Genomic DNA, 121,896 nt, shown 5'->3' with positions numbered 1-121,896 from the left:
TTGCCAAATAGTTAAGTGATCTGCTAAATATGGCATGTTTGTTATCCACCATACTAAAGATAAATCTCTATCTATTCTAATGGTTTTCCAGTAAACCTGATGCTGTCCTCCATAGTACTGTAGGCACTGCAGTACTGTGGGATTTGCATCATGGACAACAGTTACTGCAAGTATCACAAAATCCACTTAAACAAACCGTCTCTTGAAAATATTTGTGTGCATGTCAAAGTTTTTTCTTCATTGAGCATTTATGAATTTCACTCAGAAATAACCTATAAAACATTTTTGAGTAAGTTTGACCACTTAAACTCCACATTAAAATCTTACATTCAAAATGTATATAACTGAGTCTAAAGGTTTTCAATATTAATATTGTTAATAATACCATATGAAGGAAATTATATTAAAAAAATGAATGACTGAATAAACAGGCAAAAAAATGTACCCATAAAGTTGTGAGCTCAAGTTCAGTTCATTAGTAGGAAATATTAGTTTAATTATTTTCCAAATTCTGTTTTTATCTCAAAATGCCATTTCAGCAATGACTATTATATTTCATTTGATTGGCTGTTGATGTTGTGGTTCCATGATATATTTTGTGTATTTATTGATATTTATTTCATGTATTTAGTAAATATCGAATGCTTAAGCTCTCCATGGCCCAAATAGGACATTTTATCTTCCCATAACTTAAGCTCTGAATGTGGCCCATAAGTGTGAAGGCATAATAGTGGTGGAGCATCAGAGCATCCTGTGTGACCTGAGGGTGAGGTTCATCCTGGCAAGGCATGAGGTCATGAGGTCGTGGATCATGTTAGTAGGAAGAAAAGCGGAGATCTGATGTTTATTTGACTTTGGTGTGCAAAAGTATACTCTTTATTCTTATTATATATCCAACTTTATTTTGCCCCAACCCCTCCCCTCCACCCAGCCCCCACAACCAGTGACATTCCCATGTCACTAGTTACTGTCACTGTTACAATAGCCAATCAGAGCTCACCTGCAGAAAGAAGGCAACCAAACAAAGAAGAGCAGAAAAAAGGGTTACTTTCAGTTTGTTTTTTCTTGTTAAATAGTAATAAATACATTGAGATGCAGTGGTTCTTACTTTATCCTTTTCTCTTAAGCAGAAGGGTTAAAAAGTTTTTTTTTTTTTATTTCTGTTTCTATTTCTTTTTATTTCTTTATTGATCTGTGTTGGATCTTTAGCAGCAATCCGGACCAGTTGTCATGGTGATTAGCAGCACAGAGAGGAGGAGCTGTCTGGAGGAGAAACACAACAGGAGAAGGAGGAGAGGAAGAGGAGAGCAGGGAGAGGGGGAGGAGGAGGAGATCCCTATGAGCGCCAGGAAGGCATCAGTGTCCTGTCACCTTCTCTTCCCTCCACCTCCCTTCCTCTCTCTGTACTCTGTCATAACCAGGCGGAGAGCAACAGAGGGAGGACAAAAACTCAAAGAAAAAGAGAGTTAAACACAGACAGGAGAGAGAATCCATGAGTCCTGAATCACACACATGTTGGTGTTTTCTCCCTTTGAAACCAGCTTCTGTCTTCTTGATGCAGCAGTAGATGTGTGTGTGTGTGTGTGTGTGTGTGTGTGTGTGTGTGTGTGTGTGTGTGTGGTGGGGGGGTGGGGGGTAAGACTGCTCGTCTAGAGGGGCTGTAAATATGAATATATTAATGTCATAACTAACCAGCGTGAACATGAATGTGTGCTCTCCTTCCACTTACAGCCTCCGAATGGAGTAAAATGGAAAGGCATGGCTCCTCTCTCTTTCCTCTTCCTCCTCCTCTCCAGGCTCAAACAACAACCAAGTAGAACACACAACTCCTCAAACCACAGAAAAATCAAATAATATTAAACAACAATAATAATATTAATAAAAACAAACTTGTCACAATCATTCCTTTCCAATTACAGTCGCAACAAAAGACAAAAAACTAAAACAGGATAAAAGGAGAGTTTTCCCAGTATCCTCCTCCTTCCTCCTCCCCCTCTCATGCAGAACAGACTGTCTCCTTCAGCACAAAGTTCATCTCTTTGTCTCTGAACTCTGGCTGTATGTGTGTAGTTGTAGTAGTTGTAGTTAAAATTGTATGGCTTTAGGGCATGGTTCAGGTTTTATCAAGAGTTGGCTGGCCCCTCATCTGAGTCTGGCCTCCCTCTGCCCCCTGCAGCAGGGTTATTGTTGTTGGAGGCAGGGTAGTAGTCCTCAGGGGGCGGGGCTTGTGGCCCTGGGGCGGTGGGGGCCGTCCGAGTCCGGAAGGCTGACAGTCCGATTGGCAGAGCGAGGGGCAGGGAGGCAGAGCCGAACTGAGAAGCCTCCATGGAAGACACTGCCCCCAGGTGGTGCAGCCCTAGGGACACGCCCACATCCATGCTGTCACTCATCTGGGGCGAGGATCCCTGCTGGCCCCCCCCTCCACCGATGCCCGCCTGTCCACCCTGCCGCAGGCCACGCCCACCATTCCCATGGTGGGAATAAGTCGGGTGGGGGTGATGGGGCGGGTCCAGGAAGTGGCGCTGGTGTTGTTGGGAGGCAGCTGGCTTGTGGAGCAGCAACTGGGTGTATGCTGGGTCCTGACCCCCACCTCCACCATCACTGCCTGGCCACATCCTCATCTGCTGCTGGGAGGGAGCCTGGTGGGGGGAGTCCAGGACACAAACACAGAGGTGAGACACATTCCAGAGTCCAGAGGTTCTAACAGTCCTGCTCTACTGCAGAAACCTGATGTAACACAACATGCATCCACTGATCTCAATCTGCTGTGAGGATCACTTCCTCACAGCATCTCCTCACTGGAGATGATACTAAATCCAAGTTTCGGGGACTTTCAGGGGTTGGCAGCAGTGCTGTCGATTGTGATTTGTCAAGCAGATAATTTAACACTGCATCTCTATCTACTAGGACAACGAATCCCTTGAACACACAACCAAACTATGAGGAGACAGACACAGAGCTGCAGTGGAGCAAATTCAATAAATAAAAAGTTGATGAACCTGCCCAATTTCAAGTCAACATCTTGTGTTGGTTCCATTAGGGGCCTGAATTCTCCACTGGTATATAACCTTGTATCTCATATTAACATAACAGTTGTCTGTCCAATAACCACTTACTTTATTCACTTACCAAACAGACCATGAAAATGGTGATTTCTGATGACATATCCAAAAAGTCCTAAGTTTGTTAAATATAGTGGGAACCCAAAGAAAAACCTCATACCAAAGCCTCAAGCTTTTAGTTCAGGTTATGGGAAGCTCCAGGTTACTGGTTAAGTTCCTGTATTAGAAAGGGGCTGTAAGAAATGTAAATCAATGTAATCATGCAGTCATGTAGTGCTGTCTGTACCTGAGGGCTGGTCATCTCATAGTCTGAATGTGTAACAGCAGAGTTGTAGTAGCGGTTACTGTAGCGGTAGTTGCGGTTGTCATTGGAAGAACCACTGGAGCCACCTGGAAAATAAAACAGATGAACATTAAACTCTACTATTGGCTGCGTTGATATTCTTTGTGGAAACAAGTCATTCATTTAGTCTACCTGGTTTGTCTTACTTTGGAACTGCCTTGACTACAAATCATTAAATATAAGCAAATGTGGAGCCCTCTAGTTATTCTACCAGCATGGCACAGAGATGTATCTTTTATTAGGGAGGTATCGCACCTAAGTTTGGTTCACTTTGTCGGACCAAAGGAAAACAAAAGTGCTGCAATTTGTGTTCACAACGACTTATTGTATATATAGACCACGAGGTGGAATTATGGACTTACATGGACTATCAGGTAAGTCATTCATTGGACGACATGGCATTTTGCAGGTTTGTGGACAAAGTGTTTTCCAGTTAGTGACAGCAGGACCTGCAGCACTTCACTGCTGCTTCATTTATCCTCTCTACTGTCACAAAGAGCCCACCAACAAATAGTTGGATATAAACATTATTGTGTCATGAAAAGATTCAGACAGCTAGAAATAAGACAGAAACAACTCTCACATTACAATGTAATCAAATTTTTAGTACTATTTTCAATCATGGCAGCATTTTGGTGCAGATAGATAAACGTGAAGAAGCTCCTTGCAGACATAGTTAACATTCATGCAGCAACTGCGCTTCTCAGGCAGGTAGCTTAAGTGCTACATTCTTCTCCTTACTGTTTCCTTGGACATGGCTGTTACTGAGACATGAAGTGACATGTTCCCCTCTATCCTCATGTTTCATGGCACCTGTGACACTATGACTCATTTTCTTACACATCAATGAGGTAAATGAGTCATTTAAAAATCCAGGACAACTCATTCTTTTTTTGTTTTGTCCTTTCCCTGGAGCTGGAAAGTGGTGTTAGAGAAGAGGGGAAAGAGCTGGTGATGAACTGCAGGGAGAGAAGAGTCAGAAAGTGTGTGGAGTGTGTGGAGCACACTGTGTGTGTTTTACCAGAGCTAGACACAGAGCTAGTAGTGGAGGTTGAATGGGAGTGGTCCATGGCAGGAGAGGTGGATGTAGATGAACTGGTGTTGGTTCCTTCATCTGTTGTCTTCTTGAAGAAATTGTGCTGCAGGGCGTAGAATGGTGTGATACGGCTTTTAGGGTCGTAGTCCAGCATGCGCAGGATCAGGTCTGGAAGAGGACAAACAATGACATGATGATGATGATGACATTTTGTAGTAAACACAGCCATGGGTGCCTGGTTATGTTTTAAAATGGGGGAGCAAACTTGGAAAGATAAATAATTGGCAGCCTAACCTTTTGGATTAAGTCAAGAAACAGCCACCTGCACTAGTCTAGATTAGTTAGACTGAGGGTGCTAGAATGCATCAAGAACAGTATACAATTGGGTGGATCAGGACAGGAAATGATTATTAGAAGAATGGCTATTTCATATTTGAAGTTATATTTATAAAAACATTATGTAGACTAAAATGGTAGTAGTTTACCTAAAAACCTATTATTGGGAATCACGAGAAAATTTCAGAGTGTTCAGTTACTTGAGTGTCATGGTCAACATGTGAGAGTTGGCAGCCCTGTTTATAGCCACGAACATCCCATCTTCACAGCCAAATTCTGTCCGATCAGTGAGCTAATGTTAGGTGGGTGGGCTAGCAAAGTTAGCTGACAATGACTTGCAAATCTGTTTGGCATTTCGGCAACAGCACAATCCTACTTTTAGCTTGCTTAAAGTTTGGCTGCAGTCAGTGGGCCAAGAAGGTTCATTCAACAAATGCTAGCCTATCTTTTCCTATGTTCAATTTTCGGTCAATGATTGCAGTTAGCTAAATGGCATGTTTCTCCCCTTTGTAAAAAGTCAGACTCCTGTGTGGATTGACAGCCAAAGCATTCTGTGGCAAACGATCAGTGACAAGTTCAACCAACTCAAAGGGTGGTCAAAAAATTTTTGTCAGGGGCTGAAAATAGTAAAATGATCATTGATATAGGCTGCTTAAAGGACTAGTGTGTAGGATTTAGTGGCATCTAGCAGTGAGGTTGCAGACTGCAGCCAACTGAATACCACCTTTTGTACCACCTTCATGGTGAGGTGCATATTAACAATGCATCTGATCAAATTCACTTGACACTTAACAGTGTTTGTTTGGCTCTTTCCTGGGTTAAGAGGTCAGTCATTGATGGCACTTTCACCATATACTTTAAACTAGAAACTCAAACTCTGACATGTTGAGCTTCTTCGTAAGACGTGTGCTTCTGTGTAAACATTTCATACATCTTCATGCTCAGCTCTAAGAGCTAATAGTCATACTTTCTGGACAGTTATTGTCTAAATGAGATGTATCATTCAGTGTCTACCTCAGATCTTTCTACTTTTACAAGACTACCCAGTTAACAGGTGTGTAATGTTTCAATGAGACTTCTCCCGTAAGAGTGTGTGCTAATGCAGAGTAGTTTCCTGGGTGTCATTGTGGCTCAATGTTTAGCACTGTTGCCTCATAATAACAAAAGCAACAGAGGTTGGATTCTCACTGCAGCCAACTTTCCTGTTGTTGACAAAGATGTTCCTGCCAGTTACAACTGAAGCTGGTTGAGCAGGGTTTTTAGCCTCTGTGAAGCACTGACTGAACTGAAGTGAGTACACTCAAATTATCTTCAGATAATTCAGCTTTTGTCAGTTGTGCATGCAATATGACCACATGGTAGAGTAAAGTGAGCACTATTTGTATGAACCATTATAACCTACTAGTGCAGTTCCCGTTCAAAACGTATCTGTTCAGAACGGGCCGATTACTTATTATTTCTCGAGAACTGCATATATATATATATGTATCAATTGACAAACGTATTAATTAAAACGATAAGGATTTAATAAATTTAATGATTTCAATCCAGACAGAAACTTCACCAGTGGGATTTAACAGAGATTGAACCATAGAAACAGTTTAAGGTCTCCCATGGGTCGATTCTGCTGCCAATCAAATGTGCGCTCCTATTGGCTAGTTTTACTGCCTCCGCCTCTGCTTTTTCTCCTGTGTGAGCTTGTTCTTCTCTCTCGGGCAGTTTAATTGAGCGGGGCGCTTGCCTTTGTCCCGCTCAGCAAGTCCGAACCCAGAAGCCCCGCCCCACTGTGGTGTGACAGTGTTTATATCAAACAGCCCCTGCTGCAGTCAGGCACAGAGCTGAGCGGCTCGCTGTTCGTTTGTTTATTCAAAGTTTATTAATATTAAATGTGTTGCGTGTCCAAATTGCACCAAAAGAGCGTCTGTCTCCACAGTAAATCACCTGCTGAGTGTTTGATGGTTGTTTATTTGTACTTTAGAATGTAACCGCTGTGAAACAATGAAAAAATAACGTTGTATTACTGTCATTCGCAGGCTTTCTCTCTCTCAGAGAAAGCTTTCAAGCCTGTCTGTCACTTGCTCGTGCTCTCAGCTCGCTCGCACTCTCACTCTCTTTTCCTCTTGTCTTTTTTAAAATAAGTCGGGAAACCCATAACAAAGCCTAGCTTTTAACGTTATCAAACAGAGAGAGATGTCATCCCCTCTTATCTCTCATGGCAGGGTTGTACAGCTCTGATCATGACATGAAGTTGCAGAGGCCAGAAGCCCTGCCCCACTGCCGCAGAGTGTAATGGCTTGTTGATCACTTGTTTATTCCAAGTTTATTAATTTAAACGTGTCCAAAGTGCACCAAATTTGACCCTGCACTTCCTTGGGTCCCTAGCAATGTAGCCGCCAAGTGTGAAGTAGATCGAATTAACAGTACATACATACAAACATACAGACAGACAGACAGATAGACAGAGATTCCTTGCCATAGAGAGATGGTTATGAGCAGTGTGTGAAAAGGCCTCCTCTAGTGGTGATGTTCCCTTCAGGACCACCATCCTTCTGATCTCTCCAAGAACATGAACTATGCCTCCCTTCAAACCAGTCAAAGCTCAGCAAACAGATCCATCCTTCTGTTCCACAACACAAAGACTCTCCCAGATGAAAAGGACTTCATTCTTAAAGGGAAACTCCACCTATTGTAAACATCAGCATTTCCAGGTGTTGGAAAGCCTAAAAAGCCTTTTGTGTCTCCAGAGGGAGCTGTGTGAAATCTGATTAATTGAATAAGTTGATGATGTGGAGTAAGAAGAAAGTGAGGTTACCAGACCTCTGTAGCTCCTCATCTCTGCTAGAGGCTAGCAGCTCCAGGCTAAAAAAGCCACAACTAGCATAACACATCCGAATCTGTACAGTTGAGTGAATAAGAAAGACAATATCTCTGGTTCTGCTGTGCTGCACAATTTTGATCCTTTTTAAAAACAATTTATTGTGAGTCCAATAATGTTATTGGAGAGCAATGCTGAATCAGTGGAGTACTCCTAACAGTTTCAGTTGTTGCCTGGTGCGAAGTGTGTGTAGACCAGGCGAGACTGTTTGGAATGAGGAAGAAGTTACCTTTGAGTGTGCAACCAGAAGGCTTATAAACTAAATGTTTGTAATACTGCTTCTGGTTTGTTCAGCAGTGTATTTAACACTGGAGAGATTTCATGGTCAGCTGATAACTGACAGTGAAATTTCTGAAACTAATGGGAAAACTCTGCTACAAGTCTGACCATCAGTGACCATGCCCTGAATTCATTTTATGGGCCACCAGATGGCAGAGATGCATTGTTCATGTCCACTGATAGAGCTAGATGAGTTGCCCAGCACTGCACAGCCATATTAATTAACTGTTGCCATATTGTATATCGTTTTATTGCATGGTTGTAACTGGTATCGCAGGTTAGCAAAGTGTGTGTTTCTTCATTGTATCACTTGGCTTGTGTTTCAACAGGTTTAATATACATAATGTGTCATCATCGTAATGATTAAATCTTCCTAAATGATAATCTTTCTAAGCTATTTTTGGAATTTCCTCAATAGACAATCTAAGGTACAAGTTCTGGGTTGGTTTGAGGTTTTGGGTTATGCCCTAAACATGCATGACTAAAATAGACCTGTACCCAACCTTTAAGTTGAAAATGACAGGCTGTCTTGGGAGTTGGCCAATTTCTGGTTGCAGACAACCTGATCTTTTTCTTTACAACTATACCACTGACTTTTATTGCTACTACTGATGAAGGTGAAGCTGGTTAGCAAGTGATCATCATATGTAATCTAAGCAGGGTGATGTATGTTTATTTACCTCAACTGCAGAGAGAATTTATTTGAAACATGCTTGTAATAGAGGCCGGTATTAACTTCTCTCCACAGCACTAATTCCTTCAGTACAACAACAGACTCATGTCCTTTTCAACCTCTCTGTTTATCACCAATACTGTTCTCATTTGCTCATCAGGTGCTTCTCCCTACAATTTTTTTGCAATCACTGTTAAATTACCACCATGTGAGATAATATAGTACATGTAATTCCATCCCTTTTCTATTCTTTATTCATGTCAGTACATCTGGGGAATACAAATATAAACCAATAATCTTTGGTGAATCAATGCAATGTCCCTCCCTGCAGGCTGTTTGTAGATCAACACAAAGTGCTGCTTTACCTTTAAACTTCAGGTAGTCACAGGGGGCGTGTCCTGGCTCTCCTGCCCTTCGTCCCCCTGGGCCCCCAGTCTCTACACCCAAAATCTCATGAAGACGCCGTGTCGCTGGGGGCTTGTACTCCTGGAAGACACAAATGACACACATACACACACGCACACACAAATATTTAGACACATAAAAATATTAATTCTGGATCCTCCATTAACATGATGAACAAGCAGTGAAGGGCTTAGTACTCTAACACATGCACATACAGTAGGTAGGTTAGAAATGCATGTTTATCTATATTTAGATGAACACTGAGCGGGTAAAGACAGCCACTAGGGTCACAGTGGTGATGGTCATGCCTCTGATCAGACTGATGTCAACCGCTTAGCTGGTGGCGCACCTATAGCAGCCACACAATAGGACTCTAAGTGTTGGCTGTGTGCAACTGGATTTGCACATGAACCTCAACAAATGAATGACTTCACATCCCCAGGCCTCAGTAATGTTCTGGAGCACAACCAAGTTCTGGTGGTGTATCTGAGGCAACTCCTGTTGGATGTACAACATCAATTTGACAGCCTTCCTGGTGTCGTATGCCCCATAAGGCCCCTCAACTTCTACAGGAAGGGCTGACAGTCATTTTTGCCAGAGAGCCTGGTACATTCCAGGATCTCCCAGTGTGGGAGCAGACAGCATGTCCAAGGAAGGGTACTGGAGATGGGACACGTTTTACATTAAACTGGCAGCATGTTTGTTCAGTGTCCTCTCTGGTTCTCCCAGTGACACCCCACCAGTGCCTCATGGCTTAGCAGTTGAGAGGGACAAGTTGAGCAGCTTGTGCCTCCCAGTCACTGTAGCTTTCATGGTCCAAAATGGTCATGCCGTATCCACCTTAGGGGTGTTTGCAGTAGTGATCGCAGCTGGTCATGACAGCTTCAACCACTTCACAGCCAGGATTTTTTCCTTACCACACAAATTAGTAAAGCCATTCAAACTGTCACAGTAACCACCATAAAAAATAATTTAAACCTCAGATGTTATAAAATAATTATAAAGTAAAATATAAAATAACCATAATGACCTGAATATAAAGAAACCCTTTTTTTTTACCCCCCCTTTTCCAACACCTGTTTTTGGATAAATACATTTTGAATATATATATATATATATATATATATATATATATATATATATATATATATATATATATATATGTATATATATATATATATGTATATGTATATATATATATATATGTATATATATATATATATATATATATATATATATATATATATATATATATATATATATATATATATATTCTCTCACTCGGTCCTTGGTGCAGTGTTGGTGGGGGCACTGTCTCGGTCAGATTGATGCCTTTTTTCTCCTTTTCAGCTCCTAGCCTGGAGCATATGGTTAGGTCTGACCACTCGATCTCTTTGCCCAGCCAGCAGTTGGGTCTGGATTGCTATGTACACAGATTCAGGCCCAGCTGGAAGTACATCACATCCCTAGTGAACTTTACCTCTGGTGGTTGCCAATAGCGAAGCCTGTTAGAAGGTGTAGAATGTACAAAATTGAAAGCTGGCCCCTGTTCCTGTTGTATTCCCCTTGCTGAGATCAAAGGAGATGAACCGCAGCTGTGCTGGTGTTTATAGTGTGCGGATGCTACCTCCTGATTGGGTGGTGAGGATCTGTCTCAGGATGCCGAGGCGAAGCACACTAGAGGGCTACACACATACTCATAGAACAGGAGTTACATCCAGGTAACTACTATATATGTAGCACAACAAGCTAGTGAAGGATTGTAAACAGAACTGTGTCTCTGCGCACATGTTCTATCAAGAGATTTTTGCCACCACAAATACAATGGTGGTGAACTGAAATCCATGTTGCTTATGAAACTGAAAAACGCCATTTGTAACAGTGTGTTCACACCAAATGCGAAGTGCATTTTTCGCGCAGTGCCATTACATATAAAGTCAATGCAAAGACGTGAATAGACACGAATGTGTGTCACGAATGACACAAATTTGCGAGTTATAAATATTTAACTTGAGCGACAAATTTGCACATATCACGGGGTTTTGCGGAGTGTTGTGTGTGAAGGACTAGAGGGATGGAGCTGCTGCTTGCCGACAGATAGCTGCTGACAGCACATGGGGGCTCTGGAGGAGAGAACCAGGGGCAGAGCCAGAGCTTCTGAGGGAATAACATCCGGAGTCGCACTGGATTCTGCTCTACTCCAGAGCCATTTACCGGCAGGAAGAGAGCTCAGAGTTTATTTTTTAAACTTTTGGGATTAAAAAGTGGATTTATTTTCACTCTCACTTCTCAACCTGTGCAGCAGTGAGCCACAGAGGTGCCGACCTCCACTGTTGGGTGTTATAATGTAATTAGTCTCTCTTCGTCCATGTTGACTGCTGACTGGAGGGGAAATGTACTTGAATGTACTTCACGGACATACAGGAGAGGGGAAAAAGAAGACAGACGGGGGGAAATAAAAGAAGAACCGTAGTTCCTGGTGAGTTTCAGTCAGAGGCTGAACTGAACACGTGCGCACACACACACACACACACACACACACACACACACACACACACACACATAGAGTTGGTGCCTGCCGTTGCTTGCTAGCTTATGGCTAATGTACAGTAATTCTGGCTGTTTGGAGCAAATAAACACAAATGATCCTGTGGTCAAACTCCTGCGAGTAATGCCAATTAACACCAATGATACCATGGTCAAACTTGCACGAGTAACGCGAGGCAAAAATTTGCCTCAAGTTTGGTGTGAGCACAGCATAAGAGAACAACAACCCATGTCTTAGGGCCTCTACCACGAAGCAGGTTCAACTGTTTCTGCTGTCAACGCGGAGAGAGGAAACATAGTTAATGTCTGATAAAAGCCTAGAACAATAAAATGATCATACTGGCCTTTAAAAATATATATCGTGTCTATTATAAACTCAAGACTTTTTTCCATGTTGGGATCCTGTAGGAGTGATGACTACATTTCCAGTAATTCGGATTGGTCAGTGGTCGGGCTGTTGGCAGATTTTGATCCGATCCTCTTAAATCAGTGTGCTCCAAAGCAGGTTAGCTGTTCAGCACAGGTAACCATGGTGAATTACCCTTGATAAGTTTTTCCTTATTCAAATCCAAGGTCTAAAGGTAGAGGAGGTTGTATTGCTGTACAGATTGTAAACACTGAGGCAAATTTGTGATTTTGGGCTATACTAATAAAATTGACTTGACTTATCTCGCTTCGTGGTACAGGCCAGTGATTACTGTGGATAATCCACAGACTTGGTTGTGGACTGTTTTCTTATTCTTTTCCTTCAGCAGAAAACAGTTCCCAATTAAAATAGTTTTTTGGACAATTTTCAAGAGAGGGTATAATATTCATATATAAGTGTATTGTATTGTGTGTGTTGTATTGTTTACAATAACTGGAAATACCACATTGGATTCTTGTACATCATGTCACCACCAGGAGTTAGAAGACATGAGTAGTGAATGGAACTGAAATCCAATACCTTCTTGATGTCTTTGTTCTTCTTCACTGTCCACAGACCATCTGACAGCTTGTCAAAATACTTCCTGGCCTTAGGAGCTGCATCCAGCATGTGGCTGGGTGGAACCCCCAGAACTTCCACAATCTTATTCATCTGGTCAACCTAAACACACACACACACACACACACACACACACACACACAAATCAGTCTTTGCTCCTACAAATAAAGTCAGTGTGACTAGAATACAATTGATGTCTTTCAGCAGACACACAGAATGCCTGTGTGTGCTCATACACATGTATAAACCCTCTCACTATGTAAACAAGTCTTGCCTGCACTCTGTAGAATGAGCAGAGGCAAGAGGAAATTAATGGGAAGTTATGTCAACAAGGAAATATATTGTTTAAAAAAACTATTAATGTCTAATATTCAGCAATTCTACTCTATGATACCTCCTATGATGTATTATGATACACTTAACTAGATGTCAAAATCTCATAAGATGTATAATTGATGAGTGTAGCTGAGTATAAAAACGAATCTCTGAGATACAGTAGCAGTCAACTGTTTGGACAAACTTTCTCATTCAAGGGAATGGGAAAGTGCAACCAAATTTTTGACTGGTACTGTACAGCAGGAGAGAACATACTGTAGCTTAGAATACAACACAGCTCTAAGCTTACTGTACAACTAGACAGCAAACTATGACTTAAAAACATGTTGAATCAAATGTGAATGTCAATTAGGGATACTACTGAAATATCACTCAGCCATATTTAATATATTCCTGGTGTTGTTGCTTTTACCTCATTGGAGCCACTGAAGAGAGGCTCTCCTGTGTGCATCTCCACCAGGATACATCCCAGAGACCACATGTCGATGGCCAGGTCATATGGCATTCCCAACAGAACCTCAGGAGAGCGGTAAAACCTGCTCTGGATGTACTGATAGATCTGAGAGGAGTATCAGAGAGAACAGTAACATCATTAACAACATTAAAGCTCTGTTTATTTATAGGTTGAATTAAGATGAAATTGAATAACACCTTTGTCAGTGTTTTGCCTGCTGTTTCAGTGGCTGTCCACTGTGAGGAGCTATGTTCTCCTCAGAGAGCAGCAGTCAAGGACAGTCTGTTACTGCCATTCAGGGAATTAACCCTGAATGGCAGAATGGCCAAAGTGAGGCTTACTAAAACCTTAGTGTATGTTTAAATGTTTACTGGGACATGTTTGTAATACAGTTATTCATCAGTTATCCATCTGCTCTCTAAACCCTCTAATACTGATGAGGGTCTAGGCCGGGGGGATGCATCTCCCTGCAAGCACTGGGCAAGAGGCAATTATAGTTAATTATATTATATTAGGTGAAATACACATATTAATAAAATAACAATACTATGACAGGCATATTTGGAGGGTTTTATGTGTGTTTGAACATGTTGACAAGCTCTTCAGTGTGTGAATGCTGCTCACCCTCTGTCCGAGCTGGCAGGAGGAGCCAAAGTCAACTATCTTTATAGCAGATCTTTTGGGGTTACACAGCAGGATGTTCTCTGGTTTCAGGTCACAGTGGATGATTGACAGCTCTGGAGTGGCCAGGAATAATAATGCTGTGGACAAAAAACAGATTTTTATCATCAGGACCACCTTCCACACTGCTCACATTTGGTGAAGACTGTGACTGAGCCTATAGAACAATTATTGTATAGGTAAGTAAAAAAATGTGTGTAATTATATGTATAGCCAATTCTAAGATTATTTATACTGTATATAATTTGTTTCTTGAGATTGTAGCAGCAATAAACATGCATTTATTTGCTCTCCACCAACTCCTAAGGGAAATATATGTCTCTTTGGCTGCTAAACGTTCCACTATGTTCACCAGCTAGTCTCTAAATGTGTCTGTCTGCTACCTGAACAGGTAGTGTATATTGAGTTTTTAGAGCTGAAAACAGCTGCCTGCTGCTGCTGTTGCTGGAAACAAGGTTGATGAAAGTGCAAAGACTGAACCAAACAGAAAGGTTGTGGGCTGTGAAACCTAAACAATGACCTGAAATAGGCTAAAAACGCTCTGTAGAGCTGAGGGGAACTGAAATGAGTGTACAGCAGAGGTGTGAATCCTCAGCTGCCACAGATACAAACTGACCAGGATGAGTGGTTTCCACCCTTTAAATCTTCAAACCCTTGAAGGGCTGGTGTGTAGGATTTAGTGGCATCTAGCGGTGAGGTTGCAGATTGCAACCAACTGAATACCCCTCCCCTTCTAAGCATGTAGGAGAACCTATGGTGGCCACAAAACTCACTAGAGCCAGTGTTTTGTTTGTCCTTTCTGGGTAGACTCACAGGTCAGTCTTTTAATGCTTCACTCATAGAGACTGTGGACAATCTCCCAAGTTTCATTGTTTAAACTGAGTGGAAACAATTATAGAAAGAATTAAGAGAGAAACCCTGCATTGCAGAACCAATCCAAAGTTTTTAGGGCGGCCCTTCATATTAGGGCAGTGACATATAGTTCACTATGGAGGAGAATGGAGAAAGAGCATCATTTCTGGTAAGGCATGTCCTTGACAAAATGTAAGGGGCGTAGGTTTGTTAGCGGCTGTTTTCGCCGCTGTTCAAGCAATTGCCTTGCATTTACAAATCCCCAGACTTCAGTGGGTTGAGATCTCCGATCATCTGGTATCGCAAGACTAAGTTCTGGACTACTCCATGGAAGAGGACCCGCTCCCTATGTAAATATAAAGGGCTCATTCTAAGGTAACGAAAACACAACGATTCTTATTTTCAGGTGATTATACGCTAATTAAAACATACATGAATATTATGTTCCATTTCTGCCCATGGATCCCCCTAAACCATACACACTGGTCCTCTAAAACAAAGCAGTGTATACTTCCCCTTATTGCAAGGTCCATTATGTCTATGAGCTCTGAGGAGATCAACAAAAGAGTGATTGTTTCATTTGAATCATTTTTAATTTTTGACAAGGTCAAACTATTCAGCACTTACCTAAAAATAAATACCTAAAAATAAACACCATCTTTGATAGCAGAAAAGGTGTTTTCTTCTTTTCCTATTCTGGTCATCATCTCAGGATGCCTGACAGTTATTTACTGAGCCCTAGGCAGGGGACCACTGACTCAGACCACTGGACAGGATTCCATTAGTGGGAAAGACAATGACTCCGGAAACTAAACGTTTCTATGAGCTGATCATCTTACGGTTAGATATGCGTGCTTTTATTTAAAAGTAGACAGTCAGTTCCTTAAGCCTAGGCCACCAGGGTGACTCAGATATGCATGTTTTGGGTGTGTGTGTGTGTGTGTGTGTGTGTTTCAATGCACCTACCTGTACAGAGCTGCTGTGCGAATTTCCTGGTGAGGTTGAGGGAGACTCCTCTGAAGTTGGTGTTCCTCAGCAGATCGTACAGGTTGTAGCTCAACAACTCAAACACCAAACAGAGATGGTTCCTAAACATAAAGTGACGCTTCAGGTGGACTGCACAGAGACAGATTGAGAGACACACACACACACACACACACACACACACACACACACACACATACAGACAGATGGGAGACAGGGAGGAGGGTTGAGAGTTACAATGAAACAAGAATCAGGTCAGGCAAGAGTACTGGACAACATTAAAATCTATTTTTGTTTTAAAGGTGCAGTGTGCAGAATTTAGTGGCATCTAGTGCAATGGATTGGCAGAAATGGAACATAATATTCATAAGTATGTTTGAATAAGTGTATTTCGTTCGTCTTAGAATAAGCCCTAAACATCTACATAGGGAGCAGGATCCTCTTCCACGGAGCCCGCCATGATGCACTACCATGTTTCAACAGTAGCCCAGAACAGACAAACCAAACACTGGCTCTAGAGAGGGCCTTCCATGTAGGTTCTCCTACACACTTGGAAGGGCAGAGGTATTCAGCTGGTTGCAATCTGCAACCTCATCACTAGATGCCACTAAATCCTATGCACTGGTCCTTTAATTCCACACTTTTTCAGTCTTATCTTACATATCTGAGACTTAAAATCCCAAAATGGCAAAGTAATCAAGTTTTAACACATCAGGAGCACTTCTAGAGATGAACATATGACTGCCACCAATTCATTCAAATATGTAAGTTCATTAAATGTGTTCTTTCATCATTCATTCCTATTTGGAATTCAGATTAGAGGCGACTTCATCCATCCGAACCTTCCCTTATTGATTCAAAGCAGCTCAATCATTATATCGTATTGTTATATTGTCATAATATGTTTTAGAATGGTAAGGCAAACTTAGGCTCCATTACTTTACTACTAGAAAAAAAAATGTAAATGGAAAATGGAAAAAAAATACTGAGAGGAGCTTGAGTTAAATTTTTTATTTTGCTTTTTGGTCTGCATGTTGTTTTGTGTACCAGTGCAATGAATTGTGAGCTTCCTTCCTAAACGCTTCAGATAGTTAACTGTAAGAAGTGGACGACCATTACTGACAGAAGCAGCATGACTCTGTGGGTCGGGAGTGATGGTGGTAGATAAAAGTTACAGACTGTGCTGTCTTGCAGACTTGAAGATCTGTCATCCTGCCCTTTTCTCTTTCTAATGAGGACCGCAAATGAAACATGCTTTCAGCTTGCTGTGTTTTAATCGTCAACAATTCTATAGTCTTTTATTTACCTTCATTATTGTCAAATACTGTAAATCTGTCCATCTATCATCAATCTATCTACAGGCAGTAAGAGATTAGTGTGATGAGAATGTCTGCATGTGGGGTTTAATGTTCAAGTTGCATGAGAGGAAAACAACGGACTTAAACATTTAAAAAAAACACACTAATCTAAGTCTACTAATGTCAGTGATACTGTTAAGAGTGGTGTGGACTGACACATTTGTAGAAAAAAAGTGCATCTGTGACAGATAACTAATAACACTTAAAATATCCTGTATGTCTTACAGTTAACAAACCGCGCAGCTTCTCTTCTCCACTGTGAATGATTTGGATCCCACAATGTTTGATTTTCTTAAAGGTTGATACATTCAACAAGTTCAATGATTGACAGCTCTAATTTGACTGCCATCTGCCCATATTGGTGAGGGTCCGCGCAGAATGTACGCATCAACCAACTATGTAGACAACCAGGGTAGTATAAAGAGAACCACATCTGTGAGGTTGTCCATGTTTTATATCGAGGGTTCTGAATTGGATTAAGTTCTAAAATGTTAAGAATGCTGGGCATTTTTAACATAGGTTCTTTTATCGGTACGTGAAGAAAACCATGAGTGAGATTAGTTGATGGGAAAATATGGCTTTGGTGTAATTTGTGGTCGTGCTGCAGCCTTTCCTCTGCTCTCTGTGTCTGTTTGACTGAGGGCGGGGCTGAGCTCCTCCACCGCGCGCACACACACACACACACACACACACACACACACACACACACACACACACACACACACGGAGAGACAAGTTGACTACAACTAATCTTGTTACTGTAAGTGCAATAAAACCTATGTCTGTAAAAAGCCGATGAGAGTACTTTATCAAACAACCTGTTCAACAAGCATAAACATTTAGAAAAGCGATATTTTCATTTGCTTTGTCTGCAGTCTCCCATTCACTGCCGGTAACTAACTAACTAATAATAATAATAATAATAATAATAATAATATAATTATAATTATAATTATAATTATAATTATAATTATTATTATTATTTTTATTATTATTTTTATACTATTATTATTATTATTATTTTAGATTTGTGTCCAGGGAGTTATTATTGAGTTTATATTGTGACGCTATTATATAAATACATTCTAATCCTGTTCTGGATTCATTCTTTTTTAATAATAATTTAAAAACAATCATAATTTTTTTGTGATGTAAAAAAAACATTAAAAGTATCGATAAAGAACTGGACCGATAAGAGTCACTAAATTCCTAATGATAACCATCCCTAGTTATATGTGACCTCTGTGCCCTCACACCTCACTGTAATGTGTGCATGTATGTTGTCCATCTTACCTATGTAATATTTCATCTCAGTGTCATGCTTGTTCATGAGCTCCAGCAGGCGTAGTTCAATCTGTGCCTGGTTTAGAAACGCCTTTTTGTTCTTAATGATCTTAATGGCAACCCATTCCTGCTCATGGTGGTCGTAGGCCTTCACCACCTGCAGAGACATCAACAGACAGAAACATATGAATCAAAGCCTGATATCCCAGGCTGGCAGAATGTTGGTTTGACTATTTTTTATAATAAGCATTTTCAAACTATTTTGATGGTGTGCTGTCATGTATATAACATGTGTTGAGTGAGTCAGATACGTGTATTTCCCAAAATGTTGAACTTCCTTTAAAAGATACAGACAATAGTGGAAGTTCACTGATAGTCAGTAACTTGTTACTGACTGCAAGGAGGAACCACTTTAGACATCAGACAAATTGTAAACTGCAATTTCGTTTCAATCTTTGCGCCATGGCACTAAATATTGATCTGTTGACCTCCTCACCTGTCCAAAGGAGCCCTTCCCAATCAACGAGTCTATCTCATAGCGGTCCAGCCACTTTTCTCCATTTTTGACAATATAGTCATAGTTGTCGTCGTCATAGCCGTCGTTGTAGACTTTTCTCTCCTTCTTGGTGCTGCTGTCTTCTGGAGGAACCTGCTGGGCCCGCCGCTTCTTCTTAGTATAGTACACCTGTGGATGAAAACAGATTAGTATCGAACAGCTTAGGCTCCCAGCTCTGCTTTCATGGTATAGAAAGAACTCCAGATCATGTGTACAGTCCATCAAGGTTGCACAGAGTATGGGGTTATTCATTTAAATGTAAGTAATCACATCTGCTTCCTTAAGCTCCTTCAGTTGAGCCCTCAGACATTCACAGATGTTGAGAAGTTCACTGTCTGACACTCCTGTGATCACTACAGCTGTGAGTGTCCTTTGTCCACATCACTGGCCAGTTATGCACAAATGTCTCAGTGGTCCAAAGTTGCGTTATTGCTAAGTTTGTGGTCGCCCCATACAAACCTCTGCTGCTGAGGGTCAGGACCAACGCCTGCTTTCGCTTCTCATCCAACTCAGGCACTGCTGTCTGACTGCAGACCTCAAGTTTTTTGACCTTTGTTTGGGCTGAGTGTTACTGACAAAATAAATGCTAAACTAATTTTATTTACCTGACAAAAATGTAGTTAACAGATACTTATGGAAACACTACTAACCCTTACCTTGCTAGGTCATGTATTTGTTGTAGCTGACCTGCAGATATCACTCTCTTCTAACATCACTTAAATTCAAATCACCAACTCCGACAATTATCACTTGATATCATTCATTCAGCTCATGATGACCTAATTTCAAAATAGCTGATACAGCATGAAGTAAACCCTGTTAAGGGGTGAATCTTCTCTTTAAGCCAACTGTTTCTCCCGTCTAGAATATTGTTAAACTGGAGTGAGGAAACAGAATTTGTGCTGGAAAGCAGTTAAACAGCAGTTTTATTTTTACTTAACTGCACTTTGTTTCAAGTATATTGAGTCAAACCTGCTTCCTTTAGGAAGGTAAACACTGATACTGAATATATTTATCTTTCTGCAGTTTCTATACACCACCACTTCCATGTCCCAACAGTAAATCCAAATAACATTAACCCTTGGTGGTAAATAATCCTAAGAATGCTTTATCTCAGGTTTGACTTGATCCTTGAATCATGAAAGATCACATATGATGCAGAAAACAGCCAAATACATCAAAAATCTGAAAAGGTCAATAAAACAAGTGTGTGTGGTATAGGCTGCCTTGTGTGTCATACCTCATTGATGTGCTTGTAAGTTTTGATGAGGTCAACAGAGAGTTTCCTCAATGGGGCGCTGGCAGGGTCTCTGAAACTAGGGGGGATCCTCCGCTGGAGTATGGTCATATCAGACAGCACCTACAGAGAAGAACAACATTTCATACACATGTCTCAAGTCTGAATAAGAACATAAGGGCACTACCTTAGCATGGACATACAGGTTTATAGGTTTTAAATAGGATAATGTGCATAATACATCCACTTTAACACTTAATTTGTTAAGGTAGCATTTTTCAGTTAAGTACATCAATTTTTTTCATTTGCATTTAAATGAACCTAACTTTGACTGGGTTCAGTAGTTTTGTAGCCTTCAATGAGCCTGCTCTAAATGTTGTCAAATATTATTTAGTTAATTTGTTACTTCATAGGAAGTTTGTTAATATTAAGAAGGAAGATGATATACTACTGACTATACAATATATTTATACAGATACCACCTCAATCTGCTCACAGTGAGGTTATTGCAGCCACCTGCAGAAAAACATCATGTAGGCCATGTGTAGCCATCATTGCATTCTTTTGGTCACTCCCAAATCTCTGGAACACAGCCATTAGCCATTTCAGATCCACAGATCACATATTGAAAGGATTAGCAAATTTCCATGACCCTTGGATTATCCTTTAGAGGACAAAAATTTGGTCTTCTGCTATGCACCCAGAAGAAAACTGGCATTGTTATTGCTAGGCCTGAGGTGCTACAGCTGCCCAGAGTCTTCGTTACAGGATCATGGCATGAGCTTTCCCTGATGGTGATGTGATTCCTCGAGAGGTTAGACACACCTCACCAGTCTGGAAGCATATCAGCCATGACAGCCCCAAAACATCCAAAGCTTTAGGCATTTCAGGACAACTCACAAACACACACACACACACACACACACACACACACACACACACACACTGTCCGTGGTCACTTTTGGGGACATAACAGACTTACATTAATTTCCTGGAGACTTACCCTAATCCTAACCATAACCACTACTTGCCTAACCCTATCCCTTACCCTAACCTTAACCCAACGCTAACCTTAACCACTGACCCAAAAATCAGTGTTTTACCAATTGGGGGCACAGCTTTTGTCCTCAATTGGACAAGCTGTCCCCAATTAACTGGTCTTAAGTCTGAAATTTGTCCATGAAAGTAGCCTATGCAGGTGCTGTTTTTCTAAGCATGTTTAAAAACATAAAGTGCATTTCTCAAATAACTGAACTGCATCTGAGGTTCCTCACACATTTACACAGGTGTACACATGCCCACAGTGCACTGACTCAGAATGTCATACTGATAGATCATTTCTAACCCTGTTAAAGTAATGCTCAAAGTTATTGGATGTTGATTTTTGTAAAACCTCTGTTTGCGCAGTGTGAAAGATGAATTGATCATCTCAAAACCCCTTCCCCTAACAGCACCTGTCCAATCACAGCACAGCAACCATAACTAGGCAGCGCACAGGTGTGCATGGGGCTCTAGTTAGAGAGATATTCAGCATGTATTTTTATTGGGTTTCACAACCAAAGCAAAAGGGTATGAAATAGAGCTGGACTGATTAATGGTATATGGGTTGATATTAGCTTGTTGCAGATAGAGGTATCTGTGTAGATTTCTGCCAATAAGTATCTAAAAATTACAATACCAAAATGCCAAACTGGGTTTGAGGTCATTTAGAAACAGTGTCACAATTACATAGTTTGTACCTCAGAGGGCACTGACAAGCTGAATAAAAACAAGATAAATCTTCGTTCCATCTTCCATACCCATGTGCATATGTACATACAGTATATGTGTGTGTGTATTTGTGTGTTAAGTATTCCTATGCGGAGGGGTATAATGTGGATGGAGCATTTGAACACTGATGTTGGCATTGCCTACCATGCCAATCAACAAAATGTCTGACCTCTAACTTCAGAGCATTTGGACGAATTCTAATGGGAATATTTCATGATTCACATCTGCAAGACTTAACAAAAGAAACACATTTGGATGGAATGAGTTTTCAACAAATCCAAAGATCCAGTCAAAAAATTCAACGGCTACAGAACAACTCCAAAAATGACATGACAGTCATGGAGACCCTGTAGAAAACACACAGGTCATATTTTAAACTGTTCACCGTGTTCAAATATTTTTCAAAATATTTTCCATGACTTTTCCAAGCCTTTTGTGAATTCATGTTTTTCACAAAGTTTTCCAGGCCTGGAAAACACAATTTTAAAATTCCATGATTTTTCCAGGTTTTTCATGACTGTACGAACCCTGACTTTTCGCAGTAAGATATGTTTTTAGACATTACAGTAATTTTCATCTACAATTTCTTGTGAAGAGGTCCAAGAATCCCATTTATAGCCTGTAAGGTTTCAGATATGAACTCAATTAATGGATAATAGCCATGTGTAAAATAAAAAGATACAGTACCTACAGAGATATCATGTGCAGACCTTAAGATCAGTGATTAGTCAGCTTGGCTGCTTCTCTGATATTTTTAGAGATTGATAGTGAAGATAACTTTAAGCATGATAAAGAAAGGCTCAGTAATCTACTCCTCTTCAGTAACTCTAGTCATATTTTGTGCTTGTGCTCATCAATCTTTATCACAATGTAAACAATATTACTTTTTTTTATTAATGATCGTTTTCAATAGCACAGTTGCCATTGTTTTAATCATTTTCCAAAAGTGAATGACTGAATGTAAACACAATAATTTATAAATGAAAACATGACACAAGATAAAGTCTGTCACATCCCTCTGGTGTTGCAGTGCTGCTATGACAGTCAACAGGTGAAATATAACCCAATTCCTGTGCCAAAAGCATGTATGGCAGGACTGCTGTAACACTGGGTGTGTGTGTGTTACCTGCTGCTGCTCGGCCATGGAGTGGATGGAGCTGAAGGAGGGGTGTGTATGTGTGTGCTGGCTGGTCATGGCTGGCTCAGCGAGGGAGAAGCCCTGGGCAGTGGAGGAGGAGGAGGAGGAGGAGGAGGAGGAGGAGGAGGTGGGCGGACATCCTGAGCTGCTTACACCTGAGGAAAGAGAGAGAGATGATCAGAGAGGGAATCCTCAACATTCTAATCTGTTTCTTTGCCTCCAACAACACGGCTACTGCTGTTTATGGAGACCACATGTCGATCCTTCTGCAGTGATTATTACTTTCCATATTGGCCATACATACTGTACTGTCCACTACACAGCTCCAGTTGTCCAGAGAAACAGGACAGTTCGAAACTATGTCTTTTCTCGCCAAGTTTCAAAAACATACCAAACATTACAAAGCAGTCTCTTTAGCTGCTTGGACTCTGGAGCAACCCCAAAACTGAAGGAATAGTCATCTAAACCTAGGGCTGATACTGGATTTTTTTAGGTTAATACCAATTTTAATATCTGGGTTGAAAACAACAAGGACATAGTAGCACCTGTTTTTAAACATTAACACAGGAATTCTGATAAAGATCACCTCAATATGGTTAAAGATTAAAGTGCCCAATTTGTCTCTGTCTCTCTTCACAAATTTGCAAATGAATCTTACATAAAATGTTCCTGGATTGGCTTCAACTTTTCTCTCAAAACAAGAGACCTGCTTGCCAGGTTTGTAATAATAATAATATATTTCCACTGAATAACACAAGGCTGCCCCTCTCACCAATGCACACAACAACCCTTTAAGGCAACTTTCCCTCAGATTGAATCACAGCTCAAAAAAGACCATTAAGATCACCTCCCCATATATTACTACTAGAATAAATCCTGTGAAGATGAACATCATATCAAAGTTTCTATCTGTTATACATTGCACTTGAACACAGCACCAGGCTACCAACATGAATGTACACTCTGCACCAGCACTATAGCTGCAGCAATTAGTTGATTCATCGATTAGTGGATCGTCAGGAAATTGAATGGCAACTATTTTAAAAATTGGATAATTGTATTAGTCTTTTTTTAAGCAACATTTGCTGCTTCTAGCGTCTCAAAAGTGAGAATTCTATGCTTTTCTGTGTCAGTACATGGCAGTAAACTGAATATCTTTGGGTTGTGGACTGTTGGTTTGACAAAACAAGACATCTGAAGACATCAACTTGGGCTGTGGGGAATTTTAACAGCTATTTTTCAATATTTACTGACATTTCATAGACCAAATGATTCATTGATTAATCAAGGTAAGAAGTGGCAGATTAGCCTACACAACAGAAAATAACAAGTCTGTATGTGCACTCCAAAGAACACTGCAGAGAAACAAACAGAACAAACCAGCCAACCGTTTTCACCCCACTACAACTATGATTTAGCAGTATTGTCATATACCTGGAATACAAAGTAAGAGTGTATCTGATAACAGAATAGCACTTGGCACTGCAAAGGTTTTGCTTTGCTTTGGCCTTGTTGACCCCATAATATTTTGCTAGTGGATAAAACAAACTTGTAGGTCGAAACATGAAAAATATGCAATACATGGCTGAATTCACTGATTCACAACAGCCAACCAGAGAGCTCTCTATCAGTGACTTCTTTTGTTGCCACTTCAACGTGCTCAATCGGCTGCTAATATGACCAACAGCAACAGCTGGTGGTCGGCTCAATAATATGATGGCTGATTGTTAATGCATCTGTTAGTCTCATCCTAAAGATACAAAACCAAACATAGATACACATCATTTTTGCATCTTTCTATGGGAAGTAGGGGAAAAAGCCAAACGCCCACCAAAAAGATATTTCCTCTAGCAGTGTGTAATATCAGTCGCTCTTTGACCTTTCAATGTAATCAAATGCTGGTGGACCATTGGTCTATGACACACACACACTGCAGAGTTCTTGTGATCATCATGGCTAAGGTGCAGGAGAGTGGATGCTTAGCTCACTGTTGGATCGTGGATCGAAGAGACATCAAGCTCTTTTTACAGAGATCTCCTGTTATAGCCATAAAGACGATCCATTATTAAGCCATCTTTGCTTTTTTATACTGAATCAAACAAAGCCTTGTGTGTACTTTAACAGAGCATGCCGGCATTCCGGATTCAGAGGCGTGACATGCAACGAAACAGTGTCAGCTCCCACTGTGCTGGTTGTCCCTTTTACACAGACGTCAATTCAGTAGGGCTGTAGTCTCCTGGTCGACTAGTTGGTTGAAGGCTCTTGTCCGACCAAATTCTCATTGGTCGAATAATCGCTGTGTTACTTTCATAAGGAGAGAAGTGCTACATCAATAGCTTTCAAGGATTAATCCATTATTTCCTGCAGTGGGAGGGACAGACTAACAAATTACCTGTGAAAATAGGGTATTCAAAACACCCCCGTTGTTTTCACAACTTTGAACTCGCCAAACCTAATGGAGACTGCTAGGTCTAACTATACTGAACATTTACTAGGCATTTACTTAACGTTTACTGAATCAGTGTTTCTCTTGTAATTATAACGAGAACCCCCGCTAGGCCAAAAAACTTTTTGGAGCCTCTGTATAGCACTGTTCTGTAAACGTGAGTCAACCTCTGTGTCGTTACCTAGGAAACTATTGGTAGCGTAACTCTGTTTAGGAATAGGGCATTGTGTAATATGCTTGCGTAGCAAGTGGGAAAGAGCTATCGGCAGGAAAGTGACGGTTGATGTGAGCGGAGCAGAGGAAAAGGTTAGCGGTAAGTTGTCAGTCTGGCAGTAAACATACAGTACAGACTCCAGTGTAACAGTTAATAAATGCTAAAAAGTCACATCTGCTGTTTCCCCAAGTGCTGGAAAAGTGAAGGGGGTCCAAAGTTAGCAACAATAGGTTAGTCTAAATGTGTGGCTGCTAAGTTCACTGTGCACTCTGTACATCCAACAAAATAAAATAAAAGTGCTTTAAAGTGTGAAGTCTCTGTTCTGCCAGGTGGGAAATATCAACAACATGTAACACCAGTATTTATGAATGTGCTTAAAAATAAGGCAGCATCATTCAGCAAGGGGAAGTCCGGCCTGTCCATTTTGATGGATTTTTAAAATATCAGACTGCTCTATTTCATTAAATATAGACTGCTCTAAGACATACAGCATATTATATTATATAATACAACATCAGATTCCCCCAAAAGCTAAAAAGAAAGTTAATTTTTTCCCTTCAACATTCAAGAGTTAAACCCATTCCAAAATGTGCTGGATGTCTATCATTCGCAGAAAACCTCCCTGTCAACCAGCAACAGTGACTACAACAGCTGTGAGTGCAGCTTGTGAGAACACGGGCCATAGTTTTGGGTCTGTTCTGTATATTCTGTGTGCCATGCTCAGATCTCTGATCTACACAAGTTCACTCATGTCTACATGAGCAGGGGTCTTGTTAAGGCTGATCATTCAGGGCTTCAACTCTGAATATTTTGAGCCTATCTCCAAACAGTTTTCATCTTTAAAAAGAGATATTTTAATGTAATAGAGCGGAACTTGAAGTTATGGAGGGAGGGGGGACAAATATTGTGCAACATGTCATAGACACATACAAGCCATGGATTAAGGATGTATTAAGGATGCAGGCAGTAAAGTTACTATTACAGTGAGCAGAGCAGTTTCTGCGGCTGTCTCCAATGTTTCAGGCTTTTCTCCACATTTCAGAACAGAGGTTGATCCATAATAAAAATTGCACAGACCATAAAAGCCACTATTTGCATGAGATGCGCACACACAGAGCTCTTCATAATCACAAATCAACTTTCATCTATTTTGCCTCTTTCAGTTCTCTAGTATTTCACATATATAGCCATATGGATACGTCTGTCAAAATAGGCCTACAGTTATTACTGTGACTTGGGCAGGTCTGTAACGGGTTAGATTAATGTCTGAATCTCACCAATAATGTTGTTCAGGTGTCACTGAATGTAATCCAGGATTTTGCAGAAACATGAGTAGACCTTCTGATGTTCTGTTTGTTGCCCAAAGCTGTATGTGTTAGAGTCCTTCCTTTGAGTTTATTAAATACCTGCAGCATCACACAGCAGCTGAAAGTGATTCCAGGTTCATACAGTCAAACTGTAATAAAGCAGTCCTTCTCGGTATGAATCCTAAACTGTCAAGTTTATAATTACAGTTTTCAGTTTTGCTGTTTAAAGGTAAAGTCAGCGATTCTAATCCAATATGCTTTTTGTATAATCAAGCGAATAGCTCCTCACAGTCCCCTAAATGTTCGCCCGTGTTTACGATGAAAAAAATAATAGGGGTTCATACACTGGGCATGTAAACAGTGGCTTGGTGAGAGCCACACACCACTACTCCAGCCAATCAGCAGGGGGCGTTTGTGCTCATGCACAGGACAGGAGGATATCATCAGAGCAGCATTTTTTTTCAAGGCTGTTTTTTTAATTGAAAAATTTCAATTTACAAACTCAAGAAGGATACAATAGCTTGCATATAAACAGTAAGTACAAGCCAGTCATGAGAGCAGCTGTCTGTGTGAGGACATGAGTCTCCCATCTCCAGACCCGCTGAATGGTAGGGGAGGGCTGGCAAACTGGAGAGAGATAGGCTGTGTCCAATGCACATAGAAAGTGTTTTCTCACGGAGCAGATACGCTTCCATTTTATTAAATGTATCAACCCACACTGAATCCAAGACAGTCTCACAGAGACCAGCCATGTTTTTTTACGCTTAATTCTCTGTCGCGTTTAGTGAAGCATAATCTGAGCGGGCAGCTGTTTAAATCACACAAATATCCCATATTCATGTGTTTTCAACTTATTAACCATATCAATGAATCAATAAATACAAAGACTGTCGATTCCTTCCCATGGTGATGATATGCAAACTATTTTGGTTCAGTAATTTTTTGCTGTCAGTCAGCCTGGTGAAGGCAGTTAGTCTGGCTGCTGTCCTCTCAGCTCCCCAGGATCTGCAGCTGACAGACGGCTGCTTCTGTGGACAGAGATGCTGAATGCAGGTTGAGTGAGAAGAGGGGACAGTGTGGATGGACTGTTGTGCTCACATGAGACGAAATTTTTTTTGCTCCTGATAATGTGTGAGAGGAACAGCAGTGACTCTACAGCTGATGCATTGCTATGGATTCCGCCATATTTCTCTTTTAGTCGTTGCCTTGGCAATGCACGTCCATGAATTTGAGGGGGCGGAGCTTCTGAAGGAGCACAAAGGGAGGGGTGTATTTGTTTAGGTGTTTAATTCAAATATCAACAATCTTTCTTCAAAATGATGACTATACCTCTAAATGCAGTGTCTCACAATATATTGTAGTGACATTGATGCACGCATGGAAGTGCTTCCATATAGCCTACTGAACACATCTCATCACTAAAGCAAATAATTACAGATATAACATTTTGCTGTACCATAAGTTAGTTGTTGCCTGAGTGGACAGACGGGTCTATCATTAAGCACAGACTGGAGTTTCAGTGTTATTAGTGTATTCGGGGGAATTGATGGTCGGTTCTTCAAGGAGATGAACTTTTTACTTCCTCAGATACACCTTTTTAGTTCCTGACAGTAATAAATAGAAGCTATGGGATAAATTGACAAATGTGAAACACTGTTCTGTTGTTCAAAGCAATACATGTGACAAAACATCTTAATACCTTTTCTTACCTGCCAAGAGTGTTGGGGTTTGTGTAAATGCATTATCAGCAGCAAGAATCCATTTTGTGAAAAACAGTTTGACATACTCATGTCAAATAAGAAGCAAATGTCACAAGTCAGCTAAAGGCAGACATGTCACTGCAGTGTAAAATCTATATCTTTATCTCTATATGTTAGGGCTCGACATTAAGGCTTGTCTGCTTGTCCGGGGCAAGTGGATTTTTTCAATAGGACAAGTGGAAGAGAAATTTACTTGCCACACTGGACAAGTTAAATGACATTAAAAAAAACCTGTGTCTTGACGTTATGTGTAGTGTTTCCCAAACCACTGCCAGACTCCCTGCTGCTCCGGAGAGAAACAAATAAAAACAAATGTAATGTATACTAGTAGGATAGCGGGAGTACTAGATGCACGTAAATGCCGTTTAGCCACCTCTCAAATTCAGCAATAGCATTTACACAAACTTTCATCACTTTACAGCTGCTAGCTCAGACTGGCTTCCTACTGCAGTTTGTTGTAGCTTCTAGGAGCGCTCGTTTTGTTTTCTGTTCTAACATTGTATCCTTGTATGACACGGAGACAGCTCTTACTGTTAACATTGACCAACAAACCACCACCAGTTTCTGCCACGCGGGTGTTTAAAACAAACAAAACCTCCGTGCTGAAGCTAGCAGGCAGACTGAGGCCGCATTCATTGGACAGACAAATGAATCAGAGTTGAGAGGATGATGTATGACATAAACTGACATGTGCATCATCAAATAATAATGTCAGACAAAAGACAACAAAGTAAGAAGCAAGAAAAGCTCTTCAGTGAAGCTTAAGTTTTTTAAATTGACATTAGTGTTGTTTTAACTGTCCAGTTAATCAGGTGCTGCTGATTTAAATTACAGTAATGTAAATGTAGCTGATAGTTTGGATAGCTTGACTTCTGATGCATTCCCACCATGTGTCATTTGTCCACAAATACTGTAATTAACATCATATAAGTTAAAGTTCTGCTTCATGCTCAGTCAGACTTTTAAAAGGAGGGCTTTTTACATTTTCAGAGTAAGTGAAGGAATCAGGAGAGAGGAGACAGAAGTGAGGAAGAATTGCAGGATGTAATGGTGTTGAAAGAAAAACAGGGAGAGAGTAAAGAAGACTTAAAGAAAAAGTTTAAGGAGGAAAGAGAAGAGAAGCACATAGAAGCAGCCCAGGTGTCCGGTGATGGAGAGACATGAACACATTCAAAGCAGGAAGCAAAAAAACAGGTAAGGTCTGACTTACACCTTTATGTAGATGAATTACTGTTCTCCAAATATTTTTAAAAGCACAATCTGTTATCCCAATGTAAACAAAATGACAACCTAACAAACAAAACAAAGCATAAGATTAAAACCTGCTATAAAAGGACTTACAGATATTTTAACACAAGTATTAACACTACACAAAAACTTTATTAACATGTTGTATTAAGCTGTGTAAAGGATGTTATCCTCAACTGTAACTGTTGCAGCACTAAAGCACTGAAACTGACAGATAGTTTCAGTTATTAAGAAACACAAAATGTTGATTCATCATTCATCTGACTGATTCATCCAAAACTCAAACTGTTGTCTTGATTTGGCTTTAAGTTTGAGCAAATTAATTCCCCATAAGTTAGTTTTGTTCTTTTGTTTTATTACAAACACTGATCTTTACTAAGGACCATATAGATGGTGTGAGAATCGAGATTTGTTTATAAGACAGAGACATCTATCATCCATAAGGCCTATGTTTATTTCTGTGTTGTAAATAAATATGATTCATATTTAAAATTAGGTGAATAAATATTGTATATATTTATTTTACTAATTTTTGTGCACCTGTTTCATTTCAGCTCAGTATAGAGAAATACACCCATACGGACAACCGCCTTACTGCGTGTGTCTATGACGACACTGTCAACACCACATATCAATGACATGCCCGCCCGGTGCAAAAACTAGTAGTTTCAGAGGGCCTACGACCCCCCCTGAAAAAAATCCTAGGAGAAACACTGTCAATCATCATTATTAATTGTCAATGATGATCAATGATTAATCTATAGAGCTCATATTGAAACAGACTTTACAAAGTGCTTTGCAATTCAGGATCAAATGAAAAGATCATTGCCAGGGAAGTAATGGCTTTAATAAAATTCATACATTGAATCATTTATATGTTGACACTGTTTGGTACTTCCAACTGTTTGTTTGTCTGCATTATGCATTCTGCATTCGCAAACAAAATGAAAAATTATAATTACAGTCATTTTTACCCATAGAAGTGACTTTTGTGCCTGGACAAGTGAGAGGTAAATCTGCTTGTCCAAAGGACAACTGCATCAAAAAGTTAATGTCGAGCCCTGTATGTGTGAATACGTCTGAAGCTTTTATTGTGAAGCAGCAGCAGGAATACAGTTTGCATTAGCAGTAACTTAACGCAGGATATACAGCTCTGGCTTAAAGACAGTATGCCAGAAAACAGTGAAACTTCTATCAATTACTGTAGATCAAAGAAAGAACAGACATGTAGGAACTAAACTCCGAACCAGAGATTCAGTTACAAGCTACAAAAGTAGTGAGAGCTGAACATGGGAAAGGCTTTTCAAAATGCTGTTTTCTCTCTCTTCACTTGTACACCCACAGCTGTGGATCAGTTTAGTGTAAGACACAGCTTGGTTCATGGGGAAGTCTGGCATGGACTGGCCCTGCATGTCAGAGCAGCTAAAGCAGGCTTTGCAGAGTTTTTGGGAAAAGGCCATTAGGTGGACAACTATAGATTTACATAAGGAGGGGAAACTCAGGTAGTAATGCAGAGCTCCTGTGCTCTAAGAACAGTACTGTTACTCCTTATACCAGTCACAGTAAAAGAGGTTTCAGGGTGGCAAAATGCAATCTATTTTTATATCACTATAACATCATTCAGGGGAAGTATTCTTAGTGAACATATAAGAATAACTTTAAACAATTATAGGCTCCTCACCAGTATTGTCTTCCATATACAGCGCGGGCAGTTCTATTCAGTGCTCAACATTTTTCCAAATGGCTGCCTGAGATTTTAAATAGAACTGTGTGGCTAATAGAGGCTCCATTTGTGAAAACGAAAACCAGTCAGCAGCTCTGCACCTCAGTGTTGAACTGCATGTGTGTACTTGTGCTCTATTTGTGTGATAAGGTCGAGAATGTAATCCAATCACTGTCAATGGGACTGTTGTGGTGCTCTGGGTCCTGGCCTGCTTACAGACATGACACTGCTGGAGAGAGAGAATATCTGCCTAGTACTGGGAAATCTGCACCGTCTCTTTAAGAGACTGAGAGGCACTCACAGCACTTCCTCACTCTGGCATCCCCCTTCTTGCACTGCCATTGGTCGGGGCCCCCTCTTTCTCTGTCAGCTGATTCGCTGCTGGTATCTAAGGGCTGGCTGGCCAGGACTCTATAAATAAACCCAGTGCTGTCTCAGCAACCAGCGTACAATACTCATTAGCTACTTCTCTCCCTCCTCTTCCGCCTCCCTCCTGCTAAGCATGTAGCTTCCAATAGCAGGCCTGGCTTTCAGCAGCAGTCTGACATACTCTCCCCTAGCAACCCAACCCACCCTACCAGTCACGCTCTCCTCCCCCTTTCCTTCATCATCCTTCCTGCTTTCTCAAACCTCTCCATCTATGAATCTGCATTCTCTCTTCCATTTATCCATCCATCATCTATACATCTCTCCCTTCCATCTTCCCTCCTTTCTGACGTCAATCAGACAACTGCTCACTATCCAACCATTTTCTCTTTCTCTGCTAACAGTTTCAACTCCCCATCAGTGTTGTGTGGATGCACAATGATGCAACAATATTTAGAATAACTGAGAGGAGTGATTCTAGATAGCATAAGAACACACACAACAATCACAAACTAATGCTTCAACAAGTGGCTAGATGATGAAAAACAACACTGAGCCAACTGTGTTTATACCACCAATATACTACCACTCCATCACACTGAAGACCACCACATAAACACACCTTTAAAATGAATACTCAAATTAGAAATGAATTCAACAATTGCATTTATAGTTATCTCAAATTCACCTAAATGATATAAGAGGACTGTAAAGTACTTTTATCTTCACTGTAGTTGACCACAATTTTCCTGGATATACAGCATCCCTGCTCAGTTACAGCTCTGGTTATCCACACGGCTCAAATCACAATATTTCTGTGGATAGCAATACTAACTGGTTCAGATGTGGATGCGCTTTGCAATCATACCCTTGTAATGTTAATGTAAGAGAAAGGCAGATGTGAATAGACATAGTTAATGGCTAGTATTTAGCTAAATCCTAAAGAGAAACTTCAGGATTTTTCAACCTGGACCCTATTTTCCCATCTTTTTGTGTCCAAGTGACTACAAGGGACAACAGTTTTTTTAAACTGGTCCAGTACTGAGCAAGAGTGCTGCAGCCGGCAGCTACTAAACGGGCTGCAATGTACTTCCACTGAAAGTGCTTGTTTTTGCCACCGACAGGCTCACATTGATATTGTAAGTGTCTGACAACATTATGGAAAGGACCATACAGAGAAATAAAACGTTTTTCTTTACCTTTCGCTTGATCAAGTCTGTTTGTTATTGTGTCAAACCAAGTCTCACTCAAGGAGAAGTCTCATTCTGAAATCCTGCGAGAGTTGAAATGTTGTCGAAATAAGCAAAATATTTAGACATGACTTTGAAAATCGTTTAGACAAAACTAAGCTAAGATTTCTGTACTCCAACAACATTTAGCTGATTTCGACAACAACTCAACTCTCGCGAGATTTCAGAACGAGACTTCTCCTTGAGCAAGACTTGGTTAGATACAATAACAAACAGACTGGATCAAGCAAAAGGTAAAGAAAAACTTTTATTTCTCTGTAGGGATCCTTTCCATAATGTTGTCAGACACTTATTATATCAATCTGAGCCTGTCAGTGGCAAAAACAAGCACTTTTAGTGGACATTGACAGGGCACTATTGCCTCAAAGGATTCCATTGCACCCAATTTAGTGGCTGCCGGCTGCAGCACTCTCGATCAATATTGGACGATTTTCAAAAATTGTTGACCCCATTATTCACTTAGACACTAAAGATTGGAAAGTTGGGTTCAGGTTGAAAAATACCGAAGTTTCCCTTTAAGTTAGCTCCAGTGGCTCCAAGGTGAAGAAATGTATGATTTACCACATCTTCTTCTTTCAGCTGTTCCCATTAAGGGTCACCATAGTGGATCATCCGTTTCTATCTCTTCCTGTCCTCTGCATCTTCCTCTGTCACGCCAACCACCTGCATGTCTTCCTTCACCATATCCATAAGCCTCCTCTTTGGCCTTCCTCTTTTCCTCTTGCCTGGCAGCTCCATCTTCAGCATCCTTCTCCCTATATAACCAGCATCTCTCCTCAGCACATGTCCAAACCATGATTTATTATGTGTACCTAAACTTACTGTGAAATGTTAATTTGGCATAAAAATGGCTAAAAGGCATTTAGCTAGTTACTGACTGGTTTTTATTTTGATCGTGACTTGCTTGGCTAACAGCAGCAGCGGGGTCAGTCGACTGTTGAGCCAGCATTGCCTTTCCTTTTGTAATTCTAGCGGCAGTGAATGGTGACACAGCGTCTTTATATAAATTCTATAGTCTACAGTCATGAACACACACAGAAATAGTGATTTCATGGCAGACCAGATCGCAGAGCTCTCTGAAACAGAGAGAAAAAGATGCATTTCAATGTACCTGGTGTAGTGTGGACAAACTCTTCTAATTGACTCCTACTGACTGTTGTGGTCCCAGGATAAATGCTCTGCATGGCATCAGGTTTTACTATCAACTGGTTAGCAAAAACATGACAGTGAGCTAGAGCGTGAATGAGGAGAGGGACCGGTGGTAGCGAGAAAGTTGATGAATTGGATTAATAAAATGTAATTTTTTTTATTATTTCACAGCAGTTATGCTCTAGAGCACAAATAAACATGCCCACCCCACACACCTCTGCTCAACCCTACAGCGGTACACCGCACTGCCTGATTTGGTCTGAATCAGGCCTGACACAGGCATGCAGCACACTCTCATGTGCACCCCGAATGACAGGCACACAGAGAGTGCCAGTAAAAACGATCAGTTTTGCTGGTCCACTGGCTCAAAAATATATTTTTTAACAGGCCACTGGAATGTGTCCCAGTATGCCCAATGGCTAGTACATACTGGCCGTAACCTACTGTCGCAGCTGTAAAACGGTGGATAAATTGTTTTGAGCATCACACAGCCCCTGCAAAATGATAGACATTTGTCAAAATTTAGAACGCACAATTTTAATGCACAATTATGCTTCATTTATTACAGCAAAACATCTTTGGAAAGCCTTTAGTTGGTTTCAATTGTTTAAAGGCAGTGGTAAAAACTAAGTACATTTACTCAAGTACTGTACTTAAGTAAAATTTTAAGGTACTTGTACTTTCCTGGAGTATTTCCATTTGATGCTACTTTATACTTCCACTCCACTATATTTCAGAGGGAAATATTGTACTTTCTACTCCGCTACATTTATTTGACAGCTTTAGTTACGAGTTACTTTTCAGATTAAAATTTAACATAAAATAACATAATGATGAGTTACACAACATTGTTAAAGATTAAATAAGTGGTTCCCAAACTTTTTGGCTTGTGGCCCATTACAAAAAAAGATCAGTGTGTATTTATGTCTCTTTGTCATATTTCAGATGTCTTTGAGTTGTTTGCACCAAAGAGACATTTCTCCTCACATGGCTTCAAATAAATAATTGTTTATGGTCTAAAGAGGTGAAACTCAATAAACCCGATATTTCACAAAAATGCAAAGATTAAAGAAAAATTCTGGAAAATTAATCCAAATTCAATTTTATGTAGCCGAACTATGTTTTTACTCCTTTCCCACCCATCTATCATCTCAACACCCCTCAGATTTATCTCATGACCCTCACAAAGCAGTTCAAACTAGCTCCACCTCCAGCAGCTACAACAATAAAATGCTGCTTAAACATTGACTCATCAGTATTAATAATGTACTTTGTTAAATTTATTTAACATATCAGTCACAGCCGTATTTTCTGCAAAACTTTTACATTAACACTTTAAGTAAATTTAGCTGGTAATACTTCTATACTTTAACTTAAGTAAGATTTTCAATGCAGGACTTTTACTTATAATGAACAGTGTTTCCCCTATAATAGTACAGGCCTGGCGGGCCGCCAGGCTAACAAGAACCCCTGCCAGGCCAAAAATTATTTTTTAAATGCCAAGAATAACGCCAAATACCCATTCATTCGGAACTCAATGGCGTTTGGGAGCCTCTGAGCAGTGCTGTTTCGAAACGTGAGTCAACGTCTGTGTCGTTGCCTGGGAAACTGCAGGTAGCCAGTGAGTGGTTAAGCGAGAGAGCGAGCGTCAGAAAAGTGACGGTGAATGTGAGCAGAGCAGAGGAAAAGGTTAGCAGTAAGGCCGTATTCAGATCAAATCAGGCGGTGCGGTTCAGCCGCAGGGTCGAGCAGAGGTGTGTGGGGGTGTGGGCGTGTTTATTTGTCCTCCGGAACATAACCGCCATGAAACAATCAGAAAATAACGCTTTACTGATCTGATTCACCAACTTTCTCACTTTCTCCCTCTCTTCATTCACTCTCTCCTTAAGTCTCTAACAACAATCCTGCACCTCTATCAGTTACAAGAAACAGTCAGAGACAGCTTCAGTCAGCTGCAGTAACATTACTTGTAGTAGTCGGTTGAGACTGTGAATATGTCCAGTAAGTGACGTGCAAGAAATAACATTATAGCATATACATTTTTTGCAAGTCAGGTGGCTATATTATGGATCAACAAATAAACTTGTTGACGTTTGCTATCGCTTTCAAGTTAGCTCTAAGAGACTCAACATTAGCTTATGTTATATCACTGCAACAGAGTGCATTATTCGGGCATTTTCAGCAGTGTCCCTGGGAAACTGGGCATGCTTGTCATCATAGAAATTGATCATAAGATTGTGGTGTTTTTAAAACTTCAGTGTAAAGACTGATGTTTATGGCAACTTTGGCAATATCTGCTGCTTTACCTTTGTAACACAGCTCCGCTCGCTCACTGGAGCTGCTCCAGTCAGCAGATGCTTCTCTGTGCCATCTGTGGCACAGCAACATGCACAGCCTTCAGTGTTGATAGGCTATTACTCGTGACTTGTAACCAATCAGACAGTGCTATGGGCAGGACATTGCTTGAGACCACAGAGTGGTGACTACAGACCATGGATGTATAAGAGCTGGATACCGGACTCAAAATGGTGCCCATTCAGTCCTATAGGAATTGCTCGGCTGGCGCATATACCATAAAAATTTTCTAGCTTCTGAGTTTGCTTCCGTGTTGTGCGGCCCACTGAATATGCGCAGTAGTGTTTCCCCCCCGCCTCCATCCGTGAGGTCCCGCTTGGCCCATTACATTGTGATGACGTCACAGATGTTTAAATTGCTTTTCTCAGCTCGAGGGAAGTTTTTACCAATATAAAACCTCCCAACTTTCCCCAGTGGTCACTCACAGTATTGCAGCGAAAAATTCCCCTGTGGCCCAAAAGCATTTTCCCCATAGACCATTGTAAAAGAGACGTCTGTAAAACTGTTGACAGGACACCTCGAACTGCAAACAAGGTAATTTATGGCTCTTCTATTATGAATTTTTGATCTGTGGAGGTTTTATATTTGTAAAACTTTCCTTGAGCGAAGAAAAGCGATTTAAAAAAATCTGTGATGTCATCACAATGTAAAGTCTATGGGCCGAGTGGGAACTCGCGGGCAGGGCGAGCAGGAGAAATTCTCCTGCACACATTCAGTGGGCTGCACAACGTGGAAGCAAACCTAGAAGCTAGAAACTTTTTTTGGCGTATGTGCCAGCCAAACAATTCTTATTGGACTGAATGGGGGCCATTCTCAGTTCAGTATTCAGCTCTTATAATACATCCATGCTACAGACAGAAAGAGGCGGCCGCATCAGAGCCAAAGTAGCGCATATCAGCAATTGGTTTAAAAAAATAACAACTCCAATAATTGAAAAAATGCTGAATATCGGATCCGATAATCAGCCAGGCCAACACAGTGCAGCATTACCTGCTAAACATCGACATGCCAGCTTTAACATTATGAGCATGTTAGCATGCTGACATTAGCATTGAGCTCGGAGCACCAACGTGCCTAAGTACAGTCTCACAGAGCCACTAGCATGGCTGTAGACTCTTAGGGCCCTATTTTACCGTGCAAGCACAAGCACGAGCGCAGTGTGGTAGGTTTTAGGCGCACGGACAGTGTGGGCGTCTCCATGCGCACCTGCTACATGTATGTGCAGCAGCACAAAATTCAAAAGGGCTGGATGAAGGTGAATATAGATCAGTGGGTCTGTTGATTAATAAATATTCTCTCAGCCAGTCACATCACTGCTCTTATAGCTCTGAAATAGCTGAAGCAATAACAATTAAGCATGATAACAACAGCTCAACAAATGGAAAACTTTTCTTCAGGAAATGTCTGGTTCCAAAAAAAAACCACAAAACAAAACATGAAGCCGTTTAAATGATTGCATTGGACCGAGGCTATTTCAGTCATAACTCTAATGTATCTCTCCTCGTAAATGGTCACATAATTTAGTAATTAATGTTACACAACAGTGTTTGCACCGTAATGTGTTTCAGGAAAAAACATGAGATGCTAAAAAAAGTTGACCTGACGTCTCCTTCATAAAAAGGCAGAGTATCAAGTTATAACCGACCAGTCTGATGTGTGTAGAGGTGTCTGTTATATTTTATTTATATTATACTATAGCAGCCTGGTGACATTAGGTGATTTAATGAAGGTAAACACAGTGAATGACTGTCAGTAATGGCACTGTGCTCTGGTGCAGCACTTGAAGAACTGAAGAAGTTTTTCATACAGTATAAAGCATCTGTGGACAACAGATACTGTACAATCACGCACATTCATTTATAGATTAACGCAAACGGATTCATTTTTTTTTTCTTTACATGAAACGTTATTTTCTGCGCCAATTTTGGTTATAGAGTGTTTAACTGAAATATTTTATTTATATTTCAAGCAACAATCAGTTATTTATATTGCTTTTGTTGATTAAATCATCAAAGCAGCAGCAGGTTGACATTGCATCAGAGACAAACATGGTTCTGAAATGTCTATTCTCAGTGCAACATCTAGGACCAAATTTCAGCCAAAACAGAACAGGCCTTGCACTGCTTCATTTGAATGAACTCCTACCTGTTTGCACCTGTCCTCCCACCTGTGCACCGTGTGCCCTGTGCTGGTCACCAAAAAATCACACAGACAGGCAAAGTGAGTTTCAAGGTCAGAAAAATATTGAAAAACTTTGAAAATAGGACCCTTGGTCTGATTTATTCTGTTATTTTAATTACTTTTAATATAATCTCAAGAATCAGTCAGCAGTGGACAAGCTCTGTGATGACATGGTTTCTAAATTACCGCTAACATGTCTTTTATCCGACGTATGTGTGGATACAATACTGTCTGATCTGTGATTGGGTAATATAGGTTTATCAGTTGGACTCTGATATGTGAATAAAAGCAAGTGCCAATCAAATCATAACAGATCCAGATAATAGAACCTGTGACAGAATATGAAGTTTTGAGCACTCTGCAGGCTGAGGCTGTTCTACAGAGCATCCACACATACTGTTCCTGAGCTACTACCCTGACTGAGCCAGTGACTGACTACAGACCCTCTTCACACCATGGCAAAAACTGTTCTAGTAACTCTAATAATATTAGGAAGTCCATTCTTGATCAAGTCAAAAAATTAACTACATTCCATTAGGACCGTTACATGCAGTTATAAGACAGATTACACTTCTGTTGCAACATAGTATGTACTCTGCAATGTCAGAGTACAAACCTCAAATGTGGAGCAGTGATGTTTGGCTACTTGTCAGTTAGTACATTTAAGCAGGGACTCAGACAGCAAACAGCCCTGAGTTACAAAAGCACAGGGGTCTGCGTGGGTGTTGTTTGGGTACCAGTGAGACATGAAATACGATCCAGGAAGTCCAGTTGGAGTAACAGATGTATGTGTTTAAAGACTTAAAGTGTTTAAAGACTATAAAACACTGCACAGTAGTTTAGAATACTGAGACAGGATTTTATAACTCTGGAAAGTTATCACTATTTTACTTTAGTTGCAACAATTGCAAGGTAAGCAGTCTAACACGGCACCTACGTTATAAAGTAAACCACAAGGAATGTGACCTTGCATGTATGTGATTGGCCAATGCAGCACTTTGTCAGATGACATCACATTGCATCGCAGCAAAAGTTGAGCCTGATTCAACTTTGACCCTGTGCTTTTTTGCCAGAATTCTCTGCGTTGGCTCCCCCACAACGCCAATGGACAGCCTCCATTCAAATAACAGTGCTAATGTGGGTCTGAATGCAGCCTAACAATACACTACTACTAACTAATTAACTCACACTGACACTCTTGCTAAAGTAATATTTGCTCAATGTTCTGCATGGCGAGCCATGTTCATTTGACATAAGATTATGCTGTGCCACACCTCCTCCTGACTTGGGGGTGGGCCATGATTTTGAGAGACATCACATGTATACACATACACAGAATAAGAGCGACCATAAATACACATACAGAAATGTAGAATACATAGTTAACTAAATGGGGGAAATGGATAGCTGCCTGGATGGAGTAGGGCTGGGACCGGGTTATCTGAGTTCAAATCAAATCTCAGATGAAAATGATGCTGGCAGATGAACTTGTTATTACAAGAGGCTCATATAACCACAACTACTTAGTTGTAACCTGCTTGTTTAAAACCAGGTGGATAGCTGGAGAGATAAAGCACAATTCCCAGTCAAAGCACCTGTTCAATAACAGTCACTGGAGTAAACTTGCCTGCCTATCTTTTTGATAGTTGGCGTAAAACCAACTTCTACACGGAGAGTTGTATTATAGGTTCTTTGGAGCCTTTGTGTTGCTAGGCTCTAGTCTGTTTATAGTGAGTGTATTAGAGTAAGTCAGCACTAAAAGTGTTTCATTAGTCCAGTTTAACCTGCAGGAGTTTCTGAAGGCTCATATAATGTGTTTTTCTGCCATTGAGGAAATAAATTCATGAAAATGAGTCCAAAGCGTCTTCTGATGTCTCTACTGCAGAAATGGAATATGTCAAGCTGCCAAATACCACTGTCACAGATGATAAGGAGTTCAAAAAGACAAAACAGGAAGTCGTATAAATGCTAACTGCCAGAGAAAATTTTTGACCGTTTACTGGAGCCTGGCAGGAGAGCGTGTGAGTATGTAACTATACTATGATGTAAGTTAAATTCAAAAAGAAATGTTTATTGTGTGTTTAATGTTTATTATTTTTCCAAAAACAAATGTTGGAAAGGGGTAGGGTCGTCTTATAATCAAATTATATTTTTAGTATTATTTATATTCGTGCCTCGAGCCCGAGTACGTTATGCCACCAAGAGCTAGTGTGACTAAACACATTGAAAAACACACAAAGAAGGATGAGCTACAAGTTAAGCTAGCTCTGACCACCGTCTGCTTAACAGATCTCACAAACAAAGCTACATCACACATTTTCTTAAAAATTAACCAGTTTGTTATGAGTTGATTGATGTCAGTCTGTCAAAGCAAAATTAACCAAAATTGACATCCTAAGTAGCAGACATCCAACAATGGGCCAAAATACACTGGAGAGCAATTACCTATATGTGGACTATACAGGTCTATTAATGAGGGAGGGGGAAACCTGGCTGGATACTGCCTGGTAACTGGGTCGTCAAGGTTTGAATCCCAGCCAGAGCACCCCTTACCTGATGAGGATGATGTATAAACACCATTCAGCACAGATAACAATGTGTTCAATTTAGAGAACTTTTCAAAGTGGTTCACAAGAAGAGATATAAAGCAGCAATAATAAAAAAGCAGATGTAAAACATCAAGATGTTCTTATTTCCCTAAGCAGGTTGATCCAGAATCTCTGGGTCCTGAAGACAAAGGCCAGGCCTTCCTAGTTTTAACCCTTGAGTCTGAATCAGATGAAGGCCTCTGCCTTAAGATCTCAGGCTCTGCACAGACTCACATAGGGTTAAAAGCTATAGGTGATAAAAACAAGATTACGCAAGTCCTGTGGTATGATGCTCAAAACTTAAATTACTATCAAACTGAATTTTTGTGGCAGGCTTGATATGTTGCCACAGGTAACCAGTAGATGGCAGGATCTTTTTTATGATGTTGTTATGGGACCCAATGTCAAGGACTTCTGTATCATTGTTTAGCCAAAACACTGCACAGTGATTTATAATATTCACAAACAGGATTTTACAACTCTGGAAAGCTATCACAGCTGCAAACTATTTCATCTTTTGTTGCAATGATTGCGAGGTGAACAATAGAAAAACAGTGTTCATGTTACAAAGTGACGTACTAGGAATGTGCGCTTGCATGTCCGCAGAGCCTTGCCAGAGGACGTCACATTATGTTGTGGCAGACGTTGGGCTGGATGACCTGCATTTTTTTTGCCAAAGCTCTCTGTGTTGGCACCCTGTGCTGGACTAGCCTCATTTAAATGAATGAGGGGGCTGTGTTTTTTGTATACAAATAATGTCACTCTGAATGCAGCCTTAACTTCAAGACATTTTTTGACATCCAGCTTTTCACATCAACCAATCAATGATTTATAGAACATATCATACTAAGGTCAGTGGGCCTAACAGGGAATATAACTGAGTGTTATTGGAATAATAGTGAAAAGACATGCCATACCAATGACGTAACCCAGAAAAAACTTTTAGGAATACAGGGTCCCAAAAGTGACCCTTGAGGCACACCATACATGACAACAAAAAAGGAGGGGACATAGCTTTTAAAAAGGCAGAACTTTTTCTCTGACAGTTAATAGGTAAACTGATTTCATCCAGGGTCCGATAAAACTACCCAATGGCTCAGTGTGTCAAAGAGAGTGCTGCGATCAGGTCTTTCAAAGGCTGCGCTGAGTCAAGTAGCACATTTAACACATTAAAAGATTGTTGGTGACTTCAAGAACAGTAGTTTCGAGATGTGGTGCTGATGGAAGCAACACTGAAACTTCAAAAATGCTGTTGTTTTCCACAGTCAAAAGACGTCAATGATACAATTTTTAGAGAATTTGACAAAAATACGTTATATATTTTGAGGAATTAGTAAAATGAGTGACAACGCAAATCAATATTGATTATGAAGGACCCATGGAACAAATAAAATAGAAACCACGACTAAGACCAGCGACAGTTAAGTGAGGGATACTAATAAAGACTAAAGAGGGCAACATAGGTGACATGTATCGAGAGGTTCCATAGTTTATACAGACAATTTCATCTAGTGTTGTATCTTGCCCCGTTTAATATGGCAGCATATTTTTTCAATTAATAAAAAATGATAATAAATGTGTACATGCCTTGGCTTACAGTAATGATGTAGGTTCAGATTTTAAGCCAACATGGACGAAAAGTTCTCAGAAAAAATGGAAATGTATGCATCTACAATTCCATGACAAGTGGGCAAAGTCTGTTTGCTGAAGATCATGTGATATGATCAGAAAATATAGAACTAAATGGACCTCAAGGTCAGATTGTTTTTTTTTTTTTTTTTTTTTAATATTCTTCTTTTAGCATTTTTGCCTTTATTTGATAGTTGACATTTGAATTTGACTAGTGAAGGTGAGTGCATCACATCCAGAATGATGAAAGTAGGAAGGACCTCATTGTCAAAGTGAATACAACAATGAAGTATTGTGAGTAAGTAAGTGAGTCCAATGTTAAAATTACCACAGGTAACGATGAGGCCAGGTCTATTATACAGGAGATTTCTGACAAAATGTTTAACACTAGTTGACAGTACAGCACGACTATGGATGCAACAGCAAAAGGAGTGACAAGAAAAGATGCCAGAAAACATCAAACTTTTGGGAGCATTTCAATTTTAAAGTGGCTACAATTCAGCTCTTAACTGCTGTGCCCACTAATCCAAAGGCTAGTATTTAGCTTTTAGCTATCACTGCAAGTTTAGCTAATACAAAATGCTAAACCAAAGTGACAGCTGCCAGCGAGGATCGGAATCTGTTCAGTATCTGGTGGAGTTCTACACAGCACCAGCTGATAGGAAGCAGTGATAAACACAGGGGAGGCTGTTTAAATCACTTAAAGGGAAACTTGAGTGTTTTTCAACCTGGACCCTATTTTCCCATCTTTTTGTGACTAGGTGACTAATGGAGACAATCATTTTTGAAATTTGTCCAGTATTGAGTGAGAGTGCTGCAGCTGGCAGCTGCTAAATGGGCTGCAATGTAATCCTTTGAGGCATTGGCGTCAATGTATGTCCACTAAAAGTGCTTGTTTTCACTACTGACAGGCTCAGATTGTTATTATAAGTCAGCCATGACTTTGAAAATCCAACACAACAAACTCCTGGCACTCCTCTCTCCAACTCTAGCATGGCTGAATATTTAGTGAGTATTTGTTCTCGCGGGATTTCAGAACGAGACCTCTCCTAGGAGCAAGACTTAGTTTGACATAATAACAAACAGACTGGATCAAGCAAGAAGTAAAGAAAAAATTTTTTTTTCTCTGTATGGTCCTTTCCATGATGTTGTCAGACACTTATAATAACAATCTGAGTCTGTTGATGGCAAAAACAAGCACTTTTAGTGGCCGTACACTGACGGGCCGCTATTGCCCCAAAGGATTACATTGCAGCCCATTTATCAGCTGAAGTGCTCTCACTCAATATTGGGCCAATTTCAAAAATTGTTGACCCCATTAGTCACTTAGACACAAAAAGATGGGAAAATAGGGTCCAAGTTTAAAAATACCAAAATTTCCCTTTAAGACAAATCCTGACATCCCCTCTGCCATGTCCATTTGATCACCACATGATCCAAGCGCCATGTATTTTTTTTACCTTTACTCAATTATTTACCTACAGTGGAGCTTCACTTTACCTTCAGGTACATTTTTACCGTATCCTGACCTGAGGGCACACCACCACTTCTAACTTGTCTAATACATGGAACAGGTTGCTCATATAGGATTACTAGTATCTTGTACAAATACAAACTTTACAAACCAAACTGAGCAGCCAACACTGCTTTCTGTATGTCCATAGAACAGCAGTCATTACTCTTCATTACATGTTCAAAGTTTCACGGTTTCCTAAACTGTAAAAAGCTCACAAACCAAAGTTGAGCAGATGAACTAAATACCCTGCTTGATGTTTTTTTTTAACTTTAACTTTTTAACTTAAGTTTTTTTCCATGTATGAATGGGCTTTTACCTGGTTGTCTGAATAAAACTGATAAACAAGAAGGAAAGGAAGTAAGGAGTGAGCAACAGTGAAGGTAGGGAAAGCTGAAAGAAGAAGCCACTAAATGTCAGGGCTCAAATTTAATTCCCAGCTGGATGTTTAACAGAGCCTGGACATGAGGGATTCTACAGTGACTGTAGGGAATCCAGAGTTGGTGGACCTGTACATAGGTCAACATAAAACCCACAAACTACAGCGCATTAAACTGGCAAAGCTACAACAATTAACCCTGTATGGTACATGATATAAGAGACATGTAAATCTCTGTTGATCACCTGCTGTCTGCAAGAGAATTTGAAAAACTTTCAGCCTTAATTTGAGTGTGCACACGGTCTGTGGCATATCAACAACTACACACATTCACACAGCCTGCAGTTTCAAATCATGAATGAACCCGAGCTAATAAACAGAGATGCAGCAAAGATATCTGTCAACTATTATTATTCTTGTAATCATCATCATTATTATTGGAGGCATTTTATGCCTTTATTAGATAACAACAGTAGAGAGATGACAGGAAATGAGGTAGAAAGGGACGCAACAAAGGTTGCCAGACAGATTTGTACCAGGGACGTTGTGGATCATGGTTGGCGACTTGACCTCTAAACAGGGGCACCCTGGCTGCTGTCAATTATGTGAAGAGTCGTGCATGTGTACATGCATTACCACCAATGCCACATTTGTCACATAACAGCTTTGCAGACCAAGAACAGGCACTTGCATGGTTGTAGCAGTAGCAAACTAACTCAGACCAACCAGTCCTTAATGAATGACATCAGACATGCAAGGGCCATTAGAAACATTCTGCCATGAAACATTAATAAGTATTTTAAATAACCATAGTCATAATAAAACAGATCTGTTTTCCACTGAGGTAAATGAGGACAAGGCAGGGTTTTGGCTCAAGGCAAGGTACATTCGCAAATGACCATTGAGCACATCAATAAACTCTCTGTTGTTTTGCAGTTGTTGTTCTTTGCATGTTCTTTCATTCTCAAAACACAACAAAACACACTGACAATAACTTATCAACAATGTCAAACATGTCTTTACACAGCAAAGTCCAGTTAAGTAGAGAAGGTCTGGCCAGAATGGAACAATACATTAAGCATCCCTTGTCACTTGTCATTGTTTCTTCACTCAAAAACAATCAATCGCAATACCTTCAAGTCACATGAACATCCGTCATCGTATTATTGTAGAAAATGTACATTTTGTCAGATGAGTTAAACTATAAGAAGCAACATACACTTACCACTTGAACAGCAATCCCTGGTGCAACAATTAGGTCACTTACTGGATTTCTTTCACATGTAAATAACCAAAAAAGCTGATATTGACAAAACTACCTTCAGTCTCCAACAAAGGTATGACAAATATATGTAAATATTCAATGACTTACCTATCCCTAGCTAAGTGTGGCCGACTTGTTGGCCATAGATCTGTGGTTCCCCACTGGTAAAATTTTTTCCTTAAACATCAGGTCACAATCAACACACACAGGCCAACTTAACACCCATTCAGTTTTACTGGCATCCATCTATTCAGCCTGTCTGTCGATTTGAAAACCAGGATCTTCTAGCTGTGAGGAGACAGTGCTAACTGTGTTGCCCTTTCAATTATATTTCAATGTTACAACTCAATCAGGCTTATTCTGGCTTAAAAGGCTGTTTATGGCATTTACAGCATGTAAATAGCCCTGATAATAAAACAAAAAAACAAGCTAATTCAACAGCTGCTCTTCTTTCTTTTTTGTGTTCAGTCAGTAAAACCAAGCTGGCAATGTTGGGCAATGATCACATGACTGGCAGAGCCAGCATTGATAGCACTGCTAATAAAAGAGTTGTTCTAGGAATTAACTACAGTTCAATTTTTTTTTTTGACAAAGTAGATCCACATGCTCACAAACCACTCAGAATGGACCTGCAGACCACTAATGGACCATGACCCACTAGTTGGAAATCACTAGCAAAGATTAATATTGTGAATGAGAACAGGAGTTATTGTGGTCAGTTATACTGAAACACTGACTGTTAAGCACAGACAGCAGTCTAAGCCTACAACTTTCGGGGCGGCTGTAGCTCAGGAGGTAGAGCGGGTCGTCCACTAATGGGAAGATCAGCGGTTCGATTCCCGACTCCTCCAGTCCACATGTCGAAGTGTCTTTGGGCAAGATACTGAAACCCAAACTGCCCCTGAAGGCCGTGCCATCAGTGTGTGAATGGGTGAAGCTTTGAGTGGATGGAAAGACTAGAAAGGCGCTATACAAGTACCATCCCTTTACAGCATCCCTCAGCTCAGTGTCGCTGTCTGACTCACCACAACTAGCAAACTGTCTGACCATGGTGGTGCTTTCCTGTTGGCAAAAAAGGGCTTTAGGTCACACTGACAGACAAGGAGCATGAGCCTAATCAGACCCAGAGCAGCCAGAGTTCAACCAGACTTATGACTGTTCAAGTTCTGGCTGCAACAACGTTGCATAGATGGAAAGCCATACATGCAAACACATGCTGACAAACACAGCGCCACTGCAACATACACAATCATCAAGACATCAAACCTCTATAACTGACTGACAGTAAAACTACACAGAGCTACTATAACACATTCACACACACACCCATGACAGCTGACACACACACTAGCAAGAACGTAGATTCATACTCACTTATGGCTGTATTGTGACGTGAGGAAAAGAGAAGTTTACATTTTTTATCAGTGGGATTGTGTGTGTGTGTGTGTGTGTGTATGTGTTTGTGTGTGTGTGTGTGTGTGGGGGGGGGGGGTACTGACTCTTGTTCTTGCGAAGCAGGGCAGAGGTGATCCAGGGTTCTGACTGGACCATCCTGCAAGAGGGCACGGTCTTGTCCTCCACAGATGATGTGATCACCATGGAAATGCTTGGCAACTGGTCAATCCAGCAGGGAAATACTGTCAATCAAAACACTTTGACAGGTGGTCGAAGCTTAGGGTGGGGGGGGGTTAGGTTACTGTCATCAGGCGTGTTTTCAATCCCAGAGTTCACAGTTTACACCCAACTAAATCAATGAATCTTGAAATGGTGGGAAACCAACCAACCAATCAAAGGCACCGTCTTCTCTGGCTTGTTTCTTTCTTTCTTTTTTTGTTACTGTGGTTTCTAAGGCAACCAACTGGTGTACAGGCAGCTTGTCTCTCTGAAGTAAAAATATAAACGATGTAAACTCTGTCTTCTGTGGAGTTACACTATAGATATAGAGCTCTCATTCTACATATATATTCTGTTTCTCTGTGGGTTTGGGGAATGGGGGTAGTAGAATATTTGGTTAGTCAGGTTAGCTTTTTGTTACGTTAGTTTCTGCAGTTTCATGCATTCTTTTAGTGTGCTGGAGGTTTGTACTGCTCCAGATTGCTGGTGACTGACATATGGGTAGTCAAAAGTAAGCCTTTCTACTATTCCAGTATGTTAACAAGTGGCTTCTCAGAATAAAAGAATCAGCTAAATGTTCAAGGGTAATCACATAAGCTCTACTTGCTTATGATAGGTTCACATAGTCCAGGGCAGGTTTAACCCAAAGTATACAGCTAGTAGTTTCTTCAGACATCTTAGTTGTAATCCAGATCAGGGTTTAATGTGTCCAGTGCAGCCTTTACAAGTAGAATCCAGTACAGCCAGTATTCCCAGGCTAGTAAGACTCCATGGTCAGTATGGTTCCAACAGATCTTAATATATTCTGCAGGATAAGTTCATCCAACTTTTAACATTAACTAGCTGTAAATCAACTCTGAGCTAACCAGGCTCACCCAGCATACTGCCAGGTGGGCTGAGCTGGGTGTGTGTTGGAAGGGGTGGAAGAGAAGGAGGTGGAGGGGAGTTGGGTTTCCAGCTGCCTGCTTTTACCCCATCCCTTACTCTAAAAATAGGTCCAATTACTGGCGCTTTCTGGGGGGACTGGACAGAGTAGGGCAGTGTAGTGATGTTATCTCTCAGATTAATCCAGTGACACACACAGCCCCCCACTGGCAATGTCACTGAGCCTGTACAACCAGAGCTCCACGGAGCCTTTGTGTTGGTCACTCAGCTGCGTTTAACCCGCCTACAGCAGGTGGCTGGCTTCTGCCAGGGTAAAAAGGAGCCGTTTTAAAAAGTCAGACAATGATGTAATCCACATACACTATACAGGTGGTCTCTGTGACAACAAGCAGTTTCACAAACACGTGTAAACAAAGCAATCCACTTCAACGTGTTGACTTCACAGAGACGTGTAGTTCCAAAGAAAGTTCCTCTAACTGAGTATCCACACTTGCTGGCCAACAGGATTGTTTGCTGAAAGAAAGGGACGTACCATTACAAGCAGGGACACTACATCAATCACACACCTCTTTCCTTTGGGGGTAAAACTGGGAATAAATCAGGAAACAAAAGTTTAGATCCAGTATCTGGGGTTCGATGCCAAATGCTTCCCCGTATTAAAGAATAAGCCGCTCACGGCCTGCATTATACTTCCCATCTCCGATACGGTCTGATGTTTACCAACGCACAACTCGATCCAGGAAGAAGTCAGCCTCTGGGGTAATCACACTAAAGTAACATCAAAACAACGGCTGAACGGAAACGAACCAAAACTTTAGATTCGTCACAAAGTAGACTATTGAAACCAAATCCAGTGAAGTTCCTGAGCTTGCTGTCAGACGCCTCGGATCGGTTCTTAACGCGCCTCTTCCCTCTGTCTCCGCTCTCTTTTTCTTAATGTTCTCCTTCGCTTGTCTCACCCTTCTCAGAATTAAGGGAGATTTTTTAATCCTTCAAGGTGGAAACCTTCAAAAGGGCGATTTCGACTCATGTTTCTCGCCCGCTTCCCTTTCAGTGCTTCTCCGTTAGACGGAATCTCTGCTCCTCTCCCACACGGCTCCCCACCCTGAGATCGGGACTATACCATGTGCCTGTGGCAGGGGTCGGAGCTGGCCTGTCTGGCGCAGTCTCACATATTACTGGTAAAACCAAGACACAGACACACGCAGGACGAAAACTTGACATTGGCGACATTTCACGCTAAGTTTCACATCAACCACCACTCAAAATCCGACTGATTTTATGGAACTTTATCAACAATACAACCCAAGTGAGTTAGAGGGACAGTAACCTTCCCTCTGACCACAGTAGTCTGTTCCGAGCAGACCTCTCCTGTCCTGTCCATTTATAGTAACAGCGGGATATATATACTGGAACTTTATATACACACGCACATAGACAACCTTTACTTAAACCATATTACAACTTTAAGGATAAAGCTCCGACAAACGACGGTTTGATACAAACTTAAAACCACTTTCTACTAGATTAATAATACCTAGTTATTACTCTTAAGCCATTACTATTAGGCCATTAGTCTGAAACTTGACAGAATCACATTAGCAAATACATTGGAAATATTTTCGAAAGGTCTAAAAAATTCAAGTATTTAATTGTAAATTATATATAGTTTAGGATCTGAGTAAATATACTTCTTACACCCAGCTTATTGTGCAATGTTTATGGAGACCCGGGCCAGAGGGAGAGAATGGAGAAAGAGACTAAGAGACAGAGGCCCAAATAAAACCCCTTAAATGTGCATATTTCCCTTGTATGCACTTAAAATCAGCCGACAACTAGGTTTTATTATTGCTACCATGTGACACACAACGGCTCTTTTTCCATTCAGCCTTCTAAAGTGTTTCAACTTCTCTGCACTCGGGTAGAAGCAGCCTCTACCCTCACTCGGCACGCACCCTCTACAGACTCTGTTGCTACCCGACGCCATGGCAGCTGCAATGCAATTGGCTACATAAAGTGTCGTCCCTGGCTGTAATTGGGTAGCGGACGGGTCTGTGGGAGGAGCAGTCGGCTTAGTTTCCCAGTGTCTCTTCAAACGGCGCGAGGCAGGAATGACGCGGAAATAGTTTGAAGATGTCAGGTAGAAATGGAAAGAGGGAAGGGGAGACCGATGGGTGGGGGTGGAGATACCGCCAGGGAGGGGGGAGGAGAGCGGGGCAAAGGGCCTCCATAAGCACATGGTCATTGAGTGACTCCACAGCTGAGATGTGTGACATCCCCTCACAAACCAGCCAAAGCTAAAAGTTGTTACTGTTGCTATCTGAGCATTCCGGCTAAATCAGGCACAATGCTGCCTGGGAACAGCTCAGCACACACTGTCAGAAACCAGCTGATAGCTTTTTCAGCTTAAAGGAAAATTAACCCTCAAACACAACTCACACTGCATTGAGAAATGTGTGTCAGATTTATTTGAATCTTTTTGATGTGATTTTGATCTTTAACCTGTGCACTTTAATCTGTCAGTAATATGTTATAGAAAGCAATGGTGAAAGGTCCACTGTAATTAGTGTAAAGCTGTGTAAAGTTAAGGTCACTGCTGATAATACTGTACTTCTACATATCACAGGAAGTTTGGTAGTACTGAAACAGCAGTAAGCGTACAGGCAGAATCTTTTTATTCTGACTGTTGTTTATTGCTGTCATTTACATGCAATTACCATATTGATTTGAAATATGAATTTGTCATCCCTTTAATGTTATTTGCTTTAAGCAGTCCATATTGTTTTTGTTATTTTGAGGTGATACAGTATGTGGCATATAACGATACATAAAGCCCTATAATGGCAAGCTGCAATATCAACAAATTTGGTTAAGCTTTAACTAAGTGTAATTTAGAAATCTTTGATTTATAATCAATTTTATTGAGTTTGTAAAACTGAGCTACATTCCAAGGCAAGCATCAGCAGTGTAGTTACTGCATTCTGGCTTTGTATTGTCCCTTTGGCTCCAGTTCCTACAGCTTTCCTTAGTAATCTACTCAAGCTCTAGGCTCCAGAACCTATGGTCCAAATCATTGCACTCCCACACACTGAAAAATAGCTGACCAGTAGCAGCTAAAACAGAGAGCAACTTGTTATATTTATAGAGTTTGCATTAAAATTATCATTTTCAGGGATAAGTCATAAACAAGCAGAAAGTAACATTATACAGCGTTATTGCACAGCAGCAATGTACGCTAAGGTGGTAATCACACACAGATGTACCACTACAGGTGGTCTGCTTCAAAAATGCTTAATGCACAGCTCAGAGTGACTGGGTCTGTTTAGTTTGAGTGGGAGCCAAGATAATGTAAAGCATATCGCAAAGGAGAAGTGCATGCCACACACAGTTTCATAGGGAACAATAGTTTGCCAGGTGTCACGATTCAAGTGACTCCGTCTGTGTGACTGCCACCCAAGCCCCAGTACACTCCAAATGAAACCAAACTTGTGTTCTCAAAGGTTTAACTAGAGCACTGGGTGTGAATGCAAGAATAGTCACTGGATCTGGACATCTGTCGGTCCACACTAGAGGTTGGACTTGTAATGCTGCATTGAGGGAGGTGAGATAAGAACTAAATCCCAAAGGGAAAATCAGTTACAAAGACAACGAGCCATAAATTCAATGAAATTACAGATAATACAGGAGAGCAATGATGATTTAGAATGAAGCTGATATATTTTTATATATACATTACAGAAAAGGAGATGGTTTGTACTCTGAACCAAACAAGGAGATAGGATGGAGGGTTTTCTCAAAACATGAGAGGTATGGATGAGGATGTGAATGTGTGTCAGGCAGTTTGATGATCTTACAATGAGTGGTAATGATCATTAAACAAAAATCATCTCTATTTTGTGTATATGCACATATATAAATCAGTAGCTGTTCAGTTGATTTAGGCCCAAACAGTGTTCTTCTATATTTGCTAAACTTCATTACCAATACTTCTTCCTTTCTAATAAAATATGACAATCTTCCCTTTTAACTAAAAGGGTCATATGTGCATGTAGTTATGATAGAGGCCAATATCTATGGCCATAGATATTGGCCTTCTTCATCTTGAGTGTATGTGAAATAGTTCTAAAACAATAGGAATCGTCTTGTAGGTAGTATTTTTATTTAATGGACATTGTGGCTATATGACAATGCCTTCTACATCATAGAGGAACATGCTTACCTTAACTTTTTGAGTTTTGTTAAAAATGTTAATAAAATGACTAAAATGTGCACATTAGACAATGAAAAAGATAACCCTAGAACTATTATCTTTTTTATCAACTTATCAAAGTGAATATACTACACTGGGAATAAAATTTAAACAAGGTACTAAACTGGAACAATGTGGACACATTGAGGGCACATATAAAAACCTATAAAGCAGCACTGCTGTCCAGTTGCAGGAAAAGGTGTATTGAGGTGCACCTTGAACTGATCTGGACCTGAATCTGTGCACACTTGCAACAGTAATTTAAGCCCATGTGATAAGCCATTTCACCTATGCATGCCCACTAATTCTGATGTTATGTCAAGTATATTTTTGCATAGGCAGGCATTCCATCAGATACACAACCAACAGTATGCAAGAAGGTGGCTGGGCAGACAAGGAGACAGAGCTTAACTCCACACTCAGTCAGCTTTCCACTAGCCGTGTACATTTGTGTTTGCACTGAAGGAAAGATGATGAATATAGTGCTTTTCCACTCTCATTATGCCATGCAAACCCCACAATTATATAAGTTCAACATTACAGACAGATGAGCAACAAGTGAACAAGTGTGTGTGTGTATTTGTGTGCACGCATGTGGGATCACAAAACATTTATGTAGTAGTAAAGACACATACAATGGTTGACATACTCAACTGCTCTATGATTATTAGGCCCTTCAACACAAAGTATTCAAAAATATAGTTTTTGAAATATGGCATTAACAAATAGGACTGAAGATACAATCCCCTTTGTGGAAGGAAATAAGCAATTGGAACATTTATATCTACTGTAAAAATCATTGAACTAATATTTTGGCAACTGTCGTAAATCTTCAGAGCACCCTGAATGGTTACTGCATATACCACATAACCGCAACGTCCCTGGTTCGAGTCGAGCCAGTGACCTTTGTTGCATGTCATACCCCTTGTTTCCTGTCTGCTACTTGACTATCCTCTATCTAATAAAGGTGAAAATGCCCCCTCTCCCCCCAAAATCTTAAAAATAAACAAGTAAATCTTCATTGGATATACATGTTGACTCAATGCCCATTGTATTATTATTATGAATTATTTCATTCGCAACACAATCTCTGCTCTATTTCAAATAATATACTGGAATTCATATGAAAAAAAGGACCATATTTAAATTTAAAATGTTAAACTTTGATTCAAATATGGATAGTATTTACATTTGGGCTATATTTACTGTCCTAGGACAGCTGTAGTTGCAGTATTACATAAAGACAAATTGGTACATGCAATTATGTCTTTAAAGCTCTTTTGTGCTGGAAGTTTTCACAACATAAATCATCAGAATCAAAAATCTATGGATTTGTCTTTACATTTTAGATGCCAGAAAATGTTTCTTTGTTATATTAAAATTGCCTTCTTAAAGAAGTTACCATTTTATTTATTAAATGTTTATCGATTTTGACTTTGATTTAAAATACTAAAGATAGTTTTTAACCATCATTATGACCTCAAATCCCGCTTCAATATATATTCTTGTGGTGATACAGCATATCACACTGGCAGAAAAGCAGCTTCTTAACAGTGGATTTATACAGGCTGTGGAATGTCTGCAGCCGTTTCCTGTTGTCTTCTGCTGCCGCGCCGATTTTCTCTATCTGTTGATAGTTCTGAGACGCACTACTGTGATTATTTTACTGAATATGTGGCAAAACGTTAATATTTTTCCCTTCACAGTTAGAGTTTCTGACTGGCTTCCACTAAATCACGTTCAGCTACACTAACGACCAGACAGCGGAGATTACAACGGTAGTGCGAGGAGGCAAGCAGACTCTGAGACTCACGTGCCTAGCAGCAAAATTCCACCCGGCAACTATACACTGTACCATGGCAACAGCCCTGCCATTGGTCCCCGGTGCGTTTTCAAGTGACCAATGGGATGGCCAGCCGCGGGTGATGCTTGTTGCTAGGTAAACACGATGCAGAGGAAAGATAGAGGAGCAATATTACCATGCTGCTACTGCAGGGTGCTTTCAGCAAGGAGTGGAGGAGCACTTGACGCTCGAAGATGCCATTCTCTTTCTCAGCACTTGGCGGTGCCAAAGAGACAATAACAAAACGAACCAGGAATGACACAGGTAAAGAGGAATAAAATTTAAGACTAGTTTAAAGCCTGTGGGAATGTTGCGACCAATACTCTTGTGCTCTTATGCTCTACATGCACAATAGCAATTCATGTACATAGAAGGAAGGAAAGTTAACTTCAAAATTATATCAGGATTTGCCATTACTTGCCAGAACATGATTTACAGAAACAAACATTTTCAATAAAATAAAACCGTAACTACACTGCCTCAAAACTTCTATATAAATGAGTGAACAGAGTTAAAAAAAAATTAACTACTGTTAAAAAAAAAGATATCAACAATGGAACAGAATAAATAATCTTATGCAAAAGGACCTAAAGTCTGTTGTAACTTATTACAGCAGCATTAGTCAGCAATAAAGGAGGTTGTGCAATCAGTGTGTTGAATTTGATTAAATATATTTTTTTTAATTTTAATGTTCAACCCTAATTCAACCCAGACATGATGTAGGCCTACACTAACGTCCATGCATATGACATGTATGACATATGACCCTCCTTTGTAGCAGTGTTTGCAATGGTGATTTAGTTACTTCAAAGTTTAAGTCCTTGTTCATGAACAGTTTGTGTCTAATCATTGTTAAGCTAAGAAAATGATTCAGGATTCAGGCTCCTATTCAGATAAAAATGTTCAACCTTTACAACCCATGATGTAATTTCAGGATCCAACATTTGGTTTGAGATTGGATGGCTTTTGAAATTGTTAAATTTTAATTTTGCAGTACATGTTTTTAATTAGCCTTGATAATATATAAACATAAGTGATTGTTCTGTATGTTTTCATTAGTATTTAACTATGCCTGCCACACACAGCCCCCCCACAACTAACACTAATTAACATTAGTGTTAGCTTGTTGTCCTTTACTATTATTAATGGCTAAGTTTTTTTTTTTTTTTTTTTTTTTTTTTGTCAAAACAAATTTGCAGCACTGAAATGCATCCAAAAAACAGGATGGAGTATAAGCTTTTTTTTTTTTTTTTTTTTTTTTTTTTTTTTACAAAGAGTCAAGGCCTTAATAGAATGAGTAAAAACAGTAGTTAAGTATTTGTGAGCTTTCTCGATTTAAATGTTAAATAATCAACAGTGGTGGCTAATCAGCTAGTGATACCCCTGAGTGCTTGCCCCCAATGGATGTCGCACAGTATCAGACACAAGCTTGTGCACAACCACACACACTCATGAATGCCCTGATATTTAAAGTTTTAATTTGGTTAATTTGGTAGTTTTGCCCATCATTCCTATGGGTATTATTACATATACACCTGTATATGTAAACCACAGCCAGTGAAGGGCTGCGCAATAATTGTTTCCTAGTAGGTTTTTAATGTGAAACATCCACAGTAAGTGTCACCTTTCATTGACGGCAGCTTAACACTCTGACAAAACAGTGATATTCATTTTTATAAAAATAAATATTATTATAATGTAATAAATATTATAAAATAAATAATATATTAAGTATTCAAATACAAAAACAAAGTGACTATAATTGACATTTTTCATAATAACTATCAAAAATATATTATACTGTATCTATATAATTTTCTTTTCAGAGAAAAAGCTCTAAAAACCCCACTGTACATGCTCAGCATCAAATGGTGAACAGACAGTTAGCAATTAGCTGGTGAACAAAGTGGAGCATTTAGCAGCTATTGAGCCAGATTTTTCCCTCAGGAGTTGGTAGAGCGCAAAAAGCAACAGAGCAAAAAGACAGTGAATAGTGGACTTAACATTCACCACGTGGACAGAAACATGAGTCCAAATAAATGATAATGTTGCTCCATAACTGCAGACTTTGGTGCTGCCTTGATTTTTCCCCAACCATGAGGCCTTTTTGTTTTTTAGTGAACTGGCTAGTGTCTAAATAATTATTGATTGGACTGACATGACATTTGGTACAGACGCAGCCTGATTAACATGTGAACTGTATGGTAGCATCTGTATTTGTTATGTTACTCCACTCATTTACCCATTTATGAATAAAATCATCATACCCTGTCATCTTTTACTTTACTGTCAGTGTAAACTACACAAGAGAACAATTATAAATTGAAACTTATCCTTTGAAAATGTAATCTTATTATTTCACTGTGCAAAAGACATCACTAAAAAGGGCTAATGTAATATTGCTTATGAATACATTTGGGAAATGTGAGCTGTTGATACTGTATGACATATAAGCCACATGCACATTAACAGGAGAGTACCTATGTAGAAATAACTTCATTAAGATCACACATTTCACCACACACACATGCATATTTTGTTGTACACCAACATATATGAATCAATGCTATTACTGATATTCAATAACTACTCAAATAATGTTCCTCATAGATTCTTTATGTCCTACTTGTTTTATTATTATTTACATGTACCATTACATTATACCTCTAGTAAAGTAGTGCAGCATCACTGAAACAAAATGTGTAATTTCATGATTGAAATCCATAATGGATTCATAAAACCAATATAAATCTGGACCTGATGTTGATGGACAAAAAACATACCCATAGTACAGTAAGAGTTTATTATGATCTAAGCATCATATATACACAATTAGCCAGCAATAACATTCTCCTTTGAGCATGAAAGTTCATTCTTGACATTTGGGAACATCTGTAACAAAACAATCTAAGCTCAAAGATCAACTTACTAGCTTTCAAACACATCTCACAGTTTTCATTCAGCCAAAGGACTTTGGTCATGTGAGAACAGGTGGTTGTACATGGTGGGAGACGGGATGGTAAGCCCTGTCTCTGTTCAAAGATGGTCTCTGGCTTTGGGTGGTAATGTCCTCATTGATCTTTTGCCAGCTGTCCACTGACTCCAGGTCCATGACCTTTGACCAATTCCCAGATGATTCTGTAATTTGTTTTGGTATGATGAGACTGTGACATGCGGATGAAAGCTCAGAAGAACGTCAACGGATGAAGATCTCCAAGATTTATTCCGCACTCAGTGGTAGGTCCTAGGACATTTGGTCAAAGATGAGGTCCATCAACTCGCCAAGCTAGCCAGTATAGTAACTCTGTTTTAGAAACATTGTTACTCATATGACCCTTTATTGTCATTGTATGCAATACAATATGTTGTGTAGCAACCCTCAGAAAACAGCAGAATTATGAACAGTAAGGGAATGAATAAAAATAATAGAATAAAATACATGTTAAAAAGGACAGTCTATATATGTAGATTAAAATAGACATACATAAAATATGTATTGCACATTCCTACAATGAGGAAGTCTATAGACATAGTATGTATTAGCTTATAGAGGGTGTGACAACCTTTCCATAAAAATTATGTTTTACAATGCATTCATGTTTTAACAACTAGTAATCTTTGTCCCCGGTCTTAAGTTGGCTGCCAACAAAATGAAGCAGTGAGAAATTCCCATTTCAATTATTATACACATTAACATTTCAGTTCCATGTATGACTTGATGATATGTCAAACCACACACCTGTACTCAGGACTACAGCATTCGCACTGATAACTGTGCCAGCATTTATTCTCTCTGGGGGCCCTCATGTCTTGTGCTGGCCTTAATGCAGGGACCAGAACCGCTTTATCCATCCACCATCTCAAATAAGATTTAGAACAACTAATGAGTGATAACAACTGTACAAGACTCTTGGTTGTCAGATTTAGTGAAATTACGACAAAGTGGTGTTTTATATATTAGTGAATATCTGACATTTCTTTGGTGCCACACGTGAACTGCTCCATGTTCAAAGTGCAGCATGTAGAATTTATTGGCATCTAGTGGAATGGACTTGGCAGAAATGGAATATAATATTCATGAGCATGTTTTAATAAGTGTATAATCACCTGAAAATAAGAGTAGCTTTTTCGTTACCTTAGAATGAGCCATTTATATCTACATAGGGAGTGGGTCCTCCTCCATGGAGTCTGCCATATTGTACCACTGTGTTTCTACAGTATCCCAGAAAACTTAACACTCGCTCTAGAGAGGGCCTTTCGTGTTTTACATAACGTTTTTTGTGGCTGCCGTAGGTTCTCCTACACACTTTGAAGGGTTGGGGGTATTCCTTTGGTTGCAATCTGCAACCTCGCCACTAGATGCCACTAAATCCAACACACTGGTCCTTTAAGAGTAATATTATGGTATGATATTGTTTGTAAAACATTTTGACTATGCCAGTTAGGCGCAGCTAGTGTACCTGGTTGCTGATCAGTAATGTCCAATTTAGCTGTGCTCAAACAGAGCTGCAGTAATCAATATTTTTATGTGAACAATGGATCAAAGTACTATATGTAGATAGGTGTCTTGTTACCAATTACCACCAACTGTGCAGTTCCCTTTGTATAACATACTCTTTTAGATCATTACTTTGGTATTACACGCTACTGCTTCACTGGTTTGGTTCAGTCACAGATCCCACCCAAATTCTGCACAAAATTAGGAAAAAATCAATACAGCTATCAAAAACTGATTGCCCCAAAGTCCCCTCTCTATCTCTCTCTCTCTACACTGTTCCTATACTGTGTGTGTGTGTGTTCGTGTGATCTGCCCCTCTCCTGCTGCCTCACTACATTTCCCAATCACACACCTGCCCCAAAACATCCACGACATTCCCACACTGAAAGAACTGTTGGTACTACTGTATTCACTGCTGCCTGACGTTTACATTTGCAGCCTTCAAAATGTGCAGTGATATCATAAATTACGCTGGGGGAACCTCGCATCTTGCTAGTAATTTATGAAAGTGATGTGTATGCTGACAGAAAAGTTACCGAAAGGAAGGTGATTAAACTCTAGCGTTAGCAGACATCGCTTCTTCCAACTGAACTCTAGCTCCTCCCGGCTAACGGCAGAACTGTTACTGAAGCCAAAAGCTGTTTTATTTACAGGGACATGAGTCCATACAGTCAATTAAACAATGACACTGACCCAAAGATTGAAGTAAACAATATACAGTCAGCAGCATTTTAGTGAAAAAATAACATGGCCAGTATCACTGCTTATGTTTACTATAGTTAGTGTGGCAGAAGACATAATTTTCTGGGGTATTTAGAATTTTAAATAAGAAATGAAGACATAATTTGTTTATTTTAGTCACAATTCTTAACCGCAGCTGAATTGAATTGTATCAAACTGGCTTTGAATCACAGTGTATCATATGATTACAGATTTATCTGTTTGAATTTTGTATCGGATCATTGACTATGTATCTAGATACATATCAAAGTGTCTAAGAAGGAGAGTCACACACATGTAATCTCAGTGCTCTTGTCAGCTTCGTTCCCAGCAGCAGTAAGTAGCTGTTTACCGATACTAGTATTGGGTATCAGTCCGATACTGCGCTCCTGTACTTGTAATGGTAAAACTGTTCCAATACATCTGCAACCGATAACACTTTGTATTGTATTAACCTCTCATCACTTGAGCATGTAGGTGAGGATGGAGCAATGTCAGCAGTCCTGAGATATCTTAGGATAAGCGACGATGACAAATGTAGAGCAGAGTCAGCTAGACTGATGATCTTGACTGATTGCCAAGAGGAGGAGTGAAAAATAGCTCCTTTAAAACAAGCAATTTGATAAAACATCTAAAGAACCAACACAACACAGAGGTCAAGGAGTTTGCTAATGCTAGCAGCAGGAAATAGCAACAACCGATTTTGCAGAAAATGCTGGAGAAGTGAGAGAAAATGTCCAGAGACAACCCACAGACGGGAAAATAACCAGCCATCACCATATCACAGAAACTGTATTACCAAATAAGGCTGGATGAAAAACTATGGATTTTCCAATTAATCGTGATTCATAATCGATTCTTGAAATCCAGAGATCAATCTTTGCATTTGCCCCTTTCTCAGTTAACTTGTACATGTGCACTGAGTTATTACGGTGTGCACAAAAAGCTTATTTTAAGTTAAAAAGTAGCGTAGATGATAGATGCTACATTACTCTTTAGTCTGTAAATGCGACATGAATAGTTACAGTCTGTGGATCCGCCGCAGTTTACAGGACTATCATGACTCAGGATGGTTAGCTAACTTTGGCCAGGATTTTTCCTGGCGCTGCCCAAAGAGGTTTTAGCCAGCACCAAAGGAGAATCACCAGTGCCAAAATGATAAGAATTAAGAATAAAAATAGCAATTCAAATTCTTTCTGAATGTGTTTAATAGCAATTTATCAAAGAACTGCTGAACAAGCAGAACAGAACAACTTAAATACGATGTCTTTGACTTCAATCAGTCAACTCCCCCGTCATCCACAGCCGCTATATTTTACACATGCAGCTGGCGCTGGATAAACCAGCTAAGCTGCATTGTTTTGATTGGGCCTGAGCACTCCACTATGAAGCTAGTGCTAATGGGAGAGAGGACTTCCTGTGACTTCTCATAAAATAAAAGCCCTTTTATTTCTGGTGAAAATCTTAAAAACGCTGAATTACAACCGCAGCGTACCTTTTGCATCATGTCCTGCCTCCTGCACCCCTTGCCTAAACCGAACGGAGTATTTCATATAGGTGAGAATGCGACACAGATAATCTTCTGTTGTCTGGACCCGATTCTCGGGACATTGTCTGGAGTTCATATGTGAAAACAGCTTCCAGGTCCAAACGCACTGAAAGTGTCTGACGTGTGTGTTTCTAAGTACACTTGTTTTAACTGGCTGAACGCGTACCACAGGCGTCATGAGGCGTGTCAAACTGTCTTGATGGCCCTACTCCGACCTTGTTTTGATTTTGAGGTGTCAAACTAGGAACCGGCAACCAAAGTTGTTTTTTCTGCAGCCTTAGGAGAGAGAGAGAGAGAGAGCGCAAACGAGTTGAAAGTATGAGCAAGCAAGTGAGCAAGTGAGCGAGTGTGGCGGTGGTCAAGCAAGGAGAGGGAGTGGCAGTAGAGTGAATGAGAGAAATAAAACATTATTTTCTGATTGTTTCATGGCAGTTCTAAAGCACAAATAAATAACCATCAAACACTCAACAGATAATTTACTGTGGAAACAGATGCTCTTAAGTTTCATTTTCCTCCTCTACATTTCTCCTTTCCATTCATTCATTACATCCAACTAATGCAGAAGTAAATACAAAGAACAACAGGACAAATCTGTGTTGGTCCTGTGGTGTTCGCATTTCAAATCTAATGCCTGCAGTGCACCATAGGAGCATCTAATGATGTGTCAAATGAGGCGTGTCAATTATCACTTTCAGTGCATTTGGGCCTTTATTGGTTCACCTATGAGGTAAGTTTCCAATGAAATTCAACATCAACAACAGTGTATGCAGTTTTGTTAATCAGGGTTTCATTTACTCAAGCATAATAAACATTTTTAACGTTTATCAAATGGTCAGAAATAACAGGAAAATGTTGAAAAAGATTTCTGTCAAATAAGGTAACACAGACTCATTGCCTTTACTGTAAGCGGACTGATCATGCTTACTGTCATGCCTAGTCACCCCCCAAAGGCCCATTCTGAGTCAAGAAAAACCCCGCTGGCTATCCTGTAGCAGATCTAGAGATCACATCTACGGCAGGAACAGACTGAAAAAAGACTCGGTACACTAATCTAAGTTCTAAGTGTTCGTCAACAAGATATTATCTCTGACTATGAGATGTGAGCCATGGAAGTCAACTGAACTAGTAATGTCAGTTTCAGTTAATTTTGCTTTCAACAGACTGACACCCATTAACTGGTAACCGGTTAATTTTTAAGAAAAGCTGTGATGTAGCTTTCATTTGTGAGAGCTGTCCAGCAGTCGGTGGTCAGAGCTAGCTTGACTCATCCTTCTTCTCCTCAAAGTGTTTTTCAGTGCGTTTAGTCACATTAGCTCTCAATAGCATAATGTACTTGTTTCACTTGTCATAAATCTATTTCCACAGTTGCAGAAAAACACATTACACGAGCCTTCAGAAATTCTTGCAGGTTAAACTGGACCAACGATACACTTTTAGGGCTGACTGATTCTAACACGCTCATTATAAACAGACTTTAAGACACCTGCTAGCCTAGCAACATTAATGCTACTAAAAACCCATAATGTAACACTCGCTGTAGAAGTCGGTTTTAGACTGGTACTTCCTCTATTCAAAAAAAAAAATCTGATGTTGTGAACACAATAATTGTCTAGCCATTAGCAGAGTGTGTATGCCAGTGGAGGCTGGTTCATAGAAGCAGAGGAGGTTGATTGGCCAAGACATGTAAAATGACGCTCCAAGGGAGGCCATCCTCCCTAAACAATCAACAACCAGAATGTAATATTGACAGCACGTCAGTCCAATGCTAGTTTCCAGATTTCATCTTCAATTCTCTCCACCATAAGGCAGAGTAGCAGCAGTAGATAACGAACAGTAAATAGCTGCTTGCGTTACCCAACGCAACAGTTAGCTTGTTGTAGCAGCCCTGAAGGACTCTTTATACATCCATGGAAGGACTGTTAAGGACTGTTGTTAAGCTAACGGGAGAATGGATCTGGACTGTGTGGCGCAGCAGCGGCAGGACGCCACCGGGGAGGCTGGAGGGAGAAGCAACCGGAGAAACAACCAGGAGAGTTAGCTTGTTTGTCATTGTTGCTAATAATATAAGACTGGTTAACCTTCAGCAACAAAGTTCTGTTAACTAACAAACAGGATGACCAACAGCAACAAATGGACGTTATATGACATGGATACTTCATCTCCATGAAAGAAAGAAGACGTCAGATAATGTGAGTCAGATACAGCTTCTCTCTCTCTGTCTCTTTGGTCGCTAATTTCATCTCTGATGATGATACTAAGAAAATACATAGAAACACATGTAAATCATGTGATATGTTGTCTGTTTCTGATGAGAACATAAATCTATTGTCACATAGTACAATACTATAAATTTGAATTTCACTTTGTTGGTAAAATAATAAATTCTCAACCACTCCACAGCTTAAATGAGCACTTCTTTGTTTAGAAACAATGTGTATATGCAAAATGTCTTTTCACCACTCAAGAGTTTTTGTTTTTGAAAGCAAATTGATTTATTGGCATACAAAATTGCCCTCCACCCCTCCAATTACATCAGGTGGGGGACAATGATATAGTACAATGCGGTTTGTTGTAAGATTTCATGGTTGTTTTCCTCCTGTCCTCCCCAATTTTCGAGTCACCAGCCGCCACTGGTGTATGCAAATTAAACTATAGACCGGCATGCATAACCAGTCAAAAATATTCTTGGCGGTTAAAGCTATAATACGTAATTATTCCACATTAAAATGTCAACAACTAGACCTATGTTATATATTTTGTTGTTGAGTTGTGTACTTGCATTATCCCAAATGTTTCCAACAATTTTCAAACCCAGAGAAATCTGAAATTTTAATCAAGGTAACGGATCCTTTCATTTGGTCGCCTGTCAATGGCATCATACCCCTCTACCAAAGAGTACAGTGCACAAAATGCATGCCTCTGCATTGTGTTTGTCCGCTACAACTGTGTTTACCAAAGAGTAACTTAGACACATACAAGATAAAACATCGGTGTTGTGGTTGACACTTTTATAAATTGACTTTTATTCAGTTTTAAGTCACATTTTCATGATAAATTTTGGTCGTTTTTAGTCTATCTTTTAGCCGGATGAAGGATTTCAGTTGTCGGACGTCTGGATCTTAAGTTATTAGAGAAATAAATTGGGCAAATGTTGGCAGCATTAGCATTAGCAGCTCCTCCAGGAAGTCCGGTGCTTGCCGAACATCGTCCGAGAAACATTGATTTTTTTTTTTTAGGTGAAACAGCTTTATTCAGTATTTTTACCGATTTTATTCTGAATGTACATTTGTTTTTGGAGAGGAGGAGACCTCTGCGGATAATTCAGCTCCTGGGAAAAACATCCTGAACAATGAACACTGGAGTAATCCTATCCCAGAGAAGCTGGTTGTTTAACAATGAAGACAACAACTCCCATGATCCCACTCTACTTCACAACGTCATCACACTCCGTCTTTTGTTATTGTTTCGATTGAGAGACCCCTAGCGGCTGAAATTACATATTGTGCATTTAACTGATTAACGGTTAACCATTGACATCCCTATTCGGAACGCAGCGTAAGTGCTGTCTGTGCTCACACTGATCATTAAAGTTGATGTCCTTCACTAAGTCGAAATAGCAGGTATTGACAGTCCATGCATTGCTGTATGGGATAGCTGTTTTTTTCTTTTTTAAATATGCATTATGATGGAGCTCTTGCTAGAGATACAGATCTTTTATTTTTCTTGCTCAACTGTTTTGCACATGTGGGCCTAAAAAATACAGATGTGTCTTTATGCATTTATTCAAGGAAAAAAATCCTTGGTCCATAGGTGTTTTATAACGGGGAAATGTGTTGATAATTCAGCCTATAAATGTAGAAGTAATTTAATTTCCCAGGATAAATTGGGAGGAGCTTTATGCAGTATTAGTATTTATCTGATGTAAATGAATCAAGAATTGGATTTAATCAAATGGAATCAGGAGATCAGTGGCGATATTCAGTCCTATTGCCAAAACTGCATGACTTTGTGAAAAAGCACAACAGCAGCCTGTTGCAAGACATTTCGGCCTTCAGCTTTGCCAGATATTTGAAGTGTCTCCCATCAGTTTAACTACACAGTGGATTGATGAGGATTTTACTCCCCAAAGAATCGTTCTACAACTAAAGCAGTTTCAGAGTTTGCATACCAGCCAAGTCAAAGCAGGTGCATTTGAAGATATGCTTTGAATGTGGGGCATTCCTTAAAGTTCTGTTCAAATTGTGCTCCGAGACAACACTAAAACACGATCAGGGCCATGAGTGATGCTGGACTCCCAAACCTGCTGTGTGTCGCTCACACCCTCCAGCTGGCTGTTAACGACGGTCTTTTGGCTCAGAGAATTGTTGCTAATGCAGTGGTAGTCAGACATAAAATAGTTGGACAATATAAACATTCTGCTTTAGCCTACTCCTGCCTGAAAGACATTCAGGTGCAGCTCAACCAGCCTATAAAAAGACTCCAGCAAGACGTGCAGATCCGCTGGAACAGCACACACTACATGCTACAGTCTCTCATCAAGCAGAGAATGAGCTCTGGGAATATTTGGGCCCGAATATGAGCTCCCTGACAATCTCACCGCTCACCAGTTGACACTTCTGGAAAAGACACCATCTGTTCTGGCTCGTTTTGAGAAGTTAACCCAAAGAGTGATGCGGACCATGGCATTAAAACAATGAAGGGAACCTTAGCTGCAGCCATCAAGAGATGCTTCTCTGACAAGGAAAAAACCCACTCTACTGTATTCCATCCGCGGTAAAGTGTGCGCGTGTGTCTGTCTGTGTGTGTGTGTTTGCTCAGCATGTATGAAATTAAACTTTTACATAATCCATTTACTTTATTAAGTGATTTAAAGGCAATATAGTGACATTCATTCTGATTTCAGACTAGCTTGTCTGTTACCAGCTAAAATGTTATTTTCTGTTTTAGATTTAAAGACAGTTTTTTCTCAAACATCAACACCACTACTGGGGCCAAGGAGATGTTGATGCTGGAGTTGCAGAAGGTGTCTGGAGGAGAAGCAGACAAACAGGAGGATCTAGGGGCCAGGCCAGCAGAAGTCTGGATAGTGTGTTTGATGAGATAGCAGATGAGCAAGCAACAACATAACTAAGCAGTGCAGCAGTGGGTGTTGACATTCAGTTAGAGACATACCTTGGAGAGACCACAACTTCTCAGGAAGACAAACCACTGCAGTACAGGGGGTTAACAAAGTGCAGTTTCCCACTCTGGCCCGAAACGTCTCACGGATACCACCTCTCAGCAACAAGCAGCAGTGTGGAAAGTGAAAGGCTGTTTAGAATTAGAGCTAAAAGAGAGTGAATATGGGACTTACATTCATCAGGTGGTCACAAACACAACTCTAAAGGAATGACAATGTTGCTCTGCATCTGCTTTGAGGTTCTGCTCCAATAACGAATGTTATGTCACAGTTCCAGTGTGGGTAACAGGGAAATTCTTGAATTTGTCACATGGGAGTGTAACAATTTAAAACAATTCCTGTACCCATTTCTTGTGGCTACAGTGAAACAAACCAGGGACTATATAATAAAACCTAAATTATTCACAATATTTTTTGTATAGTGTTGGTTAATAGAGTGAAAACTAAGTTATTTTGTAAAAGCAAAATTATAAAGTAAAAAGTGAGACTTGTATTTTTCAGCAGTGACTGAGGTTTACATTTGAAGAATACATTAAATTGCAGGGTTTCTATGCTAAAAATCCATTCCTTGGAGGTTTCTAATGTTAAGGACCATCTGTCTATCTAAACTGTAAATTGTAAAATGAATTATATACTTTGGAAAAACAAACAAGTTTGCTAATCAAATCTGAGAAAAATCTATTGCCCCATGAGTCCCGTCTATTGTAGCTGCCACTTCACTTGACACAGCCAACACCAATTCAACCGCAAGTCCAAAACATCCAACCTCAGCTGGAGTCAAGATTGGTGGGATTGGTGATATCTAGCTTGCTGGAAGACCCAATAAATAAAGTTTAGCTGTTTTTACACCTAAATGTTTCAGTAAACTGTAATGTTAAACTGAATTGATGAGATTTCAGCAAAAATGATAAGGATTTGTGGAGGCCATGAAACAGGATAGGTGGAGCTGATGAGAACATTTGAGGAGTAATAAGTGATAAATAAGAAATGTTCTGTTTGTGAATGAGCCTGAAGTGCAAGTAGTCCAAATATTTACTACAGTTAAAAACATAACAAAACACAAATGAGTTTGACATCCACCGAGTCATAAAACACACAGCATGTGATGGAAAAAAACACTGTATATCTCAGACCAACATGTCATGTTCATTAAAGCTGAAACCTGGTGCCAACATTAGCTTCATCCCTGTTATAGCAAAAGAGTTCAATTGGTTCAATGCTCTGCTGTTACAAATGGTCCATATGAGCATATACAGATTTGGTCTAGCTGTAGTCAAGACTGGAATAACACATGTACGTACACACACACACACACACACACACACACAGAGAGAGTACATACATATATATACAGGCACTGTTGCCAGGCGAGACATAGTCAGGTTCAGTGTGAGACCCAGAAATAGAGTCCCAGTAAGGACAGGTGGAGGGGCCACATGCAACAACCCCCTCACCCAAATTACCATCACTCATATACAGAGAAAGACAGATTGACAGACCTGCGGTGAAACAAATGAACTAAAGCATACAAGCTGAGAGGTTGACCACAACATCACTGTCTATGTAACAGGGTTGAATGTTCATGTGGTCTGCCTTTTAGTTGCAGATGTGACAACTAGCACAACAGTGTTTGGACTAAATGAAACATGTTTGTGAGACATGTGTACGTAAATATTATGTCAAAGCATGAATCACTCATCGCAGTTTGAGTGGCAGTGTGTGTGCATGTTAGGTTATGTCACTGGTCACTTTTGGGGCCTATTACTGGACTTCACACTAGTTGACTGGATAAATTGTGTCTAATTCGACACAAAATTGGGGCCCTTAATTTAATTTCACTACACTTCCCTTCAGCATGATGTAAAATGAGTTTGATCTGAGTTTAGATCATTGGTGAGGATTATATCTGTATTGGTTATAATTAAGGACAAGTCTCTTCACAACAGGATCCTCCAAAATAAACTCAAACGTAACAAAAATGAACACAGTTTGACCAGGTCCACAAGCTAGCTTTTTCCAATTCAATTGCATCTCAGTGTGCTCGGTTGTCATAAAGACTGTCTCATTGAAATCCTTATCTATATACAGGACCTAGAAAGATTAATATCGTACACTGTAACATACTATTCAGTTTTTTTTAGAAGTTTCGAGGCATACGTGTAATACAACCCCAGTATTAATTATACTAGACCAAGTTTGGTTTGTCTTCTACATCACCTTTAAATGATGTCCATCATTTAAAGGTAACAAAGGTATATGAAGTACAGTTTACAAAAAAGCACAACCTTTACTGCAGGGCTCTACAGTGTGAGCATTTGGCTTGCGTATGCGGGTGAAAATTAGAGTGTGCGACTATGAAAAATTATTTGGGCGCAGTGCATAGAAAATGAATGGGGCGAACGTAACATTGCTTCGCGCCAGCGTCAGTCTTCATTGTGGCGCGCAGTGACAAGTAAATAGAGACGGCGTGATTGTATACAAAGTCAATGGAAGGCACGTATTTGATCGAGGTGACATGTCCGCCTGAGTTGGAAATGTTTCAACTTTAGCGAAAAATTGGCACTTATTCCAGGGCTTTATGAAACTGCTTCATAAACAGACAGAGGTGAGAGGGAGTGGGAGAAAGACTGGAGAGAAATAACAAAGAGCTGCAGTTCAGTCAGAGGCTGAGCTGAAAACAAACTCACGCACAGGTAGTCTACCACACACCGTGCTAGTGTTACTAGCTAGCTTAAAGCTAACATCTTATTGTACAGTCTATGGTACAAACAAACGTCCCGGTGGCAGCTCATATCAGTTGTCGCTAATTAGAGTTAATTATTTAGCCTCTGTCAGGTTTGTGTGCTCTCTGCAAGCCAAAGATCATTTGTGAGGAAAGACACTTCACTACCCCGTATAATCAGAGTGGACTAAGTATTTTTGTGGTTTCCATAACACTAGCCAGTGAAGCAGCACTCACAGTCTTCTCTAGTAAAGCTATCAGCTAATCACGTCACTTCATTCATATCAGATCAATAATTTATGGTTATCAGCTTAATATTTCTCAATCAGGACTTCAAGTATTTGGAGAAAGTTGCTTAAGAGTTGCTTTAGTGCCAAGCTACTGTTATTTCAATGGACACATTTAATCAACATCTCATATCTTCTGCTGCTATGAATATTTATTCTACTATGTATGCTGCGCATCTTGGTACAAACATGTCTTTTATGATGAATTAAGTTATTTTATCTAATTTACAAGTTGTAGCTACAGGTCATCAATATGAGTTAGGCTGCCACTCAAAATAGTTTGTGTGCTTTCAGCCTGCAGGTGTCAGCTGTATCTTTTATGCTGTAGTTATTTATAACTTTAATTTCTTCAAACTAATGCTAAACTGAAAAGGATTAAGAGGGGATTTTAATGGATTCAATTAATTGAGATTCAATACTGAAATCAGATTCAGATTCTAAACTAGATTTCAGATTGGATAAAATGCGATCAAATCCCAACCCTGACTGCAAGGCCAAGGAATAAACAGCCTGTACACTGCTATAAAAGGATGCATGATTGAAGCACAATGCATTCCTGTCCTTTGAAGTAATAAAAAAATATACATTCTATGTATATTTGGTAAAATCAGCCTTCCCCTTGTGCACACAGTATGTTTAGCGTTAAAAAAGAGATGCATTAATGTTATTTCTAAGAAGAAAAAAAATTACTGTGCCCTTAAATATATAATAGATCTTCTGCATTACAGGAACTTAACAATCCATATCTTGGAGCTTCTCCTAACCTGAACATGTAAGAACCCATAAGGTCTTGGTTTTTCCACTGTGTTTTACAAACCAGAACATTTCAGATACGTCACTGAAAAGGTGACACTGTAAGTCCACACCGGGACAAACATCACTTTTACACTCTGTATGGCAGGTGAAATTGGCAAATGCAGCAAATACAGACAGCAATGGAAAAAGTAGCACTACAACAGTTGTTTTTTTTCATTTACATTTACATGTGATGACTTTAAAGGATAGGTTCATAATTCATGTCTTTCTTAAAACAATAGTCAGGTGTCCATATGAACACAGACATGTTTTGCTCACTTTAATCATTCCTCTAGTTCATACTGACTATTAAAAGACACCCTTAAAATGCACTTTCAATAAGTAAATAAATGATGGAAGGCTCGTTTTGAGAAAAGATTTATTTAGAAGTTTTTCTGGAGATAATATGAAGCTTCTGCCATTTTAGCGTCAAATTCCCTCTTTGTGTTTCCTCCGACAGTGTTTCCCTGTTAATCTATTTAATTTGACTCAAATGGGCGGGTGAAGCTTTATATTAGCTTCAGATGAATGCTTCAGTACATTTTTGCACAGGAGAACTGTGGATTTTGTCCCCCATCACTGTAGTACATTATGAAGGTATCTTCTAATGGTCAGTATGAAGAAGAGGAATGAAACAAAAACATATCAATGTTCATTTAGGCACCTGACTGTTTTAAGACAGACATGAAAAACTGTGAACTTATCCTTTAAATGTCAGTCTCAATGAATTATTAGAAAAGCCCCACCCACAGTAGGAGGTTGGCAGAACAGAACAAAGAGAGAACTTCAGACCAGCACTCGATCGGTTCCCACCCTGCTGACCAGCTCTCCAGTGCTGGGTGGTTCCTGTCCCAAAGGACACACTGGCAGCTGCCAATCCTGCTCTTTCTCTCTGTTCAATACTGTCAAAAAACACCCTGCTGCTTGATTTTTTCCCCTACCTGAAGATGGAGAGATGACGGTGAAGAATGGAGTGGAAAAACGACTGCTAAATAGGCTACAGCTCAATCATTTGAGGTTTTTTCGTCGAGAGAAAACAAAATATAGCGATACAGCGTTTGATTTGCACTGTCCTGCTACTGAAACAAAACCATCACTCCTGGAAAGACATCATTTTGACAATATCAACAATACCCAAACAATACTAAAAATATAATTTAAAGAGCAGCATATTCCGCAACGATGTGCAACAATCTACAGTTTTCACAAACAAATGCAAAAAGATGGCTTGTGAGCAATGTCAACTGCTTTTATCACTTAGACTTTCATCATTTAACCTTTTGATACTTAAACTTCAAATGACACTTCACACTTTCAGTGCTTCAGCTTCAATAAACACTTCAACTCCTCTAGGTGCTTCAATCGCAACTACCATACAGCATCTAACAAGCAAAGAATGATATTTTTTCAGACATTTTAACCTGCAACTGTCAGCATAAGCACGCACTCTTAAATGTGTGTTTATATGATTAGTATACAAACAGACCCCTGCTATAAATTTCATTGGCATACCTCCATGATATGTATGTTTTGTGGATTATTCAGACTAAATCAGAAATAATAAATAATTATATTAAGTAATAGGACTTAATTTACATTAAATCTTAATTTGGGGCACCATTCTTAAAGAAGGAAAATGATAGCCAATTCACTGATCCTGTCTCATAAAATATACTAAACTATCAATTTGGAACCCTGATTAATAACTGCATTAATAACTACAACCAAAATTACCATATCAATTAAATGTACAACATTAAATAGAACAGCAGGTATATTCAAAAGCATTTATTTAAAAGATAATAAAAGGGGGAAAACATATTTAATCAAACTAATGGTACTACAGGGGTGTGTGTGTGTGTGTAGGAAAATGCAAAAACAAAATAGTTGACTCAAAATGGCGGGCAGCACCGTATGGCGTGTGTTTGAGGTAAACAAAGGAAAACTACAAACAAGATGGCAGACTCAAAGATGGCAGCTGAGACCACGTGGCATGTGAGTGGACAAAAACAGAAAAGGCAAAATGGTGGACTCAGACAATGTGATTACTGAGGTCATGTGCATGTGTGTATATGTTTGAGGGCCATTCGTGTAGGACACGGTGCCAGGTTAGAAAGGAGGGTATTTAGGGGCAGCTGTTTCTAAGGAGGTAGAGCGGGTTGTCCACTAATCGGAAGATTGGCGGTCGATTCCTGGCTCCTGCAATCCCCATGTCGAAGTGTCCTTGGGCAAGATACTGAACTCCAAATTGCCCCTGATGGCTGTGCCATCAGTGTGTGAATGTGTGTGTGTGTGAATGAGTTAGTTCCTGCTGATGTGCAGGTTGGCACCTTGCATCGCAGCCCCTGCCATCAGTGTGTGAATGGGTGAATTAGGCTTGTAGTGTAAAAGCGCTTTGAGTGGTTGGAAGACTAGAAAGGCACTATATAAGTGCAGTCCATTTACCATTTAGTCTGCATGCAAGGTATAGTAGTTACTGGGTGTAACTCCAATTCTATAAATACATGTGTGAAGCATACTTACATCAACTTAGTGGTGTAGCTATTCAATAACCTGACTGTGAAAGGACATTACAACAACAAAGTTTAGTGAACAACATTAAACCAAATCAATACATGTACACTGGCAAAGCCAAACAGTCTTGTGCTTAGCCATGTGTCATTGCTATGCTATCTTTGCCCAGTTCAACATTACCAAGTCATGGAGGGAGAGAGATGCTTTGGCTTTCTGCTTTGTTGAGCTGGCAATGCTGTCAGTTGTGAGTGAGCCAGGCTGGTGAGAGTTGTGGTTCTGATGCTGAAGTGCAGTTAGTGGTCCAATCGTGCAGGTCGGAGGGAAACCGGTCGTTCCTGTGGCCTGTGGAGTTAGCTAGCAGACTCTGTGTCGAGATCAGCTGTGCTCGTGTTAAGGCTTCTGTGTCCTAGCTGCTGGCACTAAATAACTTGAATCAAGCAGGCCCTCGTGTCGCTGCCTTGAAGAAAATAGTTCTGTGCATCTGCTTCGAGCACACTACACAAGAGCAGAGAGCGGAGGGAGAACTGAGCAGTTGCTGCTGCACCCACAGCAGCAGTGAAGAGAAGAGTTAGAACAAAGGCCAGCTGGCCTTTTATTGACCTGGTGACATCGTGGGTCATAGGTCACAATGACCAATGGTGATTGGAGGAGGGGGTCCATGGGCAGAGCTCAGGTGGAGCTGTGAAAACCTGAGGAATTCTAGGAAGTTGAGTTTATTCATGGGCAGTTTAGATAAGTGAAACAATTTTCAAATGAAAGTCAGAAAACTGGGAAATTACATTTTGCCATTACATTTATTTAAGAGCAACACGTATCAAGCAAGCAGCACTATGCAACAAAGATTTCACAGAAAATACATCTGTCACTACATCGTCCTTTGTCACATGATGTCCACATTTGCTATCAGCCACAAAGCAGTATGTATATATATAAAAAAACAATGGTGTCATAACTACCTTTCAGTAGTCACCATCAGACCCTTGAGACTGAAAGTCACTGAATAAAGGTTTAGAATTTTTTTTCTCATTGTAGTAATGGGTTTCAGTTCAGTTCACGGGTTTCACATTGTATCAAACTAAGAATCAGCTTTATTGGCCAAGTTTGTTTGGACAGACAAGGCATTTGACTCTGGTGTCCAGCTGGACTGGGTGTTATATCAGAATAATTAGATTCATTAATATTTTTGTTTCTGCTGTGTTTAAAAAGTGTCTATCTACATCATGAAAATTGTTCATGTTCAAATTATTACAATGTGTGCAAAAAAGGTTACTTTTAATCAAAAAGTTAAGATTATAGCTGGCTAAATGAGCTGTTTTGACTCATAACAATACCACAAACTGTGACATAAATATTATATGCGCCATTTACAGTTTACAGGACCGTCATGACTGAGCTGGCTCTGGCTACCTCATAATGAATTAAACAATCACACGAGAAGAACGATTGGAAAAAAAAAAAGACTCCTCACACTGATCTGACACTGGATTTGTGTTTTTTAATGACACATCATTATTGCGGAAGGTGAAGCTGCTAGGGTTGCAATGGTATGAGATTTTCACAGTATGATAACCATAACAGAAAATATCAGTTTCACGGTATACAGTATTTCACAATTATTATTATGACCATTGAATGACCATTAAAAAAATAAAAACAAAAGTTGTTTTTTTTTGCTTGACCAAACACTATTATAGTGAAAACTTCAAACATTTTTTTTAATGTTAGTGTGTGCATGATGATGCATAATGTTTGCATGTTAGCACCAGTGATGGAGGGAATATTCACATCCTTTACTTAAGTAAAAGTACTAATACCACACTGTAAAAGTACTTTGTTACAAGGTCTGCATTAAAAATGTATTAGTATTATCACAGAAATGTACTTAAAACCTCTGGAAGCATGGCTTGAAATCATAAAAATGCATATATGAGATCAAAGTTGAGTGTCTTATGAAGCATCCACAAAAATCTGAATGAAAATAAACATTCATAACTATTAGAAACCCTAGCTCAAAAACAGCTCATTTGGTTGCTCAAACCATTTCTCAGGACTGTGTGGGTGTGTCCAGATCACGTTTGATTGATAGCTCACTTTCAACTCAAGTACCATTTTATTTTTTATTCATTCACTAAAATGTTTTGCTAATATGGAAAAAACTACCAAATCTATCAAATGGACCCTACTTGGTTAAACCACCCAAATCTTTGTTTTTATTTATCTATACCTCCTAGAGTATGACGCTAAACATTTAGCATCTTCCATCAGATACATGAAATGGTTAGCATTAGCTTTTCTATTCAAAACTTTTGAGCTTATCATCAAGTACCCCAGTGGTCTACTAGTTATCTTGAGTAACCAGCTAACTAGCGGACTAGAGTAGACCACACATATATGTTTTTATTGAACTATACCTACCAGACTACCAAGCTGAGTGTTTTAGCATCTTTCATTCACTTACATGAAACGGTTAGCATTAGAATTACTATGCTACACTTTTGAGCTATCCACTCTGTGATTAATACAGATTTGGATGGTGTACCCAAGTCTGCTAGTTAGCTTAACACAGTAACTTTCAAACCACGTCAGGCTAATTTGAATTCTAAATCTGGCTAAAAAGCAAAGAAAAGTGCAGTGCATTGTTTTCTCATGTGGGAGACGAAGGTAACTGTTGTGAAGTCAGCTGGGCCAGATAGAAATGTCAATCATCTTTCTCCTCAATGTGATTGGGCAGGTATTTATTACGTATAAATACCCTTGGTTAGCCCCGCCTGACTGCAACCCAGTTATAAGGGAAGGGAGAGAGACTTTCTTAAGAATTACATAGGCTATGTCAAAGGTTATGTTCTCATACTTTTGAGGTGTTTACTATATACACATTAGATCCCAGATTACATAACTAATAGCCAATCATGGATTTGCCTTTCCAGGGGCTTTAAAGTACTAAAAGTAAAACTGCTCAATGCAGAAAAATGTCCCCTGTGACTATTATACTAATATATATAAAATCATTAGATTATTATTACTCATGCATTAATGTGGAAGCAGGATTTTACTGTTGTAGTTGGTTGAGGTAGAGCTCTTTTGAACTATTTTGTATGCAACTGCAACTAATGATTATTTTCTACATTAATCATTGTTAATTGTTTGGTTTGTAAAAATTCTCAAAATAGTGATAAATGCCATCACAAGTGCTCTCAACTTTTATCAAAATAGTTGTCAATTGACTGTAGGTGCACACCAGCACAGCCAGACTGATCCTGTCTGTACCTTTAACTCTCACACACACTCACTTCTTTCAGCACCCTGAGCCGGGAAAGTGTGTGTATTTCTTTATGGGGTCAGATCGGGGTCAGTGTGTGTCTGTGTGTAAGTCAGAGGTTACTGAACTGACAGACAACGCAGATGTAGCTGGGATGTGGAAAATGATTCATTAGCGCATTTTATGATCGACGTTCAAATTTTCACACATTTTTTCGTTAGAAATTAAAGTTATAAATGAGAAACTTACTTTGATCTGCACGGAAGGATGGTGTTCCCTCCTTTGAAGGCTACTTTGCGTCCACGTTTTTTTTCTAATTGGGTATCCTTCCTCAAGGATAACCCCATGTTTGTTTTTGGGATATCCAAAATATTCCCACACTGCTGATTTCAACCTCTTTTTGGGGGGGATGGAGATTGGTGGCTTCAGTCTTGCTTCTCTCTACTGCCATTGTCTCCGCTGAAAGGAGATGCGCACGTGCAGGTGAGATTCACCATTCTGTTGCTTTTTTTTTCCTTTTTCTTTTTCCAGTACTGGTATTGAGCAAATGTACATGGTATGATAACCGTCAATTTTCATACCATGGTATACTGTGAAACCGGGATACCACTGCAACTCTAGAAGCCACTGGAGTCAACGTAACAGTGTACATTTTTCAATGTCCAGTCCTGTCCCATGTCCATACCTGTGTGTAGCTAATGCTAGCTAGCCAGCAGTCTGCAGATATCAGGCTGATGTGCCAATCCAAATGGACTGTTCTGCTCTATCTGTGCCGAAATTTTTTTATGACACTGTATGTCTTTGAACTACTTAGTTGAAGTATCTGGTACTGACAGTGTGTGGGATAACCTTTATTTGAATATGTAGGACCATGCCACCTTGCAGGTGGTACAGGTTTTGCTCAACTCTATTGCACATGAAGTCCTACAAATGTGATGTTTCAATCATGTTTTGGTTTTCCTGGAAAAACAACAACAACAAAGTTTCCAGTGACACTCAATGTACATAAATATATACAGGATACACACACAGAGGACATACAGCTAAAATAAGGACAGCAAGCTAGCATAGAGCTGTAATGTACTGGCAGGTGAAAAAATACGTTTTGAAACTGAAATCACATTAAAAAAAAATGTTTTTTTTAAAAAGAGTTCAGAAAAAGCCTAAATCTAGATCAGCTTTTTTTTTTTATTGGTGATATTTGCTGACATCACTGATATTGTCAACACTCCATGAGGCAGTTTCACAAAAAAAAGCCAAACCTGCCTTCCATTAAAGTGAGGCTATATGCTTTCAACTAAGTAATGAATGTCATTGCTGAAATTTCGCATTGTACATAATAATGACAGCGAACACGAACCACACACACTTTCTCCCTCTGCCGCCCCTGCCACATGCACACAGTCACCATAGCTACAGAGCATATCCTGTTGAATGCTGGGAGAAAGAGCAAACATGCAGCCGGTTGTTTCAGACTTGAAAATAGCGGGGGTATACGGTGAAAGGGTAGTCATACTAATACTTATGGAAACCCGTTTATTTTGGTAACTTTTTGGGCAAAGAGAGTAGAGTTATAACATAAGGACTAGAAATAAGTCAAAGTCAGTGTTTCCAAATGTCCATGGAGAAGTGGTTGTTACTAGCGAAGAGTGTAGGCTTGGGTGGTATCAATTTGTTGATATGATATCGCCCTTGCCACTGAGGCCGTTAGTGTTGTTGAGGTGTAGTTGTCGTGTATTGTAGTGAGATGGTTATGTTCTATGTTTTGTTGATCATATGATGTATTTATATCTATGTTCAATAAAAAAAACTGTTCATTTTCTGTGTTGAGACATTTGACATTCATGGCATTGACATTATTACATCTACAGCTATTACAACTACCTACAGAGCACTTCTGCTGTCAAAAGCTTCTGGTAAATTAACATGCACATGACTCTATGAACATGAATAAACTGATCTAGTGGAGTTCTATGGTAGTTTTAAGTTATTCCCCTACCAGCATGTGCAAATACCTGCGCTGGCATTGTGGGCACTGTGCACACACAACAGCACAGCTGCTGAAAAAGATCCTAAGGAAACACTGGACTATGTGACTTTTGGAAGAAATAATACAGTCTTCCTCTTACTAATGAACAGTTGCATTCATGAGCAATAAAATTGCTCAATTCAGCACCCTCAAGGATTTTGCTGCTCTAGCCTTACTTGGTCTGGTATGACCAGTAGCTCTTGGTGGTTAATGTTAGCAAACTTTAGATAGATAGTGCTGTGTCAGAGTACTATTTTGGCATAGCAGGTTTGCTGTGGCAAAAAAAATGCAGGTGTTGCCCAGCAAAAAGTAAACAGAGTTCATGGATGTAACACGAACTCTGAATTTCTGCTGCTTACCTGGCAACAGTGAGTAAAGCCTCATATTAGCTCCAGCTCAACAAAGATATTTAGAACATTTAGTCTGTAGCGCAAACTCTTGGGTTATATTGAACATGCATGTTGCTAATATTTCACATATTAACCCTACAGCTTTAATATCAACATTATGTATGTAACCTTTTCTGACCATTTATTTACACACCATAGCCTCTTTCAGACCTTTACATTGATCTGATGGCAATTTAACATGTCCATACCCGAGTAAAAGTCACCATGGCAAATGTCCCAACTACATTTCTGTAACAATGCCATCACAGCAAAAGTGCCAGATAAGTGTAAAGACCACAACAGCATAAGGTAAAACATGCAGAGAGAGAGAAGTGCAAGTCTTGTTCCACCTTCTAAGATCACTGTAATACATTTATTATCTTAATCAGCCTGTCTTAAGCACATAAAAATAAAATGAGTTTAATTAAGTATTAAACACCATGAAAGAGGCAATTTGAAGTTGCTCAGGAGATTCTTCTCATAAATGAGTCTGGAAAAACTTTTCCCCTCACAGTGCCACTAGGGTAAAAGAGGTTAAAAAACTCTCGTGCAACCACAATAATAATCAGAGCAGCACTCTATCCCTATATTTTACATTTTCAATGATTCCAACTGCATGGGTAAATAAATAAAGATCCCACAAAACACTTTACAGCATGTGGGCTACTTTTCTCAGCAGACATTTTGACTTGTCAAAACAGGAAAAGCATCTCTCCAGCTGTAAACAAATTTTCGTTCTCTTTTTGACTCGTATGGTGCAGTTGTAAAGTTAGTTGTTGTTCTTCTTGGTGCTTTTCCTGGCACTTGGCTGGGCTGCAGAGCCTGAATGAATATTGTTGCCACTGTTGTTCTGAGGTAAAAATGAATGCTCTGCGGAATGCACACCTACACACACACACAGCAGGGCTACAGCTATGTAATAGGGGTCGACCGATTATCGGCCTGGCCAATTACCAGATCCGATATTCAAGGCTTCTGTTTTCAGGACAATAAGCATTGGACTATGGGCTTTCAGTCCAATGGGACATTTTTCAAACTATTGAGGTTTTGGAATAATGAGCCGTTGGATCAATGGGCAGTCCTCATGAATTACACAGCTGCTAACACTAGCTAGCTAACGTCACTACTTGTCAGCCAAGTTAGGTTGCCCCCGGCAGACGCAGCAGAATATTACCCCTTCCTTGTAACGCACCCAGTGAAATTCATCTCTCCAGCTGTAAAGAAGTTTTCGTTCTCTTTTTGACTCTTATGGTGCAGTTGTAATGTTAGTTGTTGTTCTTCCTGGTGCTTTCCCTGGCATTTGGCCGGGCTACAGAGCCTGAAAGAACATTGTTGCCACTGTTCTTCTGAGGTAAAAATGAATGCTCTGTGGAATGTACAAACACACACAGCGGGGCTATAGCTATGTACTAGGGGATGACAGATTATCGGCCTGGCCAATTACCAGATCCGATATTCAGCATTTTTATGATTATCAGAATCGTTTTTTTTTTTTAACAGATTGCTGATATGCGTTATTTTGGCTCTGATGCAGCCGCCTCTCTCTGTCTATAGTCACCACTCTGTAGTCTCGAGCAATGTCCCGCCCACAGCACTTTCTGATTGGTTACATGTCAGGAGCAATAGCCTATCAACAGTGAAGGCTATGCATGCTGCTGTGCCACAGAGAAGCATCTGCAGACTGGAGCAGCTCTAGTGTGCAAGGGGAGCCGTGTTTCGAAGGTGGAAGTCACTTCTTTTGCTATTGTACATATTCAGCTATAGTAAATCATTAGTAATAAAGTAGCCTAGTTTTGAATGACGGGTTCCCTGCGATCACATGCTGTTAATATATAACATTTAAACAGCGGTGGAATAAGTACTCAAATCCTTAACTTAAGTAAAAGTATCAATATCACAATGTAAAAATACTCCATTACAAGTAAAAGTCCTGCATATAAAATCCTAGTTAAGTAAAAGTATAAAGTATTACCAGCTAAATTTACTTACACTATTAAAGTAAAAGTACTCATTTTGCAGGTAATCGGGCTGTGACTGATATATCAAATACATTTAATAAAGTACATTATTAAAACTGATGAGTCAATACTTATGTAGCATTTTATTGTTGTAGCTGCTGGAAGTGGAGCTAGTTTGAACTGCTTTGTGAGGGTTATAAAATAAATCTTAGGGGTGTTGAGATGATAGATTGTGTAAGAAAGAAGAAAAACATAGTCCTGCTGCATGAAATTTAATTTGGATTAATTTTTCAGAACTTTTCTTAAATATTTGCATTTTTGTGAAAAATTGGTGAGTTTTACCTCTTTGGACCTTAAACAGTTGTTTATTTGATGTTTGCACCAAAGAGACACAAATACACACAGATTTTTTTTGTAATTGGCCACAAGCCAAAAAGTCTGGGAACCACTAACGGTGGGAATCTTTGGGAATCTCACGATTTGAGATTCAATTCCGATTCTTTGGTGTCCGATATGATTCATAATCAATTCTGGACTGAATGAATAGGAAAGGGGGGGCCTATTTTCAGTCTTTTGCTCCAGTATACTGTATGCTGAGTTGGGTCGCAGTGGTATCCCAGTTTCACGGTTCACCATAGTATGAAAATTGACAGTTATCATTTGCTTATCACTGGTTTTGTTAAGAGAAAAAAAAAAAAAAAAAAAAAAAAAGCAACCGAACAGAGAATCACAATTGCCTATTTGCGTATCTCCTTTCCTCTTCAACTGCCTGTCAGACTCGGTGACTGGCAACACACACACATATGTGGCGAAGAGAATGACATAGAGGCGAGACTGATGCCACCAATCTCCATCCCCTTAAAAGAAGTTGAAATCAGCAGCCTGGGAATGTTTTGTATATTGCAAAAACAAACATAGGATTATCCTCGAGGACGGATACCCAATTTGTAAAAATTGTGGACGCAAAGTGGCTGCCAAAGTAAGGCACACTTCCCTCCGTGCAGATAAAAGTAAATGTCCCATTAATAACTTAAATCCCTAACGAAAAAATGTGAACGCTTGAACGTCGATCATAAAATGTGCTCTTGAAATAATTTTCCACATCCTGGTTCCATTTGCATTGTCTGTCCATTTGGTAACTTCTGACTTACAAACACACACACACTGACCCTAATCTGACCCCATAACGAAACACACAAACTTTGCTGGCTTGGGGGCTGACATAAGTGAGTGTGTATGAGAGTTAAAGGTACAGATAGGATCAGTCTGGCTGTGCTGTTGCGCACCTACAGTCAATTGGCAACTTTTTTGATAATCGTTAATATATGTAATGAGGTTACATATATTAGTATAACAGTCACAGGGGACATTTTTCTGTATTGAGTTCTTACTTACTTTTAATACTTTAAATGCATTTCCTTGATAATACTTACATACTTTTACTTAACGTTTTCAATGCAGGACTTTTACTTGCAACAGAGTACTTTTACAGTGTGGTATTAGTACTTTTACTTAAGTAAAATCTGTGAATCCATCACTAGTGCTAATATGCAAACAGGGTTTTTACACATACTAACATTAAAAAAATGTTTCAAGTTTCAACTATAATAAAGTTTGTTTACTCAAAAAAAACCTTCTGTTTTCATTCCTTTAAGGGTCATTGTAACTGATAATTCATAATAATAATTGTGAAATACTGTATACTGTGATACTGTGAAACCGTGATATTTTCTGAGACTGTTATCATACTGTGAAAATCTCATACCATTTCAACCCTAGTGCTGAACCATTCACTGGTGTCCTTAGTCCAAATCTAGCATGTGTGCGCTGTAGACTCTCCGGATGCTGCAGCTGCACTGCCCTCACAGTTGAGTTTAGCCTTTTCATTCCGTCAAGATCACGCTATTAACTAACATTTAGAAAATCGATTTTTGACATTTGTGAATCGACGCAAAATCGTCCACATCTGCATCAGGATGCATCTTAAAATTATTTTTCCCCCCACTCCTAGGAACCACTGGTTTAATCTTTAACAATGTGTTGTAACTTATAAACTCATTATGTTATTTTAAGTAAAATTTTAATCTGAAAAGTAACTAGTGACTAAAGCTGTCAAATAAATGTAATGGAGTAGAAAGTACAATATTTCCCTCTGAAATGTAGTGGAATGGATGTATAAAGTAAAAAAATGAAAATAATCAAGTAAAGTACAAGTACCATAAATTTGTACTTAAGTACAGTGCTTGAGTAAATGTATTTAGTTACTTTCCACCACTGCATTTAAATAATTAAAACCAACTAAAGGCTTTCCAAAGCTGTTTTGCTGTAACAAATGAAGTTAAATTGTGCATTAAAATCATGCGTTCTAAATTTTGACACCAAGATTTTAATTTTCCCTGCAAATGTAAATTGGCTCTAAATATCAGTTATCAGTCTCCTTGATTACTAATAATTTGTATCGGCCCTAAAAATAACCATATTGGTTGACCCCTACTTCATACTGACACGCCACCCCACACACACACAGCAGGGGCTATGGCTACGTACTGACTGTCTGCCATACACACACTGAATTGGGCGCTGGTTAGACGTATTATGGGGAAAAAATGCATTTGTTTCAAATCATTCTTGTATTCATTTAACTAAGTAGCCTAGTACTGCGTGGCACATAACATGAAGCCACAGTATTTTTTTTGTTTGTTTTGTTTTTTTGTTTATGACTTAACTTGTCCGATGGGGTAAGTAATTTTCTCTTCCACTTGCCCTACAAAAAAATCAACTTGTCCTGGTCAAGCGGACAACCTTTAATGTCGAGCCCTGTCATGCCTAAAGATTCAGACATTACAGTTCTTGAGGCTATAAAAGAGGTATTGAGCCCTGTCAGCTCTTTCACGGATGCCCTTAGTGGTGAAAAACACACCTCTCCTCTGTCTTGCCCCTGAGATGGAAGATATTTTCTACTTTGACAGTTGAGGAAAAAGACTGCAACCTAAAACATCAACTTAAAGAAAATATTGGATATCTAAAACAAAGATATGAGGACAAGCATCTGCAGCTTATACTGAACATAGCCACGTTTCTCAACCCAAGACCCAAGGACAGTTTCGTTACCTTAAGAGAGGAGGTTAAACAAAATCTTATGGACTATGTCCATTTACCGGAAATAGGAGGCCAAAGTCAGCAAACAGCCTTTCCAGGTGCCAAGCAACCAGAAAAGAAAACTAAAACAGATCTGAAGGGACTGTTAACAAGAACCAGGGGGAAAAAAGACTGAAGAAAAAGAGGAGAGGATGCATCATCCAGAGAAGAGATGCAGACACAGAACTCAAAAATGAGTTCATAATATATGAAAAGATGCCTGAGAAGAGGACACACTCACATGGTGGAGGACAACTGAGAAAACTTCACCTCACCTTTCCCAGTTTACTTAGAAGTATTTGTGCATCACTGCTTCAAGCTTAGCTTCAGAGCATGTATTTAGTATATCAAGGCTCATTTGCAGTTCTAGAAGGGCATGACTTACAGGAACACATTGACATCCTGGGGTCTCAAGCAAAAAATCTGAAAGTTGCAAAGAAACTTTGGGCTACAGCAACGGGTATCACTCTCACTCACCTCTGTAGAGCCTGTCTGCAAGAATAGTAATGACTTCCATTTTTTACTCATTTGTTACTTAAAAGTGCATAAGATTTCACTGCATTTCTTTTTACTTGCACTTCAGTGCCTTTTGAACGCATGACAATCTCGGAGGCTTTTGACAAGTGCACTACCTCAAGAAGAATATTGTTTTTCCTTCTTGTAAAAAAGTTTAATTATTGTTAATTAGGGATGTCAACAGTTAACCATCAATTGGTAACTGTCAAGAATATTTTTGACCGGTTATGCATGTCCTTCTATAGATTCATTTGTATACTAGGGTTGGGTATTGAACTCATTACTTCACATTAGATCATTTGGTGCCAAATTTCAGTACCTTGTGGGACTGCAAGTGAGCACAGCCCTGAAATAACTTAACACAAATTTTCTGACCAACACATCCCACACGGAGGATCTGACACTGACAGGAGCACCAACCTGCAGATACACAGAGACATGACAGATCCATTTTACCAACCTGCACGGCAGCTAACAGCTAGTTAGCATGGCTAGCACTGTTAGCATAGCCGTGCTGTGTGTAGCCCACAGACTGTATAAAAATAAGATGCAACTGTGGCGTCTCCAGTTTGAGCACCATGCTGGGCAGGTGACAGGTGTGTTTACAGTGTTTGTGTGCTCTGAAAGACTTCACGGCATGGATATAAAGTCACACAGTTGATGGACTGTTACCCTAGCATGCTAATCCTATGGTCAATCTGTAATAACAACGTAGGTGTTGCTTTGTTATTAGGCCTTCACCCAGCTGGTGTGCTGAATGATTGAGACTGATATGCTGCCAATCAGTGTGGTAGAGTGCAAGGGATTGAGAAAGCTAGTTCAGTACCTCAAGCCCAAGTACATTATGCCATTAAGAGCTACTGTGACTAAACACATTGAAAACATTTTTAGGTGAAGAAGGATGAGCTAAAAGTCAAGCTAACCAGGGCAGACAAGCTAGTTCTTAAACTTGTTTTTTAAAAAATTCACCGGTTAGTTACCAGTTGATGGGTGTCAGTCTATCGAAAGCAAAATTAACTGAAACTGAAGTCCCTATTGATAACGTTCAGCGTTTCCCCTAGGTTGACTGCTTTGTGCTGAGCAAAACTGAGGACAGAGTCCGCAGCCAGACATTTCTCTGTTCTTTGTCAAGGAATGGCTGAGATTGAAACTAAAATGAGAATAGCTGGTCCACCTGAAAGGTTAGTCCATCTTAAGTGAGCCCAGTCAGGTTAGGCTAACCCATTGTCGCTAACTTTGGAGCTAACCCCCTTCACTTTTCCAGTAGTTGGGGAGACAAGAGATGAGATTTTTCTTGGTCTTGAGAAGATGAAGCATTTATTAATTGATACGCTGTAGTCCATACTGTACATTTACTGCCAGATTGACAACTTGCTACTAACCTTTTCCTCTGTGCCGCTCGCATTCACCATCACTTTTCTGCCTCGTTGTATGCTATGCACACACATTACGCACTGCCCTATTCCTTAAAGGAGCTATGCTACCAAGAGTTTCCCAGGCAACGACACAGAGGTTGACTCATGTTTCAGAACAATGCCACACAGAGGCTCCAAAACTCAAATGATTATTGAGCTCTGTATTGAATTTGGTGTTATTTTGGCATTAAAAGATTTTTTTGGCCTGGTGGGGGTTCTTGTTGGCCTGGCGGCCTGCCAGGCCTGTACATTTCTACACATACACACTGATGTTTACTAGTCATTCTGCTGTTCTCTGCTACTAGCCAAGAAAAGTCACACCTTGTTGTCATGTTATAGCTTGTTATATTTATCTTTTAATAAAAATCTACAATTTTATACTCTCAATGTTGTGTCAATTTTCCCCGTACTATTGAAAACGGTATCAAATATTGATATTTCTCAAGGTATTGTATAAAGTTAGAAATTCCAGTATCGTGATAACACCAATGTGAGATAACCTGTATTTTATGCATAATGATAACAGCCCTGCAGGAGGTGAAAGTCTTTTATTATTCTTGCAGAACTGTCGGAAAACGTTTCAATTTTGCATTGTAGTTAAACAAAAATGGATTAAAATTGTGAAGATGAGTTTTTGTTCATATTGCCCAGCCCTAACAGGAAGCTGGTTAAATTTCTAATTATGTCCTTTTCTCTCTGTTTCAGCCCTCAGTCAAGACTAGAGTAGCCTTTTTTGTGGTCTCAAAATGCAGATTTTCCAATGTTTTAATGTGCTTCACTGTGGGCAGAGATTGCTTCAAAATGACCTGGAAACACTAGTGTGGACGCAAGTCGTTGTCACATGAAAGATTTTGACAGCTTATTGTGGACATTGTCTAAGTGGTAACAGGTACTTCAGCCTCAACTCCACGCCGCCCTCCACACAAAACTCTTAAATTTCACTTTATAAGTATTATAGAATCATTCTGTTAGAGACTAAAGATAAAACAGGCTGTATTACAACACACATCAGGGTACATCCCTATCAAATATACTTTTATTTAAGAGGACACATTTTAAGTTTTCTACTTCATGCTAATGGCCACCCAGGCACAAACACAGACAACACTGCCCCCCCCCCCCCCTCCCCCTCCCCACACACACGCACACACACACTCTACCTATGCCCCCCCTTTCTCATCTGCTACTCAAGGCAATCACCTTTTGTGCCTATGTCTAAGACATGCCAAACTGTCAAGTATTACATTATATCATACAGAGTAACAGCATTTTGCATGTCACACCATGTGATTCATAACCCACAAGATATTAATGGATACCTACCATGGTATAACTGGTATGGAAAATCTAGAGCTAGACCAATAAATCTGACTTGCAAAAATTAAACTGGGCAGTAGTAACTGATTTTTTTCTCCTGGGTCTGTCAGGCCAATATGAAATCACCCTGATGAAGGCATTGGTGAAATAAAGATGATTCTTCCAGCTAATTAGCTTAGTGTTGCAGAGTTGTTTTTACACATTTCTCAGGCGACATATACATTGCCCTTTCCTCTGAGTGGGAGTTATTGGGGCTGTACAATGCATTTTTGGTTTCATTATAAATAAATTACACAATATAAAATTCATGACTTTCTTTTGATGAAACTGATCGACTGATTTCTGGAGTGCAAGAACTTTGAAGGAAGTGGTATCTGCTGGGTGTTAACAGTTCATGTTAAAAAGGCAGAGAAATTTGTTAAACACACACAGAACATATTAACAGTTATACTGGGTTCTTACAGGCCACCAGCACTGACTTCTCCTCTACACACCTTCTCCACATCACTACTAACACTAGCAGAGCTGAAGCTGACCAGTGAGGGAGAACATGATGTGTATGATCTTGATGCAGAGAGTTTGTCGGTCAGGTAGCTGTGCTTCAGTAAGTTGACAGCTAATGTTAATATAGAAAGTCATGTCTAGAGTAGCTAGAGCAGGACAGACAGGAGCCTGGTTTTCTGTACTGTGGTTATTCTGTCTGTGTGACTAGAAGAGTCTTCCTTCTGCCGAAACAAAAATCAAACCGCTAATGAAGGAGGGAGAGCTGCTGTGTGTTCATGGTTTTCTCTGAAAACAATAATAATGGAAATGGTTGGTGGTGTTGATAGCATAAGAATGTTTCATCGCGGTGTACATTTAAAAAAAAGGGGGGTGGGGCTTCTGGTACCCCCAGGTGCTGCCAATCAGGCACCTGCTACAGTGGTCAGTGGGTGTCTGCTCCAAGAATCGGCATGCCATGTTTGACTGATCTGGATAGGGCCCATGCAATGGGGCAACTTCCAGCTGGTGTTCCGCAAAACCAAGTTGCGGCATTATTCGGAGTGAGCCCTAGTACCATCTCCAAAGTGAAGGCCAAGTTCCATATAACAGGGGATGTCAGAGACAGGCCGAAATTGGGTGTCCCAAGAAGACGACACCCCAAGAAGACCATTTCCTCACCCTGTCAGCACTTAGGTACCGTAGGCTGCCTTCTACAGATTTGCAGTAAAGGTTTGCAGGACGATATGGCTGACGGCTCTCTGCCCAGACAATCCGGAACAGACTGCACACAGCCAATCACCAGTCTCATAGGGCTGCCAGGAAGCCTGCCATGACTGCCCCTCACCGTCAGGCCCGTTTGCGCTGGTGTCGGCAACACGTGCACTGGAACCTGAACGTGTGGAGGAACGTTATGTTCAGCAATGAGTCCAGATTCTGCCTACGGCAGTTGGATCTATGCTATGCTGATTGCTGCACCAATAGAGCAACATCCTTTGGTGGAGGCAGTGTGATGTGGGGCGGCATCTCCCTCATTGGAAAAATGAGGCTTGTCACCATTGGAGGCAATCTCAATGCAGAGAGATATCCAGATGAGATTCTGCAACCAGTGAAAATCCCATATCTCTACAGCCTGGGACGGAACTCTATATTCCAAGATGACAACACTTGCCCCGAGCACAGAGCGGGGTTTATCAGAGACTACCTCCAGAGTTTGGGAGTGGAGAGGATGGAATGGCCTGCCAGCAGTCCTGACCTCAACCCCATTGAACACTTGTTGGATCAGCTTGAGCATGCTGTTCGTGCCAGAGTGACCAACACAACCACATTGGCTGACTTGCAACAAATGCTGGTTGAAGAATGGGATGCCATCCCACAGCAGTGTGTGACCAGGCTGGTGACCAGCATGAGGAGGAGGTGCCAGGCTGTTGTATGGCTATGTATGGTTCTTCCACACCCTACTGAGGCTCCTGTTTGTTAAATGAATAAATTGTTAAATTGCCAATATGTCTTGTTTCTTCAAACTTCAATCATCCAATCCACCAAACACCAAACAAGAGTCAATGGCAGAATAAGCTGTTTGGCATTGGCAGAGAAGATTTGGCAAATTTTTCATGGGCACAACCCACATACTCAGCTCTGCTGCTCATCCCACAAATGCATGTTTCTTACAAATGTGGCACCATTTAAAAGGGAAATAAACAGGCTTTCCAATCGTATAAGATTTATTGCCAAGTAGCATTGTTACAACAAAGAACTAATCTACCAAACACAAATCTCCTTACTTTTTGTGCTAAATTTATATTAACATTAATTGTAAACACAATGAAGCGTGGCTGGTTTATGGGTGTTTAGTTGTAACATTCAGTGAGAGATAAAGTCCAAACTCTCTGCATCAAGATGGCACACATTATGTTCCTCCTCTGCAGTCAGCTTCAGCTTTGCTGGTGTCTGTTAGTAGTGATGTGGAGAAGTTGTGTAGAGGAGCAGTCGACACTACTGGCCTTTTCAGGAAATCAGAATCAATTCAATTCCGATTCCGAAGGTCCCAATTCAATTTGGGATATTTCAGTTTCAATACCAATTTTGCTTGGATATGAAAGAGATTCTCAGAGAACTAATGCTGTAAATTGTCCAAGGAACCCTCTACCTGGTGTATTGTTAAAAATATTAGTGGTGTAACGGAATGTAGTTGATCAGTGATCCCAACGGATCACCCCACATGGTTCAGCAAGCATGTAAACCGCGAATTAACTCCAAAATTTAATGTCTTATTGGAGACAAAGTAAACAAACTGAAGTACAAGTCATGGACAGACAGCATGACGCTAACAGTATTTTTGAAGAGCAACGACCAAACCAGTATCTAACAGGTCCGAAGTGACATCTGCAGCTATGTTTACATGTTGTTTAATGTGATGCAGCAGAGCAGCTAATTAGCTGCTAACTGATGTTAGTAGTACACTTTTCCCTGGTTAATGTTTGTTTGGTGGCTCATTCAACAACCTAGGCTGCAGGACGTATATCACATATATATATAATATTGAAGAAGAAGAGAGTGCTGTACGGATAAGCATCATAAACTAATATCTTATTTTGTAAAATGTCCGGTGTAACCGTTAACACCGATGTTGTCAGGAGTTTATTAGTCGGTGGGAAAATTTCCTCACTGTGGCATCCCTACATTGCTGTCATTTCTTACAAAGCTTTTGTGCAACAGGCTTGGCAGTGCCTTCAGTGGAGCAGTTCCCACCATGTTCTACGAGATCTGGCCACGAGATCTTGCACAGCAAAATTTTGTGCAAGATCTCATGCACAGCAAGATCTGGCCACAAGATCGAGTTGACATGGCAGAAGCTGCTCCACTGAAGATGCTGCTAAGACTAATGGCAGATGTCTAGATTAATTTCGGATTTAAAATCCACGGGAAAAGACATATATTAAAAGATCAATCTCTGATTTTATGAATTGATATGAAGATCAATTTGATCAATTTGTTCTGCTGCATTTACGCCTAAATTAACAGGTTTATCCTGATGCAGATAAGTTTTTCTAATAAAGATGACATGTTAATACCAGGTGGAGATGAGGTCTAAGGCTTAATCAGGAGATTTAGGGCGTGCCCTCCAGAGGGCTACTGGTTAAGACACATGTCACATAACTGAACGTCCACAGTACGATTCCAGCAGCGGACCTTTGTTGCATGCTGCCCCCCATTTATCTCCCGGAATTTCCTGCCATATCTTCTCTATGACTATAATAAAAAGGCAAAAATCAAGACATTCAGGATTCAAACAATGAAACAGCTCCTGTCTGTCTGTGAAACTAACTCCAGCTCAGTCTGCTGCAGTGTAGAATTTAGGGGTCTTGAGCTTTAAAGGGTAACTACACATGCAAAATCTAGCTCAATTCTGCTAGCTCCCTCCATCCTAGCATATTTAAAACATGCTACAGAGGACTGGAGGGCATGGACTGTAGGGGACATGGCCTCGTGGCTATGTAGTATGTGACGCAGGGGTCAGGGGACACCGACTGACCACTGCTCAGTGTAGCATAACAGCGATGTAGAGCTGGTAGTCGGAGCTAACCAGCCATGAGCAGCTGCTGTCAGACTCTCTGTGTCTGCACTGAAAACACAGAGAGTCTGCTGGAGCTTTGACAGTCACTAAAAGCACATCCATGGCCCTTTGCAAAAGTTTCTGTGTGGTACCTGAGTTGTAGCTGGGCTAGCGGCTACACTACGAGAGGTTCTCCGGTGTGTCTGTGGGGGGAGTGTCAGTACGTATCCCTAGCCCTGTTCTTTATCATGTTAATGTTACCTTTGTCAGCCCTGAATATCTTGTTAAGCTCTTAATATAGCACAGTTAGTTATCAGTGGGCCAATGTGATGTGTTTACTGCCACAGAAAAGGAACAAATATTTTGGTTATTTGCATAACCATGGTTCTATGAGTACTATGATGTTGCCTCTTTGCCATCCCTTATCAGGCTTGCAAATGCTACCAGCAGCTCTGTGTGAGAGGCACAAACTGAGGCTACAGTTGGCCAGTGCTCTGATATTTATACTTGGTGCAGCAGCTAATATACGGAATGGACCGCGGAGTCTTGCCTGTTACGTCAAGATTAAGGAGGGGCAGAGAATTCAGCTGAACTGAATTTTCAAATCCAAATAGAGAGAAATAAGCTAGATTTTGAGCAGTTTTTACACACAACATGTGTATTGTTGGGCAAATCACCTGTATTATCACATGACGACATAAGACTATATGGTTACATGTACAGCGTAAAAAATATAGTTAGGACTGTTTTGAAAGCAGTGTGTTACAACTGTTACGCACAGTCTGTTTGTTGTCACAGCTGTGCTGTCAGTCAGGGAACAGGTCCATTGGCTGTTTGTGGCCAAAAGACACAGACTGCAAAACCACTCCAGCGGTCAAAGCAAGCCAAATATTGTATGAAGAGGATGGCGCGTAATCTTGGCGTGAGACAACACTGAGGGTCTGACATTGGAGGAAAAAAAAAAGCCACTCCTAGATGCTCCACTTCCACTTAACACCCAGTCTGGGAATCAGTTGACAAGATTTACTTCAGTTACAATCTATTTTTCAGCTTGGTGATGCATATCCTCATGCATATTGTACAATATATTGTTAAATCACAACTTAGAAGATATCAGCATGACAGTATCTTTTAACAAACACCAATACGTTTATTACTTTTACATGAAATTAAGTCTTAGGATATTGTAATAGCTTTGTTACCATAAGCTTTTTTCTGTCCATAAATAAAATATACTAACAGCTACAGATGGTAAATCATTAACTTTCATATGGAGTGGTGGTGATGGTTAAGCTGTTTTGGCACACTGACAATGTTGTGGAAAGGGGCTAATCCCCCATCTGGAAGCAGGTGCTTTTCCCACTTATACCTACTAGTGGCTGACTGAAACTAAGCAGCAGGTTTAGCTGGAAGAGGTTTCATGATAAACAGAGCTCAGTGCCTTAATGGGCAGCCAGCACAAACTAAATGTTTTCCCTGTACCTACTATTCAGCAAACAGTCCAACTTCTTTCAGTATCAGGTTTTCATTCTAATTGAGACATTTTAATTCTAATTCTGATAATGTATAGAAAAACATAACAAATTATATCGCTAAAGTCCTTAGTAGCTCACTGGAACTGCAACTGCTTGGATTACAGGTCCAATTCCACTGGAATGCTCTATATTTTGAGTCAGCACATCTTCACTGATCTGTAAGAGACTTGTTATAGAAGCTTCAACCAGAGGAAATGTGTCCTTTTCCCCAACTGAATATTTCCATTATGGCCTATATATGGCCTTCATGAATAAGTTTACAAATGGCTAAACAATCATGTGTACTAGTGGTTCAGTATTACAGAGATGTGATTTGAGAAGAATGAATAAAAATAATTAGGTTAAACAGAAGTGATTGGGAAGAAAGGTCATGAGGATTGGGATCATTATGAGACTCAAATGTGGTCATCACAAGAGAAACAGAAAACCCAATTTCAGGCGAGGTGGGTGGGGAGGGAGACGAATGCACAACCTTTTAAGTTCCCTATTTAGAATCAAAATCAACAATTTCAGACTACATCTTCTCTTGAGCAACAATAGAAAGAGGACCACATAGACCTAGATAGACAGATAGAGGAGGTGTTAGGTCATGATTCTTTCAGCTGTGCATCAGCTGCTCTCTTCATAATCCTCTTCCTTGCCTTGGAGCAGCCATCTCCCGGCAGCTGAGTGCTTGTCTCCCTCTACTCCAGGGCAGGGTAGGGGCTGATGCGGTAGCTAAGCTAGCGGCTAGCGTTAGCTGCCATAGCAGATGAAATGCTGCGGATCTACAGAGGACAGTCGGGGGAACTGGCTGGCTTCTGTGACACCAAAACCCATCATCGTCCACAAGCTACACCAGGATATCGCCACCCATTTTAGGGGACACCAAAAACATCTTTGTTACATAGCAACATATCCATTCATCTCCAATCCCTCCCTCCGCCGGCATCCTCTTCCATTTAATGTCGTGCTTTAACTCAAGGCAGGTCGCAATACCACAGCTAAGTTACTGAAACTTGCCTAGATAACGTTACACACACACACACACAGAGAGAGAGGGGGAGAGAGAGAGGGAGAGAGGAGAGAGAGAGAGAGAGAGAGAGAGAGAGAGAGAGAGAGAGAGAGAGAGAGATCGCATCAATCATCTGCCTATTTATGACAAACCCCACACTTGGTCAACTCGCCAGGTAGTTAGCTGTTAGAAACGACACAGTCACACGATAAAGAAGAAGGGCAGGGGGGTAATAACGCTACACTTGGAGGACATTGCATGCTACTAATAGCATAGTCCATCATCATAATACGCCTCTCTTTTACTGTAGATACGACAGCCAAGCCTTACATATTACCATGATCCACTGTCCAAAACCGACGTTAACCACCTATTTCATCGAAGCCTCTTGTCCCATTAACCATCTGATCACAGCGGTAAAGGAATGGGGACACGAGGCCGGTGACAGGGGCGAATAACGAAAGGAATGGGTAACATTATGTTACCAAGCACTTTTGCCACTGATTGATCAAGTCTCCAACACATATATTAAAGGCAATTAAGGACCAATTAACCCCACATTCATAAATGACTAAAAAAGACAAAACCGACCGACTGTTTCTTACCTCAGGCGGTGCGTCGAACCAAGTTCCGCGTAGCAGCCATGTTCGGAACCCCTCTCTCCCTCCGTCCACACGAACAGAGCCCCCTCCCCCGGGTCAGTTCTCCCTCTTCCACAGCAGAAATCCAAGTAAAGCGCTATGGAATGGTTTGCCGATAAAATCCCGGTGATATTAGTTTCCAGTAAAATAGCGTTTTTCTTCAGAGCTTAGGCAGCGGGTTCTCGATGGGGACTAATCGCCGGCGCAGCACAGCTAGCCGTGCCTAAGGGGAGGTGGGCAGCCCGCCGCCTCAACTACGGACACCGAGAACTGTCCTCTCTCGGTTTAGTAAACTTAATTTACTTGATTTATTCTAAAATAGACACGAGATCGCCATATACCATAGCGTGGGACAGTTGGTTTAACAAGCCCGTCAGCTTTTTTAAAAATTAATTGAAAGGCAAGAAGCTAACATTAGCTAGCTAGCTATTAGCTAGCATGCTAGCTGTCTAATAAAACACTGCCATTGGATTTTGGAGGAAGACAGTCCGCACACAGCAGGCTGCTTGGCGGGCAACGGCCAGCCGATTGGCCGCTGGACAATACAAGCAGGCGCAATGAAAAACTAGATGTATTTTAGCAGTCACAGCTAAAGCTAGCTGTTTGCTGGCCAGCCCCTCCGTGATGTTAATATCGGTCAAAGGAGAGGGGCTGCATTGAGAGCGCGCTCCCGACGCCAGGCAAGCACGGCCCAGCGCGTTCCAGAGACGCTTCCCACAAAATGGCTGCCAAAACAAATCCACAGCGGGTAGTCACACAACTTCTAAAAGTTCGTCTTTAAATGAAAACGTCGTTATCTATTTATTTCCATGTAGTGGAACAGACAACCAGAAAGTATATCTCCATGCATCTATGTACAGGCATCAGAAAGAGGGACAGTTTGACGCGGGCTGACAGGTCTAACACTGAGGGAAACCTGGTTATCTTCCGCGTGTGGATAACGTTACATGTAATATCTCCGCCAACATGTTGTTAGGCTCGGTCAATTTTCCCCTAAAGTAGTAGACTGCAGCCATTCATTTCCGAGTTTGAGGTAGAGGTTCGACTGATATACGTGTAGGCCTTGCTCTCAGATTGACATGCTGTTATAAATGCTAGTCCAGTGAGCCAGCGGACCACCAATGAACGACACGAACTGAATTACACGCTTTTGCTTCTGGATTAGTCTACTGCAACAGGCGGGCGTTCAGTGCATTTACAGAAACAATACATTTACGTCAAGATTGTTGGTCAGAATGACAACAGATCAATGTAAAGGTAAATTTCCTTATTATGTTGGCAGCCATACAAAAATAAGAGAATCAAACACTTTATTAAAACAAAGTAGCCAGTTATATAAAAAAAAAAAACTGTTACAAGCATAAATTGTTGTAAATTACCTACAATCATTCTGCTTCATACTCTGTTAACACAAAAGATATACTATCAAATTACAATAAGAATGACAAAATCACGATCTGTGTTTGTAAACACAGGGTCAGTTTACCACCTCACCACTAAACAGATGAGCATTAAGGATTCCTTAACAAAGTGTATATTATGCAGACTTGAAGATGTTCTTCACGAACTACCATAAATACACACAATGTATTATCACAAAGTATATTTTAATGTACACAAGTTCTGACATAACTTATACATTAAATATACTAGCTGTATGGGTGTATGATGTTTAGATACTAGGGATATCCCAAACAATGGGGTCAGGAGCAGGGGACCAGGAAAAAAGAGGACATTTAGTAAGAAAATGATCAGGAGCACAAAGGAGTAGCAAAAAGTACCAAAATAAAAGTACTGCCTATACAAAAAGCAAAAAAACCCTCCCACCAAAATCAAACCATGTAGTAGTTATTCAAACTTGAGTAACTACATAGAAGTTGTTTTTCAATAAAGCTTTCAGGATTTAACACCTTATCCCATCTGTTAAAATACTCCTCAGGTAAATTACTTGCTCACAGGGTAGCAGCTGATGAACTAAAAAGTTGCTTGACAACTAATCCTAGGCTGGGGACAAACTACATGAGACTGGATATAAACACTAGACCACTGCCTTTTACTTTTACATAATCTTCCTGATGTGTGGTTGCACAGGAACAGAGACCTGATCATCAGTCTGATGTTTCTATCACTTGTGCATAACATGTGAAATAAGGGAGGTCAAACCAGATGTGAACCGTAATATATTACAAACACTAAACAAGATGACTTGCTCCAATTTGGCAACCAATTGAAATGTCCCCACATGTAACATGCTCCTAACCTTATCTGTAATAAAAAGAGCCTCAAGCAGTTTGATGTTGGGTGGTGGCAGTTGAAGAAAAGGGAAATAGACTAAAAAAAATAAAGTAGATTGTGGCAGAAAATGGTAATCCGTTTCCCTGAGCTTTCTTCCACACCTCATTTCTTCTGTTTAGGTGCAGGTCTGAGGAATGAAAGAAAAGAGAATGTTAACATATCATATGAAAGAGCAGGCACTGTATATGTAGAGCAGACTGCAGCAGTTTGGAAGGGGATACATATGTCAACCATAGAATGTATAAAACGATGGACAACATGACAGCTCCCCAAAAGTGAAGCCAAAAAAATCTTAATCACCCCTGGTGGCTGGTTGCAGTATAGATCATAAGTCCTGCCCCCTCCATGTTAGCAGATGGGACATAGGCCAAAATAAAAAAAAAAAATCAAAGTGCAAGTCAAATAAATTTTTCCCAAAGATGGTTTCTGTCAAATTATGTAGTTCTTATCACAATGATGTATGTTTAAGGGCTCATATTTCTGATAAGTTCATTTTTAATTAGGTATTTGACAATGTAAAAAAAGGTGCCAAAATGCTGACATCATGACTGACAGCTGTGATTGACAGCCACCCTCGAATCAGCAGTTTCTGATGGAAGACACTAATGTATGTTTTCGTTTGTGATTCACTACCAGCTGTAGCTCTAGTTACTGTCTGGTTTTGGCTGGTTTATCTCCCCTCTGCAGCGGGACAGCTGTCAGTCAAGTTGAGGGGGCAGGTCCTGTGGGCCATCATCTCACCGCCCCACTCTACGGCGCAGACTGTGGTTGCAAATAACACACAAGCAAGATGGCAGCTCCCAGAAACAAGATATTTTGGCTTCACTTTGGCATAGCGGCAGGAAGTGGAGAGGCACTGTGCATCTTTTCATATAGTCTTTGGTGTCAACCTGTCACCATTAACCCAACTCTGGGAACATTAGTAGGGAGTAGAAACTGCTAAACCTCACATTCGCAGTCCTGGAGCTTTGGAACACCATGGAGTATGACCATTTGCTCTCATCTGTTCACTTGTTCCAAAATTCACCCTGTTACAGCATAACACACTGCCTCTTGATTTTAAAGCCAATGAAATCTCATGCAGAATCCTTACAAAAATGAATGAAGGAAACTTCAAAGACAAGTCTGTTGTGTGCCAATGCACACCAAGCCCATTAGGATACACAACTGTTCAGTTGAATTCAATAATGCATTACGATGTTGTAGGCATAGCAATTCAGTTATTAAATGCCCCGTTGACACAGAAGCAATGGGTCCATGAAGATTGTTTTATATAGATCCGACACTCCACTCATGGCCAGGGTTTTACATGATCACACACTGCTAACAGATACTGCAGTAGATACTAAGAAATTGGAAACAAAACTCCAGGTAAACTGCTCTTACTTGGTGAGAAAACAAAAGGTGAACAGTAAAATTATTACCCAAACTGTTACAAACATCCACACAATTTAGAGTGAGGGATTATTAGCAACATTACAGGTCACAGCCTTACAGTTTGACCTCCAATAAAGTGGTTTAGATGGTCTGGATAAACTGTTGGTTTATTTCCGGCCTGTCTGATCATGACTGTCCCTGTTTCTTGCCACGTCAAGACTCCTTTGTAGTTGTTGTGACTGTGTTCCCAGATCTCAGCAAATTACTTTGGTGAGTATAACACTGACATAACTGAAACTATGGCCAAAACTGTGAAAATAAGACCTAAGTTGTAATAAAGCAGGCCTTGAATGCAGAGATGTGTACATAGTCTGTCTTTGAATTTTGAATATAGATTTGATACTACATTAAAATGCCATTTCTCAGCTTTAATTTGAGTGGGTTTACATCAATAGAGAGTACTATGTGGGAGATATAGCCCATTTAACAGATAATGCCCAAAGTTTAGGGGTTAAAATGTAATTGACTGTATCTGTTCAAACTAAATCATATTTAATATTTAGTGGAAATCCTTTGCAGTCAATGATTGGCTGAGGTCTTGGACTCAGACATCAACAGACACTTTGCATCTTCTCTATTTGACAGATGAGGTGCTAAGCTTTGGGTCATGAGCCACGTCCTTTTCTTTCCATGCTTTTCTCTTTCCATCATTTTGATAGAGGCTGATTTTCGTTTCATCAGTCCATAGAACTTTGCTCCAGAACTCTATGGCTTTCTTTTTGTATGTTTTTGTGAACTGCCGCCTGCCCTTCTGTTTTTGAGGCTCACTAAGGGTTTGCATCTTGTGCTGAGTCATGTCAAATTCTGGTCATGAAGCTTTCTCTTGATCAATGACAAGGAAACATGTCCACCTACATTCTGGAGAGCATTCTGGACTTGCTGTGCAGGGATTTTCTATACTATGCAAATGATTTCTGCTTATCCACAAGACTTGTGCTCCTCAAGTCAGCTTGCTTGCCATTTTCTAGTTTTCCTATGTTCATCTGCTTTTTTAGAATGTACCAAACTTGTGCCCTTTTTTCAGCCTCATTATTATCTTCTTCATTTGCATGGTCACCTCTTTACTCCTCATATTGAAAGACAACTCCACCTCAATCTAAATGGCAAATTTCAATTCTCAATCATCAAATCTGAAGCATGTGTGAGCTCATTTGTGCTGAGCTAACACTGAAATGCCCAACATACATTTAGTAGCAAAGTGTCCAATTACTTTTGAGCCCTTGCAATTTTGGCACTGTGTTAAAAGGATTATTTTCCACACGATATTGATGTAAACCTACTCAAATTAAAGAGACATGGCATTTTAATGTATCCATTTCATTTTGAATTGAATGTGCTTAAGCACAGAACCTAAAGAACAAAAAATGTGTAACTGTCCAAATACTTACTGTCTGGACTGTATATTAAAGTGTAACTGCACCCCTAGGTCTGAGCCTTACTCCACCCACTGCATAATCTTGAAAACTGCTTAAAAGTGGGCAAGGGGCTGAAAGGGGTGCCAGGAGGGGCTGAGCAGGGGAGAGGGGAGGGGGGAGCTTGGCTATGAGAGGCAGGAGGGCAGGAGTTGCTCAGTGACCAATAATAATAATAATAATAATAATAATAATAATAATAATAATAGGAAGACAAACAGTGCAATGACAATTAAACGAGCCAGAAGTCATTTTGAATTTCGTCCTGTAGTTCTTTAACTCTATGGCTGTCTGTTCCTGCAGTTATCTGTGGTGTAACTGGAGCCTTTAGTGAACCTATCTCACTGCAGCTTTGCGACTCTGCTCCAGCAGTAGAGCTGTCAGCTGACAGGTTCAGTTTCAGCGGAGCTGCTCCGCAGCGGACAGGTTCAGCTGACAGACAGGACAGTCAGTTTCGGCGGGGCTCCGGTTACACCAAGATTTAACATTTTAAAACAAGATTTTGCCAGCTGATAACTGCAGGAACAGACAGCCGAAGAGTTCAAGAGCTGCAAGGAAGATTTCTGTTGTTTTTGTGGCTGCCCGCGGACAGTCGCAGACAGAGAGATTTCCTCCAGCAGGCCAATGCCGCCGTTATCTGCTGAAGCTAAAATTGTCTCGATCAGCATATATTTGAAAATGAGCTCAGGGTCATTTATATAAATTTCATGACAGACAGAGAACTCCCAAACAGTTGACTCTATGTCAGCATTGCTGCCTTTTTAGGGCTGATTTTTAACAGATGACAGGTTGAGCCATTTTCAACCCATGAAATGCTGATTTTTTATAAATTTTGTGTCACTGTCAATATTAACACCAGCATTGATGTGTTTCATCACAGTACAGTCATATAGTTTACAACACGTTTAAGTGTACCTCTTTAAAACCCTGTCAGAGGCACACAACAATTGACTGCTGCAGTACGTCATTTACATCAACACACAAGTTAGAGTGTGAGACAGCCACAGAGTTTATGAACAGCCCATCCTTATAGCACAGGTTGTGTGGCCTCTAATTGCACTTTGCTGCTGTTATCAAAATTAGCTACTTTATTTTAGGTAAAATGTGTCAATCTTGAGAAAAAGTAACTTTTTAAAACAGTTCACCAGATAGAGCTGTATAATGCAGCAACTGTATGCAGGTGCTGCAATGTAAAGCACTTTTTCAAGCCAAAACACTAGGAACTCTCAGCAACTTCAAAGACCCTTTTGTGCATTCTGCACACATTTCCACCACATCTGAAGAACAGAGAATATTAGGCAAATTAGTTCAAAATTGAAATTTAAAAAACATGGCAAAGGACACATCATTTGGAGATACAAGGAAAAAGAAAGTTGTCATGTTCTGTTTATGCACAGATTATCTCATATCTTTTTTTAAAAATCAGTCAGACCAGTGATGATTTAAGTGTCAAAATAAACGGGATGGATAATTATGTACAAATACGAAACACAGTACTTGCATATTTTAGAATAAGTTGTCTTTTTCTACAGTACACTATCTAAGGTGTTCATGGGGAGCAATCTGATGTTAATGTACCTGTAGATGCCCACCACCACAGCATGGTCTCTCTCATAGGGCTCCAGCGTGAGCTGTTCCTGTGGTTTCATGTTCTCTGCACTCATCTTCTTCACTTCTGAGGCAAACACTGCCTCTGGAGCTGCTGTAGAATCTATACAATTAGCCTAAAGGTAAAACAAAGCAAAAACAAAAAAAGAACACACATCAGACACTACACAGTGGACAGAAAACTCCAAATCCAAAATGAGACATTAGCAGGTTGATACAAAACCTCAATGTGTGGATTTGATTTAAGATCTGTACTGTACATGAAATTATACTTTAAAATATATCTGACATTTACTGTAATTACCGGTATCCTCCATCAGACGTGCTTGTCAGAACTCGTCATAATCAGACATTGACGCCCACTTCATGCTGTAACTGGTCAGGTGTATTGAGTTGAGAAAGAAAGCAGTTTTTGAACTTCTCTCTCAAGCCCTCTTTTATAATTTGTTCACCATGGGTGTAGATTTGGACGGTAGGCACATCCCTATCAATGTCAAGATGCAGTTTAATTGTCCCTGCCAATATTTTTTAATGATCTCAAACAATCTTGTCATTTTTTACTACTGAGGGGATTCGTAAACTAAACCCTTTTGCACGAAGGGGCTTTATACTTTCTCTAGTCAATGTTTCCTGCCCCAGTGAATAATAATATTTTCCAGATAAGGATAAGAGTATTGTTATGTTCAGCTACACAGACAACAGTGACATCAAGTGGCATGTCTATTTCGAACATACTCAAATTATAAAGGTGAGCTTAACACATCTAATTGAGACATTCAAGGACACGTAGAAGATTCTTTTTCCATCCATCTTTGATACTAAGTGTTGATTTTGTGTCTGCAGGTGTCACCCTTTTCTTCATATATGCTCACTGTTGATGTGAACTACTCCACGTTGAGTATTCATTTGCATAACTTCTTGTGCATCACACAATGTAATAAGTCCAGATTACACCAGTCACTATAGCTGTTTGAGACTATGGCTGCATTCAGACTAACATTAGCCCTGCATGACCTTTGGGTGCGTTGACGCAGTGGGGGGTCCTTAATGCATGGAGCTCCGGCAAAAACATCACAGGGACGTCCTGCAAAAAGTTTAACCTGGTTCAACCTTTGTTGCAATGAAACATGACGTCATTTGGGAAGGCGCTGCGCTGGCCAATCATGCATGAAGCCTTCTGCTGTCCAACATGCATGTCTGAAGGAGTATACAGCCACCTTAAGCCTACAAATTCATGGATCTTAGTTAAACTGGGCTGCCTGGATTGTATCTTATGTTTCATGTACCTAAAACAACACACATCCTTGCTAAAACTTGTTTTATAATCATCTCTGGACTTCACTGTCATGACTAGTATACCAATAAGAACCAGAGGCAGTGCTTGTGTTAAAGGGCTGCTGTCTGGTGGGGTGATCATCAGGTTACCTTGATGGAGATGACAAAGTGTCCTCCGTTCTTCAGGAAGTTGTGAGCGTTCAAAGCAACAATCCTCGTCTGGTCAGGCTGGGCAACATCAGCAAAAATCACATCCACCATGCCTAAAGAGGGACAGGCCATTACTGTCTGAACACCAAGCATCTGATTACACATTATGTTCCTGTGGATCCAGTCGGACTTCACAGTTGTACATGTTGGCTGGCAAGTGCATTATGCTTCTTTCCACTGTTCCTTGTATTTTCAGAGAGAACTATAAGGGGATTTATCTATCAAGCTACATGACAATGATGTTAAGTTCATAATAAGGTCAAGTGTGAATTATGTAGGTAATCAACCACATACAAGATATTACTCTTACATCACTACATTTAACTGGTAAACTTTACCTCAACCGTTCTGTCTGGTTTAAGAAACTCAACTAATTAATGTAGTTAATATATTCGACAAAAACTAATGAAAAATATTCATTGATCCCTTTTCACAACAAAAATGAGATGGAAACATAAAAATAACCTCTGAAAAAACAACAAGTGAAAGAAGAATTATCCAATGAACATTACTGTTTAAATGCAAAGTCTTCAATAACCTGCACAAGCTGATTTAGCTGCTTGACCGGCTGCACTAAAATCCAGCATCTTGCATTTTAACAACGTTTTTGGCCCAACAAAGGCCCCGTTTACACCTGGCATTAACATGCATCTCCACATGCGTCTTGAGTGACCACTTGTGATTGGATCTCACTTCCTCGCTCTATATACAAATAAACAAGTACACCATTTCCGTTTGCAAAGACTGCATTCATTGTTTTTAACCGGCAGGAGGATCGGGGGTCTGTGTACCCTCCATCCAAAGCCATGTTCAACTTGTTTGATAACAGGATAAACAAATATACAAAGAATTCTGTGCCCCCTCATGAAAATCAAATGCCTGTCCTATTGATTTGCTCTAGCGCCACATCGGAACATATATGTGTATAACAAATACAAAGTTATATGCAGCGATCCCCCGCAGCTGCGTCTCCCCATTAAGAGACTCTGCGCGTGCGTGTGTGTGTGTGTGTGTTCAGAGTGGAGCAAATCAATGGGACAGGCATTTGATTTTAATGAGGGGGCACACAATGCATTGTATATTTGTTTATCCTGTTATCAAACAAGTTGATCACAGCTTTGGAAGGAGGGTGCACAGACCCCCACTCCTCCCGCCAGTTAAAAAACGAACAAATTTGATCTTTGCAAATGGAAATGATAAACACGTTTATTTGCATATACAGCTGGGAAGTGAGATCTGATCACAAGTGGTCACTCAAGATGCATGTATATGTCAGGTGTAAACAAGGCCTAAGTAGCTCTGTTGCAGTCTCTGTGCAGTGTTACTGCTGTGGCTCAGGGCTACCTACCAACCAACATGCGGTACTTGTGTGGGTGCCGTGCATCTTCGATGATGGGAATGATGTTAGTGCGCTTCTTTGCCACATTGAGAAGGTCCCGACCTGATCGATGAGAAAACTCCACAGCGTACACCAGCCCTTCCTGTAACACAGAATATTTTTGACCGGTTACACAGCGGTCTATAAGTTAATTTGCATACACACTCTGCTAACGGCTAGACAATAACGTGTTCACAACATCAAATATTCTTTTTGAATGGAAAAAGTACTGGTGTAAAGCCGACTCCTACATGGAGTGTTGCATTATGGGTTGTTTGTAACCTTAATTTGCAGAATATGTCCCCTTTAATAATTTCAACAAGTAAACTGATATTGTAAAGTTGCCATGTAAAGTGGAAAAAGGGTCAAAGGTGATTTCTGAGGCCACAGTGTGTGATCTACTGCACTGGATTGTATTCAGTTAGGCCCTGTTTACACCTGGTATTAACATGCATCTTGGGTGATCCGATCACAAGTGGACAGCTCTAAGTACGTCTGTTTACACCTGGTATTAACATGCGTTTCCACGTGCGTCCTGAGTGACCACTTGTGATCGGATCTCACTTCCCCGCTCTATATGCAAATAAACACGGACACCATTTCCGTTTTCAAAGACCAAATTCGTTCTTTATTAACCGGTGGGACAAACGGATCTGGGTCCGCTCCGTCAAAAGCTGTGTTCAACTTCTTTGATTGATAGATACATAGATCGATCTATATAAACTTAGCACAAAAAGTAAGGAAAATGTTTGGTAGATTATTTGGTTTATTATTTCTTTGTTGTAACAATGCTTCTTTGCAATAAATCTTATACCATTGGAAAGCCTGTTTATTTCCCTTTAAATGGTGCCACATTTGTAAGGAACATGCATTTGTGGGATGAGCAGCAGAGCTGAGTATGTGGGTTGCGCCCATGAAAAATTTGCTTAATCTTCAGGATCTAATGTTAATTAATGTTCCATGTTCTTCTACATATCCAATAGGTCAGCTGTTACACACACAGTCCAGGTTCATACTGTTTGGAGTAAAGCACCTGTCCTCCTGATAAATCCTGAGCTCATTATGTCGAGCAGCGCAGCAAAACTAAAAACTGTCATTGTCAACTTGACAGGACAGAAGAAACTATCCAGCTACGTTTAGCTTCTGAATTTTAGTTAGACAGACAAGCAAAAAATTAATGGTTTAATTTCTATTCTGATTGTCGATTTGAAGAGGGAAGATGGTTAGGGGAACAGGAAAAAATGAGAGGTTGATTACGTTTTTAATTCACATGAAAAACAAAATAATTTGTTTATCCTGTTATCAAACAAGTTGATGCCTAGTGTGACGGAAAAAAGTCATTTGAGTAGACGGTCCTTCAATGTGGTCCAGAACGCATTGTGTTGTATTTAGAGCTGTCTACTAGTAATCAGATCATCCAAGACGGATGTTAACACCAGGTGTAAACAGGGCCTTAGATCATTTGCTCTTGTGTGGGTGTAGACTGATTTGAAAACGTTTGAGATCCAAAGAGAGAATGCAGCACTCACCGGCCCAACGATGTCAGAAACATGGGACACTGTGGTCCCAGAGGCAGCTCCCAGGTACATGACCTTTGCTCCGGGCCTGATATGGATCTGGTCTACTCCTCCTAAGATGGCTGCCGCCAGCTTGGAGCGGAACGGATTCCAAGCTCTGTATTCAATCTTATTCTCTCCTTCCTAACAGATAAAGAGTAAGAAAACTGTGAATCATAATTTTACACACCAGAGACCACAGTTGTTGATTTCCCCAGAACAAGACTCTTAAAGACTTCAAGACTGATGCAGTGCTGCTCCTTTATACAGGGTGAGACAGGGTTTCTGTCAGAAAAAACTTGGTTCCAGTCCATGTGTCCTGGAAGATTTCAATGTCCTGGACAAATACTATTAAATATTATCTGTGCACACTGAGCTTAAAAATAATTAATAGACAGGCTATATGAAGAATGACATCATCAAGGCATGTAGATTTGTAGATATATTAAAAAAAAAAAAAAAAAAAAAAACTTAATTTGCAATGCAGCAAAGATTAATAACAGTGAACTTAATGCAATACTGATGTGCTACCTATACTTACTGACCACTGTGCTGCAATCTCACCTCCACATTGATCCTCTTCTCTCCATACACAGACTCTCCCACCACCATGTTCTTGGTCACCAGGGCATCCTCCTTCCCTCTGCAGATGAACACCCCTGAGTAGACACACACACATAAGTTAGTGTCTACCAAATACTATTTGAATCAACAAAGATGTACATTGTTGGTAAATCTAGGTAGACAGAAATGTAGAGATGTTTGAAGCATATAACAACTCCAATCTATGAAGTTTTGCATTACTGCATTAGTAGACGGCCACTTAAGTTTAGAATATGAACAGAAAACTAGAAAAGAAATCTATGTAGATTGGATTCCTAATAATCCTATAAACATGAGAAATAACCTTCATGTCTGTGTGGCTCAACCAAGACTTTCTTCCCTCCTCCAAAGCCTCCTCTGCCACCCCTCCCTCCTCTTCCTCTTGGGGTGCCTCTGCCACCTCCTCGGCCCCGAAATCCTCCACCATCTGGGGACCTGAATCCTCCACCTGAGAAACATTGTGATAGAGCTGCTGTAGTCAATATTATAACTCCAATAATATTCAGATGACAAGATGTTTACAACACTTCAACTTCTCATCAACCTCAGCTAAACTCACCTCTTCCTCCTCTGAATCCTCCTCTTCCTCCCCTGTCACCAAATCCTCCTCTACCTCCACCTCTCCCTCCTCTCCCTCCTCGGTCCCCACGAGGACTAAAGCCTGCAAAACAAACACAGATAATAGAGACACCTCAGTTGAATTTACACATGTGCATTAGAAAGTCATGGAATAACCACAGAGCCTTCACATATAGCCACTGGAGCTACTGTTCACCTCTTCAGAATTAAAATGTAGAGGCTTCTGAGATGCTACATATAGACTATAAGAACTGTGATTGGTCAGATTGGGCTGCTTGTGTTTTCTTCTACATGTTGCAGACCACATGTAGAGTTGAATAAAGGCTCAGTGATGTAGCAAAGCATGCTCTTCATTCTGCCGTGTCTCTTCTCTTTGCCCTGGTTACACAATGAGGTAAATGGGAAATGTGTCCAAAAGCGATGATATTGAACCACCAGAAAAACTGGGAGGGCCAGACATTACAGCCTAGCTGATACATTGACTAGCCAGCTTTTGCAGATAGAACTGTACCATTACAAGAAACTAAATTAATGGAAAGCCAAAGATACTGTAAGTGCTTGAGCCATTTTATTAGCTGTGTTGCTATATAACCAACATTCCTAGTTACAACTCAGAGGTCGTATAATGATTTTTTTGTGTATGATGTCCTTTAACCCCCTCTGTGTGTGCCTGTGGATCTCTCCCTCACTCTGGTGAACCTGCTGTGTTAGCTGTATGCAATGGGCTGCAGGTGGGCTTGTCTGATTGGCTGAGTGAATGATTGTGTGATCAAAGGTACATCCCAGATCTCTTAAATTGCATCCACGTTTCCCACATTTGTGTCCTTTCCTTGCATCTTAGTCCCTTTCACTGTGGATGCATAAAGACAAAAGGAAAACAAGTGAGCGGAGAGGAAACAAGGAAATTTGTTTTTAGACAGATGAGGCGTTGTTTCCTCTGAAGCATCATGTGACGCAATGTCCGTTTCTGACAACGGCGATAGCTGATCACAGCTGGATCAGCTTGTCAGTCAGCTTTAACAGCTATAGCGACTGTTGATGGAGTTTGTGTCTGCACACATATGTGCACTATGCTAATACTAATAAAGTAATAATGCATTCATATTATTTAGTCTGTATTTATTGATATTCTGATTGTGAATTCATTATTTAATAACCCAGAATATGATTAGAGTGTCTTTTGAACACTGGAAATTATTTATTAGACTAAATGTTTCAGAGAAAATGGAAATGCAACTCATATCAAACCCGATGCTCAGGAATTTTCAGCCTCACATGTGACTAAATAGATATGATGAAAAATTATGTATTATGTATATAAATGCGTTCAAACTGTGTTTCTTGCTGACAGACAGTAAAAGACTTCCGTGAAGCTTGCTTTGTGTATCCTCGGTCACAGCTCCTCAGAGATCGCTTCTCGGAGCAGAAATAAGAGACTTGAGACAGCCTTCAAAATGGCGGACCAGAACAACTTCTGGTTCAAGTGAGGATAGAAGAGTGAGGAAATATCAAATAAAAGATTTAGGGCATACCCTGAGTGTGTGTAGGTTGTTCCAGGGAACTTCTCTCCAATTCAACCAGCCAGCCAAGATGTTCTTAACCATCAATGTGTAGAATATTGCAAATAGCATGTACAGCAGCCTGGGATCCGTAGGGGTGGGTAGCATTTTTGTTTAATCTCTTTTCTCATTTTTTCCCCAAAGTTAGGAGTTTGGTAAGAGCTTTTTAGTTTTGTTTCTTTTTGTTCTGAGCAGGTAATTTTAGGTTGTTTTGATTTAGTTTCCTTTTTTGTTGTTTTGCTGTTAACTAACCCTGAAGCCAAAATGTCCAAGTGTGTGAAATAAATACTTAAAGGGCTTCAAATTCGTTGTTGCTGGTGGTTGTTGGGACCTAGGGACACGGGAGTCATTTTCATGTTGGGCCAGGTCATAACAACATACATCTACAGATGTACAAGTCTAAATGACTGATTAACCCCTACAGTGAGAGGATCTGGTGGCTCTGTTATGCTGTGGGGGGTGTTTTGCTGGTATAGTTTGGGTCCACTTGTCCCCTTAGAGGGAAGGATCACCACAAATCAATACAAAGTTGTTCTGAGGGATCACCTTTATCCTATGATGAAACATTTCTATCCTGATGGGAGTGGTCTCTTCCAGGATGACAATGCCCCAATTCATAGGGCACGAGGGGTCACTGAATGGTTTGATGATTATGAAAATGATGTGAATCATATGCTATGGCCTGATTAGCAGACACATATTTCTCAATTCTCTATTTCTCTGTTTAGCGTCTTCAGGTTAGGCTAACCCACTGTTGCTAACTTCAGAGCTAACCCCCTACACTTTTCCAGCAGTTAGAGAAACAACAGATGTAACTTTTCTAGGTCTTGACAATCTGCAGCATTTATTAACTGAAACACTGTAGTCTGTGCTGTACATTTACTGTCAGATTGACAACTTACTATCTAACCACAACTAAATATACATGCCCACACCTCCGCTCTACCCTGCAGCTGAATGCCGCACCGCCTGACTTGGTCTGAATACGGCCTTACTGCTAACCTTTTCCTCTGTTCTGCTCACATTCACCTTCACTTTTCTAAGGCTCGTTCTCTCACTGGCACTGGTATTCTTTAAAAGGAGTTACGCTACCTGGAGTTTCAAAACAGCACTGCTCAGAAGCTCCCAAATAATATTGATTTCCAAATGAATGGATATTTGGCGTCAATTATGGCATTTAAAAAAAATTAATTTTGGCCTGGCAGGCATTCTCTCTGTACTATTATAGGGGAAACACTGGTGTAAAAATGGGGGATATTGACTTGCTGATAAAGACTCCTCTATAGTGCTACTACTGGTCATAAACTTTACTTGTGTCTTTAAAACTGATCCACAAGACCCAGATGGAAGCTAGATACCATGGGGAGTTTCTGAAGTGAGTCAATGCACTCTTAAAAAAAAAAAAAAAAGACTGAGGATATGTGGTGGAAATTACACATAATACAGTCCTGTACGTGGGATACTCATAAGTACAGATTCAGTGATGTGTGTATACATAGATAGATAGATAGATAGATAGATAGATAGAGTAATAAATATATATAATTAACGTAAATATGGCACGGCTGACAAACAGGAGAAGCACACATACAACAAGTTCACATTATAGATGTTTCTAAGGCGCCACTCGCATCCTTCATTACTTTAGTCTTTGTGTTGTACTAAGCCTACTTTTCCCACCAAAAACAACGTTTGATACAAAGTTCACCAGGGGTGTTTAAAGTGATGGTGAGGAGAACCTCCGTGCAACACTGACCTGCTGACTTTGTTAAATACAGATAACTACACAAGGCTGATGTTAGAAGCTATTGTTAGCTTTCGAGAATTAACCTCGAAAGCGCAGCAAATTCAGCTTCATTAAATATCTCCGCACACAAAGCTTACAAGAGCAATAACTTTATATAAAATACATGTTATGCGTCTGCTAGGCGTCGCGGCTAGTTTGTCTGTTCCGTGCTGCCGAGCGAAAGCTCAACACGTGGACCACATAACGTGCTGCTGCTGCAGCGGTTATCCAGTCACGTCGCGAACCTAACGTTAACGTTACATTTCAGCTTACAGCTCACATATATTGTTACAGATGGCGTTCACGCACTTGGCAGCAGCTTTCCCTTCTGGTGATAACTGTTTGCTGCCAGGTTAACTGTGAAGCATGGCGGAGCAGGCCGAACGCACACCGGCGCCTTTAACTTCAAACACACAACACATATGTTCGGCACGTATACGGTCTACTTCCAAACATCATCGAAAGCGAAATGCGACCCTATCTCCTTACCTGGCCTCATGTTATCAGGTGTAAAACGGTAAATCGATGCTGGCAAATGGGTCCTTCTGCTTTTCTTCTCCGTTGACTCTCACTGAACGGCGTAGCTTGACCACATGTGTAGATACAGCACTACTTCTTCTGGTACTGCTGCTTCTTCCGCTTGATGTTTCACGGCAAAGGGCGCACTACCGCCGCCAACTGGTATGGAGTGTAGATAAGTAACGTTATCTCCCCACTATAGGAAGAGAGCAACTGTGGTCGAGTGAGCTGTGAGTGAATGAAGAGAGGGAGCGCTGGCAGTGAGGAAGCCGGTGATTCAGATCAATAAAACGTTATTTTCTGATTGTTTCTCAGCGGTTACGCTCTAAAGCACAAACACGCCCACACCCCTACACTCTGCAGCTGTACGCCGTACCACCTGATTTGGTCTGAATACGGGCCAACACAACAGCTTCAGCTCCCTGTCTTGAAGTGCTGGCTGTCCCTTTTACACACACAGGGTGCATCCCAAGTCTCTTAAATTGCATCCACGTTTCCCTCACTTGCGTCTTTTCCTTGCGTCTCAGTCCCTCCCACCGTGGATGCAAGGAGAGACTGTCAGAAACTGTCCCCTCTTCTCATTTCTCAGTTTGTACATCCTCGATTCCTTTCCTCGCCTCCTCTCCTCGCGTCTTAGTCCCTCCCACCTGAGATGCGAACGGAGGAGGCGAGGAGACACGAGGAGGGAGGAGTCGAGAAAACAGATATTTAACAAAATGAGACATCGTCCTTCAGAGCCGTCATGTCAATTAAATATAACGTGCTGCAAAGCTGTATCATCTGTCCATCGTTTTGTTACAGCCTGCTGCTGTATTTTATGATCTCTGACAGATGAGCAGAACAGTGGTCATGACAACTTATAGGCTATATTTACTTTTAATTCAAATTACAACATGGTATAATATGACTAGAATGTACGGATGTCATACATTGACACACACACACACATATTTACTTTATATATTTTATTGTGTGAAGCACTACAAATGGATTGTATATTCCAGTTGTGTGTCACGCCTCTTCTATACGTCACGGGTGTCGAAAAACTTCCGCAAAGGATACACCTGTGTGTCCTCGCTTATAGCTCCTCCGGCAAGCCTCCTCTCTCCTCGAGATGCATTTTAGGAATTGAGACATCCTTAAACATGGCGCGCTGAGATCGATTTCCGGGTCACAGGCAGGAGGACGGAGGAGAGAGGAGACGAGGAGGCACAAAATAAAGAAATGAGAAGAACCCAGAGACTTGGGACGCCTGTCTTAATGGCGCATCAGGAACAACTTCCGGTTCAGGCGAGGAGCGAGGAGTGAGGAGACAAAAACAAACTTGAGATGTACCCATAGTCGATTCGGCTCTGTCACTACCTCCGTACCCGTCTTAATCACCAAGCAACTCTGCTGTATATTCTATATGGACACGGGATCAAATTAAAAAGATTATTTTACTACACCACTAGGAATAATCAGGTCATAATTAAACTTAAAAAGAAAAGGGAAATTGAAAAAGCTAATTTCAAGTGTAAAATGATCATTTGAAAAGGTAAAGTGGCAATGAATGAAAAAGTGAAATTTAAAATACTGTGATGTGAATTGGTGAAGATACCTTTATTGGACTGACAAGCTATGAACTAATGAGTGTCAGGTGTGACTGATTGCGCAGCTGTTGGACGATGGGGGGTTAGTGAGTTCCTGTGTTAGGAGGGGAGGTCTGCTGCCTCCTTTAGTTATTTAGGGATGGGGCTTTAGGAGCGCAAACCACCGCTGCCTCCGGCACGCCGCCGTTCCCTGCCTGTTCACCTGCTGCGCCGTCCGACGGAGCCGTGGTTCCCCGGGGAGTTGGACCACCGTCAGACCACAAGCTCAGACCTCGGGGGGGCCTCAAGTGGCATAACTATCCTATCTTGTGAAACTCCAAAGACCCTTTTTTTATTGGTGTTAACTTAATAAAGATTTTCATTTTGCCTGATACTTTTGTGGTCTGGTGTTGGTTATTCTGAGGTCTCTGTCATTTATCCCACATAAATTCTGGTCTCTGTTTGAACTCAGATTTATTACAATACTAAAGCTTAAATGGAAATGCTCAAACTGAAAGATGAAATTGTAAATGACATTTTTTTTTAAATAACTAAAAGCAGATAATCAAAAATCTCCAGCACACTTGTGTAGTCTTTGTGACAGGTGTGTTCGTGGAGTAACGATGTACTAAAAAGAAGTGACACACTGTCTTCATTTGTTCAATATAGTCGATTCGGCTCTGTCACTACCTCCGTACCCGTCTTAATCACCAAGCAACTCTGCTGTATATTCTATATGGACACGGGATCAAATTAAAAAGATTATTTTACTACACCACTAGGAATAATCAGGTCATAATTAAACTTAAAAAGAAAAGGGAAATTGAAAAAGCTAATTTCAAGTGTAAAATGATCATTTGAAAAGGTAAAGTGGCAATGAATGAAAAAGTGAAATTTAAAATACTGTGATGTGAATTGGTGAAGATACCTTTATTGGACTGACAAGCTATGAACTAATGAGTGTCAGGTGTGACTGATTGCGCAGCTGTTGGACGATGGGGGGTTAGTGAGTTCCTGTGTTAGGAGGGGAGGTCTGCTGCCTCCTTTAGTTATTTAGGGATGGGGCTTTAGGAGCGCAAACCACCGCTGCCTCCGGCACGCCGCCGTTCCCTGCCTGTTCACCTGCTGCGCCGTCCGACGGAGCCGTGGTTCCCCGGGGAGTTGGACCACCGTCAGACCACAAGCTCAGACCTCGGGGGGGCCTCAAGTGGCATAACTATCCTATCTTGTGAAACTCCAAAGACCCTTTTTTTATTGGTGTTAACTTAATAAAGATTTTCATTTTGCCTGATACTTTTGTGGTCTGGTGTTGGTTATTCTGAGGTCTCTGTCATTTATCCCACATAAATTCTGGTCTCTGTTTGAACTCAGATTTATTACAATACTAAAGCTTAAATGGAAATGCTCAAACTGAAAGATGAAATTGTAAATGACATTTTTTTTTAAATAACTAAAAGCAGATAATCAAAAATCTCCAGCACACTTGTGTAGTCTTTGTGACAGGTGTGTTCGTGGAGTAACGATGTACTAAAAAGAAGTGACACACTGTCTTCATTTGTTCAATATAGTCGATTCGGCTCTGTCACTACCTCCGTACCCGTCTTAATCACCAAGCAACTCTGCTGTATATTCTATATGGACACGGGATCAAATTAAAAAGATTATTTTACTACACCACTAGGAATAATCAGGTCATAATTAAACTTAAAAAGAAAAGGGAAATTGAAAAAGCTAATTTCAAGTGTAAAATGATCATTTGAAAAGGTAAAGTGGCAATGAATGAAAAAGTGAAATTTAAAATACTGTGATGTGAATTGGTGAAGATACCTTTATTGGACTGACAAGCTATGAACTAATGAGTGTCAGGTGTGACTGATTGCGCAGCTGTTGGACGATGGGGGGTTAGTGAGTTCCTGTGTTAGGAGGGGAGGTCTGCTGCCTCCTTTAGTTATTTAGGGATGGGGCTTTAGGAGCGCAAACCACCGCTGCCTCCGGCACGCCGCCGTTCCCTGCCTGTTCACCTGCTGCGCCGTCCGACGGAGCCGTGGTTCCCCGGGGAGTTGGACCACCGTCAGACCACAAGCTCAGACCTCGGGGGGGCCTCAAGTGGCATAACTATCCTATCTTGTGAAACTCCAAAGACCCTTTTTTTATTGGTGTTAACTTAATAAAGATTTTCATTTTGCCTGATACTTTTGTGGTCTGGTGTTGGTTATTCTGAGGTCTCTGTCATTTATCCCACATAAATTCTGGTCTCTGTTTGAACTCAGATTTATTACAATACTAAAGCTTAAATGGAAATGCTCAAACTGAAAGATGAAATTGTAAATGACATTTTTTTTTAAATAACTAAAAGCAGATAATCAAAAATCTCCAGCACACTTGTGTAGTCTTTGTGACAGGTGTGTTCGTGGAGTAACGATGTACTAAAAAGAAGTGACACACTGTCTTCATTTGTTCAATAAAGATACATACATATATAAATATGTATGTATGTATATGGTTCTTTGTTTAATTTTCTCTTAGAACCTTTTAGAAGAGTTTTTACAGGTTTGAAGTTTCCTCCTTCTCATCTTCCTCCTCCACAGGAATGTCATCCAGTTAAAGACGCTGAATCCACTCCTGGAAGCCTGCAAAATCATAATACCTCATACCAACATTATTAGTAGCTGTTGTGTCCACAGTTACATGCACCTTTGGTTCAGATTTGGCTGCAACAATTGTGTTTATGGATGCAAAGTAACTACTCCAGAGATAAATATCATCCTCATCAGTTTCATCATTCCCAATGATCCCCCCATCAACACCTCATGAGGACTTAGTCCTGTAGTTGCTCTTGGTGCACTTCGAATGGAATACAGCACAATACTGCATCAGGCCATTTCAGACCCGTTCTCATTACAGTTTTGGTCAATCTCTCTTTGATAGTTGCGTTCATTCTTTCAACTTGACCTGAACTCTGTGGACGATAAGGAACATGCAACTGCCACTTGAACAATAAGATATCTGACAACCCCTGAGTGATTTTTGACACAAAAGCTGGACCTCTGTTACTATCTATTCATTGTGGCACCCCATACCTAGGGATTACATCTTTTAGCAGACACTTTACAACTGTTGCGTCCTCTTGTCTTGTTTCAAAACCCTCCATCCACTTTGAGAACCTATCGGTTATGACTAACAAATATTTGTAGCCTTGACAGTTTGGCATATGTACAAAGTCTATTTGCATATTTACAAAGGGACATGATGGGGGTTCCAAATGGTGATGCTTCACTGTGCTGTTCTTCTTTCTGGTCTGTTGGCATATCATACAATTATCCACAAGTGTTTGTGAGACTTGCATAATGCCTACCATTGTGAGCGAATAACATCATTCATTACCCCTCTTCCGACATGCGCTGGTCCATGTGCAACACGTGCCAGCACATGTAGGAGAGCTTGAGGGCAAACTGGTCGACCATCAGGGTGGAGCCACAAGCCAGACTCTGTATCAACTGTACAACCTTTATGCAACCAAAGGTTTCGCTCCCTGTCATCAGCATGATTTTGCATTTTCACGACATCATTAGCGGAAGGTACTGGAATTGGATTGGCAGGTTGTGTGGAGGCACATTAATGGAGGAAGAGGAAAGTGCCACTTGTTTGGCTGCAGCATCAGCCATTGCATTTCCTTGTGAAACAGGATCATTTCCATTCATGTGAGCAGCACATTTGATGATTGCAAGCTGAGACGGGCGCAAAATAGCATCTAACAGGTCATTTACCAAAGCGTGATGCTGTAGCGGTTTGCCAGATGATGACACAAAACCTCTCATTTTCCACAATTGGCCAAAATCATGAGCAGCGCCGAATGCATATCAGCAATAGGTCTGGCTTTGGGGATGTACACAAGTCAATAGTTGTAATGCAATCATGTTCATCATCTGTGTCAATCAATGGAAAGAGAGTAGTCAGATTCAACGGAGGTGAGCACTTTAAAGTTATTTGTGGACTATGAAGAATGACTGCTTCATAGCCTGAGTGACATGCAGCTGTCATGTGTTGAGTAGCAGATGTGTTCAAAATGTGAAATACTGCATGTGGGACGTGCACAACACAGTCATGAGCCAGTACAATGGGAGAAGATTTGTCAATCATGATGGCAACAGTGGCCACCACTCTTGAGCAACCTGGCATACCAAGAACCACAGGGGTTAGTTGAGAGGAGTAGTACGCAACTGGACGGTAATGAGGTAATGTTTCTGCACGAGAATGCCTGTAGCAAAGCCATATCGTTCATGTACATGCAGATGGAACGGCAACCCCAATGCCAGAGCCATGGTGAGAGCATGTTTCAGATCTTGAAAAGCTTTGTGCATGTCCTCAGTCCACTGCATCACGGGAGGAGCTGACTGCAGTGTGGTAGCTCTCGCAAAACAGGGTCCATAGTGGCATACTCAAAAATCCAATGTCTGCAATAGTTAGCCATCCCCAAGAATGAGAGCATTTACTTCTTTTTGGGGGTGGGAGGTATGTTAACCAGCAGCTTCAGCCTCTCTGGTGACAAAAGGGGCTGTCCATCCTTCAAATCATGACCCAAGTATGTCACTTCAGACCGACAAAATTGCAAATTAGCCAGTGATGCTCTATGACCACACTCAGCCAGTCTCTGCAGGAGCAAGATAGAGTCCATTCGGCAAGCTTCTTGTGACGGTGAAGCTAATAGGAGATCATCTGCGTACTGCAGGAGATTGGAGCCCCCTGGCAAGTGGAGGTCATCCAAGTCACATTTTACCGCTGCTGTGTAAACTGTAGGACTCAACAAAACCCTGAGGTAAACGCCACCAAGGGTACTGTCGTCCTTTGAATATGAATGCAAACAGATACCGGCTATCTGGATGCAACGGTATTTAGAAAAATCGAACACAAATCTATGACTGTGTAGTGTGTAGAGTTTGATGGTAATGGGGCTACAATCGAATTGGTGTCTGGCACAATTGGAGCTGTAGGTACTACAATGTTATTAATAGCCTGCAAATCTTGCATGAAATGCCATCATCCAGGCGATTTGCTTTTGGAATGAGCAAAATGGGTGTGTTGCATGGGCTGGTGGTTTGAACCAACACACCTTGATCCAATAGAGATTGAATGACACCTTCAATACCAGCAATTGATTTTTGAAGGCAAATTGTACTGTCTGATCGTTGGTAGCTTAGCATCAGGCTTGAGTGTGACTTTATGAGGTGGAGCTGAATTCACAAAACCGACATGGTTTTTATGTTTAGCCCATAAAATGGATGGAACCCCTGAAAGCTCTGATGGAGTCCCATACTGTGTGGAGGGAGGTGGCTGGTGTAAGACAAATGTGCTCTGTGGTAACTGAATATGCTCACTTAAAGATAACATGTACAACTCCTAACCCAAGTGTGTTATTGTTTGTGTGTGAGAAGCATGTGCAGCTCCTCTCAATGCCTTGCATTGGGCGACCATGCTTCCAAGTTGTTGTGGCTCACAGCCAGGAGCGACTGCTACAGTGATGTGTGGAAATGAATCTTTATCATTAACCAATTTATGCTGTGAGTCAGATAGCCGGATTGGTATTGCACCCTGTGGACCAACAAACAAACATTGTTCACACTCCAACCCCTCTTGTGTATTCAAAAGCACATTAGCCAATTGTTTATACTGCTCTGAAGGGTTAAATGCCGCTGTATAATGATAATACAGGAGAGGCCTCATAGCAGACATCAATGTTGCACATGCATGTTAAAATCTGGCAATGTCCAACAATACAAACAATCAACAGTGGATTGCAAAAACTGAAATGCTTGAGCAGCTTTCTCATCAGGGAGAAAAACAATCCGTCTGGTATGCAATGAATGGTAGCATGTAGTTTACAAAGTAAATCCCTTCCCATGAGATTGATTGGACTTTTATCAGATATCAGAAAGGAATGCTGCACATCTGAACCTTCAACAGTTATTTTAGCTCTCTGTGAAAGTGGCTCTGCAATAGGAATGCCAGAAATACCTACATTGGTGACAAAATTAGGTGTTGGTGTACATACATGCTGAGCGGCCTTAACTGTGGAAATTGTAGCCCCACGGTCTATCAAAATTTCGACTCAACTACCATTAACCTGATTAGGCATCATTGGATCTTCAGCAGGATCTTCAGGCTTGAATGGGAAATGGTTGCTCTGATGGTTATTGGACCTGTTCTGGTGACGACCACTCCTAAACTCCCTAGCCCAATGTCCTGCTTTTCCACCTTTGTGACAATTTCCTCATCCTCATTTGTTATTGTTTCTGTAATGTTGCAGCCCATCTTCCTGTTGTACATACTGTACCATTTGTTTAGGACTGGAGGCAGGTTTATTGTAAGTGAAAACCTCACTCCTGTGTAGCACCATTATTTTGTTTATTGTTGTCTTCCAATCTTTGGTTTGCCAATCAGTGACTGACAGTTTGTAGGCAGCTGCAACATGTGGCTTCAGATTTTGCAGAAAAGTTGTTACAACGAAAAATTAATTTTCTTCTCGTCCTTTTCCTGCATTGCTATCCCACATTTGTGTAAATCTCTGAATAAATTCAGGCACAGACTCATTTGATTCTTGAATGCAGTGAATTACTTTTGAGAAGTCATTGCACTGTCGCACACACTTTTTTATTGCTGTTTTTTCTCCTCGTTTAACCAATCAATCAGGGTTTTGGTTGGAGGCCATTGACCGTCCTCTGTTATAGCAGGGAAAACAAACTCATCTTTACACAAGTCCCACTCAGTCTTGTATGAGAAAGAGATTAGTTGTTGAACATCAGTTATTAGACAGTTATACACAGTGCATACTTGTTATAACCATATCCAATACTCATCTGGGCCAGTAATTGGATTGGGGGTGTTTCGTGTCATATCCAGTATCTCAGTGGGAGTCCATGGTTTACAGACAGCTGTGTTACCAACCATGATTTTTGGAGCATTTATTGAAGATGACGTAGGGGATTTCAAAGTCTCAGTCTTCTGTTTTGATCGTCTTGTCACCCATCGTGTCATTCTAATTGTTCCTCACCTTCTAATAATACTGTGTGAGGTATGAGGCTGTCTCTGTGTCATTTTGGGTGTCACTACAGGCTCTGTGTCGTCACTATGGTCTGTGTCAAACTCCTCCTCCGTGTGTCTGGCTCCTTGGGTCTCAATTTCTACTTCACTGTCCCTGGTGCTGTCCTCTGTGTCTGTGTCTGTCTCTCTCCCTTCAGCTATGACAGCTAACTGCCTTTCCTTCCTCACTTTCCTTTTCTGTGCTTTCTTCTCCTGGTTGAGTAACAAATTAGCTCTCCTTTCTTATTCTGCAGCTTTCCTAGCTCTTTCTTAGTCGGCTCTGTCTTTCTTTTCCCGCTTAATTCTTTCCCTTCTCTCTCTCTCTCTCTCTCTCTCTCTCTCTCTCTCTCTCTGTAAGTCTCTCTTTACCTGTTCCCCTCTCTCTCTCTCTCTGGCTGCTATCTCTCAGTCCCTATTTTCTGCTTCAGCCTGTACTCTCTGCCCCTCAACAGCTGTGGCTAATGAGAGAAACTCTTCATCTGTCTTTGTCTATGGTGAACTAGTTTGGTCAGTCATATTAGCAGCTGAAAAGGGATTTGTAGTTGACAGTTGTGGATAAGTTGAAATCACTTTTTTACTTTCTTGTTGCTGTTGCAATGGCACCTTGACTTCTGTTAAAATGGTCAGCAGAGCTTGTGGAGAGGGAGCTTTCGTTTGACGTTTTGCCCAACCATACATAATAGCTTTTGATATGGCCTCTAAATTATCACCATGCTATTGTTTAGCTTTCATCGTTTCTACAGCTCTTGTTTGCAACTTTGCTTCCAACACTGGCATATGACATGCTGTCACACATTTAGCACAGTTCTCCACTGCTGTTCTGAACTCATCAGAAATACAGTCTATGCTTTTTTCATCCAATCTCACTCCACATCGCTGATGAGCAACAGTCAACCACACATTCACACAGTCCTTCATGTATCCAAAGTTCCAAGATGGGTTACCAACGTTAGGGTTAACATTGAATTCAGCAATCTGAAGTTTATCTCTATCAAACGCTCCCTCATACGGCCACACACCACTTGTCCACTCATTCATAAGGGAAGAAAATGGAAACACAAAAGTCCATGGAAACACTTTCAGTCTACCAACTATTCCGATTCCGAACAATTGCGATTGTGGGGAGAACATTGCTCTGTATTGTGTCTCTGTGGGTGTGTGTGCGTTTGCTTCGGCATGCTTATCAATGACAGATTGACCTTTCAGTTCTGAATTGCTTTTATTTTTTACTGAAACACAGGTAGTCTTTCTTTTAACTTTTGGTGAGTTGATTAATTTGTTTGTAGATTCTATTCTACTCACTGCTTTGGATGTTTTGTTGCCCATTTTCACACACACACATTAAGACATTACACACAAACAGATTTCAACATCTTCAGCAGCATCAAAGTTCTTTTCACACTTTTCTTCCCTCTGTGTCGAGCGTAGCCCAGAGCTAGCTCAAAAATCAACAGCCACTTTATGGCACTGCAGGGGTTGGGAGCACTAACCTTCAGCCTTTTTTTTCCTCTTCACAACCACACTGCTCTGCAACCAACTTATCTCAGCCTAACTTAATAAGTTTCCACATCTTTATGTATTAAGATTTTCAACCATCAACTCCTTTAACTTCTTTTTGTTCAATTTCAAACCAATGTTACAGTTAAAGTGAACACAGTTTCTTTATGATTTTGTCAAATGCAGACATGGTAGGGCACAATAATAATAATAATTCTGCACTTACCATGTCTTTGTTCTATTGAAATCCTTCGTTTTGTACACGCCAAATTATTGTGGATATTTTGAGTGATGGTCAGCACCTCAGTGGAAAAAAGCGGACACAAGCCTTGGATGTCTTAAAGCTGAAAATGTCAAGCACTTGGCCAAGCAGAGAACTGAAAGATCGAACATCAAAGTCATCTGCAACTTGGATGCTGTCTCTTTCCGTTCTGCCCCATGAAGGTCTGACCCTTAGTCTTTAACCTAAGCAGATCACCCTACAATATGAAAAATTAGTCTAACTGGTTCACTAGTTTCTAAACAAGGAACTGCATTTTGCCTGTGTCAGTTCAGGTCACGTTGCATGGAATTTCAGGTCACTGTCAGCACATTCTGGTTTGAATGTCTGATTGTGTCAATAGAATCTACACTTTCACTTATCTGTGTTGTCTAGGAAGGCCCTCTCTGACCTTGGTAACCAAGGCAATGCTGATTTACCCTTTATCAGCGAGGTTTCTGCTTTCCCTAAAACATCACAGACAGAGAGAGAATGTCTCCTTCCTGCATAAGATTTACAGTGTGACCTCAAGGCCCAGGCTTGACCCAATGTAATACAATTTGTAACCCCTAAAGATAGAAAATTCCATAACACCTTTGACTGGTGTGACCCATATACTGTAGCCATCCT

At 40.4% G+C, this 121,896-nt stretch overlaps 2 protein-coding genes across 3 annotated transcripts; both read right to left on the bottom strand.

Annotated features, from left to right (window-relative positions):
- Nucleotides 1-1,097: 1,097 nt before the first annotated feature.
- dyrk1b (dual-specificity tyrosine-(Y)-phosphorylation regulated kinase 1B) lies at nucleotides 1,098-95,307 on the bottom strand. 2 transcript variants are annotated; one of them, XM_067602563.1, is made up of 13 exons: nucleotides 94,610-95,307; nucleotides 23,180-23,346; nucleotides 20,287-20,406; nucleotides 18,987-19,175; nucleotides 18,500-18,647; nucleotides 15,831-15,980; nucleotides 13,956-14,092; nucleotides 13,290-13,436; nucleotides 12,503-12,643; nucleotides 8,970-9,090; nucleotides 4,427-4,609; nucleotides 3,349-3,452; nucleotides 1,098-2,639 (listed from the first exon to the last, which is right to left on the bottom strand). In XM_067602563.1, exons 2-13 carry the CDS (start codon nucleotides 23,246-23,248, stop codon nucleotides 2,124-2,126), a joined length of 2,025 nt encoding a protein of 674 aa, XP_067458664.1. In that variant the 5' UTR covers nucleotides 23,249-23,346; nucleotides 94,610-95,307; the 3' UTR covers nucleotides 1,098-2,123. The 2 variants fall into 2 exon arrangements, with proteins under 2 accessions (XP_067458664.1, XP_067458663.1); XM_067602562.1 differs by lacking the exon at nucleotides 94,610-95,307 and adding an exon at nucleotides 48,063-50,156.
- A 631-nt stretch (nucleotides 95,308-95,938) lies between these two features.
- fbl (fibrillarin) lies at nucleotides 95,939-111,094 on the bottom strand. The gene is made up of 9 exons (XM_067602564.1): nucleotides 110,833-111,094; nucleotides 106,979-107,080; nucleotides 106,724-106,867; nucleotides 106,381-106,475; nucleotides 105,790-105,960; nucleotides 104,231-104,363; nucleotides 102,823-102,935; nucleotides 101,368-101,513; nucleotides 95,939-97,067 (listed from the first exon to the last, which is right to left on the bottom strand). Exons 1-9 carry the CDS (start codon nucleotides 110,840-110,842, stop codon nucleotides 97,043-97,045), a joined length of 939 nt encoding a protein of 312 aa, XP_067458665.1. The 5' UTR covers nucleotides 110,843-111,094; the 3' UTR covers nucleotides 95,939-97,042.
- Nucleotides 111,095-121,896: the final 10,802 nt, after the last annotated feature.

The sequence above is a fragment of the Thunnus thynnus genome, chromosome 10 (genome assembly GCF_963924715.1).
Source record: "Thunnus thynnus chromosome 10, fThuThy2.1, whole genome shotgun sequence".
Lineage (NCBI taxonomy): Eukaryota > Metazoa > Chordata > Actinopteri > Scombriformes > Scombridae > Thunnus > Thunnus thynnus.
This window is presented reverse-complemented; position numbering and strand designations above follow the sequence as displayed.

Coding starts and splice junctions, on each gene's coding strand:
- dyrk1b (XM_067602562.1), bottom strand. CDS start 48,162: ATGGTGATCACATCATCTGTGGAGGACAAGACCGTGCCCTCTTGCAGG. Junction 13,437..13,955: donor CCTGCCAGCTCGGACAGAGG/GTGAGCAGCATT, acceptor TACTCCTCTCAG/ATCTATCAGTACATCCAGAG. Junction 3,453..4,426: donor TAGCTCTGTGTCTAGCTCTG/GTAAAACACACA, acceptor TTTATTTTCCAG/GTGGCTCCAGTGGTTCTTCC.
- fbl (XM_067602564.1), bottom strand. Junction 105,961..106,380: donor AGAAGAGGATCAATGTGGAG/GTGAGATTGCAG, acceptor TTTATCTGTTAG/GAAGGAGAGAATAAGATTGA. Junction 97,068..101,367: donor GTGGTGGTGGGCATCTACAG/GTACATTAACAT, acceptor TTCATTCCTCAG/ACCTGCACCTAAACAGAAGA.